Source organism: Lissotriton vulgaris, chromosome 3_1 (assembly GCF_964263255.1).
Source record: "Lissotriton vulgaris chromosome 3_1, aLisVul1.2, whole genome shotgun sequence".
NCBI lineage: Eukaryota > Metazoa > Chordata > Amphibia > Caudata > Salamandridae > Lissotriton > Lissotriton vulgaris.
In genome coordinates, this window is record NC_141689.1 from 200,365,512 (window position 1) to 200,509,690 (window position 144,179).

Below are 144,179 nucleotides of genomic sequence, written 5' to 3' on the forward strand. Positions count from 1 at the left end.
GCCCTCCTCGCCGCAATGAATGACATCCGTACCTTACTGGTCAAAGGAGAAACATCAGCCCTCATCCCCCCGACCTCTCAGCTGCGTTCGACACAGTCTCTCACAGCACTCTAATTCAGAGACTCCATGATGCAGGGATCCAAGACAAGGCCCTTGGCTAGATCCGCTCCTTCCTCTTCAGCAGAACGCAGAGGGTCAGACTCTCCCCTTTCCTCTTGGACCCTACACCTGCCACCTGCGGAGTCCCTCTGGGGTCCTCCCTCAGCCCTACACTCTTCAATGTCTAAATGGCTCCGCTCACCGCCATCATCAGAACCTACGGACCCAACATTGTGTCATACGCAGACAACACCAAACTCATCCTCTTCCTATCCAACGAACTCAACACCGCCAGACACAACTTTTGAGAAGGCATGGAAGCAGTCGCAAATTGGATGAAAAACAGCTGCCTACAACTATGCACCAACAAAACGGAAGTACTCATCATGGGCCCAAACCCCGACACCTGGAATGATACCTGGTGGCCCCCGCCGTTGGAAGCCCGCCCACCCCACGGACCATGCACGCAAACTGGGAATCATCCTGGACTCAGAGCTCAAAATGGACCGCCAGATCAACTCCATCTTGTCCTCCTGCTTCCACACCCTCTGCCTCCTACGTAAGACCTTCAAATGGATCCCCCTCAAACACAGACAGACCGTCACTCACACTCTGGTCACCATCAGGCTCGACTACAACAACGCACTCTATGCCGGAATAAACAAAAACCCTCACCCGCAAGTTACAGAACATCCATAACACCGCTGCAAGACTGGTCCTCAACCTGCCAAGACACTGCCAAATCTCCCAGTACCTGCGCAAACTCCACTGGCTCCCCTTCGAAGCTAGAGTCAACCTCAAGATGCTAACCCACACTCACAAGGCACTCCATGACACCGGACCAGCATACCTGAACAACCAACTCAAATTCCACGCACCTCAAAGGACCCTATGATCAGCCCAGCTCTCCTACGCCGTGGTCCCCTGCACCAGAAAGACCAGATCGGGAAGCTGAACCTTCTCCTCCTGCACGGCCATAGCCTTGAATAACCTTCCGCTCCACCTCAGACAGATAACATCGCTCCCCATCTTCGCAGGAAACCTCAGAACCTGCCTCTTTGACTCACCTCCTACTTGATGGACTGGAACCTGTGACCGCCCTATCCCCCCAGCGCCTTGTGACCCTTACGGGTGAGTAGTCACGCTTAACAAACACCTGATTGACTGATTGATTGACCCCAGTCACAGATCTGGATTGAATACATGATCATTCATTAGCTCCCTTTGCCACCTCAGTTCAGACCCAGCTATATGCAAATCAGTCTTGACCCTGTGTCCCGAACTACCAAGCCAGGGCTTCCCTGAACGGGAAACAAGCATCCAGGACCACTTTCTGAGTAACAACCTTCATCAGCCAGGATAGCTTGAATCCAGTGACAAAGTGAGCAAGGGACCCACTTCTAGGCAGTGGGCATACTCTGCCAACTTAGGGCAAACAAAACAAACACAAGGAATTAATAATTGCAGCACACATATTTTATAGAAGAATAACAGTGATTCAATAAACTTACTGAAAATGTCCCACTGTGTATTCTGTATATACTTCTCTGAGAATAAGTGAGCTGTGAATAAGTGAGCAAGAATGATTAAGTGAAAGGTTCTTTACTTTTACCATGATCCTTGAGAGGTCAGGGTTGCCATGTTCAGTGGTTGCCAGAAACCATTTGCTCCCTTGTAAGGAAAGGGGGCTTATGGTGGCACCGTGAGCTAGCTGGTCCATCGGCTAACTCCAAGTCCCTAGTTTCTGTTGTCCAACAAATGCAAGATCGTATGGATTAGTAGGAACTACACGACATGGCCCCCCCAATGTTGTTTGGGTCCCATTTTAAAGGTCAATCTGAGTAGTTCAGTTGTGCTTTATCTGAGACTCCCTACTCACATTTAACCGGAGACGTCTGTGGTGGGAAGGTAAATCTGCCTCAGCTGAGTAGGTGTACCCTGTGTATTGGCTGCAGGTTATTAAAGCTTGGAGGATTAAACATTCCCGCATTGTGCATTCCATAACTCCACACAATTAACTTAAATACCTTTTCTCCTCACACAATGTCTGTAAATGGAGAAGCAGGTGAGGACATTGATTGACAGGTAGTTGCTCTAAATATTACAGAAAATTTCAGACAGGCAGTTACTATGAAATTATTAAAACATGGCCTCGCGGCAACAGGTGGAGATGTTACCTTCATGGTTGAGGCACACAAAGGATTCAGAACTGAGGGGCTCATGATGATGGCAGGCAGACATCAGTCCACCCTCCTTCATAACAGTGATGGGACCGCCCGCCAGACATGTGGCGGTTTCACCAAACCAATTAGGATGCACCCGCCACACTAGAAGGTGCATCTTGTCCTTTTCACACTGCGGACGGTGCAGCTGGCTGCAGCACCGTACACAATGTAAAAATATGCCACAATGTGCATTTACATGCACAGCATGGCAGGCACCACATGGTCTCACTCCATGCCGGGCGCACAGCTGTATCCATGAAAAGATTCACAAACGTATCCACTTTCAATGTAGTTTTATTCCATTTTATACCAAAGTTTCCTTTTTTTTTTTTTTTTTTTTTTTTTTTTTATTGAGATGGATCAGAAAATGAGAAACAAAAACAACTTTACATGATACAGAAATCAGCTGAACCTGCTGAAATATCAGATTTTTAAACAGAGAAAAAAAAAGAGAAAAAAGAGAAAAAAAAAAGCAGATAAAGTATTAAAACAATTGAAACAATATTCACAGATAAACGGGGTAATTCCTACGCGGCCCCTTTACAGAACACATTGCAGAAGCCTTAAACAAATATTACCAGCATTACATAATCTTACATTAAAAATCATAATATGTAATACAGTAACACTCATCAATCATCTTATCTTCCTCCAGTTACTTATTGGAGCCCATATCTTTTTACCGAATTCTTTACTTTTCTTACCCTTAAATTTATATAAACATTCTTCAATATTATGGGTCCCTAGCAACCTTGTAAGCCACATCTGAAATGTGGGAGCGATCGGATCTTTCCAGGCCGCCGCAATTAGAATTCTAAAAACAGCAACACAGAGAAAGATAAAGGCTTCGGCTTCCTGCTCAACCTTAAGATTTTCGTCCCTGCCAATCAAAACAGATGTTGGGGATAAAGAGATTTGACAATCTAACAACCCTGATAAAAACTTCTCCATTTCTTTCAAAACAGGGTTGAGATTTTGGCATGAGTAGAACATATGGATTAGATCTGCAGGACCTTGATTACACCTTGGACAGCTATCTGTATCCCTTTTACCCCATTGAAACAACTTAGCCGGGCTGTAGTAGAGATTGAAGATCATCTTATAGTGTTGTGCCTTCAGATTAGTCGCTCTTAAAATTTTCCTATTTAATGCCAAAGCGTAATCCACATCGATGTCAGGGTCTCCTAATCTTACAGCCCAGGCATTTTCTACTTGTCCAATATCCTCTTCCAATCCCTGTAACAAATGATTGTACCCTATTTTAATCTTTTTGCCCCCACTCATTATGTAGTGCACCAGTGGATTTGGCTCCTGAACAGACACCCTTGGTCTTAATGCCTTCACTGATTGTTCTATCTGTTTGTATAGCAGCCAGTGATTCGAGGGGATACCAAATTTCTGTTGTAAGGCCTCGAACCCCAGGAGGTCATCTTTCTCCATGACGTCCCCTAGACATCTAATGCCCAACCTTTTCCAACCGCTACTATTCCTATTTTGTCCAAGATGCAAGAATGGACCTGCATTCCAGAGATCAATTGTACCATTAATTTTAGGGATCTTGAGAAATTTCTGCACCGCCTTCCATGTCCCCCAAGCAGCTAGCAGCACTTTGCTTTTACTCCTCTTAAAGTGCAATGCATTAATTTCACGTGTTAGCACCCCCCTGGCCTTTTGGCCCATTACCAGCTCATAAATTGTGGGGATTCTATCGGTATCATATAATACTTCAGGGACATCATAATCCAATAAATAGTTCATACGTAATAATAAACAGACCCAATGGTATAACCGTAGGTTAGGAGCAGATAACCCACCTCCCTCTAACGGCAAAGAAAGTCGGGCTATAGATCTTCTAACTTTGCCATATTGCCATAAAAATTGCGAAAACACTGCTTCCATCTTTTTCATCAGACCTTCATCAATTAAAAGCGGTATGGCACGGAATAAATACAATAGCTTGGGAAACATTGACATTTTTAGCACATTGACTCTCCCAATCAATGACAGATGCAGTACATTAATCCTTCTTAGTTCTTTATCAATTGTGGCCAATAGGGGCCCATAATTTTCTTGATTGATTTTTCCTACATTTGCATTTATTTTAATTCCTAAATAGACCGCGGAGTCCACATATCTTTGATCTCTTTTATGAATATTGGTAGAGCAGATTATTATAGTTTTTTCAGTGTTGAGTTTGTAACCTGAACATTTCCCAAACTCATGAGCCAAACTGCTTAATTCCTGCATTGCCACTTGCGGATTAGTAGTAACGATTGCCAAGTCATCCGCATAGGCCAATAGCTTGGTGGTGTGACCATGAGATACAACCGGGGGTATTTTTTCAGAGGCCAGAATCTTCCTAATAAGCGGATCAATGTACAACGAGAAGAGTAAGGGTGAACATGGACACCCCTGTCGGGTGCCCCTTCTAATCACTACCTCCTCTGATTGTAAACCCATTGTAGTTATTCTGGCAACTGGATCCATGTACATTGCTTTGATGGCTTTCCTACACTTTTCACCAAAGCCTCTTCTAGCCAATACCTCCCACATATAATCCCAGACCACACGATCAAAAGCCTTCTCGGCATCTAACAGTATCATAGCCATATCTCCACCCGTAACATTAACTGCATCAAATAATGAAATTGCCCTTGCTGTGTGTTCGGTGGTACCTCTCCCAGGGACAAACCCATGCTGCCAAGGTGAAACGAGTTGGGTAATGATCCGTCCTAATCTATTTGCCCAAACTTTAGAGTACAGTTTGGCATCCGTATTTATTAAAGATATTGGACGGTACGAGCCTGGGTTCTCTTCTGGTTTGCCCTTTTTATGAAATATGACGATGTTGGTCTGTTTCCATGTATCTGGGATAATGCCTGACCATATTATTCCATTAAAAAGATCCTCAAACAAAGGGAGGATTTCATCTTCCAGGGCCCTGTATACCTCTAATGGTAGCCCGTCTGGTCCCGCCGCTTTACCCACTGCCAGTTCATTCAGAGCGGCTTTTATCTCCTCTGCAGTTATACCCAATTCTAGCCTAGCCCTATCATCATCTTTCAGAATTGGGGTTGACGGAGACTGATCTTGAATATATGGTACTACCCCTGGCTCTTGATCATAGAGTTTTTGATAAAAGTCTTGGAAGACATCCAGTATAGCTTTTGGATCTGTGTATTCACTCCCATTGTATGTAATCTTTCTAATTCTGTTACTGTTTGATTCTTGCCTGATACGAAGTGCTAAAGCTCTACCCGCTTGTTCTCCAGTCTCATATCTCCTTGCTCTCTGTGTTTGATAATCAGCTATCTCCTTCTGAGTAATTATTTTTAAGATTTCACCCTTAAGCCGAGCCATATTATTAACCGTCTCTCCACTATCCTTACCCAGTGCTATTTCCTCAGTATGACATCTCTCTATTTCGGCTAGATCTAAAATAAGTTTCTCTATCTTGCTTTTATCTTCCTTTCTTAGTTTAGCAGCATAACTGATCGTCTCCCCCCTTAATGCTGCTTTAAAAGATTCCCACACCACATTTCTGGAAGCGCTATATCTGTTACAGTCAAAAAACTCTTTTGCCCAATTTTTAATGTGTACTACGAACCTTTCATCATTTAATAATTTCCTTTCAAAGGTCCATCTAGCAGTTTTCCTCTGTACCTTAGGGATTTTATATGTCAAAATTATAGGATTATGGTCGGATATTATTCTTGGTAATTTAACGATGTTAACCTTACCGATTTCCCCCGCAGAAACAAAAAAGTAATCTAGCTTAGAGTATTTCTGTGCTGGATGGGAAAAGTATGTATAACCACGGTCACCGGGAACTTTTACCCCCCATACCTCCACCAAACCATGAGACTGGATCATAGCGGTTACAGCCCTATTGACTTTTCGTTTCCGACCTGTATAGTTACTCCCCAGTTGCCAGTCAGCGAAGATATTCATATCGCCGCACACTATCATCGGGTTAGCCCAATTCGCCAGCTCTTCCTCTAGCTTATCGAATACCGTTGGGTCATCTTCATTCGGGCCATATATTGTACAGAGCGTAAAGCCCAGATTCATTTCAACTAGTACCCATCGGCCAGAGCCATCCGTTTTACTACGCTTCACCCCACACAAATTATTCTTAGCCAAAATAGCCACCCCTCTGATCATTGATGATTGTGATGAACACCCAACCAAAGTATACCCATTTATCTCCAGCAACTTTCTTTTATTCCAGGGAATGTGGGTTTCTTGGATGCATGCTATATCTATATTATTAGATCTTACCAAATAACTCAATCTCTGCCGTTTCCTCCAATCATTTAGCCCCCCTGCATTGATAGTACATATCCTAATGTCTGACATTGATACAATATTTACAATTCCAAAATTGACATTTCACCCCGTGTCTGATATCCATCATAGACCATATTTTTTCCATCTCATGTTTTTTCGAAATTTTCTTCCCTTCCCCCCCCCTCCCCCACCCCTCCCTCCCTCTGCACTCTCACCCTCCCCTTCCCCAGCTCCAACCTGGAGCTAGACTTCAGCCCCCCTTGCCCAGAGGCGCTCAGACCAATGGTCTGTGCACGTGATGGTTTACAGCTCAGATCGAGGAGGAGGTTAATTACATTTACTTTTATTTATTTATTATAAATATTTTTTTTTTTGTTTTTCCCCCTATATTTTACTCATTACCCTTTATTTTTTTTTTTTTATACCAAAGTTTCCTATTTAGTCCTTTCTTTTACTCATGTCACAAGAGAGATGCAATGTATTTGTACGTCTAATGCAGCAGATATGCCTATCCAGGCCTTTTTCTGTGGCAAGAACAATACATTATTCATCCTTAGTAGTGGGTGTTATTTGCATTCCCAATGCATTTCGGGCCTATCTTGGCCCTTTTTCAGGGGCTCACTACAAATTAAACAACATCAACATTAGGTTGTATGTTCGAATCTGAATGTCTTTTAAATGTACTGAACAGTGCATCGCCCAAACCATGCCATGTTTGTTCACTACCCTATAATTGACGTTTTCCCTCTAATTGCGCAACTATATGCTGCCAAGCAAGTACCCAAATAGGTTATAATGAGAATTGTATAACGCTCCCATGTTCGTCCTCTATATTCTATTACGAATCCCCTATAACCAATCCTCATCGTTTCAAACTGAACACCGCTGTTATCTAACTCCTCCTCTTGAGTGAAACATTATCAACACTCTCTTATAATTTGATTCTCTGATGACATGATCACCTTCCCCACATGCTCTCTGTTGTGGTAAACAGAAGCAGTATTCCACCAGTATAAGGGAGGGGATTACAACCCCCTCCCTTATCACCACTTGAAGCGTGATACCACCCTTTCTCATTAACGAGTTGCCAGAATCACCGTCTTCCTCATGCCTACATCCCCCATAATCCACTATTTCCAACTCCATTGCTCGTTCCTACTTGTTAACCTGGCCAGTCTCTATTGAGGCCACTACCAAACTATAATTTATTCCTTCCCAACCAATACACATGATTGCCCCAGCTATATGCTTCAAACAGCATAATTGCAAAAAACACAGTTGATGGACAGAATGTAGAACAATGTCATACATTCACCCCGTACAAGGATCTGGGCCTAAATCCATCGTTTTTTTGCACTCCACACCACCCTGGGTTAGACACTGGCTATATGCAAATCAGCTCTGACCCTGTGCCTCATGGGAACAGTCCAGTCCGAACTACCAAGCCATGTCTTTCCCAGACCGGAATCAAGCATCCAAGGACCGGTCTCTGGCTATCAGCCTTCATCAGCCTGGATAGCTTGACTCCAGTGGTGTGGAGAGCCTGGGACTCACGTCTGAGTATACCCAGCACACTTGGGGTGAAAATTGCAAAAAACACAGTTGATGGACAGAATGTAGTACAATGTCATACATTCACCCCGTACAAGGATCTGGGCCTAAATCCATCGTTTTTTTGCACTTCACACCACCCTGGGTTAGACACTGGCTATATGCAAATTAGCTCTGACCCTGTGCCTCATGGGAACAGTCCAGTCCGAACTACCAAGCCATGTCTTTCCCAGACCGGAATCAAGCATCCAAGGACCGGTTTCTGGCTATCAGCCTTCATCAGCCTGGATAGCTTGACTCCAGTGGTGTGGAGAGCCTGGGACTCACGTCTGAGTATACCCTGCACACTCTGGGTGAAAATTGCAAAAAACACAGTTGATGGACAGAATGTAGAACAATGTCATACATTCACCCCAGTACAAGGATCTGGGCCTAAATCCATTGTTTCATTGCACTCCACACCACCCTGGGTTAGACACTGGCTATATGCAAATCAGCTCTGACCCTGTGCCTCATGTATACTCAGACGTGAGTCCCAGGCTCTCCACACCACTGGAGTCAAGCTATCCAGGCATGACATGTGTTTCACTTCTACAAAGTAGAGGAACATCCAACGGAATATGTTCCGGTCGAGGATATTGAAATTCCACTAACATACCAAGAGCATGTGCTCTGGTTTAAAGGCGCCCTACAACATCAAAATCACATTACCAGGCTCGGTCCACTAGGTAGACCAGGAGCAACATGGCAGGTACTAGCCAGCTATACACCACATCCTGACATTGAAGAAATGACAGGTGCGGAACTATTAGTTCAACTAAAACAACTAATCAAAATACATAGACAATTGGTTCAATATGTCATGTAGACTCTAACAGTCCAACCTCCTATAAGGATTCCACAACACACCTCTTACCAGGGGAACACAAATAAAATTACACCACAGACTATACAATCAGTCATTGGTAAATTACCATCAAAAAGGGAACAAATTCCATTCTGTATAGCTCCAAAATTTCTCAAATCTAGGCAGTATTTCCTGATACTACCCCTCATGAGAAACACAGGATTTTAACAATCTGTTTACCAATAGGGATCGCACCACACCTGGAAGACTGCGACACTTGGGGTACAGTCTTTGCTGCAATCTACACAAAAACACATGGTGTTCAGTCTTTGGCGGTAACACCAGATGTCCTGAAACAGATTCAAAATGAATACGGGGCAGAGCCTGCTTTAAATCTGGGTATGAAATTACTGAAAGATTTCAAACAGGTCTCAACAATAATATTAGCTAATATTAAAGGTGAAGCAGCATCTATGGCGATCCGCCAAAAGTTAAGAGAATTTGACGTAACTGAGCAACCTCAAGTACTAACCAGAACAATCGAAAAATCCTATGAAGAACTAGGTAGAGACAGTTTGGGTGGTAAACCAGTAAAACCCCAGATGACTGAAAGTCCTGAAAAGGTCTTTATTAAAAACACTCTCACTGTTCCTAAAAAGAAGTGGGAGAACACTAAACCAACTTCGAAAGGAAAGCGTTCTTAATCTTGAGGTATGTCTCCTCAAAAGGAGCCCTCTGAAAAGAGGTATAACTTCAGGATTAGGGATAATTTGATAAAGCCTGATTGATATCAAGATACTGATACACGTTACTCTCGTACCTTTCAGACTTCATCACAGAAATCGGAAAGAAGAGGATGATCAGAACAAAAGGAAGAACACGTGAAGTCCAAAGACAATCAACACATTCCAAAAAATAAGAAAACTCAATTCACCAAAAAGAAGGTAGCACGTCTAAAAATCAGACATGCCGAGGTTCTTAAGGACACAACTCAAGAAAGGGGAGTGGGCTCAGACAATATTAGACAGCACAGCAGAAGTAACCGTAGCTCTTAAGATCTTGAAGGATCATCTGGAGACAGTGGACTTGAATGAGGACATCCAAGTTGAAACTGCTGATACCAGGGTTAGTGTCACACACAAGTTATATGAAGTAACACTCCTGATGGAGGGGGACATTACTAAAAAAATAAGAGCACTCTTTTGGGAGAAACTCTCTAAGGGTTATGACATTCTTCTAGCTGAACAAGACTGGCTACCTGAATTTGTCAGGGAGTGCCCAGATGGCAAAGACATCATTATGCAAGTCTTCTCCAACCATATTCCAATTCATAAAAAATACACATATGCCAGGAAATGGGCAGTTGCCCAGGCCCCTGCATATATAAAAATCATGTGGGATGGGATCAGGATTCGCCTCAACATAAAATCCGGTTAAAAACTCAACCAACTGCACAAAGGCAGTATCCTGTTAAGAAAGAAGCTAAAAAACAAGTCAGGGAGATTTTAGATCAACTTGAATACAACGGGGTGATTGAAACATGCACCTCGTCAATGAACAATCCTTTGTTTCCTGTATCAAAACCAGACAATACATACTGTCTAGTTTTGGATTACAGACATTTAAACTCCTGTTGCAAAACTTTTGCAGTACAGAATGCACACTGTGCAGCATTCATGAATAACATTGTGCGTAAAAAATATAAAACTGCATTAGAGATTTCTAACGGGTTCTTCTGTCAAAATATTGCACCGGAAAGCAGGTATTTGACTGCTTTCTCAAGTATGGGAACACAGCGTCATTTCTGTTGTCTCCCCCAAGGTTTCAAGAATAGTCCAGGGTTATTATCAACCAGAGTAACAGAGTTACTACAAACGTATGATGATGAAGCATTATCCTATGTCGATTAAATCTAACAGACGATGACTTGAACAGGGTGAACACCATAATACTTGGCTTCGCCTCGGAAGCGTATAAAATCAATTTCAAGAAATCAAGAATTGCCCACCTCAACGTCCTTTTCCTAGGATATGAATAACCAAGTGAAGCTAATAGCCTGGCAGCAAACTTTCTAGAGAAATGTGCGCTGCTCCAAACTCCAAAAATGCTGAAAAACGTACAGTCAATTATAGGTTTCCTAAATTTAGGAAGAAAGTATATTCAAATTACGCAGAAAGGGTTAGACCTCTCTACGAATTAATCAAACCAGATTTCAAAGAACACACAGAAATTTTGCGTTCACTGCAAACAGACATGTTAGCAACCACACATTTACAAACACGCGTAAACGTATGCAACCTAGTGATCAGAATCATTCCAGGAACATGCAGATGCACATACTTAACCTTTAATGAAGGAGAACAAGTACCTATTTCATATAAATCACACTTGTACACACAAGCAGAAATGAAATTCACTTCTACAGAAAAATTTCGGACAGAGGTTCAAACTGCAGTAGCAAAAAAGAGAGCCCTCGCACAGGGTAAACTCATAATGGTTGTTACTCCTGTGCCTGCCTTAGAGGGAGTGACAAAAGTGAGCATTCCAAATGCGAAGGCTTTACATCCAAGATGGATACAGTGAGTTAATTCTCTTGCTGCAACAGACATTGAATACGTTTTTGACCCCTATGTGAACAAGAATGTCCTCTGCCAACTGAGATTCTGCCTCTTGGACAGTATGAATGTATAATTTATACTGATGGATCAGCACAACCCGCAATTGGGGGCAAACAAGCTTATAGTGCTGCATGTGCGATCGCCAAAGGTCGCTGGCGCGATGGTAAATTCCGACCTATGGTCACAAAAACACAATCTCTCGGAGATTGTACAGCTCAGCGAGCTGAACTAAGGCATTTAAGATGGCGCTCAAAAATACTGATTGCGAATTCCCCACACTTATAGTGTGCGATTCCTATTATTGCATTCAATCTTATAAAGAATACTTGCAGAACTGCATTGAAAATGGTTTCAAAGATGCGAAAGGTGGCACAATCAAGCATAAGTTGCTTTGGGAACAAGTAGTTCAGTTACGAAAAGAACTACAAAAATCTCATGTGATACATACACTGAGTCATCAACGTGATGGCGTTCACGTTGTAGGGAATTAGTTGGCTGATGAAGCTGCCAAGGCAGCTGTGCAAACGGCTTGCGTAGCTGCAATCATTCCTTCAAAAACGAAAATAGACAGCAACATAATGCAAGCTGTCAATGCTTCAAGCAAAGACAGTAGTAAAACATTACCGAAAGGCTTCCCACTCAAATAACTGATGCAAATAATGTTCTGTTTGCTCGAATCCCTGAGTGGGGGATAGAGTAATCCCAAACATGGAACATAGAATAGGACTAATTTTAGCAGCACATAAAGGGCTTGCCTCTGCACACGCAGGTGTTTCTGCTACAGTATCATTATTAAAGCAGCGATACTGGTGGCCGTGCATGAGGAAACAGACCACAAACTATGTTTGGGAATGTGAAATCTGCCAAAAGATGAAATTCTCTAATGTGAAACGCACAGCGCAGACGCCCCTGTTAATTTCAGATAAACCATTAGCTTGCATTTACCTGGATCACTGTGGTCCCTTACAGAGGGATGGTAACTATAAATATATCATGGTCGCAGTGGATTCATGCTCGAGATTCATTTGGATGTGGCCCCAGAGCTTGGCTGGTGCCCGAACCGATATAACAAATTTGCGAGTGTTTATCGGCACATACGCAGTCAGCACGCTACATTCTGACCAGGGTCCTGCATTTAGCTCAAAAGCTTACAAGGAGGCCATGGCCAATCTGGGCATTGCATTGCAGTATTCTAGTCCATTCCATCCTGAGGGAAATTTGGTTGTGGAGAAAAAAAAACGGGACATAAAGCAATCTATAACAGCTACGGTACTAGGCTTGGGTGACGGGTGGGTCAAACATTTAATAAGTATTCAACGTAGACTTAACAATCTGCCAAGAAGTTCTCTAGGGGGAATCACTCCATGTGAAATCCTTTTTGGAACTAGGATGATTTTCCAGGACCTTGATCTTCACACTTTAGTGCTAGAACAAAAACCTTTTTATATCAAAGACCGTTTGGCTGTTTTGCAGGACTTAAATTAAACAAGAAAAGGTCAAAGCAACGAATTCCTGAAGCCAAAGACCACTGAGGGAAACCACCTGTCCCAGCAAGGACTGCCTGGATTCCAAAGATTGCGGATCTAGTCAGAGAAAAGATCGCGGACAAGAAGGAATTTGGGCCTTCATACAAACAACCAGTATCTGTTTCAGCAATTCACGGATCAAGAACAGTTTTACTGCCGCCCCTTGCTGGAAGAAAGGAGAACAGGTTCATATCCATCGACTTGGTAAAACCACATCATGTGGCCAATCATAAGTAGTAGGCCGAGTGGACTCCAAAGATGTAGCAGACACCCAAATCTTGCTGCAATCCAAGAGGTTCAGACTGAGAAACTGATAACATTTGAAGACTCTGCAGCACAGAACAAAGGATTATGTAACAAAGCCATAGAACTTGTGCCTCTTGAGACCCAAATAACAGTATGCCAAGAAACACCTGTCTACAATGATATAGCCTCCGAATTTACTAATATGACAAATGATCAAGTGATTCCAGCGATTTCATAGAATCCGGAAGCAATCCCTACAATTGACAGAACTGCCTCTGGCTACTTCATTACCTTTAATACGTTTTTTGAGGATCCAAGTGAACCTGAAACGCCGCCAGCTAAAGAAACTTTCAAAAAACAAATAACAGATCTCTTGCAACAACTGGAAAAAACATATCTGGTTTCACCATGGGTTGAAGTATGGATTATCTTAGGTGTACTTTTTCTTCTACTTTGGTTGACTCTGGTGTTTACCTTGGGAATGATGATCAATGGAAAATATAGTAAAAAGGACACAGTAAGAAAGAACATCAACTTACTCCTCAAGCCACACAAATCCTCCCATTGTGAACAAAGAGACTTGTCAGCAGTAAACATCATAGCCGTTCCTATACCAGGTGGTATAGCTTAGGACAGAACTGAATATGACATTCTTGGTCCGGCGGAGCTGTTGAAGATTGCACACCATTTCAAGGTTTCCTTGAGTGATTTTGTTTCACCCAGCACATTTTCTACTGATTGGGTCTTTGAGAATGTTAATAATATGATGTTAGAATTAGAAACGTCTGCAAAATTTGCAAATCAGGAATTATGAACAAATGTACTGTTATAATCACTATGGTCATCATAGATCTGCAATTCCTAGAAAGGTTTTACTTATAACCAATGGGAATATTGTCCAACGCCACCAAAAGGTAGCTCAAAAACATTTTATGACAAATTTCCGTACTTTTCAGGCTTTGATATTTCCAATTCAGAATAATTTTACTTTAAAAATGTTAATAGGACAGGAATGAAAAGTATGTTGACAAATACAAAGCAAATTTATTCTGCAGCCTTTTATGCTCAGCTGTCTACATTAGGTGTTGACTTTTGGAAAGACACCATTGGGACAAAAAGTGTCTGGGGTACAAAAGACTGGCAGGTGCAGGGCTTAGAAGCTTTATTTAGAGCATGCATTATCCCTGAACATATAAAGGTTTGAATGACACTGTTCAACAGACATCTTGTCTTGGATTAGCTAAGATAAAATATTTAAACAAACCATCAAGACCTACAGCTACACCTGAAAGCAGTTACACTTCAGAGGGCGTGGTCGACGTAAAAACTATTTTACTTAACAACAGAACAAATCCTGATTGGAAAAAATGGTTAATCTGGCCCACGTACACAAACAACTGCTGACATAGATTTCTGAATAAAACACAGGGGTTCACACACACTAGGCCAGATCTAAGATATGTCCGGAGACAACATCCAAGGATAGTAACATCATACAGTGTGGGAAAACTGTGCCTTGAGTGGCTACAAAAATCTACACTAAAGGAAGTAAAACAACACTTATCTTTACTTAAAGATGCCGTTGATTTAAGGGACTTCTTACAAGGAATTGCGAAACCGCGCCATAAATATTTTATATATGCCAGTATTTATGCCATGTATAATGAAGATTGGAAAACAACGCAAGCAGAGACTGCAGAACAGATACGAGAAATTGATTGTATTAATTTAGTGAAATCTCTCTCTGTAGTTGAAAATGGGTTAACAACTCTGTCATACAGAGTATATTCTTCGGACAGCATGGTATCCTCTGCCACTGACATAATGGAACAGGACTTGGTCATGTTACAGCATGGTCAGTCACAATTGCGCTCTATAATGCTTTTTGGCTGGACGTTGCAAAACCTTTGTTTTGGATATGTGCCATGGCGTCTAATCATCACCACGTCATTGTTTTCTGAGTTTAACCTTATAGATAAACAAATTACTTTGGCTCAGAGAGAGTCAGACTATACGGTGCTGAACATTGAAAAACTGGAAAGATTACCATTAACTGTTTCTGAGAAGCCAGCAACAGAATGGATAATACATGGTACAATCCTCTGCCTGTGACGATTTTCCATTTTCAGTATTGTTTAAAACATATACCAGCGGGTGTATATGAAAGGTTGGGTAAAGAATACATCAAAACATCCTGGGATTTACCTTATACGCACAAATGTTGGAGTGGGGGAAAAGAAGTGTTTCTTAGTGGTACGAATTGTGAAAACACACTAAGTGGTTCACTCTTATGTCAGGGTATTAACTTACACAGGGACTGCAATGGTTCCTCGAACAACTTATCCTGCCACCTGCAAGGTTCTCCAACGGAAGTGATAGATCCCATATTTAGGCAGCTTTCTAATGGAAGTTACATTATGTTGAATGATCACAGCTGTTGTGGCATGTTGCCAGGAACCCCCTATCTCGTTACTGAGTCAGCCAGGGTCACTTGCTGTTTACAAGAATTGTTTCCTAAAACTAATTAAGACGGGGAGTCGCCATTATGGCCTTCACTGAACATCTCTTCTATTCAAATTGATACTTTAAGCAGACTGAAAGCCATTCTTTTACAAAAAACTGTGCCACTGACCTCGGCCAAAGAGATGTATGATCTTCAGGCTGCAAGTACTACTGCAGAGATACATGCCCTTTTATTGACAAACTGCCCTATACATTTCTCAGAAATGTTAGGTCATATCTTATAAACATGTTTGATACGAGTGGCATTGTACATGTATTTAAGATGATTTTTTCGGGACTGTTAGCACCCTTTGAAGCAGTCCTAGGCATATTTCCAAACTTCGTGCACTCTGTGTTTGGCGGCCTGCCTCTCGTTTTGGGTCTCGTAGCGGGGATACTATTTTTACTCATTCTGCTCCGATATGGCAAGTCAAGTCACCATTGACCGCGAGATCACCTTGGAGAACAAATTCTAGGCAATGAAGTTTTGTGAGCGCATGATACAAATTCTGGGTTTGGCTCGTTTAAGAGATCTAAATACCACGTGATTTCTATAATTCCGACCAATCTGGCAAGATTGCATCTTACCTGTTCTATGATGCCTGCTATGTGGAGAATAATGCGTGCTAGACATCTGTCTGACACTCCTAACAGTCCTGACAACGGAGGTGGATGCTTTGCTTGAACCGGTAACGGCTCAGGCACTGTGTTGTCCCCAGCGGCCACCAATCCAGATGATGGCATTTGTTGAGATCTCACAGACGCGAACTGCAGACGGTGAGATACGTGGAGCAACAGGCACAAAGGTACCATCTACTTAGAATATTGCTAATGCGGCTGACGCTGACGGCGATGCTTCTCATCTATGTGCAATTGATCTGCTTAACGAGGTAGGTTAACTTTCACCTACAGTAGTAGACAAATTCTTTACCAGCTTAGAAGATTTGATGTTTTCTCCAAACAATGACATTGATTTTTGAAGTTAGTACACAGTGTTCTGTGTGACTCTGAATTCGAACTTCACTTTTCAAAAACAAACTTCTAACTATGGAACTCTATTTTTCTATGATTTGACTTTTTCCAAAATTAAAAAAATTATTTTTGGCACAAAGTAATTTGCTCAAAGAAGGACTATTCCGACAGAACAACAATTCTTTGAATACTTCCAAGGGACAATATTTGACCTTGTCCACAATAAAACAATTTATATATTCCATCATGGACTGGTCTCTACCTTTTTCTTCTGTACTGAAGAGCCATTCCATAAATGTATTTTCATGATTCATTTGGAATACGATTTAAAAATATCATCTATTGCCTTTGAATGAAACATTGCTTTTAAATGCGTACAGCACAAATGCTCTTTTAGTGTACAACCATTTTTTAATGAATTTTTTGTATTTAGGATGAGGGTTTTTACACATCATGTTTTAGATATGTTTGATGTGTTTAGAACTTAGTAACTACGTACATAATAAAATGGAGTGGGTGTTGTATGGCGTTTTAGGATCTGAGTGAATTTTCCCGATTCATGCCCTTATATAGGTACAATTCACATTGCCCTAATATAGGAATATAAATAATTCCCTTATTTAGACATAGCCCATGCAGACCAAATACAGGCATGGCTACTTTCACCCGTGACAAAACGTCACAACAATTTTTGGGAAAATCGGCTTAAGCAGTCCGGGACCTTCCCTTGCTTGAATATTGATTCATCCAAGAACTCATGTACTTTACAAAGAACTACTATTCCCTTGGGGTTCTTTCCTGATGTTAGTCAAGTCAAGTCATACTTTATTCGATTAATTAAAATCATAAAAGCAATTCCAATAGATTAAAAAACAATTCATGATAAAAACAATTTAAACCAATTCATTGTCATAAATATACATGAAATATGGATAAAAGAACATCACATACAGAAGATAAAAATAGGCTGAGTTAAAATCACATCTCAGAGACAGTCAACGACATTCTTTTAGTCTCGATGCGCATAGCAGCAACCAGAAGGCTTGCAACCCCAAAAGTTACCCTGGTGCTACCCAACAGTTGTAAATATAGGAGTGCAGGCCGTACTTGTGAAACGCCCGCTTCTCTCAGTATAGGGACGAGGTACTGTTTTCTAATGTCGGCAAAGTGACCACAGAACATAATAAAGTGCATTAGCGATTGATCCGAAAAGTTATCACAACTACATGGGATTGACAGATTTGATTTTCCCCATGCAGGATAATGCCCCAGGGAAAACTGGATGATGTTAAATCTGAATCTAACAAGAAGATGCTGATGGAACGGCAGGGTAACGATTTTCAAGTAGGGTTCAATTAATGGAGTGGTCAGAAGCATATAATTTGCTCTGACACTGGGTTTTAACACCTCTACTGCCTCCCGGTCCTGCACAGCTAAGCCCAGAAAATTATTCTTGATCCATTTAACATCACTGTTCTGCAGCAAATTTGGAAATGTATAGGTCAGGCCTACCCAATTTACTCAGAGTATCTTTGATATATGATAACCAAGGGATTTTATCTACTCTATCAAGTGCCATACAATCTTTCAGAATGGTATGATTCAGTATGATTTCAGTGTTGAGCCAAGTTTTGGCCCAACAAATCAGTGGAGCCAGGTGTAACTGATCTGTAATATACCCGAGTCCCAGCTCAGAATGAACTGAGAGTACTGGGGTATATTGGGGGACCGCTAACAGGGATCTTAGGAATTTATTCTCTACAGTCTGCAGTTTACCTTGAGGTAAAAAACCCCATAGGGAAGCACCATACTTTGCTATTGACAGGCATTTGGACTTGTACACTGTTAGCAGAGCCTCGATTGGACGAGAGACCAGACGTTTTGCAAAGCCCAATAGGGCTGAAGTAGATCTGGTAACAGCGATGCCTTTCGCATTGAGTTAAGGACACCAAGTGCCTCTTTCGTCAAAAATGACGCCTAGTTATGTGAATACCAGAACGCTGGATACCTCCTCATCGTTGCAGGCAAAACGTTTTATTTTAGCAGCTTTAGGCCGTTTGCCCGCAACCATCACATGCGATTTTTTATTGTTAACCTGGAGATCTAAAGATTGCATAAATCCCCCAAAAGCATCAAGGAGATTCTGCAGCCCTATCCCTTTGCGGACCAGTCGCACCGCGTCATCCGCGTAAAGGAGTACTGGTACCGCATAGTCCCCAACTCGCCGTATATCTGGTGTAGTACCCTCAAAAGATTTTTCAAGTGAGTTTATATAAAGGGTAAACAGGAGGGGCGCCAATATGCAGCCCTGCCTGATACCTCGATTGGATCTGAGTCTGGTGCATCCACCCTCCTTGTTGGTTCTAATAGAGGCTGAAAGTCATAGGTGCGAAACGGCTAGGAAGTGCACCAATGACGGGTCTATCCCTATGTCAGACAGGATGGACCACAGCTTTGCTCGATTGACCAGATCGAAGGCCGATGACAGCTCCATAAAGGCCATATATAGCGAGCCCTCCTTAACTTGAGTGTATTTGTTAATTATCATATGGAGATTAAGGCATTGATCGAGGGTACCTCTTTTGGCACTAAACCCATATTGGAGTTCAGAGAGAACCCTCCTCTCCTTCAGGTGTTCTCCGAGTCTCTGCAGAATGACTCTGCCCAAGATCTTGATGACAGAGTCAATCAGAGAGATCGGCCTGTAGCAGGCAGGGTCGCTCCTCGCACCTTTTTTAAATACGGGTATTATTGTGGAAGTAGCCCAAGACAGGGGGAACCCTAATGTAGCTGTAGAATTAAAGATGTTTGTTAGGGTCTTTACCCAGTAATTTAGTGGGGTCCTATATAGATCTGCAGGGACACCGTCTGGGCCAGGTGCCTTGTTTCTCGTCATCTCCTCTATGGCCTTATGAACCTCAGCCTCGTTAAAACATAAAGGGGGAGCTAAGTGCAAATATATAGAAGCCAGTTCTTCTGTGGTTACTTCCTCACTGTTGTATATCATGCTAAAATGGGCGACCCATTTCTCGTCAGGAATCACACAATCCATAACCGAGTTGTCTGCACCTGAGAAGTAGGAATGGTTAATCGTAGCCCAGAATTTACTGCTGTCTCTGAGGACATCAGTCGACATGAGATTTTTCCTGGCCTCCCTTTTGATGGCCTTTTTGTGGGTAGCCATGGCCAATTTGTAAATTTTTCGTCGCCCAGCAACAAGCTTACGATTTCTGGGTATTTGTTTTAGTACTTGCATTAGTTCTTTGTGAGCATTCGAACACTTCTCAGAAAACCACCTTGGATGGTTTAATCCTTCCTGCTTCTTGCTACACTTTAAGTCGTGGCTAATCTGTGTGCAAATGGCCACATAGGAGTCAATGATGTCTTTGCCGTCTGCCATACTATCTAAACAAACCGCCATTTCCACATGTACCCTGGTTAAAATCGCCACTAGGGTTGCAGCATCAGGTGGGAGGTTTAGTGTACGTAAATTTGAAGTACGAGGCCCAGGAATAAAACGCTCAAGACCAGTGGGCTTTACTGGCCTACCCTCAGGAGGTTTAGTCTGCTGCCCTCCTAGATTTAGCTCAACCCTGGTCCCTTGAAGTGTGTGACTCTTTGGCTGAATACGAGGGGTTTCAGAGGAGGGGGGTTCTACAACCGCCTCCTGGCTGCCTGTCATCATTTGGCTCACGTGTTCTACCTTTTTATACTTAGGGTCACAGTGTTGTGCCCTAAATTCCGTCATAAACTTGTCTATATGTTCACATTTCTTTATGAGGTTTGCGACACAAGAGTTCAGGGAGTCCACTATGTCCTTGGCGATACTCGCCAGTGCCAGCTCCAAACGAGATTCAAATAGGCCTTCAACCAGGTCTGCCAGATTAGCAGGGAGACTAGAGATCGATGTTGTATAAGGTCTAGCTTTGGGCTGCTTGCGAGATCTTTTTCCAAAGTTACGTTTTCCTTTAGGATTTACAAGGGCACTGTCCTCAGGTTGCCCCAAGCTGCCCCGTTCTAGGTCTTCCAAATGGACGTGTGCAGAAGGGAGTACCTGCGGGGGTTTCACAAGTACTATGTCTGGTTCAAGTGGGATAGGAAGAGTAGAGTACAATAGCAGTTGGGAATCCGGGTCAGAATGTGTGACAAGAGGCAAATCAAGTCCCAGTTCTTTCTCAGCATTAGCAATTTGGACATTAAGAGCCCCCACATCAGATGTAAGATATGATATGATTGTACCTCGATCTCCCGGGTGAATTGACTCAGATTTTCGGGGCACTTTGGCCTTCTTACCTTCTCCGTCCTTGGAGATCAATTTGCGCTTCCCCATCTCCAGGGCCAAGGGGGGTGGCTCGACCCGACCTCTGCTGGCCCCTGATGGCCACAGATGGCCCCGCCCTTGTCCGGGGCGTCTCCCGTGCACGTCCTGCGACGCAGGAGGTGCAGCTTGGCTTTATGGGCCTCCAGGCGCGGAAGTGGGTCAAGGCAGGCGGCGTCCCGGTTCCCCCAAAGGATGCTGGGTAGTGTAGTTTATCTCCCGGGCTGCAATCCCCACTCAGCGGCCGTGTTGTCAGGAGCGGCGGTGGGGGAAAGCAACAACGGGACCACTACGGCAAATTGCGCTGGTGCTGGTAAGTCTAAGCCCCCACAGTGCTGTTTAACAGAGAGCCCCGCTCCACCGGAGGGGGAACTTGGCTTTATGCGCCTCCAGGGGCGGAAGTGGGTCAAGGCAGGTGGTGTCCCGTTTCCCGCAAAGGATGCTGGGTAGTGTAGTTTATCTCCCGGGCTGCAATCCCCACTCAACGGCTGTGTTGTCAGGAGCGGTGGCGGGGGAAAGCAACAACGGGACCACTACGGGCAAATTGCGCTGGTGCTAGTAAGTCTAAGCCCCCACAAGTGCTGTTTAACAGAGAGCCCCGCTCCACCGGAGGGGCAGCTTGGCTTTATCCGCCTCCAGGCGCGGAAGTGGTAAAGGCAGGCGGCGTCCCGGTTCCCGCAAAGGATGCTGGGTAGTGTAGTTTATCTCACGGGCAGCAACCTCCACTCAGCGGCCGTGTTGTCAGGAGCGGCGGCGGGGAAAAGCAACAACGGGACCACTACGGGCAAATTGCGCTGGTGCTGGTAAGTCTAAGCCCCCACAAGTGCTGTTTAACAGAGAGCCCCGCTCGACCGGAGGGGCAGCTTGGCTTTATGCGCCTCCAGGCGCGGAAGTGGGTCAAGGCAGGCGACGTCCCGGTTCCCGAAAAGGATGCTGGGTAGTGTTGTTTATCTCCTGGGCTGCAATCCCCACTCAGCGGCTGTGTTGTCAGGAGCGGCGGCGGGGGAAAGCAACAACGGGACCACTACGGGCAAATTGCGCTGGTGCTGGTAAGTCTAAGCCCCCACAAGTGCTGTTTAACAGAGAGCCCCGCTCCACCGGAGGGGCAGCTTGGCTTTATGCGCCTCCAGGCGCGGAAGTGGGTCAAGGCAGGCGGCATCCCGGTTCCCGCAAAGGATGCTGGGTAGTGTAGTTTATCTCCCGGGCTGCAATCCCCGCTCAGCAGCCTTGTTGTGAGGAGCGGCGGTGGGGGAAAGCAACAACAGGACCACTACGGGATTATTGCGCTGGTGCTGGTAAGTCTAAGCCCCCACAAGTGCTGTTTAAGAGAGAGCCCGAGAGAGTTATTATGCCCGACTTTACGTCAAACTAGACACCTTCAAGGTATAAATAAACCTTCACTTGCTCTAGCAAGACACTGTGGTTCGGAGCAGTTCGACTATATACTTGCCTGACGCAGTTTGCTACAGCAAGTGACGTAGGAAGCCGACCCTCCAGCTGATGCACTGATCGAAAGGCTGCATTTCTCTCAGCGAGAATCCAGCTCCAGTGTTTCCAAGCTCCCCTTGCTGGGTGTTGGGAAATAGAGTCCCGAGACTAAGATACTAGACCTCCTTCATTCTAAACTAAAGGTATAGAGCTGATTAGAACCTAGAGGGACCTTGGATAGATTCTTGGCAAAGAAAAACAAAACCTATGCTACACCACACTTACTCCTTCCCACATACTAGACTTAGGATAGGTCCATTGGGGTAGGCGTATTTTAGAAGCACCAGTTGAGTACTTTTAGCCATTATTATTTATGTATGTATTTATATATGGTTTAGAAACCATACAATGCTCTTACAGTATTATTTTATAATATTGTTCTCGCTGTAGGCATTATACTTTCCAGTCTGCATTACGATTGTAGCAGTTCTCTTTACTTGCATGAGAAAGAAGACTGTTCAATAAAACCTTTTATTAAAAATGCCTGTCTTTCTATTTCTCCGCACCGCTGTAGAAACGAAGCATGCACCAGTGACTGAGTGAAATATTTATCTATTATTTCCGTGACTCTAATGATACTTTTTTTATTCTTGGGAAACAAAGTTGTCATGTTTATGCAGTTGTCAGAAACTAATCCCTTCATGTGAATTCGAGGAAGTTTCTAGTGCATTCTGAGCTAGCTGGCATTCACTATTAAGTTTCATATATTCGATAGAGACCTAGTCGACCTCAGTCCTACATCTAATCTATAGGATATATTATTCCAATGCGCAGAGCCTATTGGGAATATAGGAACTACACTACACCCTGCAGTAATGATAAGATTAGACAGAAAGGGAACTGCACTGTCACATGCGGGATCACGTCACCTTAAAGAACTGGAGCCCGTGAACTGCTCCGAAAAAACAACAACATGATGGACTGTTTTGTTTAGAGTATGTATCAATGTAGATTGCTAACAGTTGTGCATTTTCCATATGAAATAGAGATGGAAATTACGTTCTTTCATTAACATTTGAATTGATGCCCGCATGTGAGGATGAGGAATAGCTTGTGGGAGCTTTGATTGGCATATGCTAGTAATACATGAGTTCGTTAAGCAATTTGAAAGTCGGTGGCATTATGCTGTTTTAAGCATATAGCTGGGACAATCAAGTGTATTGGTTGGGAAGGAATACATTATAGTTAGTGTGGTAGGGGCATCAATAGAGACTGGCCAGGCTAACAAATAGGAACGAGTAATGGAGTTGGAAATAGTGGAATATGGGGGAAGTAGGCATGAGGAAGATTGTGATTCTGGCAACTCGTTAATGAGAAAGGGTGGGGTCACGCTCCGAGTGGTGATAAGGGAGGGGGTTACACCGAGTAGCATACTGCTTCTGTTTAACACAACAGAGAGCATGTGGGGCAGGTGATAATGTCGTCAGAGAATCAAAGTATAAGAGAGTGTTGATAATGTTTCACTCAAGGGGAGGGGTTTGATCAAAGTGGTGTTCAGTTTGAACCGATGAGGATTGGTTATAGGGGATTCGTAATAGAATATAGAGGGCGAACATGGGAGGGTTATACAATTTGCATTATAACCTGTTTGGGCACTTGGTTGGCAGCATATAGTAGCGCAATTGGAGGCAAAACGTCAATTATAGGGTAGTGAACAAACATGGCATGGTTTGGGCGATGCACTGTTGAGTAAATTTAAAAGAAATTCAGATTCAAACATACAAACTAATGTTGATGTTGTTTAATTTGTAGCGAACCCCTGAAGAAGGGCCAGGATAGGCCCGAAATGCATTGGGAATGGAAATAACACCCACTACTAAGGATGAATAATGTATTGTTCTTGCCACAGAAAAAGGCCTGGATAGGCTTATCTGCTGCATTAGACGTACAAATAAATTGCATCTCTCTTGTGACATGAGTAAAAGAAACGACTAAATATGAAACTTTGGTATAAAATGGAATAAAACGGCATTGAAAGTGGATATGTTTGTGATTCTTTTCACGGATAAAGCTTTGCGTCAGGCATGTAATGTGACTTTGGTCCAGTTCATGATGAAATTTCATAGACATGGCTGTAGGGCAGACCACAATTCCGGGCAGCGCGCACAACAGGCTAAACTTGTGAACAACGACACTGAAACAATTATTAAAAAAAGGTGTCCACTTGAACATTTTTCTTTGTTTGAAGGCACCACATTGTGCCTGCCATCTTGTGCATGGAAATGTAGTGGGGAAGGAGGGTACCATCGGTACCTCCCCAGCATCCCCCACAGAGAAAGCCAGTCTCTGCCTGTCTTTTTGCGGTGGGATATCTGCTACAAAAAGACAGGCGGAAGGGCTCATCCTAATCACTAGGGTGGTGCCTCCACGGCCCTGCCACAATGATGCCCTGGTTCCACAAGGCAGGCAGAAAAGGACCGCCTTGCGGGAACATGGCAGATGGACTTTCCGTCTGCCGCGGAACCAATGTGATTTCCACCGGCATCCTGATTTGGCTGTGGGTGAATCACATTGTGATGGCGGAGGATCGCTACTGCCTGCCCAGTGGTGGCGATCCTCCCGCCATCATAATGAGCCCCATTGGTATTCTACTCTTGGGTTAAATTCCCACCTGCAGAAGCATGCACACAGTTGTTTCACACTTACATTAAAGGTGAACCTCCTGAAGAGTATTTACCATACATGAACAATAAAGTCCCATTAACTTACCAAGTGCACATTATTTAATTTAAAGGTGCCCTACTCCACACCACAGAAAACTTGAGACTCGGTCCACTGAGCATAGAAGGAGCAACCTGACCGGTCTTAGCGTCATATACACTGCTACCAGACATCGGTACTGTACCAGAAGCAGGAATGCATACACTTTATAGAGATTTAGTAATAATTTACAGAAATCCTGCGTGATACATAATGAGAACATTGACAGTCCAACCTGTGAGGGCTGCTCAGGCTGCACAACCTCAATTGGCTGCTACAGGTATTAGGCCCCAAACGCTGAAAGCCGTTATGGGATAAATCCCTACCAGCTAGGGGCAAATCCCGTCTGGATAGCACAGAAAACAGCACAGCTTGAAGCAGTTTTCCCCATATGGACCCACAGAAAAAACACAGGATACTAACAATTTGCTTGCCCAATAGAAGATTTTGTCACTTGTGTAGAAACTTTGCTGCCATTTTTACCAGAACTTATGATACCCCTTCAATAGCAGTTATTCCAGATGTACTAAAACAAATACAGGATAAGTACGGGGCAGAACCTGCCCTGGACCTGGGGGTGAAACTATTTGTTAATGTTGCCCATGTTTCTGCAATTATGTTAAGTAACATGAAAGAGGTGGCAACAGCAGTGGCTTTACGCCAATGCCTGAGGGACTCTACTCCTGCACAACAGGATCGAGAGTTGCCTAAGAATTTTGAAGAAACAAAAGCTTCATTAGGTAGAGATAATCTGGGAGCTAAACCTGGGAAACCAATAGTTAAGAGCACTCTTGAAAAGAATAACTCTAAGCAGGCACTCAATTCTTTCAAGAAGCAATGGGACAACAAACAAAAAAATAAACAAAACAAAACACAGTCATTGGGTGGGTCTCCTCAGCAAGAACATACCAAGAGAAAAATAATTTGTGACACCTTGATAATATTAAGACCCTGACAGGTATCAGAATACTGATACACAGATGGAGCAGATTTATCACAAAAAGAAACCTGCTCGAATTAACACCCCCCATAATACATACTAACAGTGTGCAGTGTAAACTAACATACAAAAACACAATGAAACACATGGGAAACTGCTTTGTGCACACATGCACTAACATGAAATAATGCATGAAAGAACTAAACCACATTTTCATTGCGCTTTGAAAGAAACACAAAATAATGCATGACTAGGTTGCATCTTGCATTTTGCTTTAAAACAATGAATAATCTTTTACCTAAAGCTTTGCTAGGAAAACATTAACATGGGATAGTTAAGAGGTGGGTGGTAAATAGTGAAAAGTGTATTTCTGTGTAATTAATAATGCCTGCATTTTGTTTGTCATAGTGAGATGAACAGCCCTGAAAATGCTTTACGCTGACACAATAGTTGAACTGGACAGAAAACCTGAAATAATAAAGAAAAAGACAGTAAAGGCTGAGCACAGCAGAAGAGGCACAAAGGTCCAAGGTTGATATGCTGAGAAAGACATTGTTTGCCTGCCAAAAGGACGAGACTGGCCGTGGGACCCAAGACTTATTCTACGGACGTAGCTGAGAGACTTATGATAGAATAATGAAAAAAGTTACATGTATTAAATATATGAACGAGTCAAAGTTTATGTCATGGGAAGGGAAGTAGAACAATAGACTATAGTAATTTAGAATGAAATCATGATGTTGTGACAGACCCCCTCCCCGCCCAGCCAATGAAAAGTCAAGTTCTATGAATTGTTTTAACTAATGTGGGTTGGACATGTAGGTTTCAGGGTATAACTGGGGTGCCTTTAGGGGTGTGGTTTAGTCGTCATCAGGGAGATAAGCGAGCAGGTCGGTAGGAGAGAGAAGAGAGGTGTGATGCGTCGCTGTCTGTCGGTTTGCAGAGAGGCCTAGCTGGTCCTGTCCCTGTCCTGTTCATGCGTTCTGAAGTCTGTGTTCTCTGACTCTATTTCAGGGGACCCACACACAATATTTAATTGATCTTTTGGTTTGTATATCTGCCTGACTCGCACTTTACATAATTATTTGCAAATGTATTATTGTCTCTGATACTTATGTCTCTTCAACTATCCCCTCCATGTATATGTTTTCACATTATTTTGCTGAAACCTATGTCTCTTAATGTATACACTCCTTCATGTGCATATCGTATAATTGATAATGAGTATGACACTGTTTCCATTTGCTGATGTTTTTCTTATCCTCTTGTGAATTTCATTTTTTGGATTTGTAACCGTATGCAATGAGCATTTATTATTCACAAATATTTGAGATAAACTTTATTAGTCTTACAGATAGTTTGTGATTATTTAGCTGAATAAATAGTTAGTTAAATAGTAGTATTATTACCATCGACTACTCAACCAATTGGTCCATCGACCAGAGGAAAGAGAATTGATATACAGGTTTAGGTATGTATTTAGAAATGTTAACTATGAACTTGAGAAGAAAACAAATCATTAACATTATTAAAACTTGACCCCCAGCGCATTAGGGATTTGGGTGAATTTGCATGGGCCATTGGTATGTGATGTTCTCACGTATTGATCCCTGATTAGTTAGTAGCGCTGGATCACATGTTACTCTTGTTCTTTTCAGGAAAAATGCTCAGAGAGAGATGGACGGTCAGAGCACAGTTCGGAAGAGTGACTTAAGCCAAAAAAAGTGAAAATTCGCACTTCCGACTACATCATTAAACAGGAGGACCAACAAAAGACTTCTAAACTTCAATTTAAAAAGAAAAAGTTAGCAAGCATTTCAATCAGAAAGTGAGGACTGGATGGGGAATGGGGAATGGACAGTGATGAAGATAGACAGCAAGGCAGAAGTCACAATAGCTTGCCAGAACCTGATGGAATATCTGGTGGCAGTAGAGGTGAGTGGGCATATCATGATGGTAACACCTGATACAAGGGTAAGTGTTCAACATCGTTTATATGAAAGAACGCACCAAATGGAGGGGTACATACCCAGGCAGGTGAGGGGTCTCTTTTAGGAGAACCTAACATATGGTTATGACATTCTTTTGGCTGAAAGGGATTAGCCACCTGAGTTTGTAGTGGAATGCCAAATGGGGGAAGGCGTCATTTCACATGCCTTTCCCCGTAATTGTACCAGAATCAGTTAAAAATGAATACGTGTAGGAGTGGGCATTAGCGCTAGCTCCTGCACTTTACCACAATTCTGTTGGGTTGGATGATGAGTCACCTCATCATCAGAGACAATACCCTCTAAACCAGAGAGACAATACCCATGAGTGCATAAATCAAAGAAACAAGTCAGGGAGATCCTAGATCAACTTGAGTACTATGGTGTGATAGAGAATTACAACACTTCCATGAATAATGTTTCCCGGAATGAAACCCGATAATTCATATTTATTTATTTATTTACGGGCTTGTAACGCGCTGGCTTCAACTCCGGGAGGAGTATCTCCGCGCCTTTGGCTCCTACCACAAAGATTTAGGGGAAGAACAGTAAAGCAGTTATTCCAGCCTAATGTTGGAATAAGAATGTCTTCAACATCTTTCTGAAAGGGAGGTGTTCAGCGCATAGCCTAAGAGATGTAGGGAGACTGTTCCAAAGGGAGGGTCCTGCTACAGTCTTTTCTTAGACTACAGACATTTAAACGCTTCCACACACACATGTGTGTGTGAATGTACAGAATGTACATAGTGGTATGTGCTATATAAATGCAGTTACAATGCAGTACAATACAATAGTACATCACTGATGAATCACATCATGCAGAAAAATACAAAACATCACTAGATAGCTCAAGTAGATTTTTCCGACAAAATACAGTGCCTGACAGCATTCTCAGGGATCACTGATACAACATCGATTCCTATAACATCAAACTACAAAAAATATAGAGTCAATTATATTGTATACAAAAATATCGACACCCAATACACAAAACTGAATTGACATATCGATAAAAAAATATTGCTACAAAAAAATTTGCTAACAAAAATATACCAACAAAAAAAGTACACAAAAATATCTATAACATTAGAATGACATATAACACAACAAAAAATATTGATATAAAAGATATAGACAACACAATGATCGAAAAAAAAGATATAAACAATACCAAAAAATAAAAATAAGCTTTTTTCAATAATATAATAACATAGTATATAGCAAACATTAAAAACATAAAACAACATAGGCAAAACACTAAAAAAATTACAAAATTCATGAAGCTAAAAATAAATAAACAAACAATACAACATTAAAAAAATATCACAACTAACAAAATTAAACAAACACATATATATAACATATAAAACATTTATAACTTTTATTTACACAAACATTTTAATTACACTAATAAACAAAATAAAAATAAACATAATTAATATTAAACAAATTAAATTATAATTGCCAATAAAATTCATATCACGACTAGTAAATTAAAACTACACCAACAAAAAACAATTGTAAACTCAAACTAGTTAAATAAAGACAATAAAAACAATCTACTATTTAACACAACATTTTCTGTGAAACAGACTCAAGAAGCATATAACTTTGAAAGACAGAAAACTGAACAAAAAAGAACTACACAATCAACTATTCCAAAATATCTCATTAAAAGTAAGAACAACATTTTATAACTAAATAAATAAGATTAACCTTAAAAAAATACTAACAAATTAGCTAAAACTATAACATGTTTTCCTTTATATTTCACAGATTAAACTTCACTAAAACTCCACCGGGAAAATTCAAAACAACGATTTACTTCCAAACAAGTACAAAATCAACATTAACAAAACATATAAAGCAAAGTAAGTATATGACTTAACCAACAAATAGAGTAAACTATTCGATTAAAAACACACGTGTATTGGACACTCGTGTTTTCGAGTCCAACGTTGTGTATATATAAACACAAGCTTAATCGAATCCAACGTTGTGTCAAATTTTTCAAAGCAATCGGTGAAGAAATTTCGGAGATTTAAGATTTTCAACAAATGAACATTGACATTTTTATGTGTCTGTTCGGGCTTTCCATTAAAAATAAGCGCATATACGACACGCGCATATTGGAATTCAACGTTGTGTATATAAAAACACGTGCGTATTCGAATCCAACGTGGGAAAATTTAAAAGCAATCAGTGAAGAACTCTCAGAGATTTGCGATTTTGAACGAAAAAACATTTACATTTTTATTTATATAGATAACATTTGCCTTTTAACCCAAGAGAAAAAAAAACATACTAACTAGGGTTCCTGAACATGTGACAGGACAACTAGCATCCATCCCCACTCTAAAATGGCTAATAGCAAGAACTAAAAGAGCTACTGCTAAAACACCACCCACCCCTCAAACTTTTGCAGAAATCAAAATATTAAAAGAATACACTGTCACACACAAAGATGCCACCATCAACAACATTCAAAAGTTAAAATACATCAAAACATGGGTGATGGATGGTACATATAGGGGCCTAGTTCGACATTGGTCAGGAGCCGTACCCGACCAACCTTTTGTAGTCGGTTACGGCCCTGCTAGTACGATGCGACCGAACAGTGTTTGGTCGCTTTCGTATAGTTCGCAATGCAAAAATGCATTCTGAACGGATTGCATGCCTGCATTGAGAAAAGCAGGGGTGCAGTTTATCCCTGAATCCTGTGGCCGGCACCCCAAGGTGCCAGCCACCGGGTGCAGGGATCCACAGAGGGGCACCTAGTGCCCCCAGGCTGCTATTCAGCAGCCTTGCACCTGTGGGGGCCCTGCTGGGGGCCCCCAAACACAGTTTCCGACTGCCTTTTCGTGCCGTACAGACCGACACAAAAAGGCAGCGAAAACCTGCCATCGCACTCCCTCAGTCGTAAAGAGGCAACCGGGGGAGTACTAGAGGATTTCCGGATGTCAGACGGGCTCTCCGAGCCCGTCGTAGGCCATCCGGAAATCCGAGTCGGATTCCTTTCCGACCGAGCCCACTGGAATGTCTCGGTCGGAAAGAAATCCGTCTGACGCGTACAGATTCGGTCGGAAGGGCTCTGAACATAGTTCGGAGCCCTTCCAAACCGAACCAGAATCAAACGGCCCCTTAAAGTTTGCCTCAAGCCTTTTTACAAACTCTATACCATCCATGGCAAATATGACGACACTAACATCCCCTTCATATACGTCCTACTCCCCAAGAAAAATACCACCTACATAGAACGCCTTACAATAATAAAAGAACACACAACTACTTCCCACACATAATAATAATTGACTTTGAACAAGCAAAGATTCAGTCAATTTTAGAAATATACACACTGCAATACAAGGTTGCTATTATCACTTTAACTAAAGTATCTTGAGACACCTCCAAAAATCTACTCTAAGGGGCCGATTCCGATGTTGTTAGGGAGTCCTCCAGACGGGTTCCAGAATGTGTGAATCCGATTCGGAGCCTATGTTTCTGACCGAATCGTCCCCATTTCCAAACAAACAAGGGCGAACCCGATCCTGTCCATCTGATTAATTCACAGCTGAATCGTTCCACGCAATGGAGCCGGATTACGAATCAGTGTGTATGATGCACGATTCGGACAGCCATTTCGACTCGGTCTCAGCAAGACGAAACAGCTGTGGAAATTGGGCTTTCAGGGGCCACAGCAGGCACCCTTTTAGAAGGTGCCCTCTGAATCTGTTACAAGGGAGGGCCCATGGGTCCCCCCGATCCAAGAATGCACAGTGTGGCGGGTACCATGGGGTGCCCACCACAAGGTGTACGCTTTTCCCCGCCCACCCATTTTGCTACAGGAGCCTGTGTACGTGTTCAGTATACTAGCCCCCATAGAGTTCAATGGTAGCCCAACCGAACCAAGTCCACCAGCATACGGATGCATCATACTCATTCGGTCTGAGTTTCACAGCGCGATTCGCTATGAAAGCCCTCTGGATCTGAGTCATACGGAGGGATTTCCTAATGAGATCAGAATCGTCTCTTAAGTATAGATTATGCCACAAATAGCAACTTGGCTTACCAAATTAAAAAATAATAGCCCTGGCCTATGTACCAACCACAGAAGTAGACAACCATTATAATATACTTCTTCAAAACCCTATCTACCAAGCCAAGGAAACAAAACTAACACCCTTCCTTGACTACTTTGAAGACACCTGGTTGGGAAGGCTACAATGGTCAGGGCACCGAAGGCAACCGAAGTTATAAATCCTATGGTGGAGCATTTATGATAGTACAGTAGCTCAAAATGCTAAAACTAATAATGCAGTGGAAGGATGGCTTAATGTTTTCCAAGCCACAATAGGAAGAGGACAATCAACCTTACACAAATTAATAGAAGCCATACAAAAATACCAGAGCTATCAAGAGCTAAGGCTAGAGCAATCCCTAACTAAGGGCCGATTACGATGGCGGGCGGACAAATTCCGTCCGCCATCTCTGGTGGAAAAGGTACTGCTCGCCTTAGGTGGGCGGTCCCGCAAAATTAATTAGGTTGCGACACTGGCGGGCGCATCCTGTATGTTCACATTGTGGCGGGTGGAAGCACCTGCCACCATGTATAAATACATGTTTTACATTTGGATGTAGCGGTGCCTGCCACCTTGTACATGCAAATGTAGGGGGGTACCATAGGTACCCCACACGTGCAGCACCCCATCCCCCTGTGGGCCCTCAACGGGCCCCAAAAGGCATTTTCCGCCTGTTTATTTGCGGCAGGAACTCCGCTGCAAAAGACAGGCCTCATTATGCCCACGGCGGTGCCTGCATGGACCCCTTGTACCTGGTCCCACAAGGCAGGCTTAAAAGGCCCACCTTGTGGGACCATGGCAGACGGTCTTTCCGTCCGCCACTGTACATTTCCCATTCCCACCGCCATCCTAATTTGGCGGTAGGAATATTCAGGACTATGGCGGGAAATCTGCGATCGTCGGGCCGGCAGTCCTTACCACCGGGCCGGTGGTCGCGGATTTCCCGCCATCGTAATCGGCCCCTAAAATAGGCCCCAAAACTCAGTAAACAACAAAAACAATGTATGAATACCTACAACATAAAACCTAACTATTTCCAAACACCAAAGGGCTAGAATACCTAAAAAATGATAGCAAAATCTATATGCTATAAACATAAAACAATGCTAAACATCATTAAACATTTTAAAATCACAAAACACTTAAAGGATATAATACTACTCTTTTTTTAAATAATTATAATTATGTAATTTAAAAATTATAAAAGTACATACAAATATATGACATAAGATAATTATTAAAATAAAAAAGAAATGAACAAACAAAATGTAACCACAAACATTTCCCACCAATAATATTAAAAAATTACTTACAGTTATGTCGCAGTAGATGGTCCTCAAAAACAAACAAATCCACAAATAGAAACACAAATCCATTCAAAAAGAAAACTCCAAAAAAATACAATAATACAACCATAAAAAAAGGCTCCAATGGCACAATCCTCTCAATATCGAAACCCTCAAACACCAAAATTAGCTTAAAAAAAGCTCCAAAAACCCCGAAAAGTAAAAGGAATTGTGAAAAAGTAAAATGTTTCAAAGAAACAAAATACATTTTTCTTTTTTTTTAAAAGAAATGCATCTTCAGCACCATCTGTTCATGAAACAGGAAACCTGCAAAATAAAAATTATAACACCCTCCCACAATAACATATATAAACCCACACACATTAATTCCAACATTAAATACAACATAACACAATTAAAAAACACATAACTAAAACTATAACACACTCAACTACTCTTTATCACTACGTCAAAAACATCAAACACTAAGGGGGCCATTATGATGTTGGACGGATCGCCACTGCCCGACTGGCTGTGGCGATCCGCCCAATATCATTCCCCGCCAGCACTCCATTTACCCCCCGCCAAATTACAATGGCGGGCGGTACAGCGGCAGATGGAAATATCGTCTGTTGCTTTACCGCAGGCAGGCAATCTTTATGATTGCCTGCCATGCAGTCCTGGGCTTTAATATGGTGGCGGTGCCTAGCAGGCACCGCCCATCTTTTGCACTGCGGCGGGTGCTGCTTACAGCACCGCCCGCCGCACTCTAAAATATGCAGGGTGGCGGTCGTATCATAATGGGCAAGGTGGGACCGCCACAGCTCTGGCTTCCAGTCCCGTTTACCCTAACGGTGGCGGGCGGACTTTGTCCACCAGCCATCATTATGGGGTCCTGAACTACCAAAACAACACCTAACTGCACAAAAATCTAACATTTAACCGCTTAATCGCAGCGCAAATTCTACCGTGGTGTGGCTGTTTGAAAGCGTGGGCGGGGTGTGCCAACCATCGGACGTGCGCTGCACTAGCCAGGTAGTGCTCGGGACAGCCGTTGGCCGACAGAAGCAGTGAACGGGTTAACACCCCAACAAATCTAACTACACTACTACTACCTTGCCCCTATCCTAAAACTACCTTGAAAGTAAATTAAATCAAACTTACCTTAACTGATGAAACAGAGCCCCAAACCGTGAGGTTCAATCCTCTAAAATGACATACAAGCAAAACAGATAGACATAAAAGTGAGAAAATGGAAAGAAAAGCTGCATAATAAAAATGATAAAACGTCTAACTACCCATAGACAACAATGGAGAAATAATTTTAAAAATCCCAAAAATTATATGCATATTTTTATTTTTTGTTAACTTTTTTTAAATGTACAAAAAATGTACACAAAATTCTAAAATATATAATACATATTATATTATCAAACAACAAAAAAATATGCTATATAATACATGTTAAAATGTATATTTCTTTGATGTAGTCACCTTCTACATATAAAATTACAATAAGACTATTGTAAATGTGCAACAGATATAACATTGTTTAATAAAAAAAGCATAATACAAAAATATATTTTGAAAAAAAATTGTAAATATAGTATTCTTTTTTTAAATAATAATATTTAATATACTAAATAATAAAAAGAAAATGTACAAACTATAACTTTGTAAAAGACATATTATATAATTTTTCACCACAAATTAAATTAGATTAGATAAAATGTATTTAAAAAATATGTAAAAACAAATGTACCACAATACTTACTTTTTTAATAAAAAAGTATCAAGAATTAAAATCAAAAAGTTTATAATGAAAAAACTAAACATATATTTACCTCACTATTACATGACTATACTTCATATAAATGTACCATTTTTAAAACTGTTCAAAAAATATGTAGGTAAACATATATTTTTGCAAATGTACATTAAAAATATATGTTAAAAATATGTTATACTTTATAGTGTATTCCTAATAAGAAAAATATTTGTGAATCATGCTTTCCAATATGTTCAAAAATTGTATAACAAAACCAAATAAAACCAATTGAATCGTGAACAACAAAAATAAATATGTGTCTGCAAATAAAAACCATAGTAGTGTCCCTGTTCTGCCCTGCAGGCAATCGTGACGATTGCCCCCGTCGGAAAAGTGGCAGTTGGACTTTCCCTCCACTGCGATACCCACCGCCATCAAATTGTGGTGGGGTAAATCTCATGACAATGGCGTAACGATCGCCACTGCCGAGCCGGCGATGGGGATCCTTACGCCATCATAATGAGCCCCAGAGTTACTTCAAAATTTTATGAGGAGACGATATTTATCTGATAGACGGTGAATTATTGGAACGCCTGGCGAGAGTGAACCACATCATTCCTGGGTTCACTCACCTGGGTTACAAATTCAATAAAAAAAAATTTAAAAAAATCCTCCTCATTGTTCTACTTTTAGCAAACGAGTTGTCAAGTGAAGGCAAAAGCCTGGCAGAATTTCTTTTTGAAAAATGTGCACTGCTCCAACCTCCGATGACTCTGAAAAAGACTGCAATCCATTTTAAGATTTTTAAATTTTGACGGACATGCATTTTAGATTACACAGAAAGGGTAAAACTTTTCTACGACTTAATTAGACCAGATTTTTCAGTACATGATTGGGCACAGGAACATACAGATATTTTATGTTTCAATGCTTGCTAGACATAATAGCTTCCAAACATTTAAACACATGTATTAACACAACTACGTACTTTCTGGACCAATAAGGTACACATATGTAACGTTCAGTGAAGGTGATACAGTTCCTATTGCATACAAATCACATTTGTACACAAAAGCTGAAATGCATTTTGCACCAACTCAAAAAATACTCACAGTAGTAAAGACTGCTGTTGTGAGGGAGAGAGCACTAGCAAAATTATTCTTGACCCAAGTCGAATTACATCCAATGATGGCTTCAAAGGGCTAACTTTCTCACTGTAACAGATGGAGATTACAGATTTAACCCTACATTACAAACACAAGCATTCATGCAGTACAAACAAGAATATCCTCCGTCAAATTAAATTATGCCTTGAGATCAATATGAATGTATCATTTATACTGATGGATCTGCTCAGGCCGCCATAGGAACAAAACAGCAATATGCAGCTCCAAACGCAATTGATAAAGGCCACATGCATGACAGAAAGTTCAGTCCCATAAAAACACACACTCAGTCCCTAGAGGACTGTACAGTGCAGCTGGTAGAACTAAATGCACTGATACAGGCACTGCAAAATATGGATCATGAATTCCCCACACTGACAGTGTGTGATTCATTTTATAGTGTACAGTCCTATAACAAATATTTATTCATACAATGAGTAATCAATGTGTTGGCGTTCACGTTGAAGGGCATTCAATGGTGGATGAAGTCACAAAAGCAACAGTTCGTACTGCTGCCTTTGCTGCAATACCTAGCTCAAGTACAAGGATAGATGGAACAACTACCATGGCAGTTAATGCCACGCACAATGGATCAGCCATGCCAAAAGGCTATCCACTCAAATACTCCTACAAGTTAAATGCACAAAATATTGTGTGTGCTCAGATTCCCGGAGAGGGGGATAGAGTAATGCCAAACATTGATCACAGATTAGGACTCATACTAGCTGCACATGAGGGACTAGGTAAAGCGCAAGCAGGGATTACTGCTATGATTTCTTTACTAAATCACTAGATTTGTCAAAATGGACCAAGGACTTTGGGTCTTTTAGGATGGCGGACAGAAAATTACTCAGACCACCATGGTAGCAGGAAAACACCACCCGCTAGGACCGCGGGAAAATCACTGGTCCAATTAGTATGCTCCGCAGTTGAAAACTGACCGCGGAGGTCGGATTACGGTATTCAACATTGCGGCGATTGCTGCTGCCAGCAGCACCGCTGCGATGTTCAAAAACGCATGTCCTGCATGTCCCTGCAGTGTGTAGCAGGCACTGCACAGGCCCTGACACGTGTACAGGGTCATGTAGGGGAGTACCCTCCAGTGTACCCACATACCCCCAAAGCATTGGGGGCCCGCAATGGGCCCATGGAGACATTCTCGGCATGCCTTTCCATGGCGGTCCCACTGCTGCGGAAAGACTGGCTACCGTCGGCATCATAGTCATGCTGACAGAGCCTGGCCCTGCACCAGCACCATTGTGGCAGTCCAGTTCCGCCCGCTAGGCAGGCGTGCAAACTGCTACCGGCAGAAAAGTGGCGGGTAGATTATATTACCGCTGCGGTCACCATCGCCATGCCAATGGGACCAGCGGTTTTTCGGGTTGCGATCATGAGAGGATGTCCGCCATCCTAATAGACCCCTTTGTTCTAAATTGTGACAAATGCAACCAGATGAAAGGCTCTACTGTAGCACGTACAGCAAAGACACCTTTGTTGACTATTTGGCTTGTGTGTATTCGGATCACTGCGGCCCCTTATAATCAGATAGGGCTTACAAGTATATCTTGTTGGCAGTTGATCACTGCTCAAGATTCCTGTGGGTTTGGCCACAACCCACAGGATGCTTGAACTATAATACACAATTTGCGGGTCTTCATCGGGACATACGCAATAGGCACGCTACATTCTGACCAGGATCCGGCGTTTAGCTCTCGGGCTTACAAAGAAGCCATGGAAAGTTTGGATGTGTGTGCAGTACTCCTCCCCCTACCAACCGGACGGAAATTGGGTGGTTGAGACGAAAAACTGTGACTTAAAGCAGTCCTTAACAGCAAGGGTGTTAGGCTTGGTTGGCATTTGAGTCAATCACCTAGACGGGGTTGAAAGGGCACTTAGGAACATGAAAAGAAAATCCCCAGAGGATTGTACACCTTTTGAGCTCCTGTTTGGTGTGAGAATGTGGGTACCAAACCTCAACAGTGTCAGCACAGTGACAGCTGAAACACCATTTGACATCAATGAACGTTTGGCTGTTTTACAGGAACTCAATGAATCCCAGTCTTTACAAAGCAACATCAAAGTAAAATACACCACCACTGGGCAAATGAAGGTTGTACCGGCAAGACCTGCCTGGGTCGGGAAGATAGGGACTCAGTTAGAGAGAAAATAGTGGACAAAAATAATTTGGGCCATCATGCAGAGAGCCTGTACCTGTCCTGGATGTTCAAAGTCATAACTGTACTTCTTCCGCCTCTTGCTGGTCGCCTAGAAAAAAGGTTTCTCTCTTTTGATCTGATCAAACCACAATATGTGACTGGTTCTCAACAGTCGGCCATGTGGGCTCCGTAGTAGCCGTTGCACTCTTCTTGCTACTGTACAGATGGAAGCTTTAATATTGACAGAAGGTTCCACCCTTCAAGGAGAAGTTGTTATCAACAATGAAATAAGTATAACACTTCTCCCTGTTGAAACAACTACAGCTATACAAGCAACTTATACAGAAATCTCAATTCGGAAAATTGACAACGTCTATGTTAACATGCCACAGATCAAGTCATCTCCCTGTTCTACAAAACCTGCTGAGATGCCAAGAATAGACCTGATGGCATCTGGCTACTTCATGCATTATGATGATTTTCATCGGATTCGAGTGAACGTGAACTTCCAATACCAACTCTCCTTTTCAAGCTACAAATGTATGCTCTCCTTGTTTGGCTAGCAAAGACATACTTTGTTGTTCCTAGTATACATTTCTGGATTATAATTGGATTACTTTTCCTGGTTATCTGGATTAGTTTAGTAACTGTCTTTTTCCTACTTCTGAATCAACATTACCACCCAGAACATTTGGCTGTACATCTTGTGAACTTGGTTCTTAAACCACATTTATCCTCAAACCGTGAATTAAGGGACCTGTCCCGGGTGAACATTACAGCAGTTCCTGAAGGAATTGTGTCTGAAAGGGTATTGTATGATGTGTGTGGTCCTACTGAACTATTGCAAATTCCTTTTTTTTAAAATTTTTCTTAAATTATATCATCCCATCTAGTACTTTCTCTGATGATTGGGACATTAAAACTGTGCATAATTTGCTTGCAGATCTAGAGCAATCAGCTGCATTTTCTAATGATGAGTTGTATGATGGTACATTTAGTTATGGAGACGTTCTGTTTTCAACATTATGGTTACCATTTTTTACAACAGAGCTAGTGTCCTGCGCACTGTTTATATTTGCACACAATGGGAATACTGTCCAACACTGCCGAAGGGTAGTTCAAAGACAATTTGCATAAAAGTTTGCTTATTTTTCTGATTTTGATACATCAGACCCAGCTTTGTATTATTATAGGCTTGCACCTACACCTGCAAAGGAAAATATGCTAACAAACACATAAGCTGATATACTATGCTTCCTTTATCTCCTAGCTATCTATGCAGGGTTTAAACTTTTGGAAAGACGCCATAGACACAAAATCTGTCTGGGGGACTAAAGATTGGTAGGTTCAGGGAAATGAGACCTTTTTTAGAGCGTGCCTCATACCACATTAAATGATTTTCCTGAATACAATAGTGCAGCAAACATCTTGTCTTGGTATATAAAAAATGAAGGATTTGAACACACCGCGTACTCAAGCATTCTTACGCTTCAAGAATTGGCAGTACTTTACACACTTCGGTGAGGACACACTAGACACCATGAAACATAATGGTTCTCACAATTCATCAGACCCCAATTGGAAGGCATGGTTGCTTTGGCTTTTGGACAGGAACAGGTGTCAATCTAGATTCCTGGGTAACATCGAAGGGTATAGGATCAATAGGACCGATCAGCGATATGTACAGACAGAACACTTGGGTGGTGACATCATATAGTGTTGGGAAGTTGTGCCTAGATTCGCTAAAAACCTCAACACTGCAGGTGAAGCAACACTTGTCTCTTCTTTCTGATGATATGGATCTCAGGAATTTTTTATTAGGTCCCCAGAACGTGCTTTTTGCAAGGAGCTGTGGAAAATTTCTCAACAGGAAGCTGCGGAGAGATTGCGCGAGATTAACAGGGTCAATTTAGAAAAGGCTTTGGCTGTCGTGAATAATGATATGACTACATTATCATCCGGAATGTATTCACTAGGCAATATAGTGTCTTCCACAATTGATATAATACAGCAAGACATGTCTATTTAACATCATGGAGAGTCACAATTACGGTCACTCATAATACGTTCTTGCCACATGCCATAGCGTAACATTAACAGTACAAGTCAGTTTTCTGCATACGTTTTTAACAGAAAGACAGATAGCAATGTCAGAAAGGGAAGTGAAATATAACATGTGGCACATTGAAAAGTTAGACCAATTACCTTTCACCGTGGCTGAGACACTATCCACTGACTGGATAATCCATGGTTACATCACCCTACCGTTCACGTTGTTCTAAATCCAATATTGTACCCTATGCCAACAGGTAGGCACACATAAGGCACTAGGGGAAGGTTATGTGTATGAGTATTGGGAGTTGCTGTTCAGGTTTTGAATCAGGAATGGGGACACAGAAGTTTTTTTTAGTGGCTCCAACTGTAAAGATGCTTTAAGCGGATCCTTAGTTTGCAAAGACATTTCTCTCCACAGGGAATGCAATGCTTCGGTAGCAACTTTGTCTTGTTATCTGAAGGATTCACTAGCTGCTGTGATTCATCCTGTGGTCAAGCTGTTCTTGAATGGGAGCTATTTGATGCTGAATGATCAAGGTTGCTGCGGAATGGAACCAGCCATTGCTTATCGAGTGCCGGTTAATTCCATAGTGACTTGTTGTACACAAGTACTGTTTCCACCTGCCCGCACAGTTAGGGAGGTGGCATTATAGCCTCTTAGAAATGTTTCCAACATACAGTTTGATTCTCTGAGCAAACTGAAAGCACTACTTTTTCAAAAGGATGTGGCCTTCCCTTCAGCCAGAGAGACATTTGATCGCCAGGTTGCAAGGTCCTCGTCTGCGATAAAGACACTACTCCACACTAACTTCCCACTGCATTTTAGGAAGCTGGTACATTGTATCTTTAGCATGTCTGATACAAAAGAAATAGTGCACATTAAATGTATCACCTCTGGTCTGGTTAGCACCTTTCAGACGATTTTCAGAGTTATACCATCTTTTACACTCTGTGTTGGGTAGCATTTTTGGAGGGCTTCCGCTTGTCCTGCTACTTGTGGCAGGAATCCTGATTTTAATATAGCTGCTATGGACGTACCAGTTAAACTGAGAATGGACACAGAACTGCTAGTGCTGTGTTGCTATGGGCAAATGGTATGCTGCTTCAGCACACCTCAGCTTCAAGAACTGAATGAGCATTGGTTCTTATCCTTCAGGCCTCTCTGGCTTGACTGCATACAGCCTGTATTCTACTATCTGCTTTGCAGCCACAAAAGTGCCCTGGATATATGTCTTGGATCAGAATTGGTTGAGCCACCAGACATTGAAGTACTGATGGACCCCTTAAAGTCTCATGTGTATTGTTGTCCCCAGCATATTCATTGATGATCAAATGCATTCTTATTGCCACCCTGGGAAGTTTTAGCTCCTGGTGATGTGAACAGCGGCTCTGTGGAATAATTACTGGCTACAGCGCCTCCCTCAGGGGCTGCTGTGGGAATTGGATGGAATCACCTTTGCTCCATAAACCTGCTTCGAAGTGCATCTCTGGGAATGTCATCTGCAGTTGTGGGTAGCAGTAATATTGCGTCTACCACTCGGAACACTTTTGGCTTTTCCGTGTGGGAACAATTTCACCTATTTTTTTTAACAAAAATGAACCAAAGCAGATTTCGCTTTCTTTTTCTAGGCACCATGGCTTTCTAAGTGCTTAGGATCTCAAATGGTATAATAACTTCAAGGCTTTAAAATGAATATTTTCAATGAAGTGCCGCTTTTGGATTTTTTTACGATTAGTTTCTTAACATTACTAAAATGGCCTGCTGGCTTTTTAGATAGATTTCAGATATTAACTCTCAGTATGAGGTGTGGGTGTTATATTCCCGAGTTAGTCCATTGTATCGTTGCAGCTTATTTCTTATATTTACCTCACAATAACATTTCAGCGAAAAACCTTTGCATATATTTGCGTACACAAAAATGTTGGATTAGATTCTCTGAAAATAAGCTTGTTTACATATCTAGCTTCACACAATATTATCACAATTTCCTGAAAATCATGTACAAGGTCTCTTTTCACACTATGTACAAAAGTCATCTCTATCTTCATCCACAACGAGACAGGGCTGTCTACATATCCATAACATCAGTTATCTATAAGCACATCGAAAGGATGCTTTCTATTATAAAAGATGATCATCCCGATAGATTAGGAGAGGAGGCACTTCAGCTGACACCGTGGGTCTCTGCATATCGAGACATCACCATGCAGCGGTCTGACATCTTGGAGGGATGTCCAGTTTGTGACCAAGATGGGGTTCTTCATTCTCTCTCATCAGGTAAAGGGGTTATATTGTCCCTTGGAGGAATTCTTGGCTTTACACCTACACACACTCTAGGTACACTTGGCGTAAGGTTCACATTGTAGCAGAATGCTTAATTACTTCCTTGTTTTGTATGCCTGCATATATACACTGTTTTGCACCAAGGTAGAACTATATCTACTATTTATGCTTGTGCTGTTTTAATCATGTTTATCTCCTTCTGTCTATTATTCATTGCAGTACAGGTATTTTATACAAGAATAATGCTGGTTCAATAAATGTATTGAAAACGTTCACTGTGAATTCTCAGTATATTTCTCTGTGAATAAGTGAGCACGAGTGACTGAGCGAAAGGTTCCGTACTGTTTCCATGATTCCTGAGGAGTCAGGGTTGTCATGTTCTGTGGTTGCCAGAAACCATTCGCTCCTGGTAAGGGTACGGGGTGCTTACGCTGGCAGTGTGAGCTCGCTGGTCTATCGTCTGACATATCCTGTGGGGGTGTCTGGAATCAGCCTAGTAACCAAGCCCCTAGTTTTTGTTGTCCAAAAAACATGCAGATCCTACGGATTAGTAGAAACCACAAGACATCTTATCTGGGTTGCCTAGATCCAAACTGACTCCACTAAAGGCGTCCCTTAATTCAGCTGCAAGACTTATCACTGGATACAAGAAAAACAACCACCTCCCTCCCTGATCTGAAGACACTAAACTGGCTCCCTTATGAGGTAAAGATACAGTTGAAAATTGCTTGCTTGACACATAAAGCATTTCCCTTTAACACACCGAAGTACCTAGCTGATAAACTGGAACTGACTGGTGGCTGCGGATCCTGTAGGAGTGCCAGCACCCTACTGTTAAAACCACAGAAATTTCGTTAAAAAAAAGCCTACAACCAAGCCATCTCCTGAATGGCCCCTAAAATCTGGAACTCCCTTTCCCCTGATATCAGACTAAATCTGTCTATCATCTCGTTCAAAAAAGAAGTCAAACTGTTTCCGATGAAAAAATATCTACCCTAGAATTCCCGGATTCAGCATATGGAATGTAAGTGAGACAATGTCCCAACCTGGGCTCGCACTCACCGCTCGTCATCTGGGTGGTTAACTCTTTGACCTCCTCCCGATTTGCAATAGGTATTGACAGCATCTGTGTTGCTTTGGGGTCATATTTTCGTTCCTGCCTAAACAATTGTAAAGCACTCTGATACCCCACTAGGGTCAGGTCTGCACTACATAAAACTTTATAAATAAATAAATAAATAAATAAACCTTATATTGCCTTCAGACCTAAGCACTTTCCCAATACATGAATAATTATTCTGCGCATTCTATGCTAACGTCGTCTGGTGTTGCTATAACAAACTAGATGCATGGGCAAGTGTGTTATAGGAATGAAAAGGGCCTAGTGAAACAGTGGAAGGACCTTGAAGAAAACAGTTGCAGTTTCAAAACTGAGTTGAGGAAGTGGTTTGAGAGCAGCATAAACAATGACAGTCAACATTAAAAAGTGCATCCCACCCCGACTGTGTGCTGCAGAAACTGTGAAGAGAGACAGTATGGGGAAGACATGAGTGACATGAATGAATGAATGAATGACTGAATGAGAAATTTTTAAAGTGCGGACTTAGCCCAAGGGCATCAAGGCGTAACAATACAGACAAACATGCACGCAAAACCGATTTCCTGCTCAAACCCGTCTCTCAGGAAACAACCACGTCTTCAGAGTCTTTCGAAAGATTGAGTGTACTCGTTGCCCCGAAAGATAATCCGGGAGAGAGTTCCAAATGTTGGCAGCAGCAAATGAAAAGGCTCTCCAACCCCATCCCATGGGTGCCTTCCAACCTGGACTTGATGTGTTTCTACTTACATTGAGGCCTTGTTATCAAGGATCAGAAAAAACATACTTCTATACATTATAGAGAATTTGTTTCATTAGCAACAATACTGTATCAGTATGTACATGTGTTATCAAGTGTGAAAGTACATTATGTATGTTATTAATGATGTGCAAAATATATAAACATACACAAAAATTTAACAGGATTAGGAGAATGGGAAGGGGCAGAACTGACCAGAACCAGTTTGGGGTGTAAGTCAGGGAATTCCTCACACAAAGGCAGGCACCAGTTATAAAAGTGGGACCTTCAGAACCTCTATTTAAAACACTCCTGGAAAAGTGGAAGATGCAGAAGCACTGCCCTGCTGCCTGAGGAAGAAGGACTGACCTGCTGTCTGAGGAAGAAGGACTGACCTGCTGTCTGAAGAAGGTAGATTGGACCTGCTTTCCTTGAACCCAGGACGTCCAGAGCGACTCCATGGGTCAGTTAGCTAACCTCCGGTTTTAGATACAGAGACAACAATCTTCCAGAGACCTACCCTGCAACTGCCCAGCTGACCAGCACCAACTGAACCTGCCTAGACCTGCTAGAGCCCAGCTGCTGGCCTCTGCTGGACTGAGTCCTGATCTCAAAGAGGTGCTCAAACAGGTTGTGGACTCTTGGCTGGTATCAAAATGGACTCCTCCCTGTCTGACTGAAGGTTCATTCTGATCGAACGCGAAGCGACGCACGGCCCCACATAGCCGTACAGCTCTGTGCCAAAGATTCCACCAGAACCAACGGTAATCAAAGCAAAGGCTAGCAGAGCCACACTTCGCCTATCCTGTTTGAGTGCTGCACTGGGTCCAGCAAAGAGCGACTCTGAACCCAGCTGTTTCTAATTGCAAGGGTCATCAGATCGAATGCCTAGTGATGCAAAGAGCAGCAAAAACGTTCAGCGCAGCTGTAAACTTCACCACATTCTGTGCACTACAACGCGAAGCTTTGCAAGACCATCTCATGCAAACCTCATATCAAGGGCACAAGCTGCACTTCCCAGCAGGCCGAACACAGTCCTGTGCCTGGTCCATGCTCCATCGTGGTCGCCTGAACTAGTGACTTTGTCCTGGTCCAACACTAGCAGATGCGATGTGATGTGATGTGATGTGAAAAGTATTTATAAAGCGCAACATACACTATACAGTTTCTTGGCGCTTGTTGCCGTAGTTGCCGTCTCTTGGTGCTAGCTTTACCTTAAAGTTTGAAAAAGTATATCTCCAATTTTCTTGTTATATTTATGTCATTTTGGTGTCATTTTTTTATTGAAAATTATTCTATTTTTCTAAATTTTGGAGGGATTTTTCTTGTTTTGTGTTTTCACTTCATTGCTGTTCGCATGTGCCAAAGATACTTTACACGCTGTCTAGGTTCAGCCTGACTGCTTTGTGCCAAGCTACCAAAAGGTTAAGCACAGGTTAATTAATTGTGCGACTTTTGTGTTTACCCTGACAAGGATTGTGTTTACTATTCGAGTGGTGTTTCCACCCATCTACACTAATATCCCACTTTATTACAAAAATGTATCAATAAATCTGAATATTGGAGTAGACATTCAGTTCTCCTTCTTCTGGGCCTTTTTGGCTGGGTTCAGATTGACGTTTATAAAGTAAAACAGGGATTTCGACGCTTCCTTTGCATCCCTTAAGTCAAAAGCTGTTCCCGGCGATCGCCAGCGGGCTGCAGCAGGCGGCTCCTGGCCCCGGCTCAGATATCTGTCCATCAACAGGCGGGAGGAAGAATCCGAGCTCTGGTCTCGAGCCAAGAATGTGATCCCATGGCAAGCTCAAAAGCTTTCATGCTTCTCCTAAATCCTACAAACACAGGAGCCCTTGCAAGGGGACGGCAATTTCAGAAATCACACGGAGCTGTAATCATAAAAATGTTCCTGTTGGCTTATGTTCCTCGGAGCGCGCGCTGCCAAATGCCAACCTATCGCGTGGCTCCGGCTGACTCCGGTTCGGAAATGATTATTGACAGGAATTTAATCATTGCTTTTGGTATTGCATCGAGAGAGAGAGCGCGAGAGAGAGAGAGAGGGAGAGCTGGTGCCCGGCCTGTTTGCAGCAGTTAGTTAAAATGTGTAAGGTGAAGTGAAGGGTCTCGGTAAATATTAATTGATGAACCCTTCTGCGGCCAGGCGCCGAAGCGGAAAGGAGAAAAACTAAATATGAACCCCTTGGTCACATTAAAAGAAAACAAGAAACGCGGGGTTCGGTATTTCTAGGGTATGATTTTTCCACATAATTCCTGTCTGGCAGTTTGGAATTGGAATTATAGTGTAAATTACATATATTCGCCCTGATACACGTTGTACAATATGGAATGATGGGGTGTTCCTACGCACGCTTCACCAGGTTTTCCCTTGAGTAAAATGTGTGGCAGAGCGTGGGGTGCGGTAATATCGTGCACACATTTTGTAGTCCAGGTTCAAACAGAAACGTTTGTTTCTCCCTAATTGGGATTACAACTGGACTCTTGATGGGGCTAGTAAAGGTCATTGCTAAATACAAACGCATCCCAATGCTGAGATCGTATTACTGGAATCAGAGGGTGTGGTATTGCCCAATCCACTTGGGGTGATATCAAAATATTACCACCTGCTGCAGCTAGGACTGATCGGCCCACATATAAATGCATCATTTGCACTCACTTGTCACTACTACTCTTTGGCGGATGGAATCTATTCACGGTATTTCCACAAATCCAAAAATGTGTTATTAATGAGTAGTAACCAGGGGGCATATTATCAAGGGGGTTTATCTCCGCTTTTTGGCTTTAAAAGCCAAGAAAGCGGAGATAAAATTATCTCCCTATTACCTAGCTGTCGCTAACACCAGTTAGCGACAGCTAGTAGGAGATAGCGACCATCTTGGGCCCCACTTTGCATGTCAGTGATATTTATCACTAATGACATGCAAAGTGGGCGTGCCAAGATGTTAGCGACTGGAAACAGTCGCTAACATCGCTATCTCCTATTACCAACATTTGGAGATATTCGCACTAAGCGCGAATATCTCCAAAAGCTAACACCTGCCCTGAGCAGTTCTTAGCCATGTTATCCAATGGGAGGTAGATAACATGGCTAAGAGCATTAGCTCAGTAATGCATGAATATCGCTGACTTTTCAGCGATATTCATGCATTGCGGGGATTTTTATCGCATTTGCGATAAACCTTGGTGATACCAAGGTTTATTTGCGGTAAAAATCGCCGCAGCTCAGCGTACATTTTTGTCTCTAACCAAGCAATAGCGATAATTATCGCTATTGCTTGGTAATATGCCCCCAGATTCCTGCAAACGTCAACCATTTAACAGCACTGCGAATAAACTCAGCAGTTCAGTGAGGTCAGTAATACTCTGAGAGCGTCGGATCTCATTTGGAAGTCATACAGAGGGAACAATGGTTATTAACAATTATTTGCATAATGTTTCTGAATAGATTCCTTAGAGAAGTGCAGTCATATGTAGAGCAATGTCACCCTTACTGTGTTCTCCTATTATAATCTTGGCCCTTTTATTTGTCTATTTTTTCCTGATATCAGAACTGCTGGTCAATATCACAATGTCTGTGCTATGCTACTGAAAACATGATATAAAACTGTCCACAATGTATTGGCTTATTTCATTTTTCTGGGTGTTTATGGTAATTTGGCCTAGAAAATGGTGGTGTGTGTGGATGTCATTTATCACAGGTGGGCTGCAGTGTATATCAAAGCCACACACATGTATTACTGGATAACTATGCCTCAGGTACATAATTGGCTTCAGTTTTTTAAACCTTGAAAGAACATATCTCAGAGTAATATAGAAAAAATGCATTCACATTAGATGCCACCTTAAGCATGCATGTCGCCTATGACGGTGAGTTTTTAATGTATAAATGTGATATATGATAGACACTTAAACAAAAGATGTCCCTATAGTAAACAGCTACCAAATTAATTTTTCCTATGCAGGTAGAAACATTCTTCTTGGGAGAAGTCTGGTTGGGAATGAATGTGTGTTATTCCAGTTTTGACCACACACATGCTAGAAACCTGCATAAAAGCTTTCTTTTAATATTGATCAAAAATCCTGTTCCGTGACGATGGGAGATTTTTATAGAAGTAAAGGTACCTTTGTTAAAATCATACTTTGTACTGCTTTGAAGCCTGGCAAGTAATAAACTAGTGCTGGAGGCTATACCTTCCCTATAGTGGCAGTAGTTAACTTGTGGGTGAGGAGTGAAGATGCACTCTGTTAAGGAACAACAGACCAACTTCTAAAGCTAGGAAGATTGGTGAGGAGCAATAGCTGAAACTTATTTGGGTGTATCCGAGAGGTCCATAGCTGTGGTTTGGCTTTTGACATGAGAGTTTCATAAGGAGGTTAGGTGATGGAATCCTTTTGTCAGGAGAGACATCACATACATTTATCCCTGCTCCTAGCAGGGGAGAAAACAGCTCCCACATCAAGGAGTGGCTCCTAAATTCTGTAGTGTTGCATCCAGTGTTCTCCTGTTTCCTTGCTGCCTGCTCAGTTTATGTGATTAGGTACTTACATTTACAGGAGGTGTGGAATGTGTATTTTCTTTCTCTTTGCTTCCTGTTGTTTTTATTGTTTCCTGAAGGAAGGAGATGTGTTATGTCCTGTCTCCTAGTTCCTTGCTGCTCAGCCTGCGTGAGTGTGATGTCATAGAATGTTCATGAGTGCATGGTTTGGATTAGTGGTTTTTGGAATGAGTGGGGCTGAGCAGCAGGATGCTGTTCCCGGTGGGGCTGTACAATCTTACCTGTAACTGAATAAACCTACATAATCTACACTACTAGCCACTGGGCTGATTACTACAAGGACCTTTTTTCACTTACAAAATGTAGTATGGGATCTGTAATGGGATTTGGGCTCCCAAGAGGGGAGCCTGACTTCTGTCATTTAGGATAGAGGCAATAGGAGGGTTCATAGTCAAGCGAGACAGGAATATCCATAAAAGTGGGCAGTCTAATAACAGAAAAGGTTGAATTGATTTGGCCTACTGAAAGTCACCAATCATTGACTAGTAATCTCACTAGAATGGCATCTTATCACAAGCTCATAACAACAATCCTTGACTTAGGGGGGAGCAGAAGCAAAGAAGAGGAAGTCTGTTTAATGTTTGCCCCTGAAAAAAATGATATGTGACCTACTCCTCACTTGTAGCAGAGTGTTGGACGTGCTCTTGAATGGGTCATTGGCTGCCTTCATGTACTGCCACAGGGACACAAAAGGCGAAAGAATGGCTGGATCTTGTAGAGAAGAAACAACTACCCAGTTGGAAGTGTATTTCACTGGACCCTGGGGGAGCACTGAAAGATCCAGATGCCAAAGGCCTCCTCCGGATGCCTGGGTACTGTGGACAAAATTAGAAGTGCCTTTTCCAGTACATAAAAAAAATGGGACTCTTGGCGGTAGCAGAAAACAGGGGAAGGGATGTCTATTGCACCCATAAAGCTGGTATAGAAGTCTCACAAAAGAACCTTAGGACGATTGAAAGCGTTAGAGTTTACCACTATTGAAGGCAACTGACTATACTCAGAGTAAATCTTCATCCTTTTAGTTTTTAGTGCAAGAGCTGCCTATGCTGGCGGGGTTTGATGGTGCTCTTGGATTTGCATTGAGTGTTACACCACTATTAGTCCTATAGTCATTTTTCATATTTTCTTCTCAAATTTGTAGCTCATGTTTCCTTAATCCAACTGTTCCCATTTTGAGTAATTTTACTTATTAAATGTCTCTCAGTTTTCTATGTTGGTTTGTGAATTTTATTTTGCAGTATTCTCAACTTTAACAATGTTTGGTAATGCGGAAACCTATTACATAGTTCTCTGCGGGAAAAACCTTCAACTTGCACCATCCCTACCATGAACTGAATAGAGTGTTCTGATTGAAAATATCAGTCGGAGGGCTCTCAGTTCAAGCCCAACATCAATCAAATCTAATATAACTAAAACATGATTCAAAAGTCATCATTATTGAATTCCATTTATAAAAACAGTACATCACAGTTAACGTGTTCCGTCCAGATGAACTCCTTCAGGGCTGTAGGTAACTAAATACATATAAATACATACACATCTCAATAGTTAAAACATAAAATTACAAATTCTACAATGCACAAAAAAAATCTGACTAGACAGAAAACATTACTAGTCATGCTTCAAAAAATAAGCAACATCAAAATAACATTTGACTATAGAGGACACTAATCACTTTATGGATATAGTTATCCATCGAGCTACATACATTTATTAACCTCCTGAGATGATCAAGAGCATAACTAAACAAAGGAAAAAGCGAAAAAGCAACAGAGAACCTAAGCGTCCAAAATATATAGTGAAATCCTACATTTCAACAAAAATCCATAAATAAAGTGAGATTAATGGTGACACAGTTACACAAAAGTTCAATAAGGTGAAAATAATTACACATACTGAAAGTCATATAGCCTAAGTAGTGAAGTTTAAACCCAGCCAAATTTCAAGTCATAAAAAGGCGGGAAGATGCACTAGTAGGTTTTTTGTAACATGTTCTTCACACTACTTTACTGATATTTGTCCCTGATTTTTCCATCTGAGGCACTCCACATTTTTCCACACTTATACTTGTTCCTGGAATTATGATCCTGCTTGATCGAGACCTCTGCTACTCTGGTAAATGTCTGTGAGTGCCTGACCTCTTTACAATATCAGTTGTGCTGTCTTCAAAATGTGGACCTGATTTAGAATTTGGCATGAGGACTGTCATTCCTACTTCATAGAGGAACTGATCTGTCTACGAGGCTGATGGAATACCATCTTCCGTATTTAATGATCATGCTGAAGAACCTCAGTCCATCATGATGGTAGAAGCTTCAGTCAGCCAATACCCAGTACCTACATTATCGGTTTCCCAGTCCACCATCAACAAATACAACTCTATCAGCATTGGTATGGCGTACAACTATCTGCTATATTTAGAGTTGTTCTCCGTCAGAGTGGGACGAGGGAACATCACAATGGAGTATCACAATGTCTGGTGTGTTTTTAGACGGTGGACATGTCTGTCAACACACATAGCTTCTCTATTTCCGGTTAAACCACCATGGAAAGGCTGGCAGGGATCCTGCATCGCAATCAGGCTGGCGGTGCCTGCTAGGCACCGCCACCATTCTGGGGATGCAGGGCAGTCTGACAGGCAATCGGAATGATTGCTTCTTTTTTTGTTCAGAAAGATTTTATTAAGTTTTAAGACAAAATGAAAAAGAACAAGTACAATACAAAAAAGAGGAAGGAAGTTACAAGCGTAAGTGATCAAATAATCAATATGAAATGCATTAAACCAAAATACGCAATAGTGATATATAGTAATAAAAAGAAAATCGCAATTAAAGAAGAAGGAGAAGGAGGAAAAGGGGAGAGAGGGGAGGGAAATAACATGTCATAGGATCATAAATTCATAAACTACAGAGTTACAGTGAAAATGTAATGTAAAAAGAGAACATAAGAAAATATATAACAATATCATTGCAGAACATATGAATCAATAGGAGACCAAAACGACTGAAATGATTGTGAATTATGAGTGACGCCTTTAAGAGATAGCTGTGCACCTCTCCTCGTAAAGGTGATCCATGACCACCAAGCATGGACTGAAAGAGAAGAAGCATCTTTCCAACAGAAAGTAATGGATTTTAAGGCAGCTGTGATTAGAAAATTACACAATTTTGCCTCAGACTCAGTAAGGGGATAAGTTAGGGCAATCGATTTGCAAATTAACAAAGTAAAGGAAATATCATCTTGTAAAGGTAAAATTTTCAAAATTACACTCCATACTTCCAACCAAAATTTCATAATAACTGGACAATCAAATAACATATGGCGAAGTGAACCAGGGCTAGCGTTGCAGTGCCAACAAACATCAGAAGGTAACAGTTTTGCACGACATAGACGTGATGGAGTCCATAAAGTGTTAAATAAAATATAAGCACTGGTTTGGTAAAGGGACACAGGGAGACAGCCGGAGATACTGTTAAGCCATATAGAGGACCAGGAGTCTTCTGAAAGGGAGGTGGAAAGTTCATTGTTCCAGAACGACGAAATAATCTGAACATTGGAGCCCTGTGAGGTGGTAAGTTTTTTATAAAAAACAGAGACAGCTTTTGGGGACGATGTTACAGCTGTAAGGTAAATTAATTAGTCAATACCATTGGGGAAGGAATCCAAAATAGAGTTACATAAAAATTGATATTTCAAAAGGTCAGTAGCTGGGATACCAAACTTTAACTGTAGCTGCTCAAAAGGAATACAAGCATTACCATTAAATACATCTGTAACATATAAAATCCCTCTTGAAATCCAAGAGGACCAGAAGGTAATGTTTCTGTTCAATTTAAGTAGGGCGCTGTGCCATTAAGACAAGTGGACTGTGGAGAGTAGGGGTAATTCAAAATTAGAATCTAAATCATTAATTATCAATCTGGAGGACTTAATGATAGAGGAAAGATGAACAACCTTCACTGTAGATGACATCGACATGAAGGAGGGTAAAGAAAAGGGTCGCACAATGGATGCTTCAATATCCAATCAAATTGGAGGTTTTACCATATGTGAAGTATTAAACCAAAGGGCACTCTGTTTTAAGATAAAAGCCTTATGGTAAAGGTGAAAGTCTGGAAGGGAAAAACCAGCCTGGGACTTAGGAGTTTTTAACTTCTTGTAAGCAATACGGGGGACTTTGTTAGACCAAAGGAATTTAGATAAAAGAGTGTCAACAGTTTTATAAAATCTGAGAGGAAATTGGGTGGGGATCATAGCTAAAGAGTAAAAGACTTTAGGCGCTATATTCATTTTTATAGATTCCATTCTTCCCCACCAAGTGAGATAAAGGGCAGACCACTTGGACGTTTTGTTTTTAATGTAGTCAATTATGAAATCAGAGTTAAGTTTTAATGTAGCTGGCAGCGATGAAGCAAATAGAATACCCAAGTACTTAATTTTAGTTGTTTGCCAAAGAATATCTGTGTTCGGAAGCATCTCCGAGGTACAAAACATATTCAAAGGAAAAAATTCAGTCTTGCTTACATTCAATTTGTAACCTGAAACCATAGAGTATTGAGCAATAATGTCTAATAGGGAAGGAACAGAAGAAAGAGGGTTAATAATAAATAATAAAACATCATCTGCATAGGCTAAAGTTTTAACAGTTACATCATTGATTACAATACCCTGAATGTCATCACAAAGGCGAATATAATTAAGAAAAGGTTCAATACCTAAGAGAAATAACAGTGGGGAAAGGGGACAACCTTGCCTAGTACCTCTAAAGAGAGGAAATTGACTAGAAATTTGACCATTATTAAACAAACGAGCAGTAGGGGCAAAATATAAAGCAGAAATCATACGAATAAAAGGGGCACCAAAATCAAAGGACAATAAAGTTTTAAATAAAAATTGCCAGTGAATCTTGTCAAATGCTTTTTCTGCATCTAAGGCCATCACTCCCGCAGGAGAAGTAAGGTGAGAACTTTGTTCAATAATGTGTAGTAGAGTTCTAGTATTATTAGCAGAATATCTATTTTTCATGAAACCAAATTGGTTTATTAGGGAGATGGGGCGATAATTAGATACCAAGGTAGGATCTTTATCAGGCTTGGGCAGAACAATGATTAAGGCGTCTGTAAAAGAGCCCGAGATAGTACCAGAGGAACCAAAATGAGAGAAAAGGGTATTCAAATAAGGGAGGAGGTGAGATTGAAATTCTTTATAAAATTCTGCTGGGATACCATCCGGACCTGGGGATTTATTCTTGGGAAGTGACTTAATGGCAAGCAAAATTTCCTCCGAAGTAATTGGTGAACCTGTTCTATCTGATAAAGAAATATGGGGTAAATTGCACTTATTTAAAAAAGAATCAATTAAAGATTCAGGGCAGGTGCCAGGTTTAATATAAAGGGTAGAATAAAAACGTAAAAATTCTTGTACAATATCGTTATGGCAAATAGCCACTTAACCTTGAGAACCTCGTATTGAGGTAATCTGAGTCTTATCTCTTTTAATCCGTAAGTAGTTAGCAAGGAGTTTTCCAGATCTATTGGTATTAAAACGAAATTTAGCATTGGATTTTGTAAGTTGGACTCCTGCTCTCTGACTAAGGATGGCATTAAATTCATAGTGGAGTTTTTGAAGTGTAAGTTTGTACTGAGGGTCATTAGAAGAGATAAACAAACGCTCAAATTTAGCAATTTGCTTTTCCAAATGTTTATTGTTAGCGTTAAATTGTTTGTTCTCATGAGCCATAATAGAAATAGTGGTACCTCTAATGTAGGACTTAAATGCATCCCATCTGGTGACAATTGATGTGGAATCTTCAGGGTTGAACAAAAAATAGTCTTGAATAGCCTGCAATAATTTAGGTTTATGCTTGTCAGTAATAAGCATGAGCGAATTTTGCGGATCTCGCGTTCGCGAATTTTGCGGATTTGCGGATTCGCAATCCGCAAAATCCGCGAATTCCCGCGAATTTGCGGATTTTTTTTTTTTTGTGTTCGCCCGTGTTTCTGCCAGTTTGCGAGGGTTTTGTACACTTTCGCAAATTGCGAACTTACCTGTCGGGTCGCAAGTTTCGCGAACTTGTTGTTTCTACGTGTCCAGCCTGTTTGGGACACTCTTCTTCATCACTGCCACTCTCTGTCACCACTGCCACTCTCTGACTACTCATGCCACCCTCTGGCCCACCCATGCCACCCTCTGTTTCATCACCACACCCTCTGGTTGTCCAGTGTACATTATTTTCGGCAAAGCAAAGCACACCTTCCCTGCCTCAAGTGACCTGAATTAATTTGGGGCTGATTCATGTGTCACAGAATATTTTTTTAGCTGGCACCTGCTTCCTTAGTGCGCCCTGATTAGTGATCTTTTGCACTTGCTAAGTGCTTTCATTGTTGCAAAATTAGTTACAACACCTGCCCTGCCCCAACTGACAATAATGAATTAGGGGCTGATTAATGGATTTTAACTTCCAGCCTGGCTCCTGCTTGTCTCCCTTAGCTGTAATTCAGGACCTTTGTGGCATATATGTAACTATTCTGAGGTTCAGAGCAGGGTCACATAATAGTTTCAACTGGCAACTGAACTCTGGAGGGGCCCCTCAGGAAGCACTCCAGGAAATGGCTACTAATGATGAGCCTGAACTTTTGAACCTGGTAAGTAGTTACTTTCAGTTTTGCTAAGATCGTATTTCTGCAATTTTGCACTTATTCGCGGGGCGCGAACTCACGCGAACAGTGCGAGCAGTGCGAGCAAAATCCGCTGCTCGCGGATTTGCGGATTTTGCGGGAAATTCGCAAATCTCGCGGATTGCGGATTTCCCGAAAATCCGCAAAATCCGCGAGCGGAACGGATTTTCCGCCCACGCCTAGTCAGTAAGGACAATGCTCGAGTTCATACGCCACCTATTTTGTTTAGTAAAAGTAGAAGAGATATTTAAGACAAATGAAACTAAAGCATGGTCTGAAATGTCTATAGTAGGGAAGGTGAAATCAAAAAATAATCAATCCTTGAATGAGAATTATGGGGATTAGAGAAAAAAGAAAAACATTTTTCAGTGGGAAAGTGTAGTCTCCATATATCAGCCAGTTTGGTTGTACTAAGGAAAGATTTAAAAGCATGAAAAACTTTAGGGGGTCTAAACTTGGTAGTAGAAAGTCTATCAAGTAGCGGATCAATGATCACATTAAAATCCCCTCCAACAATCAAAGGAACTTGTCCCAACTTTAGAACTTCTGTAGATAAGTTAGACCAAAACGATGGGTCATCGGCCGTGGGGCCATAGATATTAAGCAAAAAGAAGGTGGAGTCATGAATGTTAACTTTAACAACAATAAATCTACCTTCTGTATCTGTAAATTTACTAAGAATCTGGCAGTGTAATCTCTTTGCAAAGAAAATCGCAACCCCATTTTTCTTACCAAGGGCAGGCGATGAGACAATATTGTCCACCCACTTTTTCTTCATATACTGTAAAATGTTGTCATCAACATGCGTTTCTTGAAGAAAACATATGTCAGCTTTAGAAGCACCCAAGTAGTCTAAAATGTTAGTTCTTTTAACTGGATGTCGCAGTCCTTTAACATTAAGAGAAACAATTTTAACATCATGAGTAGCAGCCATGAAGAGGTAAAATGAAGAGGAAGAAAGGAGTTAAAGGAAGAGAAGAGGGAGAACAGCCATGGAAGAAAAGTAACTCTACGTAGAAAGCCGGAAAAAGTAGGGAAAGACACAAAAGGAAGAAACAGAAAAGGAAGAAAAAGCTACAAACAGGGCACATAAATAAGGACACAGAGACGCACAACCGTTCCACAAGCATGGCCGGAAACCGTTGGAGCCCATGAAGAAAGAATAATCGCCAGGGGTGCTCAAATTAAATGCATTCAGGTAATAGGAGCTTGAGTATCCATTGATGACGAAGCTTGTTGATCCAGAAAAAGACTTAAGTCTTCAGGACGATGAAAAGATTTTGAGAAGGTATCTTTCCAAACTCGCATTGTAGACGGATCAAATAGACCATACTTAAAACCAAGGCTTCTCAATTGTGGACGAAGAGAGGAAAATTCCTTGCGAATAGCAACCGTTTCCTTAGCAAAGTCTTGATGGATAAATATTTTGGAACCATTTACCAGAAGCGAAGGAATGTCTCTGGCAGCTTTCCTTATGAGGACCAAGTGATGGTGACGCAAGACCTTAAAAATCATTTGCCTGGGTTTGGTGTGGCGTGGATTCCTGTGTGAGGGAATTCTATGCGCTTTATCCACCTCAAATTTTTCTGGAAATTTGATATTTAGAAGACCAGGAAGCAAAGATTCCAAGTACAAGCGACAGTCGGAGCCCTCAACTTCTTCAGGCAGATTGAAAATGCGGAGATTATATTGTTTATTACTGTTTTCCAATTCCAGTAATTGGTTATGCATTGGTACTATCTGAGCCATCAAAGGTGTAAAAGCGTCGAGTTTAGTTTTATTGTCCTGAATTTTAATAGTATTATCAGAAACTTTCATGGACATGGACGCCATATCTTTGCGAACATTTTTCACTTCATTTGCAATAGTATCAATGTTCATGCGCAGCGCTTTAATTTCTTCCAGTATCAGAGTAAGTGAGGGTTCAGAAGGTTCAACAACCTTAGATTTATTTGGGGGAGGAGACACCTGCTGCTTCCTTTTGTTATTAGCAGAATTTTTGTTTTCCATCTTGAGGAGAAAAAACAACTTTTTGCGTCAGAAAAAGGCAGATAATCAGAATCCACCTCAAAATGTAATAAATATGAGGGAAAAGGGTATAAAAAGAATTGTAAATTGTTGTGTCTTATAAAGCGCACTGCTACCCGGAGGCCTCGTAGCGCTATAGACCGCTGGGGAACCCGTCCTGGCTTTCCCTGTGAGATAGTCCCTCCTGGGGGTCTCCAAGGTGAAACCAGGCATCCCCGGCGTTTGTGTGGGGCCGTTGTGGAGATGAGGCAAGCTAATGCCCAGAGTTGCCGAGTGTGCTCCCTGGTCGGAGTAGGCACCGATGCGAGAATTATCAGTCCGCTGATCCTGGTCCAAGACCCTGCCGCGTCGGGAATCGAACCCTGGTCCCGGGCCGTTCTCTGCACTCGGGTCTGCCGCCTCTAACCAGTGAGCCACATCTCTCCAAAAGCTGCAGAAGCTCTTGAAAAAAGGCAGTGCAAGAGTTAAGGTGGGACGTGGGAGTGGCTAGGCCGAAGCCAGGCCCTTTCTTTGTAAATGCACCGCCCCCTGTGCTGAGAAAATCGGCAGAGCTGGAGCAGAGGCAGGGGAGAGGAACCAGGAAGCAGGCAGAGGGACCCACGTGTGAGGAAAACGCCTGAAAAACACAGGTAAGGTAGGGGGTCGGCGTAGGAAGCAAGCGCTGACAAAATTGAGCAAACCTTGACTGAAAATCGTCGTAAATCAGCTCATAGGGCTGAGGAAGTTACGGAGCTCCGGTGGCGGCGGCCATCTTGTCGACGCGCTTGCGCGACTCCCTGGAATGATTGCTTCTATCGGACCCATGGCGGTCGGGCTTTCCGTCTGCCAGCACACCGCCCAAAATCACAATCTGGTGGGTGGAAAATGGCTGCAATAGGGCAGTGAACTCGCCACCAACAGCCTGTCGGTGGCGGGTTCACCACTATCGTAATCAGGCCCTAAGTCATTAACCTGTTAGTTGCAGTCAAAAGTTACTATAACATATTGATGTGAACTCAAACCCTAGTTGCTATGACAGCCTATTTATAGGCTTAAAATATACCTAATGTGTAGAGGATTTAAAAGTAACAAATCGGCAATGAAGTTGAAGACACAGCACAATAAAAAACATACTCCGTATGCATCTGCTAAATTCTAAATCAGGCCACTCGTCTGTCTGAAGATATTTATGCAAAGGGAAAATGCAGCTTTTAGATGAACATTAGCTGCTCAAGACCTTCCTGTAGCGAGTCCAAGTGCTCTTCAGTTTTATGGAGATCCTAAGCTACTAAGTTAAAGACATTCTTGGATTTCCTGTTCATTTTGCCTTTTGTGCCACACAGTTTGTATGTAATCACACTAAGGTTGGGGTACATGATTGGATGTCTTTTGAGAGAAGCCTTGGCTTAGGATACTGATAAAAATAATACCTCAATTTATATATGTGGGCGGGCCAAGTGCCTGTGACAGGGAAGGGCCCAAAATGTGTAGTGGTTTCCATTTTGGACCCAATCTGGTTCCTCCTCAGTTTTTCATTTTAGACGTTTTTAGGCTGATTCTGCTGTGACTACCCACACAATTGAGGTAATATTTTTATTGGGAGCTGTGGGGAAAAACTGGGTGGTAAGAAATGTGTGCAAACCCCATGAACCCCCAACTTTCCTATACAGAATTGTGCAGAAAATGTGACTTTTTACCTACATTTGAGGCTTGTAAGGTATTTTGGTTAGGAAAACGTTGGTGGATCCACCCAAGCCACATCTATTTGGACACCCCAGGTGTCTAAGATTCAGAAATGTCTAGGTTAGGTAGGTTTCCCTAGATGGCTGCTAAACTCGGGACTAACCGCAGGTTCTACCTCACAAAACCAGTAAATGTTGTGATAGATAATTTTGATGTCTCCAAGATATGTTTTAGGTCCTTCCCTATCACAGATACTTGGTTTACCCACATAAATGAAGGGCAGTTTTTTCTTGGGCGACTTGGGGGAATGCTGGGTGATAGGAAATGTGTGCCGGCCCGGTCATCTCACTACTGTCCATTACAGAATTATGAGGAATAGTATGTTTTTGTCAATTAATCAAATTTATCATGACTTCTGGGTAAGAAAACCAAGTGTGATCCACATAAAACATACTACTTAGTAACCAGTTTCCAAAAAGATGCAAGTGCAGAAGGTGTTCACTACAGAGAGAGCATGCACTGATTGTAAAAAGCAAAAAACACCAAAACATTATTGCACACCCATCCACTAGTCAATCTCAGGCATAATGGTTGAATTTAACACGAGGGTAAGTACATGGTTCACAAAAAACTTTACTCACCAATGTCTTTACAAAATAAAATCTGTAAAAGTAATTGTTAATAATTTCATCGGATCAGAGAACCACTGATTTACTGCTCATGAGCTGGAAAGTCACATCCAGACACTGCCGGCCAAATGCCAGTCAACGCACATTGCCAGGCAAGCACCAGTCCACACCCACCACCCACCAAAGGACAGTAAACACACAGCTAGCCAAATGCCAGTACACGTAGACCATCAGCCGAACTCCAGTTCACACACACACACACAGACTTTCCCTGGTGTCTAATGGTTTTCTACCCCCCTTGGGGCAGAGGGACTAAAAATAGGGCTGATTTGCCACTAGGGGGGCAGAAAATGGCCAAGACATTGCCCCAATAAAACAAAAAGCCCTACAAGCGGAGTGACCCTTGCCCAAGGGGTTGTCCCCCCAAAAACAAACAAGCTCTCCCCCATGTCTGTTTTTTCTCCTGACGCGCTGGAAGCAAATAGCTTCCAGTATGTCCCCAGCTGTATTCGATGACATCAGCAGACCATGTGCACTCCAAGGTCATCTGACCACTGAGGGGGTTGCGGGTGGCGGCAGAAGTACTTCCTCTGACGTCCCAGGTGGGTTATGAGGGGTGATACCCTGAAACTGGTCCCAGTATGCTAGTTTCTCGTCCAGGGATGACCCGGCTTGGCAGTTTGGGTTGAACTGTTCCCATGAGGAGCAGGGTGAAGACTGATTTGCATATGGCTGGGTCTAAAATGGGGTGGCAGAGTGTGCAAAAGAACAGTGGATTTAACCCAGATCTCTTGACTAGGGGTGAATGTTTGATTTATTCATCGCTTTCCCTGTGGGTGGGTGCCATGTCGGCTCTGAGCTGTCCTGAGCACATGCCCACCATGGCTGAAGATTGCTCCGAGCCAGCCTTGACATTTAACCGCATGCGCGCTAGCGGGTTTTCCCGCTGCGCGCTGAAAATTCGAAAATCGCGCGTTACGTGACAAAGCCAGCTTGTCATGCGCGCAGCGCAGATAACGCCCATGACGAGCTGGCTTTGTCACCAGCATCGAAGGGGTTAAGATTCTCCAACCTCCAACAAAATACTATTCATTTTATGCCAGACATCACTATTGGTAATTTGTCTGGTTACAGAGCTCTGCACAATCTGGCACCATCTTAAGTTTCTCTGTTTCTGAAACAGGAAGGGACATATTGTGTTCATCCCAAATTATTATGGTTGCCACAGCCCGCATAATGCGGATCACTTTCCAATTTTATCATGGTGATGCAAATTCCTATATTCCACTACCTGCTTCGTCCCAACACCCATTTCTTCCTTGTCTCTATATAAAAAGGTGGAATACTCAGTACCGTTCATCACAAACACTCTGATAGCTTTTTGTCAGTGGGTTCTTCACCCAAAGTTACTGATTTTTGTGGAGAGGGACTGAAACTTTGTACCACCGCAATAGTCACCATGCTGGTTAAGCTTTGTTGTGGCTCTAGAACTCAAAGGCAGCCTAGATGATTCTACCAGGACTATTGTACTGGAACATTCTTTTTTTCCATCTTTCAATTTTGCCCTAAGGTCATGTCTACAGATTTGAGATACACTCGGTGGAACACTGGGATGCACGAGTTTAGAATATAAGCCTTTTTCTTAGCTGGCATTTGTCAGAAATGATATTCTTATCTGAAAATTAATCAGGCTCTTGACTCTTGGCTCACTATCGTGCGGTTCTTAATGACGAGTTGTATCTTGCCAACTGAATTTTCTGTGTTGCTTACTCTAAGATTTTACTTTTGACAAACCATCTGTAATACGTGAGCCTTTCCAAAAATGACTCAAGATTTCTAACACATTGTACTTAGTACACGAGAATCTACTTTTTCTTACGTTATTTATAATCTACTATTTGTTCAGTTCAGTTACAGCGCTTGAGGTCGAAGATTGCTGGTTACAAAAGGCAAAAAGGACACTGTGCAAGACATACAAGGTAGAAATATTCGACATTAAAGGCATATTCGAAGATTCTATTATTTCACATTGCAATCGCCAGTGAAATAAATTGCAGAATTTGGGATATACAACCGCAGTTGCCTTCGGAATGCTTCATGTACGAACCATCGCTAAACTCTTTCCTCTGCTAGGAAGGAGTTTAAATACATCACTATTAGGGAAGCTGCTAAAGTTGGTCCTTTGTTCCAGTGGCAGGCAGTGTTATCTATTCAATACTTTTATTGCAGTCCTCTGATCACTGCCGGTGGCTAGATTGTACCTTATCAGAATGGCTTGTTAAATGTCTAAGATATTAAGCAAGCCAGTGGAGAGCTTTGCTGCATACTTTTCTGGACCTTCCTGGGTCCTCTGTGATCTTCCCCCTTTAGTGGTTGTTCAGGAGGCTGTTCCCGTAGTTCGTCAGCTGCTAAGTATCTTTTTTATCGATGAATTCAGGACACGTGGAGAAATTGGAAGTACCTTGCATTAAAACAGGCATGTTTATAAATCTTTCACAACGGACCAAGGGGCATATTACCAAGGACTGCATTGGAAAACGGACTACGCACATTCCCGTATCGCCGGCTATTGCCGGATTTCATCACGTTTTAGAGCGCAATTATCAATGCGCATCAGGTAGGCGAATTGAAATCAGGTGATAGTCGGCGATATGGCACATTAGCGCATGAAAACAAACGTTGTTTTCATGCACTTATGGGGGCCTTGATAATATGGGGGGGTGGATTCAGCTTTATGATCCACACCCCCATGTTATCAATGCTTAACGCCTGGTCAGAGCAGGCGTTGGGAGACCTGCGATAAACAAGTTTATCGCAGGTCTTTTCCTCCCAACGCCTGCCTTCGTAATAGGGTGTTCCTACCTCCAACCACATTTTTTATGTGGTTGGACGTGGGAACGCCCACTTTGCATGTCATTAGAGATATTTATCGCCGACATGCAAAGTGGGCTTGGGCCCGGCTTTAAAATGCCCTTGTTAATAGGGCTCTAGCAGTAGCGCCACTTTCTCAGCACAATTCGCCAAAAAAGCGGCGATACTTGCCCTTGATAATATGCCCCCAAATATCTTGCTGGGATATGCTATGTGAACGAGAAAGGGCAGGCCTGCACAGAATTTGACATCATACGGTGTATTCCTGTTCTTTCCTAGTGCTGGAGTACTTTTGGCTGCCTGGTGCCAACACAGGAACCCTTGTGTCATGTTGCAATAGTGCCTGCGTTGTGCTACACAAAATCAATCCCGAGAGGCATTTTCCTCTTTCTATGTGTGTTGCAGAATGCAGCACAAGCAGAAAGAGGAAAAACCAAGGAGAAATTAAAATATTTCTCCTTGTTACGCCTCACCCAGGGAGGCGTAGCATTTTGATGCATTCTCAGGTCTAAAACTAATGGTAAATCTGTGAATGAACCAAAATCCATGTGTGGATGGATGCCTGGTAACATCCACGCTCCACCCACAGAACGCCATTCTGGGGCAGAGTAACTCAAGGCTGCAATTTGCGCTACTCTAGATTTAGCAATCCATCCAGGGCCATGCAAGGTTTTTGAGTCATCCTTATGCCCCCTTGCAAGGTGCAAGGGAGATTCAAAACTTTCATAAATCTGTCACACAATATGTAATAATAACTGCGCACAAGCAGCCTGGCACTGATAAGACTATGCACGGTTAGAGACTGTCTTGGGGTAGGCCTTATAATATTAGTGAACATTCTACTGCTTTGTCTGCAGGAACTCTATAGAATATACTTAGGGGAAAATTTAACTTAGAGTGCAGTTTTGAATCCCTTAGGCCTACAAAGTCGTGTGACGAATGATACTGGGGTGGAAAGTGTACTCTCAGTTCATGTATGCAGGTCCCAAGATCATACATATACACTTTATGGTCATCCAGAATTTTCATATTTTCTTCACTCAGTTCAGGATTTCAGCCCAGGGTTTTTGCCACCCTGCTGGGCTCAGTTAATTACATTGTTCCCCAGAAGAGGGAACAATGGCTTCTCCACAAAATAAGTAATTAATAGTACTTCCCAGAGCTCCTGTTGGAGAATGGGTTGGAAAGAAAATCTGCAACTGTTATTTAGCTGTCACCCTGTACCAGGGCTGCCGACAGGCCAGGTCCACTGAACAAAGATGGATGTAGAAACAACTGGAGCCAACATAGGAGGGGGATCCTTTTTGAAGTTTTGGTGGGAAAGGCCCTGGCAGTGATGACAGCAAGGGGCAGAACTGATTCTCCCAGAGGAGATGTGAACAGTGACTTCTGGATAGGGTCATCTTGGACTGTCCCAGCATGCTGTGCAGTAGGGTTTTGACATGTGTGGAGAGGTGACATGACAACAAAGGTTTGGCCTGGAAGTTGCTGGCTTCTAGAACCATCCAGCCCTATTTAGGAACTCTTGCACAAGGCCTTTTGCTGTGCTTTTTCACTGGAACTAAGACGGCAGAAGCAGCCATGGACAACCGGAAGGAGAAACCCCTGATGTCTAAAAGGACCAAGAACTTTGCCCCAGTTGACCACAGGACCGGTGGGTCTCTCAAATGTCAAGTGAGGAACCCTCTGAGGACCAGTTGGGGGAACGATCTGGACCTCTGCACCCAGAAGGAGACGAGCAGCATCAGAGACAAGGACTAGGAGGAACGCTGGCTTAGGGAGCCAGTGGGACCAGCTCCCTGCAAATTACACTGGACCAGAACTGCTCCTGGTGCCTAGAGCTCACCACCATGACCAAATTGAGCCCAGGACCATGCAAAACAGATCAACGGGGCAAGAGACATTCACGATTGAAGGTTGACGACTCCAGAACTTTTCAGAAATGGAGCACATGTGGTTCCACCTCATCTCAGTAATTATACCTGAGGTGGGCCATGGCCCAAGGTATGGTGCAAGCTCATTAACTTAGTATGAGCTCAGGAAGGGGAGTTGATGGGTCCCCTTCCCTAGAGCTCTTGAAGCCCAGGGGTTTGGGTTTTTGCTAAAGGGGCCCGGAACCTGATCTCCAGCCCCGCAAAATGATATTTAATGGGGAGTGCTGTTACATCCCCCAATGTCAGTGGCCTTGCCCCCTCTTTCTGTGCCTGTGTCTGGGGGAGCAGAGCCACCACTGCCAAAGAGTCTGCTTTGCCCACTCAGAGGTGATACGAAGAAGATCTTCAAAAACTTCAGAAGGTGGCTGACCACACCGTAATTTGACCTAAATGTATGGAAAATATTAAAACTGCTCTTCATATTTTCCACAGCTTACCAGAGATAGATATAATTGAGGTCAGTTTTATTTGAATGGTACCTAAGGCCCTTCATCTTATGTCTCTGACTATTTGGTACCTCTATTTTGTGTTTAATCAGCCCGTCAGACCTTTCAGACTTGCCTGCTTACATCAACTAAAAAGAGGCATTTTAGGGGCGAACATTCTTTTTGGTTCTGGCTGCTCACTTCTGGAATAGAATTCACTTATTGTTGACATTATAGGAGAATAATTTACCATCACAAGTTCTAAAAACTTTCATCTTTCGAAGTAATTCATATGGTATGCAATACATTGCTTATTTGACTCTCTCCCAAACAACAATAGGAAAGGTTATGCCATACTTAGGGGCATATTTATCAAGGGTTTTGCATCGCCCTTGTGACACGCAGGGGAACAGAGGGTGATGCAAATCTTTTAGTGATATTTACCCAGCCACACAGTGTGGCTTTGTAAATCTGTAATATGCAAGGCAGCGTAAGTTGCTGCCTCGCGTTACTCTGCTTCAGGGAGGTGTTCCATTGGTGGAGAGTGGGTGTTCCCATGCATCCACCCATGGTTTCTGAAGCAATCAAACATTTACCAAAACTAGTAGACTTGTGAATATGTCAGCGCCTTCTCGAGTTGAGAGGGGGTTTTACAGGGATAAATATCTTTATTTCATCTAATTTCTTCCTCTTTCTATGTGTGCTGCATTACGAAACACACATAAGAAAGAGGAAAATGCCTCAAAGGATTGTTTTTGTGCAGGAAGGCATCTCTTCCTGCACAACAAATCTTGCCTCTAACGCCTGCATTTGGTGCTGAATTGCACTCAGTATGCTGGGGCAGAGATAGAAAGAGAAAAAAGCCTTAGAGGATTGTGTTTGTGCAGGAAGGTGCTCATTCCTGCACTAAAATATGACTCCCTGTAATGTGAGGACCCTCATACCATGGTGCTAGGGTGCCTGTATTGGCGCTTGGCAGCAGTTTGGAAAGGGGCGACCACTCGGTCCCCCCGCACGTATGGCAGAGTACCACGATCCCCCCGGGAAGCCATCTTGGGCGGGAGGCGTGTCTCGGCTGGTATGCCCGAAGCGGCGTAGCCGGGGCGCGCCTTTTCCCACCCTAGAGTGGGCTGGCCTAGACACTGACGCAGCTGGCCACGCCCTCGGGGCAGGTAGGGGCGGGCTTATGCCCGCCCTGAAGACGGATAAAAGGAGAAGCAAGATCCGAAGGCATCCTCTTGTTCCTGTGCTCTGAAGCTGCACCTCCTCGCTGCACGTGAGCTCGAGACGGAACGAAGAGCCAATTTTTGACCCACCCACCAGCCCCTGAGGACAGCAAGTGGTTTTGAATAAAGTTGATGGATAACTCTGATTTTCGTTTACAGGTTGCGGTATTATCGTGATGATTTGGAGTATGTAATAAAGAATGGTCGATTTGTGTTACGTTTCGCGAATAAAGTAATTCTGCTTTAGTGTTTATTGGTAAGCATGCTTTTAATGAAAGTGTAGTTGCTACTGTCTTTTAGTTTAGTCTTTTAGTTAGCATTGTCGTATTTATTCTGGTCGGGCGGTAAGGTCATGATCGGTGAGCACTAATTGGAAGATCCCTATGAGTGGGCGTCACCCAACACGGATGGGAGCGCTCGGGAGAGGTGGCCATTGGCCCCTCAACGGGGAGGCGGTCCCTTCTAAGGATGGGTCGCCGAAAGAAAAGGAAAGGCGGTCAAGGCCCCTTCCTGTGTAGGAGGGGTTACAGCCCCCTCCTGGGAAATTTCCCGGGGCCAGTGACGTCTGCGACGGCAGATGTGGTAAGTTGTGCGGGGTTTGGGGGGGGGTCTACGCTACCTTCTAGATACCTCACACGAGTCCTCGAACGACCTTTAAGTGGCGTCGAGTTTTATTGGTGCCCCCGTCAAGTCAAAGGGAAATTGGTAGTTGCACTTGAGGTACGCCTCAGTGCTGTCGCCCCTCACAAGTGGGGGGGGTATTTGTGGTTAGGGATCTTGACACCGGTTACGACCTTGCCGTTGGCCCTTAAACGTTAGGATGTACAATTTCATAATTTCAAGTAAATGTTTGTAGGATGTTAGTTCGGCTAGGAGAACCTCTGTACTAGAGAATCTGTTAAGGTTAGCCAACATCGCAATGTGGTAATGAAATTGTACATAATATAAAAATGATGAATTTTAATGTTTTAATTTTGTTTTAATAAATACGGCCGGGAGGGTCACTCCCTCCCTCTTCCAAAAACTTCAAGAACTGTTTCCGGTTTCCCTCCTTTGGGGATTGTGTTGAGAGGGGGTGGCGGGTATCTCAGCCATATGCGCGCCAGCGCAGACAGAGAGCAGGAATGTGACACATCCTGATAGTTATGTCACATTCCGGCCCCTCTCCCTTTCATGCAGCACAGTGCAGCACAGCAGGGTGTCTTGCTGCATTGCATTGCGTGGAATAAAAATAAATATTACCCCTAATGCTTTAGAACTGCCCTTGATGCCACATAACAGCAAATAATATGGTGAGCAATCCAAGTGGAGTGGCAGAGAACTGTGGAGGAAAATACGACATAATTAATGTAACTGGATAAAAGTATTTCGGCCTTTTATAGCAATTCTCTTTTTTGTGTGATCACCCTAGATTTTTCATGTTTTGTGCCAGTATCAAGAGTCTGTGCACAGTGAAACTACCATTAAGTGTCAAAATGTGTGTGCTTTTTCCTAAGCCTGTACTTTAAAATTGTCTTTCTAACTTTCTAGTTTGGCCATATTAAGTTAGAGCCAGAAAATCACTAATAGTTTGGTGAAAGTAGAATTTTGACACGTGTTGTAGAAAAGTACGTTTAAAAAAACATAACAAGAAAATGTAATCAAAGTCCTCAAAATGTCACAATCAGGAAATATTATCCGAAAGTGCTTCTTGTTCCAACTTCATCTAACTGTGACGTTTTCAACAATAGCTCTGCCAATGCGCAAATGAATCTTCATAAATCTACACGTCATAATTTGCGTGTATTTCTCCTATCTTTTAATCCACCACTGCAGATGAAAGGCACGAACAGTGAGAGAAATATATATTTTTAAATAGGGTAAAACAGAGTTAGTGGATCAAAATAGTCCAATAAAGGGGAACAGGTCCAGAGTGAAGTATCTGCTCTAAAAAATTAACTGCACATTTTAATGCAACCAAAAACAAATGTCGCTAAGTTACTACTAAAGACATTAATACATTCATGTGGCTTCCATAACCTGCTGACACCTTGTGAGGTATGGGCAGAGACCTACATTTGTAAAGTGCTAGGACTTCCCCACTAAGACAAGCAACCCTTGTTTGGCCTGGCATCTTCCATATCAACAGCTGATGCAGCTTATGTCATCCAGAGCGCCAACAAGCAGTAAACTGGTAATTCTCAGAAGAGGAGGAACACAATGTGTGCCTGGCTCTGTAGCATCGTTCGCTGCCAACCTCCTCACTGTACAGCTCTTGTAGCTGTTAATGTGCAGTTTGTTTGAAGCATGCAGGAATATGCTCCACGGCCTGACATCAACAGTGTAAACCAGGGATCTCCAACCTTTTTTGAAAAGAGAGCTGATTATGTTCAATGAAAATCTTATCAAGCTACTAATATTTTTAGTGTGGTAATAGTGACCATGTCAGACAAGATTACATTAGTGGCTATACTGTCCAAGATTACTAGCAGTGATTGCCTCAGACCATCAAGCCCAGTTGGCATCTGTAATGTGAAAATGGGTTTATCAATCTGGAAAGCATTAGGATAATTCATGACAGCCAAAGGTGCACCACCCCTAGCATCAAGGTAATACTTTAAGTAATGTCTCCCCAATACCTCATCATTTATTATTCAAATGCCAGCTATAAAGATATTTTGGAAATCCAGCTATTTGTCTCCAAACATCAGCTAAGCAAATGTCTGTCTCAAATATATGCATTTCAATTTTGGGATACATGTATTAAGTCAATCAAGCAAAAGCTTCTACTTTAATGGGCTGGGCTGCACACAGATGGTCTACTCGCAGGTAGCTGTAGAGCCGCCAGTAGCTCATGAGCTATTCTTGGGAGATGCCTAGTATAAACATATATTTGTATCCATGTGTTTCTCCTTCACTCATAGATATGTGCATCACTGGTAACAGTGTGGGCTTCAAAGATATGGAACTAGTCTGTTCCCTTAGTAAGAAAGGTTAGGTAATAGCCACAAACACTCTAATGGTCTCTAGGCTGCATACGCTAATTTAGATACATTTGTATTACTTAATTACAACCTTCGCTGACTACAATTAGTGCAAAATCATACTGGCTAAAAAGTGGAATGCATATGAAAGTATGCATGCATTTTCCACCTTCTAAACAAGGATTCTCCAAAGTCAGTACTGGGGGCTAAATCCATGCCAGATTTTTAGCATATCCCCATTTAGATCAATGTAGTTCTCTTAAAATCTGTCTGGATCCGGCCCTCCTGGACCAACTTTGGAGAACCCACTTCTAAAGGATTTGTATGGGCTTCTAATTAACCAAATAATTGCATTTTAAGATCCTTTGAAGGATGTGTGAGAAAAAGCATTATTAGTTGGGACGTGTGGTAGTCCACCACAAGTATATTGTAACTATTTTTTTGTTAGGTGCAGTACAGGTTTAAGTACTTTAAACTGTGGTGAAACCCTGGTAGCCATGGCACAAAGCAGACAGGCTTAACTTAAGAAAATCTGTAAAGCAACAAACCAGTTGAATAGTTAAAAACACCACATAATAACATTCTCGCTCCAATTTACAAAAATTAAAAATAATGTAATAAATAAAATGACACTAAAATGATAAGAATTCAATAAGGGGAACCAGAGATATGTTTTTTAAAAGTTTGAAATAAAAACAGCAATAAAATGTGCAAAGTGGCATCTGCGGGAAATTGGCTGCACTAGACGTGGACAAGGATACAGTTTGAGGCCAACCTGGCTGTTCGAGCAGTAACGGCACCCCCCTCCCCCAAGCGCCTTGAGACCCTACGGGTAAGTAGTGCGCTCTATAAATGTCTTTGATTGATTGATTGATTGTAGGTCAGATACGAGGACTAGGTTGATCCTGTTCATAAAAAATACCTTTGCACTTAAAAAGTTTTCAAGAAGGTTCAATCCTCAGTGGAGCAAGGTTGCAGGCTGGATCATTGAAGGTTGAGGTTCCGTTGCAGTTATCCTTTCCTTTGTGGATCCAGCAGTCAGTGTTTCTCCAGGAATCACATGGAATCTACAGTCTTGATTTGGTGCCTGCACACTACCTCAACGTATTGTAAAATAATTGCCATGTTATCTTCTTTTCATATTAGAGGCCAGATGTACGAAGGTTTTTTGCGTGCGCAAATGGGTTTTAGCTACGTTTGCGCCCGCAAAAAACCTGTGGCCCATGTACTAATCCTATTTTGTGAGTCACTTTTTTTTTTTTAAATATGTTTTTATTGCAGAATTAGAAACAAAACATCTAGGTCCGTTGACCGTCATATACCTGCATTGTAAAACTCTGTACATCCTTAATGTAGGACACAGCCATTCAGCCCACATCTCAGAGGCCCGGCGGCGCTTTAATAGGGTCCATCAGATGGTCACCGTATGCTTCCAAGGTGTTTCAGGCCAACAACACAATTTATGTATCTGCTTTTCACCCCCTAAACTCCCTCATCCCCCCCTCCGCAGTGTCATTCAGCCATATCGTATGGGCGACATCCGGGCCCACAGTGCCCGCACTACCAAGTCTGTGCTGACGCCCCACAATGACAACCATCCATCAGCGCCTAGCGACCGCCATTCAACCTCAACCCACGTGCGCGTCCCGACATCCCTCTCCCATGAAGGTCAAGCAGAACTCCCCATCTCAAACGTCCGTGCTGTCACTATTGCGGTGTCCCAGAAACTCCCCTACCACCCTCCCCTCCCGACTGCTGCTGGTGTAGGTAGTATCCCTAGCCCCTCCATAATGGGTCGCTGCTTATCGGGGTTAGGCATTCAGTCTCCCTAGCCTCATGGATTCTCACTCTCCAGTTGTTCCTCCTCTTCGTCCACTGCCAGATAGTCACTCAGAGCCTGCACAATCATTTCCCATGCCCTCGCCATTTCCAGGGTCCTCTCGTTACCAGTTCTCGTAGCCTGTCGCATTCTGATCACGCTCTCACATCTGGACCACTTCAAAAGCTCATTCGTCCACCTCCGGACCGATGGGCCCTCCCTGGATTTCCAGTGCCAGGTAATCTCCCATTGCGCTAGCATGAGTCCCATGTCGATAAACTTGCTCGTAATTTTTGTTTTCGCCGTGTGAGGGAACCAGAGCAGCACACACGCCGCCATGTCAAACTCCACTTCTCTGTCCGTGACCGCGTTCAGGAGCTCGCCCACTTCAGGCCAATACGTCCCTAACTTCGGGCACCCCCACAGCATATGATCCAGCTCGACTTCGAGTGCCAGGCACCTCGGGCATGCCGCCTCCTGCACCTGAAAGTGCCGTCGCAGTTTCCCTGGTGTGAAATAGGCCCTATGCAGTACGAAAAAATGCACTTGTTGGAAGCGGGCATTCCTGCAGCCTTTCCACGTTCGTTTCAAGATGTGCCCCCAGACCGTGTCCGGAATGGGTTTACCTATGCTCTCCTCCCATTTACCCCTTAGCGCTGTGAGTGGTTCGAGGCCCTCGTTCAGCATTCGCGAGTGAATACAAGTCACAGCCTTGACTGTACCCGCAGCCATCACCACATACTGACAGGCCGCTGTCGTGTCCGGCTCGGCTAGTCCTGTCTTCCAGTGTTTTTGAATCGCCGCAATTATGGCGGCATGCAAGAGGTAGCTCCCATCCGGAAGACCAAACTGATCCTGCAGTACCCCAAAGGGGGCAAACATCCCATCCACATACAGGTCTCCCACCATCTGCAGGCCCAACTCCTCCCATTCCGACAATGGGGACCAGTCGCCTCCATGCGGTAGCGCTGTCACCATCCCGATAGGGATCTCCGGGGCATACGGTCGCGCGGCTTTGGCCCTCGTCAGGCTCCTACGCCAACACAGCCGAAGGGTGTTCTCCTCGATGGTGAGATCACTCTGTCCTAGTTTCTGCTGCATGACTATATAAGATAGGACGTGCCTCTGAATACCCCATCCGCGCCTATGGTCCGGACCCCTGAATTCTCTTGCTATGTGTTGTGTCAGGATCTGCAATTGAGCCGCTAAATAATACAGTTTAAAATCAGGAACCGCCATCCCACCCTCCAGCTTAGGTCTGATCAGCGTTTGCAGCGCTACTCTTCGCCTGCCTTGGCCCAGAGGAAAGCAATAATCATTGATCTCAGGTTGTAGTGTAGTTCCTAGTTTCCCACTAGGCCCTGCGCATTGGAATAACATAAACAGTAGTATCGACGTGGAACTGCGGATATTCCAGGCCTCCACTGACTATGCTAAACTTAATTGGATTGTGTTACCAACTAGCTCAGAGGTCACTGGAAACTTTCTTCTCTGCATAGGAAGTGATCAGCTTCCTTGGCACAGACAAGAAGGGATTCAGCTTTCCAACAACCGTGCAACATGACAACTTTGCTCCTCAGATCAAGAGTCAATCTCTAGGGTCGTGTGAAACAATAGACATGTATTTCACTCAGTCAGTCTAGTGCAGTTTACTTTCACGAGATGTAGAGAATAGAGAGACGGGCGTTTGTCAATAAAGGGTTAACATTTATTGAACAGTCTTTCTTCTCGTACAAGAGAAATGTATTGCCACAATTGCAAGAATTGTTATTATAAAAAGTACGTACAGTAAGATAAGTATTGCGAAATAGAACTGTAAAAGCATTGATATGGTTTCTTAGCCATACAATGGTTTAAAAGTAATAAAACATATATACAGTCATATATACATTAGGCTAACATACTCAACTGGTGCTTCTAACTATGCCTACCCCAGTGTGCCTGACCTAAGCCTAACACGTGGAAGGGGGGTAAGTAAGTAGCTTTAAGTTAAGTTGGTTTTGCCAAGGTTTGTTTCAAGAATACTCGTCTAAGGGTTTAGTCAACACCATACCTCTGAATAGAATGATGGAGGATTGGTATCTCCTTCAGGGGTCACTTTCGATATCCCAGTTACCCGCGAGGGTAGACCGGAAACGCCGGAGCTGGATTTCTCTGCAGGAGAAAGGCAGCAGGTCTCTTCAGCGCGTCGAGGAAGGAGGGGGGACAGCGTCCGCGGGCAGCTGGAATCTGCTGGATGTCTTTCGCAGAGGGACGGCTGTTCAGCTCCTAAGCGTACTGCACCATAGTTCGCGCTTTAGCAGCGATAATGGCATCAGTAGCTTCACCACCACAGGGACAGCAGGCTGCAGCGACAGAGTGCTAGATTTACCAACACGGGGTCTTGCAGGCAGCTGGCATCAGCAACAGTAGCTCGCATTGCTTAAGGCAACGTTGGTAATATTTATACCTGACAGGTGCCGGGTTTGACGCAAGTTTGCTGGACATAAGACGTCAATTAAAGATGTCACTCGGAAGTGATAGTTATCAGTTGCTCATTAGAGTTCCATTACTAATCAAAACACAGCAAGCGGGGATTTCCAGGTTTGCTGAGTTTTTATCTTGTTGAAGAACTCGGAGTGTTATCTAGGAATATCAGATAGTGACTACTGCTCTGTCATTGCACTAATTGGTCGCAAAGGAAGTGGCAGAGAGAACTATGCTGGAATGTGGCTCTGTTCGTGTGAGGCCAGAGATGACTTTTCAGAAAATCGCACTTGAACGGTTATGCCAATATAGGGAATAAATGGATTTATAGCCGAATAGGGGCATAAGGTCACAGTATCGATCAAGAACCTAGATAAACACGCAACACCCACTCCACGTTTTCATGTCCATCAAATTACTAAAACTAAAGCAATTAGATGCATGTGTAACATTGCCCACCCCAAAATACATAAATGCATTCGAAATAGGCGTACTTGAAATACATGAAATTTAGGTACTGTACGTTTTTTAAAGCATAGTAATCATTCAAAAAATTAATGCATATGAAATCAATGAACGATTATGCAAAAGGAATTACACATGAAGTATCTCTGACAGAAGAAAAGCGAGATAAATCATCACATAAAAATGCATTGTAATAACATGTGTGCTAGAGGCTGGTGTAATGTTGTTATGTCTCTAGATGTGTTTAGAAATAGAAGTGTGAAGCTTCTGTTCTCTAAGAATAGTTTTTACGTTAAGCAAAGAATTGTTCGTGCCAAAAAAGGGTCAATATTAAAAAAAAATTGTCCAATCCAAAGAATTATTGCTTGAACGGGGAAAAATAGATTTCCAAAGCTCTTTGCAGTTTTTGTTGATCAAAACTGAAGGCCGAATTCAGAGTTCATGGGAACGCTGTGTGTCGGAAAGGCTTCTAAAAGTTATTGTTTCTGTACGGGTGAGAACATTGTATCAGACAGGCTCTCAAAGAATTGGTCTACAAATTCAGGTGATAGTTCAACCAAATTAGATAGCGCTGTAACTTGGCAGGTGTGAGAATGATTGCTGTCATCATAGTCGGGACCAGCAATGCTCACAGAACGTTGTACCTGGATGATGTTGCTTTTGTCACTCGCTCCACTGTTACCACTTGGCTGTAGTACAGGAGTCTCCACGAATGCCGTCATCAGGATCGGTAGCCGCTGGGGACAACACAATGCGTGAGCCGTTATTGGACTGAGCAAAGTATCGACGTCCATTGGTACTGCTGATGGAAGTGAAAGACAGATGTCCAACACGCATTCATCGCCGCAAAGCATACACCGTAGCACAGGTAAAATGCAATTTTGCCATATCGGTCTGAATGAAAGGAACCAGGTCATGTTTAGATCTCTCAGCGTGGCCAATCCAAGGATGTTAGTTATCCTGTCCCGGTAGCGCATTGCTAGGATTGTCTCTTCCATTCCCATGGGAGCTATGTCTGAGCCGAGGCTTGCCATAACGTAGCAGGAGGGTCAAAAATAAAATCCCTGCGACGAGTCCCAAAAATAATGGTATGCCGCCAAAAACAGAGTGTACAAAATTAGGAACGATTCCCAAAATTGCCTGGAAGGGTGTTAGCAGTCCCGTAAAGACTGTCTTAAATATGCCTGGGATGCTTGTTGCACTAGACATGTTAAGGAGTTGGCTCAACATTTCTACAAAATGCACGGGGCAATTTGTTGATAAAAGGTCATGAACTTCAGTAGCTGTCCTTGCAACTAGAAGATCATACGTCTCTTTTGATGACGTTATAGGCACTGTTGTCTGTAAAAGTACAGATTTCATTTTGCTTAATGTATCAATTCGTATAGAATAGAGATTCAGACGAGGCCAGATGGGAGTCACTATGTCTGCAGGCCCACTCGGAAACAATGCTTGCATACAGCATTTGACCATGGATGTTACTTCTACTAGATAACTTTTCCCTGGCACGAGGCCACAACATCTGTGATCCGTTCTAAGAATGTAACTCCCGTTCGAAAGTTGCAGAAAGAAGGGCTCTATCTGAGTTGCAGGTGTGACTAGCTGGTGGCATGAAAGGTTGTTTGAATTTCCATCACATGCTCCGTGTAAATTAATACCCTGACACAAAAGTATACCGCTTAGTGAATGTTTACAATTTTCACCACTAAGAAATACATTTTTGTCGCTGTCACTATAGCAAGAATGAGTGTATGGTAATTTCCATTCAGATTTTACATATCCTTTATCCAATTGTTCATACTGGCCAGCAGGTATGTACTCAAGGCACTTTTTAAATCGGAAAGTTGTTATCGGAATTGTGATAATTCCGTGTATTATCCATTCAATGACAGGACTCTCTGACATTGTCAATGGTAATCTCTCGAGTTTTTCGATGCTCAGGATTGTATAGTCTGCTCCTTTCTGTGCCAAACTGATCTGTTTATCAGTAAGGTTAAAACTGGAAAATAATGACGTCGTGTTGATTAAACGCCAAGGCACATAGCCTGAACGAAGATTTTGCAGCGTCCAGCCTAGTTCTATAATAGAGCGTAATTGAGACTGGCCATGTTGTAACATTAGCAAATCTCTGTCTATCACATCAAAGGCAGAGGATACAATATTGTCCAACGAATATATTCTGGAAGACAGAGTCATTAACCCATTGTCTACTACAGAAAGGGATTTCTCCAAATTAATACGATCAATTTCTCGTATTTTTTCAGCAGTTTCAATTTGCTTTACTTTCCTAGCCTCGTTGTAAGCAGCATAGATACTGGTCGCTTTGAAACGCTTTTGACGCTGTTTGCGTGGTCCAAGAATGAAATCGCGCAAATCAGCACCATCTTTTAGTAAAGACAAGTGTTGCTTAATTTCAGCCAGCGTGGACGAAGTTAGCCATTCAAGGCAGAGTTTCCCTACACTGTATGTTGTTATAATCCCTGGATGTTGTCTCTGGGAATATCTCGAGTCTAATCTGGTCATTTTTAACCCCTGTGTTTTATTCAGGAATCTATCTTGACAGCTATTTGTGTCTGTAGACCAGATTAACCACTTTTTCCAATCAGGATGTGTTCTGTTGAAATGTAAAATTTGTGACACGTCTAACTCAATATCTGTGGTTGTATTCTCAGGTATTGGCTTTGGTATAGACGGTGTTTTAAGGTCTTTGATCTTAGCTAGGCCAAGACAAGATGTTTGGTGTATTGTGTCATTTAAAAATAACATTTGTTCTGGTATCATGCAGGTTCTCAATAGTGCTTCAATGCCTTGCACCTGCCAATCTTTTGTACCCCAAATTGTTTTCGTTTCAATATTATTTTTCCAATATTCAAAACCAAATGTCATCATTTTGTCATAAAATGCTTCTGAATATATCAATTTAGAATTTGTCAGCATTGTTTTCATTCCTGTTTTATCTAACAGTTTGTAATAAAACGTTTCTGCATCACTGGTGTTAAACCCTGAGAAGTATTTGAATTTCTCAAAAAATGCTTTAGAACTGCTTTTAGGTGGTGTAGAACAATGTTCCCATTGATTATACATAAAAACATTTCTAGGCTGTGCAGATTTATGCAAGTAATGATCCCCATAGTGGGTGTAACAGAATAACTGCTCATAACTAGATGAACCTTGTAAATAATCATGATCTGTGAATCTAGCTGACATTACTAAATCAGACATCATGTCATTAATACTGTTAAAGTCCCAATCATCAGAGAATGTACTAGGTGTCACAAAGTCACTTAAGGAAACCTTTAGTTGATGAGGATACTTCAGGATTTCGACCGGACCATATATCTCATATTCTGTTTTCTCCCATACTATCCCACCAGGTATTGGAATTGCTGTGACATTTACTGTTGACAGTTCTCTTTTCTTCACGTGGGATGATCTGTGTGGTTTCAGGACTAGGTTGATGTTCTGACTTGCTGTGTCCATTCAATTGTAATAAACTTTCCTAAAATTAAAACTAAAATTAGGCATAGTAGGAGTATGAATACCCCTGAGATAATCCAATGCTCAAGCAACGGTGAATCCAGATACAATTCTTTGATTTGTTGAAGGAGTCCTGTTGTATTTTCTTTAGAAATCTTTTTTGTTTCTGGCATCACTTCGGGGTCGTTTAAATCTTCAGAGAAGTTGTCGAAGTTGATGAAATAACCAGAGGCAGTTCTGTCAATTGATGGGATTGTTCTTTCAATCTGTCTTTCGGTAGCACTTTCTGATGCCACATCATTGTAGACTGGTGTTGTTTCTTGACGAACTGTTTCAATCTGTGTTTCAAGAGGCACGAGTTCCATGGCATTATTGCATAGTCCTTCATTGTGCACTGCAGGCTGATCGAATGTGATGAGTCTTTCAGTTTGAACCTCTTGGATTGTTGCAAGTTTGGGTATTCTGTTGTTTCTTGGGAGTCCACTGGGCCTACTGTTGATTATAGGCCACATGCTTGTGGTTTTACCAGATCGATAGACACGACTCTGTTCTCCTTTTTACCAGCAAGGGGCGGTAGCACAACTGATCTTGTTCCGGTGACTGCCAAGACAGGTACTGCTTTTCTGTAAGAAGGCCCAAATTCCTTCTTAACCGCAATCTTTTCTCTGACTAGATCCCCAATCTTTGGAATCCAGACAGGCCTTGCAGGGGCTGTTGCGGGTGGTGCCTCGTCAGTGGTACTTGGCTGTTGCTTTAACTTTATGTTGCTTAATGATTTTCTTGTTTCATTCAGTTCCTGTAAAACAGCCAAACGATCTTTGATGTCAAAGTCTGTTGTTTTTTCTTGTACCACTGACACCTGACTATCGAGGTCCTGAACTCGCATTCTAATTCCGAACAATAGTTCGTATGGGCTGAAACCTTTTAGAGAATTTCTTGGCATGTTGTTAAGACTAGTCTGGACACTTATTAAATGTTTGACCCACCCAGCGCCTGAACCTAATACCTTTGCTGTTATAGATTGCTTTATGTCACGGTTTTTACTTTCTACCACACTGTTCCCTTCGGGGTGCGACAGACAAGAATACCGCAACCCAATTTCCATGCCGGCCATGGCCTCCTTATAGGCTCGAGAGCTGAAAGCAGGACCCTAGTCAGAATGGAACGTGGTAATTGCGTATATGCCGATAAAGACTCGCAAATCTTTTATAACAGTTCTAGGCGTCAGCCGAGTGCTGGAGGCCTCATTTTTTAAGTGCTTTTCATCTTAATTATTAATAGGACGCAGGATGTGGTGTAGGCAGTGTTACGCTCTTTCTGACTGGTAGCCGGTAGCAAGGTTCGCTACTGCGATCCCTATTACAGTTTTCACAGTTGTTTGCATATATTTGGTGTTCTACACTCATTCCCGGCCACCAGAATACTGATTGTAATTCAGTCAGTGATTCCTTGATCTCTCTGTGCCTAAGACCCAAACCCATATGTGCGTCTGCTATTAAAAATATTCTCCTGTTCGTGTTTGGAATTACTCTGTCCCCCACTCCAGGGATTCGAGCAAAAGGAACGGAGTTTGCATCGATTATGTATGCATATTTGAGTGGATAGTTTACGGGTAGTGCTGCACAGTCGCCTTTTACGGTCGTTTTTACTGCCAGCATGGTTTCCCCGTCTATGTATTTATCTGTATGCTTTTTTGTGGCTACGGAAGCCGGTTTAGTTGCTTCCGCTGTGGCTGTATTAGCCAATGAATTCCCTGCAACGTGAACGCAATCACGTTGAAGACTCTGTGCGTGAATCACGTGAGTCTTTTGTAAGTTCTTTACTTAAAAGAGCTACCTCGTTCCAGAGCAATTTATGCTTTATTGTGGCACCTGTGTCATCTTTGTAGTCGTTTTCGATCCAACTCTGCAGTTTATTGTTGTAAGAGTTGACGCAAAAATAAGAATCGCACACTATAAGTGTCGGGAATTCACGTTCTGCATTTTCGAGCGCCATCTTTAAAGATCTGATTTCAGTTCTCTGAACCGAACAGTTTCTTACAGATTCAGTTTTTGTTACTTTCGGTCTGAATTTACCGCACAGCCAACGACCTTTAATGATCGCACACGCTGCATTGTAGGATTTGCTCTCTACGTTGAAATGCTGTACAAAGCTATCTGTATAGATTATACAGGCGTATTGTGGGAGAGGCAGAATTTCGATTGGCAGAGGATATTCTTCTTCATATTCTAAATCATTCAGTTCTTCAAATTGCGGGCGAAATAGTATTTCACATCTTCCGCTCCTAGAGAATCTATGCACTGTATCCATTTCGGATCCAGTGACACTGTAGGCAAGTTTACTGGGCTGAATAGCGCCTCGAAAGCGGATTCCGCTGTAAGGATATTAATCCGTTTGCCGTGTGCTAGTTCTCGTTCATTTGCTAATGCGATTTGCACTGCTTTCACAGTTCTTTCTGTGTGACTGAATGTTTTTTCTGCTTGTGTGTACAAGTGAGATTTGATTGAAATTGGTACCTTTTCTCCCTCATTAGAGGTTAGGTACGTGAATCCGCATCTTCCTGGGATGACTCGGATTACAAGATCGATCGTGTTGTCACGTGTATCTAATTTTGTTTTTGCTAACATGTCTGTTTGCAGTGATCTCAAAATTTCTGTGTGTTTTTGAGTCCAATTGATTTGTTTAAAATCAGGTTTAATTAGTTCGTAGAGAGGTTTAACCCTCTCTGCGTAATTTAGGATGTAAGTTCTTCCGAAATTCAGAAAACCTAGAATGGATTGTAAATTCTTCAGCGTTTTTGGAGCTTGGAGTACAGCGCACTTCTCTAAGAAGTTGTCCGCTAGGCTTTTCCCTTCACTTGATAATTCGTACCCTAAAAACAGTACTGTCAGATGGGCAATTCGAGACTTTTTAAAGTTGAATTTGTAACCCTCTGCTGCGAACCCAAGTATAATGGTGTTCACTCTTTTCAAGTGAGTATCCAAGTCGTCGTCTGTGAGATAAATATCATCTACGTAAGATAATGCTTCATCATCATAGATTTGTAGTAACTCTGTTACCCTAGCTGAGAATAGTCCTGGGCTGTTCTTGAACCCCTGTGGGAGTCGACAGAATTTTTTCTGTGACCCAAATGCAGAGAAAGCGGTCAAATATCTGCTTTCTGGTGCAATGTTTTGACAAAAGAAACCATTAGAAATGTCTAATGTTGTTTTATATTTTTTCCTAACTATGTTATTCATTAGGGCTGCACTATGCGAGTTTTGTACTGCAAAAGTTTTGCAACATGTATTAAGGTGTCTGTAATCCAAAACTAGACGATATGAATTGTCTGGCTTGGAGACAGGAAACAAAGGATTGTTCATTTGAGAGGTGCATGTTTCAATCACCCCCTGGTACTCAAGTTGATCTAAGATCTCCCTGACTTGTTTTTTAGCTTCTTGCTTTATGGGATACTGCCGTTGGGCAGTTGGTTCACTTTTTAATTGGATTTTGTGAGGAGGTGAATCCTCATCCCATCCTACATGATTTTTATACAATGCAGGTGCCTGGGCTACTGCCCATTTCCTTGCATATGTATATTTTTTGTGAATCGGAATGTGATTCGAGAAGGCAGGCATAATCACTTCTTCGCCACGAGGGCACTCCCTGACAAACTCTGGGGGCCAATCTTTTTCAGCTAACAGAATATCATAGCCTTTTGGGAGCTTATACCAAAATAGACCCTTAATTTTCCTAGTCTTATCACCCTCTATATGCAATGTTATTTCGTATATTTTATGGGGCTCGCTAAGTCTGGCGTCGGCAGTTTCAACTTGAATGAATTCATTCGTGTCCACTGTCTCCAGATGACTCATCAAGATCTTGCGCGCTATACTGATTTCTGCTGCACTGTCCAACATTGTCAATGCCCACTCCCCGTTTTTCAACTGTGTCCTCAGTATTCTCGGCATGGTTGATTACTCTAATACTGGCTACCTTCTTTTTCTGAAATTGAGATTTCTTATTTTGAGCAGGTTCCTTGTCTTTGGACTTGGTGTGCTCTCCTGGGTCTGACCGTCCTCTTCTTTCCGAATTCTGTGGAAAAGATCGAGAGGGACGTGTATCAATACTTTGATATCTATCAGGTTTTTTTCAGATTATCCCTATTTCTAAGGTTATATCTTTTCTCAGAGGGCTCCCTCTGGGGAGACTGGCGTTCTCGAGTCGGAGTTTTTTCCCTCCGTCGAGGAGACCTTCCTCTGGACTGGAAAACTTTTTCCTTGGGAGTGGATTGTTTATTTCCATCCCAGCTCTTTTTAGGAGTGTTTGAATTATTTTTAATAAATAATTTTACTAACTCTCTATAAGCTTTTGTTAATTCTCCTATGTTAACTAAGAGATCTTCCTTTGACATTTTTGCAATGTCCGGATGTGGTGTGTAGCTGGCTAGAACCGGCCACGTTGCTCCTGGTCTACCTAGTGGACCGAGCCTGGTAATGTGATCAGTATGTTTTAGGGCGCCATTAAACCAGAGCAGGTGCTCTTGAAATTTAAGTGGAATTTCAATCTCCTCGAAAGGAGCGTACTCTTCCGGAGGTTTCTCTATTTTGTAATAGTGAAACTCTTTTGTTCTAGCGTTTACCGCTGGAAAGTTTATCCATGAATAGAATACCTCTGTCTGCCGATACTCGTGAGCCTCTATCATGAAAATTACTGTACCACCTTGTGGTGTCAGTCCGTTTTCTATAAGTTTTAACGTTATAGATCTTCGTAAGTGGACCGGGATGATAATAGCATCCGGGTCTGTGTACTCGGGACCCTGCTGAGTCGCATCTACTGCGCCCCCAGTGGTTCCGTTATTTTCTGGCATTGTAAAAATGCAAGGTTTGCAGAGTAGGTCTCCAAGGAGACAAAGATTAGGTGCACAATATTTTGGAACACTGTATCCTTCAACGTTGAATAAACCAGAGCTTTACATAGGAATCTCTTCCTACTAAGGTCGGGCGGATTTTAACCTTTCACCCACTCCAGACGTCTATTGGAGTATTTACGGGAGAAAGGGGTGTGAAATATGCACGACTGAGTTACTCTAAAAGTCTTGCGTTAGTTTATCGCCTTACCAAACGTTTGGGCGCCATGTAGTGTAGTTCCTAGTTTCCCACTAGGCCCTGCGCATTGGAATAACATAAACAGTAGTATCGACGTGGAACTGCGGATATTCCAGGCCTCCACTGACTATGCTAAACTTAATTGGGTTGTGTTACCAACTAGCTCAGAGGTCACTGGAAACTTTCTTCTCTGCATAGGAAGTGATCAGCTTCCTTGGCACAGACAAGAAGGGATTCAGCTTTCCAACAACCGTGCAACATGACAACTTTGATCCTCAGATCAAGAGTCAATCTCTAGGGTCGTGTGAAACAATAGACATGTATTTCACTCAGTCAGTCTAGTGCAGTTTACTTTCACGAGATGTAGAGAATAGAGAGACGGGCGTTTGTCAATAAAGGGTTAACAATTATTGAACAGTCTTTCTTCTCGTACAAGAGAAATGTATTGCCATAATTGCAAGAATTGTTATTATAAAAAGTACGTACAGTAAGATAAGTATTGCGAAATAGAACTGTAAAAGCATTGATATGGTTTCTTACCCATACAATGGTTTAAAAGTAATAAAACATATATACAGTCATATATACATTAGGCTAACATACTCAACTGGTGCTTCTAACTATGCCTACCCCAGTGTGCCTGACCTAAGCCTAACACGTGGAAGGGGAGTAAGTAAGTAGCTTTAAGTTAAGTTGGTTTTGCCAAGGTTTGTTTCAAGAATTCTCGTCTAAGGGTTTAGTCAACACCATACCTCTGAATAGAATGATGGAGGATTGGTATCTCCTTCAGGGGTCACTCTCGATATCCCAGTTACCCGCGAGGGTAGACCGGAAACGCCGGAGCTGGATTTCTCTGCAGGAGAAAGGCAGCGGGTCTCTTCAGCGCGTCGAGGAAGGAGGGGGGACAGCGTCCGCGGGCAGCTGGAATCTGCTGGATGTCTTTCGCAGAGGGACGGCTGTTCAGCTCCTAAGCGTACTGCATCATAGTTCGCGCTTTAGCAGCGATAATGGTATCAGTAGCTTCACCACCACAGGGACAGCAGGCTGCAGCGACAGAGTGCTAGATTTACCAACACGGGGTCTTGCAGGCAGCTGGCATCAGCAACAGTAGCTCGCATTGCTTAAGGCAACGTTGGTAATATTTATACCTGACAGGTGCCGGGTTTGACGCAAGTTTGCTGGACATAAGACGTCAATTAAAGATGTCAATCGGAAGTGATAGTTATCAGTTGCTCATTAGAGTTCCATTACTAATCAAAACACAGCAAGCGGGGATTTCCAGGTTTGCTGAGTTTTTATCTTGTTGAAGAACTCGGAGTGTTATCTAGGAATATCAGATAGTGACTACTGCTCTGTCATTGCACTAATTGGTCGCAAAGGAAGTGGCAGAGAGAACTATGCTGGAATGTGGCTCTGTTCGTGTGAGGCCAGAGATGACTTTTCAGAAAATCGCACTTGAACGGTTATGCCAATATAGGGAATAAATGGATTTATAGCCGAATAGGGGCATAAGGTCACAGTATCGATCAGGAACCTAGATAAACACGCAACAAGGTCTTTGAAGATCCGCTGGGGGATCCATATCAGTAGAGTTCAAAAATAGTAGAGTAGTCTGGGCAGAGCCACCATCTTCAACAGTGCCACTCGGCCCTACACTGACAGAGGAAGGGAGGCCCAAAAGGACATGCATCCCCGTAGCGCCCGTATGCAGCGACCTACATTTCCTTCCAGCAGATTTGCGGCCTCGTGGTAAACACGGACTCCTAAGTAAGTAAAGCACTTGTCCTCTCAGGTCACCGCCACTGCAAGAGGAGGATATGACACACCCGCCTTCAGCGAGAAGACGCAAGTTTTAGTCCAATTTACCTTGAGACCTGATAACCTTCCAAAGCGAGAGAGCATCTCCATCGCCCCTCTTAGAGCCCGTTCCGTATCCTCCAGGTAGAGTAACAGGTCATCCGCATACAGCGAGATGTGATGAGTTTCCTCACCATTCCAAACTCCCTTGTACCACTCTCCTGTTCTCGCCTGTGCTGCCAGTGGCTCCATCGCTAAAGCAAACAGGAGGGGGGATAGCGAGCAGCCCTGTCTCGTCCCTCTGCACACCGGGTAGTCGGGTGATATAACAGACCCCAGTCGCACTCTCGCAGTGGCAGCAGAGTAGAGCACCCTCGTCCAATGGCCAAAGCCGTTACATAGGCCAAACTTCTCCAACACCTTATCCAGGTACTGCCACTCCAGGCTATCAAAGGCCTTCTCTATGTCCACCGACAGTACCGCCGATTTGACGTCCAAGTCCTGGGCACTGTCCAAGATGCGGATCAGGCAGCCGATGTTAGTGGATGTGTTTCTAGTGGGGATGAACCCTGCCTGGTCATCGTGGACCAACGAGGTCATGTGCGGCAGTAATCTAGTGGCCAGGATACGGCTTAAGATCTTGTAATCCATCGTCAGCATAGACAAGGGTCTATACAACGTCACATCCAAGGCCCCTCTACCTGGTTTCAATAGAGGCACCACCAAGGCCTCCCTCATTGACTGAGGAAGGCATCCCAAGGTCAGGGCTTCGGAATACACCACCAAGAGCATTGGCGCCAGAACGTCAATATATTTCACGTAGAATTCAATCGGCAGACCATCTACCCCCGGTATTTTGTTTTTAGCCATCTGCTTAATGGCCACCCGAATCTCTGACAGGGTTATCGGGCCGCCTAGGTCCTTGGCTGTATCGTCATCTATTACCAGGAGCTGAACAGTGTCCAGATAGCCGCCTATCGCTGCAGCGTCCGCTTCCAGCTGCCTCTCATATAAAGTCGTGTAGTATGACTGAAAGCTGCGAGTAAACCACCTCTCCTGAACCCATCTTAATGCTCATTATCGGGCAACCCCTAGATTCCGGGTTAGCAAGTCTTGCCAGCAGCGTGCCCACTTTATCCCTTTCCTCATGTACCTTGGTGAGATATAGCTTGTAATCATAACACCTCAACCTCTCCGTGTGTGTCGCCACCACTTCCTTCGCCTCTAGTAGTCGGCCCTGTAGATCTGGCCGTTCAGGCCTACGTTGTTCCAGGTCTCGAAGCACACCTTCTGCCCTCTCCAGGTCCGCCAGCACAGTCGTCCTCGCATTCATGAAACTACCCATACAGATACCTCTCATCACTACTTTCATCGCGTCCCATTCAATCGATCTCGTGGCCGCCGTGCCCTCGTTCACACCAAAATAGTGCTCAGTGCCCTTTTGGACTGTGTCACTGAACACCGGGTCCTCTAATGTGTCTGGCCGCAGCCTCCAGGTCGGGACCACAGATCTTGCCCGCTGCCAGTGCATCGCCATCAGTAAGGGATTGTGGTCCGAGATGGTCCTGGCAAGGTACTCCGTATGCGTCACCATAGCAGCCAGGGGTCCACTACACAGTATGGAATCTATCCTAACATATAATGCGTGCAATGCCGAGAAGAAAGAATAGTCCCTGACCTCATGATGCTGTTCCCTCATGTGTCTACCAGACCCCACCTCTCCTGCCAGTCCTTCCTGTGTGTGGCTAATCTACGCACTGGGGAGTCTAGGAGTGGTGGATGCGATCTATCTCGTAGTACGTCAGTGATCGAGTTAGAGTCCCCACCCAGAATGATGGGACCTACCAGGAAGTGGGCCAGCGACCGTGTGAGACTGTCAAAAAAAAGAGCCTGGTCCACATTGGGAGCATATACACTGCCCAGAGCCACCTCCCGGCCATATAGCCTTCCTCCTACCACCACAAATCTACCCTCAGGATCCACCAGCTGGTTCGCGGCCTGAAACGGGACCCCCGCTCTCACCCATACAAGCGCCCCCCTGGCAAACGCTGAATACGTCGTGCCAAGCACTTCTGCAGTGCTGCGCACTCCTGCTTGGTCAGATGAGTTTCCTGCAACAGTGCTATGTGGACACCCCGCCTCACCAGATAGGCATGCACCTTGCTGCGCCGGGCCATGGTTCGGAGCCCGTGGACATTCCATGTAAGGCATTTTAAATCAGGTAACGTCCCCATTGCTGCCATCATTCCCCCATGTCAGCTGTACCTGTAGTACACCCACACCATAGCAGCAAACCCCCCCATGTAGAACGCCCCAAACAACTTCCCCAACCCCACTCCCCAGAACAGGACCCAATAACGCTGCATCAGTCCCCATCCAAACTTGTAACATCACACACAATCCTCTATACTGTGGTCGTCACCACAGCGAGCCTTAAGGGTTATGAGGGGTAGATCAGGACCGATCCGGGGCAAGCCAAGCCCACGCCCCGAGCCTATGATCCCAGTATAACAATAACAACAGAGTACCTGCATCCTGCCAGCCACCAGGGGTAGTCCGCTCCAACAGGAGCTGCTAGCGTGTCCTTGTCTCTTATCATCATTCGTTAAACAATCCATCCGCCGTCTGTGGGGTGACCTTCAGACCCACCGAGCTATCCGTTTCCGACAGCTCGTCACCAGATTTCCTGCTCTCCACTTCAGAATCTGATGTGACCGACATCCTCTCCTGCTGCGATCCCGTGATGACCGCCCTCGCAGCCAGTGCACCTTTCCTGTCCGCCGCCATCTGATCGGGGCGCAGTGCTTTCTTAAGTTTGTTCCGATTTCGGATCCTTTGCGACTTTCGGGCCTGGATTGGTTTCTGTCTCTCTTTGTCTCCCCTACTCTGGCGGTCAGTGCCAGCGCGGTACAGCTCAAGCCAGGACCACACCTCGTCCGGAGTCTGGAAGAACTGGGTCGTTCCGTCCATGATCACCCACAGTTTGGCCGGAAAGAGTAGGGAGTATTGTATACCTTCGTCCCTCAGTTCCTCCTTCACTGTCAAAAAGGACGCCCTGTTCTTTTGAACTTCTTGTGTATAGTCCGGGAAAATCGTGACCGGGCTGTTGTCCACTTTGAAAGGGCCCGCCGATCTCGCCCTTTGTATCAAGAAGTCTCGTTCCTTGAAGTGCAGGAGTCTGACCACCATCGGCCTAGGGGGGCGGCCCTGCAGTGGTGGCGGGCCGGGACCCTGTGCGCCCGCTCCAGGGAGAAGAACGGGGATAGGCCTTCCGGGGCCACGACCGTCTTAAACCAGGTTTCCATGTAGGCCACGGCATCATCTCCCTCAACTTTTTCCGGCAGGCCGACCACCCGCACGTTATTCCTCCGATTACGGCTTTCGGAGTCTTCCGCGCGCTTCTCCAGCATCGCCAACCTGGAAAGGATATCAGATATTCTATGTTCTGCAGTGACCACCGACGGTTTTAGTTCCTGGAGCAAATGTTCATTGCTCTTCACTCTGTCTGAAAGTTTTGCATGATCCGCCCTCAGGAGACCCAGCCCCATGGCTACCTGCACTATGTCCTGGTGTAGTGACTCCTTGGTCACAGTGATCGCGTCCAGTATGCTGTCCAGCCTTGCAGTCAATCTGAGTTCTTGCGCCGACGCCTCCGGGGCTGCACCGGGTCCGCCTTCCGCGCCCTGCATGTCTGACTGGCCTTGTCCCTGGCCTGCGCTCAAGGCACTACTGGTGGTGGCCATCGGCACCTCCACGGGTACTGTGGCAGGGGATGTCTCCTGTAGGTGGGCCAGCCCAATCCCTTTCGGTCAAATGCAGTGCCCCTCGGATTCTCCCCACACTCAGTGGTTCTGATGCTCGACCACTATGGCCAGAAAGCGGCTCGACCGCCGCTCAAGAGATCTCGTCTATGCTCAAAATGGCCGCCCAGTGATCACTCCAGTCATCAGCGCCCCCAACGATCTCCTCGTGGTCCAGGGGCCCCTCGTGCAAAGTCGTGTTCGCTCCCCCTCAAGATACTATGCTTTCACCCAACAGGCCTCAACAGTGTCAGGTGTAGAGGGTGACTTAGTCGTAATCGCGGAAGCACTGGGCAGGTGTCCTCAGACAAGCGATCAGGGGTCGGTCCAGGCGACTGCTGATCTGATCAAGCCCGCCTCTGGGGTCTCTTAGGTCTATACTCGACTTTGCCAACCTCCGCCGTTTGCACCCAGCGATAGCCGCTCCTCGCGTGTCCCTTCGAGCCCTCAGGGTGTATTCGCAGGAGTTTCCCCCGGCCTCCGCCTATCCAGCCGTGAGTCGCTCAGAGCCCCCGCTCCTGTTGTCGGGTGAACCCCCGCCCGGGCTGCAGCTCGCCGTCAGCGGTTGTCCCTGTTTAGCGCCGCACCTCACTTCCCACCAATGTTCCTGTGTTGCCGGCGCCTCCACAGCCGCGGGGTCTCCGGGCGTTGCTGTGGGTCAGGGTCTTCCCGCAAATGGCCGCCGGGTTCGGTGATGGAGGGAGGGGCCCCCGGATTGCTAGCTCCGGGTCGGCAATCAGCGGTCCTTGCTGCCTCTGGCACCAACTTCGCCAGGGCATTTACCCCTCAGGGTCCTCAGGTAGCAGCCCCCGTCGTTCCCCAGCTTCTTTCCGTGGCTCTCCGCCGGTCATCCGTCTCAGGTCTGGGCGGCCGCCATCTTGGGATTGCAGGGCTGCTCAGCTGTCGGCCCGCAGTTGTGCCACACTAGGTATCCGGTGGCTTGGGCTGGATTTCCGAGCTTCAGAGCAGCTCGGAGGCAAGGGATTCCAGGATGTTTGCGGGATCAGGCGCGGAGCTGCAGGCTCACGCCGCCATCCCGATCGGCGTCCAGACCACGCCCCTCCTATTTTGTGAGTCACAAATCAATTTGCGACTTGCAAAACAGGAATAGCGACTCGCTATTAGGAAGTGGCGTTCCAAGGGCGTCTCCTTAAGCTAAGTAAGAATGTTTTGCAAGCGCAATTGCGGTCGCAAAACCCTTGCAGTTTACCACCCTTCTCAGGGTGGTAAAGCACTTGCAAACAGAAAGGGGTCCCCAGGGGATCCCTTCCCATTTGTGAATGCATGCACAAATATTTTGTAAGGGCAGGCAGTGGTCCAAGGGACCACTGCCTGCCTTTAAAAAATGAACCTGAAAAGTTTCATTTTGTTTTATAAATGCAGCCCGTTTTCTTTTAAGGAAAACGGGCTGCATTTTTTTTTTTTAAACAGCTTTTTTTTAAAAACAGTCCCAGACATGGAGGTCTGCTGACCCCAGTATGCCACTATCCTTGGGGGTGCCAGCCATTCCCAATGGGGTTGCAAATTGAGCCTGTGAGAAGATGCTGGATCTAGAGGGCACTGAACCCCAATCAGGAGACTGCAGAACCTTCCTGGGGGACTCTCTGTATAGCAAGCAAAACAGTAAGAGCTGGTTGTGTCATAAATACTGAGCTGCACCCAAGATGGCTTAAGCTCTCTCAAGAACTGAAGTTATCGGGGGACATGGGGTCATACCCGTTGGTTGGTTGGTTGATGGCATGCTGGCCTTGTTATGCAGGAATTGCACCCAGCACAATGAGCACCCACTAACTGTGCCCGTTATCGGACTATGGCTGTTTCTGGTTTGTGTGTTCTGTCTCGAAGACATGGACAAGCAGGCATCAGCAGTACATGGGGTGTGACATAGATTAATCATGTAAAATGAAACACTCATTTATTGGTGATAATGTACCACTCCCAGACACAAAATGTACTCTCATCCCAAAATTTTATAAATGTAGGCTTGCAACAATGCTTTTGAAAACCCCTTGTACCATTTAAATCATGGTACAAGGTCTCTCCAGCCACCAGTAATTATTTAAAATCTATTTTTTTTTAGTTTCAAAGAGCTGTACCATGCTTTTTTCATTGCAGCATTACAAGCTGTGCCCTCTCTTTTTCTTTGAGAATGTCAGCCAAGCAGGAGTTCAATATAAATATAGCACATTTGGCATCTAATTCTCTCAGGGGGTGTTTTGATCCAGGGACCATTGTTAATGGAATAGTTCCTGGTTGACCTCAAGTATGACTTTTGTTTCTTTGTCCACTTGCTAAATCACTGCCTCCTTATTCATCTCTATGCCTTGCACACGGACTATGTACAAAGAGAAAATGTATGTAAACCATTTAATACAATCTCAGTTTAGTTGAAGTAGTGAGGTTTGAACACTTGTTTATTACGCATGAACCATTGTGTTAGTTAGTTATAGGTTACAGCTTTATCTGAGGCTGCATGTAAAGGATCAGTCATAATGATGCACGAGGAACCCCCCTTTTTCCTTGGTGGTTCTGATGGAGCCCTCGTAGTTTAAAGAAAGAAATTATTTATTCTGCTCATGGTCAGTTACATTTAGAAGAGATGGACTGTACCTTTTCAAAACGATAAATGCCCTTGGGTCACTGAAAACATGGCTGCATGACATATTATCTATTTTATTGAGTGCTTGATGAGTTCTAGCCACTGTTCCACTTTCCTATGCCAATTCATGAATGCATTATGATTTACTCTGAATTTTGTGGATCACCTACAAAGTCATGATATATGTTTTCCTAGTTTGCAATGTATTCTGTTGAAGGCACTACAATTGCATGCTCCTGCAAGCCCTGAAATATCTGCAAAAAACCAATCTGAAGATGCTTCTGTCTTTGCTAGTTGTGTTTATTTTTTACCAAAAGGTTTAATACGGAAAATGATTTGGTGCTGGCTGACTGAAGTAGTGGTGCTTGCTCTAGTAATATCACTGTGTTACTGCCGCACATCTTCAGAGGTCCGTGGAGCTATAATTTCAGATCTTCTTTGTCCTACATGTTTCAGTATTGCATCTGCTTTTTCTGACACTCTCTTGACAGTCCAACTCACTTAAAGGGATCAAGATTTGAAATTTAAATAAAACTAGACAGTGCATGTTTGTAGCATACACCTAAAATTGTAGCACATACATACTCTCGGGAGGCTATTTGTCTTACTCTTCCAGCTGACTACTTTCACTAGATGAAGGAATAGGCTATCCAGGATTCCAGTATTGTCTCTAAATGTACAACTCCTCCACACTTATATCATTAGATGGGCAGTGTGAAAGATGACCTACCTGAGTTCTCCAGCCACCATTTTTAGAATTTCCTTATGAAGCTGTGGCACAGTACCACTTGGACAATGGATCAAATTTAGAAACTTTAGGTTGTCCAATGATTGTCATAAATTCCAGTTATGTTATGTAATGTTATCGTGTCTTTTATATAGCGTAATGGCTGCCCCAGCAAAGGGGCGTCCCGGCGCTAGTACAGTAAAGACTGACAAAGCAAAAGAGGCAGGCAAGAACTAAGTTGCAGGGAACATATAGGTCTTAAAGGCCTTTCTGAAAGCTAAATAATTGTCAAGGCCACAAATCTGCCCAGGGAGTGAGTTCCAAAGAGTGGCGGCTCTATAACGAAAAGAGCGGCCACCGACCCGAACTCTAAGCGTAGGGGAACTACCACCATGTGCTGACCCTGTGGCAGAGAGGCCGTGTAGGGGCGTATGGCAGCAGAGATCGGCCAGGATGGGAGGAGCGGCCAGTTTCAAAATCTTGAAAGAGATACATAAGGTTTTAAATTCAATGTGAATGGTGATGGATTAAACCCAGATCAGTTGACTGGGGGTGAGTGTTTGATTTTCTCAAACGCTCCGTCCATCATCCCTTTTTGTATCGCTTTGTTCGCCCTAAGTTGGCAGGGTATGCTCAGACGTGAGTCTCTTGTTCACTTGGCACTGGATTCAAGATAGCCTGGCTGATGAGGATTATGAATCCGAAACCGGTCCCAGGATGCTTGTTTCCGGTCCAGGGAAGACATGGCTTGGCAGTTCGGGCTGGACTGTTCCCATGAGGCACATGGTCAGACTGATTTGCATATGGCCATGTCTGAACTGGGGTGGCTGAGTGAGCTAAAGAATGGTGATGGATTAAACCCAGATCGTTGACTGGGGGTGAGGGTTTGATTTGCTCAAACGCTCCGTCCATCATCCCCCTTTTGTATCGCTTTACACACACAGGTAAACAGTGAAGATGGCGGATGGCGTTTAACACAGAGCAAAATTTGCACAGGCCTAAGAGTGTTCTTGTTGCTGCATTCTGTGCCCTTTGCAGCCTTGAGACCTCCACTTTATTGGACCCTTGATAAATGGTACAGGCATAATCAAGTCTCAACAAAACCGTCGCCTGAATGATGACCTGACGCATGAATGCGTAAAAAAAAACTAGCAAGGGTCTAAGCCCCCGTAGGAGATCAAAACACGTCCCAGTCATTTTTTTTGTTTAGACTCGATAGTTTAAGGAAGAGTCCAACCAAACCCTTAAGTTTTTTACTGCCTGTTTTGGGGAAGGGGGTTTACCTAGGCTGGCTGGCCACCGGAGATCACTCCACAGACCATGTTCCCTACCTACTAACAGTACCTCTGACTTGTTGGAATTCTGTTGGAGGCAGTTGCTGTTCATCCACTCGGCCACTGCCACAAGGTTGCCCTGAAACTTAAGGGCGTCACGCTTGGTGTTAAAAGAGAGTGCCACCACAACTGAGTATTGTCTGCATATGAGACCATGGTCAGACCCCTCCTGCTGGCAACTGCTGCTAAATTTGAACATAGATATTGAATAAAAGGGGACTAAGGGAGGAGCCCTGTGGCACCCATTGTTGAAATGGTTATTCACCAGAAGCAAACTAGGGGCAGTTACCACAGATGACCTCTTATGAGGAATGAGGCAAGCCACTCCAGAGCCAGGCCCGTAATTCCAACCTCTGCGAGACGTCTCAGCAGTATATCATGAGACACCATATCAAACGCGGCGCTCAGGTCTAGCAGAATCAGCGCCTACGTTTGACCCTCATCCATTGCTGACCAGAGATGTTCTGTAACAGCTAGGAGAGCTGACTGCGTGCTGTTGCCTGGACTGAAGATATTCTGGGAGGGGTCCAGTATGTTATTCGCGGCCAGAAAATCTGACAGAAGGGAGTTCACATAATTCACAAATTCCATTAGCGCACACCTCTTGGGCTGCCAGAGAAAATGGAAATAGCCAATAACACACATTTCCCAATATTTAAAAGACCAGTGTATGGTGTTGGTGTTTTGGAAATTGTCCTGCCATCCTGGGGTGTAGCAGGGTAACCTCCTACACCACCATATTCATCGCCATCATCATCATCATCACCTTATTTAGCTACTGTGAATTCTTAAGCTGTACCAGCATTTTTGGTTCTCAAAAAGGCCAAACTCCTATTTAGATAAGAGTTCAGCTTCCCACCAGACAATCATTGTGGTAATCGTGTAGTCTGCACTGTGTTCCTGGTTCTTCTTAATGGTGAAGAAATTTCAAATGAGGGATTACGTTTTTAAATTAAGGAAAACTATTAGAGTATAGGGTAAACTGAGACTAAAGAACGTGGAGGTGGGTGGTGGTGCTGCAGAGCTCTGTATGGAGATATTTAGCATTTTCACTCTTTTATTGGCAGAGATATTGAAGAAAAAGTTGACATTCCTGAAGAAGCATGCACACCCACGTCCAATACTCTTATCTCAGGTTTGTTTGTTGATCATTTCACAATGTTCTGTTTGCTGAAACAAGTCTAGTCTTTCTCCTTCTGACTGCCTTCTCCACAGCACTGAGAGGGACCTTGCTCCTTCAAGACCCACTGTGTTTGTTGGTTATACATTGTGTCGGCGAGTACTTTCAATGTCTTGCTACCCAGAAAATGTACCGAGTAGACTACATTGTGTATTTTTGAAAATGACAGGGATTTTCTGTTGTGACCTACAGTATAGTGCTTGTCTTTTTTTCTCAGGTGTCAGATTTCCCACTGTTGACTTTCCTTTCAGGAGATAATTTCTTTAATATCATCTTCAATTTTATTGGTTAACTGAGAGGTCTGAATCAATGAAATTCATAATGAGGGATAGGGTGGACTACGACTTTCCTTTGCCTAATTCGTCTGTCTTATCCACGTTAATGTAGCCTTGCTGACTAGTCATTGCAGTTAATGTAATGCATGACATAACTCATAATCTTAATACCATGTATAGTAGTGAGATACAAACCCTTTGTAAACTGCTAATGTTACATAAGTATTTACAATTCGCAATACCAAAAACGTACTTGATTGTTTGTAACTAATGTATCTGACTTGCTCATATGTACTCACTGTGGCCTATGTCAAATAGATACGATAACTAGAATAAAATGAAAGTAACAAATTCTGCCCTGAATAAAATATGCAAAACCCCTTCGAATTCCATCCACAACCTCATTAATTAAATATAACTACAAGACAATTCTTTTTCATTCAAAGGTTAGATACAAGTATCTCAACATGTTTCAGCATCAAAAATTCCTTAATCAGAAGAGTCAACTATCTGTATGACCAAAAGCAACCAAGTGATAACAATAACTTATAACACCTACACAATGCATTCAGTGTGAAATCTTAGAAAATTAAATGTACTTTTCCTCACAGTGGGAGCCACTGAGCCAAAAGTCCTAGTGACTTCCAGCAGATCAATAATTATGCAGCACTTCTCACAATTTGCCTGTGCTCTGACTGTGGGGAAACTCTAATTACAAGCCACTGATGAAGATTCTTTCTTGGGCAGAACTTGTTTTGTTTCCAGCCATGAAAGGTAGAAATGAACTTTTAGAAATCATCTTGGATTATTTGTACTCAAATTTAAAGTGCAACACTTAGCTTAGTTATGGATAATTAGTTAATTGTCACATGATTTGCATTCCTATTTACTCCTAGCCTCAGATACAACAATCTACTTTAAAACATAGGACAGGCCATGCACGTTGGGTTCCTGTTAATATTGAAACATATATGTTGGCATAATTTTCATGTTTTACTTCAATTATAGAACTGGCCTTTAGGCTGCAAGTTACACGTTACTGCTGACGTGCATATGCCTACACAAGTTAAAACGTTTAGTCTGACATGTTAACATCACAATCTTGTCTGTGGTGTCACAGGTCTGCTTTCCAGTCCATTTTATAATACAACTTATTAGTGGCGTAAGACCATGCTAAATCCCATAATTGAAATTTGATTAATACCACTTGTGCAGTTTATGATTATTTCATTGTAGATTTACATCAATAGACAAATATGCAAATTGACATGGGGTAAAGAATATGCAGTAAGAGGTTGGTTAGCATCCTTCTACTGCACAGGGCTCTAATATATGCCATCAACTAAGTCAGTCATATTGTATAATTTTCAAGAAGTGGATAGTCCAAGAAACTCTAATATCCAACTATTCCAGCTGTACATTTTGCAGATCCATTTTAGGCACATGAGGTACAACAGTATATTACAGACTTATTTGTGAAATAATAAATAAATAAACCAGCATATTACTGATTTGTGGAAACTAGCAGAGATCGCTGTTAGCCTGAGCTGAAGCCATTTTGGTTATGGCAGCCATTTTAGTTAGCCATGTCCTCGCTATGTGTTTCTCCCGTCTTCAGTGTTGGCTGCTTTTCTATTCTATTTGAGCCATCAGTTATAGTTAACTCTTTCAGCACTGAGCCAGAGCCTTGCGCATGCTCAGAAAGGCCTCTAGCTGCCAGTATGCATCTGTCTTAGAATATAACTGTCAGGCTATTCCTACTGATGTAAGTGGTTTTTGTTACTCCTCCCACTCTGTTAACTAATTAGTTTCCAGTTGGCCATATATGTGTATGACTATTCTTTAGTATACTTGTACCGCCTCTTTTTGAGTCTTCATGCTTACTGAGCTATAAACTGGCCATAAAAGGCCCATGGTTTCTGTATTCCTTGGACTACCTCATACAGTGGCCTGTGGGTACCGTTCTGACGTAGTCTCCTTCATGAGAGGTGAATAAATCTATTTTCTTTGATATTACAGCTTCCGTGCCAATCTCTATTTTGTTAGTCTAAGGACTTAAGGATAAAGAAGGTCGAACTCCTGCACCAGTGGACCCCTGAAAAGGCTCACTCCCACAGCTTGTCCAAGAACAGTTTAAGTCGATGAACGGCTTGGACAAAAAATTGATAATAGACAATAGAAATGTCATACTTATAAATATCCAGGGAAAACACAAGCAAGAGGGTCTTTAGGCTCTAAAACATAGGGTATTTTACTAGCTCTCATTATGTTCACCTTGGTGTTGCTAAAGCAAAACATAGCAATAATAATGTAATCATTAAAACAGTGCATGACAGACAGGTTTCTTGGCATGTTCTTCTATATTCCCACCTTTATAGCAACCTCATTGCAATGGCAAGGGTAGTACCCATAGAACACTATGCAGGGCGCAGCCAAACTGAAATACAGAATGGCCACAGAGGAATTTAGCACCAAATCAGCAGAGAGTTGACATAAATAAGAGTATCTAAAGCCTGATATGACCTGAATGAAGCAAGGAGATAAAGTATGGAGTAAAAATGGGAAATCATCAAGGGGCACGCATCATTACTCTGGTATTCTGGGACATTGTAGGCATTTGGATAACATGTGGTGAATAAGCTCTGGGCAAGTTCCTGTAAACAATTGAAATATCAATTAACATGTTTATGTATGAACTCCGTGAATGGCTTTCGGAGAGTATAGCCAGGAGGATGCAAGTACAAGTCAGTATAACTATGCCACACAAAAATGTGGTAAGGATGAAAGGAAGCACATTATTTATTATACATTAGGAATATCCACCTCTCACCAGTCTGCAAGAAGGAGTTCCAGCACATATTAATAGCATGGTTGGTATTGTAAGTCAAACAAACCTAACCAGGGATACAATAAGATGGCATCCTGATCTGATGAAGACTTACATGCCAGGCTGCAGCAAAGAAGGGCTGGCAGCCTGCAAATCTTGAAAGACACATTCTCAGCAGAAGACAACGAAGGACGAGGGCTTCCAGGCATGTGCTCAAAAAATATGGCATACACATGTAGCATAATTGGTAGACAGAACAGTAATTAGCTAAAATGCCATGGAATGAAAGGGAAGAAATTAAGGATCACTTCTTCTAAGAATTAAAAGGTGATAGAAATATAGAAAGGAGCCATTGGACAATGACTTAAACTTCAATCACCAGATTTTGTTGGAAAAATTAGAGCATGTAGAGGTAAATAGATGGAAGGCTACGTGAGTGGCTAAAACAGGATGGAGCCAAACCCAACAACCAACTCAACGAAAGTAAAGAACATTTGAAACAGTTGTACGTTACCTTAGTGGAGTCATAGATAATCACTTTTCAGAGCTTAAAAGAAAACGAGGTACAAACATGCTAGGGCACAATAATGATTCATCTGAATGGTCAATGAGGAATGCAAGCAACTGAATTCAAATCACCAACAAAAATGAATGAATCACAGCTTGCAGAAAGTAATCATAAAGTAAGACCTTTTCATTGTGGCAGCAAAATACCGATGGCCCTTATGTACAAAGGTGTTTTGTAGTCTCAAATCCCGCGGTTTGCAAAACAGGGTTTGCAGCTCAGAACACCTTTCTACAATGTATCAAAGCCCTTATGAGTGGGCGCATTCTTTATGACTTTTCAAAAGATTATTGTGACACATTACAAATTGCAAATAGGAGGGGCTCAAAGGGGCAGCCCCTTCCCTTTTGGAGGTTTCAATCGACTATATGCCTGAGACGGGACCAGAAGCCATAGTGCCCAAACCACCAGCGCTCGCTCCACACTGTGCACGCTAACTCTTCCATACCAAGGAAACTCATGAGACATATTTGTGGGAAACAGTGGTGCAGGTTTATTTCGTACAACAAGTAGCTGATAAGGTGGGTCATCTTACAGGCGATCCAATGCGGCAGCCCCTCGCTGACCCGCATGCCTAAGGAGCCATCTTGCACGGCGATGCTCTGACGGTGCAGTAAATTATCACTTTATTTCGTTCTACTCCCGCCCCCCCTGTCAGGGCAGAGCGATGAGGCACACCACCGGTCGGTTCAGGCCCCCCGACCGCCCGAAGGACTAACGGGGCGCCGACGCTGTTTCCTGGAACCCCCTCGGTTCCAGGTTCTTGGCTCAGGCACCCTTACTGTGCCAGGCAGAGGTATTTAGACTGTATCCTTCTGCCGCAGAGGTACCCCTACTGTCCATCTGCTTCCAGATCGCCCTGTACTCCGCCACAGCTCTGGAGGAGGCCCCCGTCGATGACAGAGCCCCCCACCACCTAGCTACTTTCGGTTGCTGTTTAGTGCACCTTTATCGTAGTACACTTCCGTTTTCTCACCGTATTGGTACCTGCCAATCAAGATTTCTTGCTATGGTTCTCAGGTCATGCTCTCGATTACACAGGCCACACCACTTATGGATATTTCTTAAAACGGGTCTTAGGACACGCCCTTAGTTACATGAGCCGACAGTGCATCCATAATCATGACAGTGATTGTCCTGGCAAATCACTGCAAGATCATATTTGCGATTGGTTAGAGCCAACTGGCGGATGCCCGTAACCGTCAATGTCATTCCCAGTTCTCAGTTTAAAGTGTTTGCCATTACTGCAGTGCTCTCCCTGTACCTCTGGTTGTTACTTTTTGGTGCATGCCCCACCACTTCTCTCTTAACACACTGTTTGCTATTTCTCACGTGCTGTTTACATCTGCACTTGCACAAGTGCCATCATTGCCTACGCAACGTTTGTTCTTGTGCCTGGGTGTCTGGTATGTATTGCGTACTATACCTATTAAGCCCCACTCAAGGTGGCGTGTTTGCCGACCAAGCATGGCATAATCGATTTTGCTGCACCTCCTTCGCCCGCCCAAACTAGGGGTACTATCAACTCCTGGGGTTTTAAGCATTTATGATTACCCCAGTTTGAAATTTAACACTCAGAAATTCGTTTACTGGTTCTGCTCGAAGTAGCCTGTGTTTAGCCACACCACTAAAATTCGCCTGGCATTTGGGAACATGTCTACCAGGGATGATTTTGTTGGTATAAAGGTTTATTTTGAATGATATATAATTGGGGGAGGAGTCTTTATTGTGGATCCATTCAGGATTCTCTGGTGTAACACAGTGCTTCGCCTGGTGATTGATAAAGCAGATTTGATATGTGTTGAGGTCAGGAAAATCATACTCACCCATTGTGTGCTCAAGTACAGCCTGGGTAGCTGTTGGAAACAATACACCTTTGCTAGCGCTAACTTTGTCTACAGGGCACGCCAAGGCAGGTCAATATGGCATTGGCTTCTTTAACACGAACACTCACTTGTTTAGCATTAATCCTAACTCCGATGCAGGGGTGTTTACGCCAGTTCGCATACTGCCAAGTTGCAGGTTGCTATGTGTGACATTTTCTAATTTGAGTGTAATTATGAGTGACAGTTCAATAGCTGTGCGTGGCGCTTTCTCGTATGTAAAGTCAAGCAATGAAGACGAGGGAAACAGCAGCTGCTCAGCAAGGGATCGTAGTTATCTGATCATTATGACTTGTGCCATAGCGTATACACTGTTTGTAGGCTTGCATATTCACACACCTACATAATATTTATTCTAATTGTGGAACAGTTAACGCCTGGTATTTCAAAGAATAGCATGCCTCTTTTTAACTTACTGGAGTAATTGCAGTGACCTATACATAGCTGTCCAAGTTTGAGACTAGGTATGTGGTGGCATAGCCATATATCCAGTCCTTTTTACGCGTGACATATAAATGTCTTACGTCTAGCACTTCGCCGCATGTTAGAAAACCGAGGACTGAATAGGGATCGGCAGTTGAGCCTATTTAGTAAGATGATGGCCCCTTTGTGGTAATTGAACCCAGTTACTCTCGCGCGACGTGTGGGACTAGGACGCTGTCTCGCCCATGCTCCCCTCTGTGTCGCGCGGCCAGCGACAGGAATGTTGCCCTGTTGGCAATACAACTAGGTGTGGGCGGAAAATCCGTTTCGCTCGCGGATTTTGCGGATTTTCGGGAAATTCGCAATCCACGAGATTCGCGAATCTCCCGCAAAATCCGCAAATCCGCGAGCAGCGGATTTTGCTCGCACTGCTCGCACTGTTCGCGTGAGTTCGCGGCTTCCCAGTACAACTTCGCGCCCCGCGAATAAGTGCAAAATTGCAGAAATACGATCTAATCAAAACTGAAACTACTTACCAGGTTCAAAAGTTCAGGCTCATCATTAGTAGCCATTTCCTGTAGTGCTTGCTGAGGGGCCCCTCCAGAGTTCAGTTGCCAGTTGCAACTATTATGTGACCCTGCTCTGAACCTCAGAATAGTTACACATATGCCACAAAGGTCCTGAATTACAGCTAAGGGAGACAAGCAGGAGCCAGGCTGGCAGTTCAAATCCATTAATCAGCCCCTAATTCATTATTGTCAGTTGGGGCAGGGCAGGTGTTGTAACTAATTTTGCAACAATGAAAGCACTTAGCAAGTGCAAAAGTTCACTAATCAGGAAGCACTAAGGAAGCAGGTGCCAGCTAAAAAAATATTCTGTGACACATTAATCAGCCCCAAATTAATTCAGGTCACTTGAGGCAGGGAAGGTGTGCTTGCGTTGCCACAATAATGTACACTGACTGGACAACCAGAGGGTGCTGTGATGAAACAGAGGGTGGCATGGGTGGGCCAGAGGGTGGCATGAGTAGTCAGAGAGTGGCAGTGGTGACAGAGAGTGGCAGTGATGAAGAAGAGTGTCCCAAACAGGCTGGACACGTAGAAACAACAAGTTCGCGAAACTTGCGACCCGACAGGTAAGTTCGCAATTTGCGACATTGTACAAAACCCTCGCGAACTGGCAGAAACCCGCGCAAACACAAAAAAAAAAAATCCGCAAATTCGCGAGAATTCGCGGATTTTGCGGATTGCGAGTTCGCAAATCCGCAAAATTCGCGAACGCGAGATTCGCAAAATTCGCCCATGCTTAAATACAACAAAAGGCCGGCCGGCTTTAACCATCTCTGATGAAGAACTATGTAAACGTTAGTATAATGAATCCCTCAGATGCTAATCATTGCAGCCTTCTTGCTTTCATGTAAACATTTCGACTTTAGCAAAATTCATCCTTATTTAAAATTAGACAAATTGTTTGGATTCATAAAAACTGTCTGAACCTACGTGAAGCTGGCCTGTCCAATGGTGCATATTTGTGCGCTGCTGCTCAAGAGTGACCCCTAGCCAGGCCAGCACTCTTTCTCTGAGACAGCTTCATCCACTCCTTGCTATTGCAGGACTGAGACAAAAGGCAACTTTAGAGAGCGCATCGCTTAGTAAGAAAATGCGAGAGGCGCTCAGAACTGGAGGGGACCAAAGGGACAGCTTGGTAAGACAGCATAGGAAAGCCTTTAGGAAGGATATGCAGCAAATCAAGTGGAGGGAACAAGAGAACCTTTGGACAAAGGCAATTGTTTCCCTGCGAACCAGGCAACATTAAAGGACTTTGAGAGTATTTCAAATGGCGTTCTCGGGCTAGCCACTCATATTACAGCAGGTCCGATTCCAGAAGAAACCTAGGTCAGATATATCTCAGATTTGTATAAAGCCAAAGGCGAGGGATGGATGGTTGTAGGTACCCGGTGACGACTTTGAATGGTAAAAGGGGGACAAGAGCATTCAGCTCCCTGCAGTTAGTGGCATGGAAGCAGTTTTCAAAGGCCTGAGAAAATGGCATTTCTTCTGATATTAATAAACACAATTCCCACCTGTGGGCACAGACCTACCAATGTTTGAAGAAATAATTGAGGGTCATGATTTACCAAAAACCTAGAAAGGTAGCATTGGGGTGCTTTTGTTTAGAAAGGGGGATAGGGCCCTGCCCTCTAAATATCGCATGATCACATTGTTGGATATAGTAAAAATTATACAGGGCATGTGCTGGATCAGTTGGAATATTGGGTGTGCCTAGCTAGAATTCTCCCTTTGGCCCAAATTAGTTTCAGGGAACGGTATTCATCTACAGATGGTTGTGCGATATAAAAGCTGTTGGTGGACGATTATGCCCTCAAAAGAAAGCCGTCACTTTACGTGTCGTATATCAACTTGCCAACAGCGTTTGACACCGTAAATAGATCCCTCCTGTGGGAAAAGATGGCAAAACGTATGTGCCTGCTGGGGCTTTTGAAGCTGGTGGTTCAACTGCATGAGGGTTCAAGGGCTAGAGTGGAATTGGGGGGTAATGAGGCCTTGTCCAAAACGTAAAACACCAGAATATGGATGAATGCAGGTAAGTTGACAATTAAATCAATAAAACAAATTTTGTTGCACGCGCTCCCTCGCATTTGGTGATGCAGCGCGCGCGACGGAATTCTTTTATTGATTTAATTGTTAACTTACCTGCATTCATCCATATTCCGGTGTTCACTACCCCTCACCCTGCCCCTCCCCCGCCCCACGTCACCGCCCAGTAGCACTCCCACCAGGAGCCGCTACTGTTATTAGATCTAACACCATTTGTTTTGCAGAGGCAACTCTATGCTTTCTCACATTACTGAAAGGAAAATGATTTAAAGATAAATATGGCCAAAACAAGGATCATGGACTTTACAAAAAGTAAGAGGTGACCCCTGGGGGTTAGGTGGTGACTGGATGGGGTTGAAGTGGAGTTGGTTAAGAAATATAGATATTTCGGCCTGTTATTTAGCCACAATTTGGACTTCGGCTTCATATCTTGTTGCAAGCGTCTGGTGCTAAGTCGATTGCTGATGCACTCCAGATATTGGATTCTGCTCTGGGCCAGAAGCCTGTTGAAGGGCTAAGAGATTATTATAATGCTAAAATAGTTACTCTGTTGCTCCATTGTTGTGAGGTTCTGCTAGAAAAACATGTTAAGCATTTGCAAATTATAGAAACAACCATTTAAAAAAATATGGTTAGGATTCCCTTTAGGCTCAGTGAGGCTAGGGCTAGCCCTCACTAACATTCTTTTTAAATATAGATGAAAAATGCTCAACTATTGGACCGGGCACTTAAAAGCGGAAATAGGCTCCTTGAGGCATCTCATAAAACTCCACTTACAAGGGAAGCACTCAGGTCAATGGGTAAATAACATACAGATTCTCAAGGCTTCCCTTAATTTTCCTGCAGGGTATACTCCCTTTAATATGTTGGTGCTCCAATACAAACAGGAATTAAAATGCCTAATAAAAGAGTGTTTTCTAAACAGTGACTTTGCTGATGTTCGCAAGAAAACCCATTTACAGCATCTATGGGAGGCAGATTAAGGGTGTCAAATCCAGCCCTACCCAAGAGATATTAAGTGTGGATTTGTTAGGCGCTGGGCCTTGAAGGTCAGGATGGGTAAGGTCCGCTCTTTCATCAGGTTGAGGGGGATAGGCAGGGAGGTCGGATAAGGATCCCTGTTCTTTCTGTAAGCTGGATGTATTTTCTCTTTCACACATATTGTCTTCTATGACTCTTTTGCAACAATAAGACTTATCTTTCTATTACCGTTTTTTAGAAAGTTGCTGGTACGCAGTATTAGAGATAGAGAGGATAATTCTGCAAGGTAATAATATGTCAGTATCCTGGTCTCTGGCAAACTTTTTGTCCGTTTTATTAGAAAATACTTTTATGCCATTGTCTACAAAATAATGTTATTAGCTCTTTATACAATACAGTCGATTGTGGGCATGTAAGCACTGTATTTGGTTGCCAGATGTTGAAGTCATGATTGTGAATTTTTAAGTATATTTGCACATTTTGCATCTTTTGCACAATTTGTTTCTATACATCAAATGGTTATAACTGACAAATGTATTGCTATACTATATATATATTCGGTATCTCTTGGGTTTTGAGTAGGATGGCCAATATAGCCATGTGACCGAACTGGGGAGAGGCTAGGCACAGCAACTACCTTTTGACATTTTATGTGTGCATTCTTTTTAAATTAGAGCACAGGTTCACAGCTTCATTATTGGAGGTATGGATCTTTACACAAATATTACCTGTTTTACTGATACTTAATGAATTTTTAGACAATTGTATTTTTTATTGTAATGTTATGAGATGGGTGGTTTGTATGTCCTAAATGGCATGATATCGAACTAATAAAACATACTATGCAATACTATGCTATGCTATAATATACTATACTATAAGGCTGTAGTCCATGGGTCTTAAAGTAAACCCATGGCGAGGATCACTAAATGTCATCAATAAACTACAGTACTAATGTTACACTCACAAGTGCGAAAAGACAAATATTACTCCAGGCCTACCTCTGCAGCCTGGCTAGTGCAGTTTTCAAAATAAATGCTTGTTAACAGAAGAAAAACTCCCTTTTAAATAATGTCTCCCCTATATGAGTGTGGTAGCTATAATGTAGGGTGCATGGTATTCAAATGTAGGACATGAGTCAATAGTGAAGCCATATTTTTAATAAATATTGAGGAAAATTAACTTTTTGAAAGTGACCTTTTACCTGCCTGAAGCTACCAGCTGTCACCCGACTGGTGAATAGCCCTGATGACGTGTGAAAAACAGTACCACAGCAGAGACAAAGGCCTGGGTGTGAGGAGGTGTTTCATTCTGCTTGCAGGATAACCACATGAACAGTGCCCAGGAACGCAATTTAATTCAAAGGGGCCTTCCCTGTCACAAGCAGATGTCAGATGACACCTGCATAGGCTTCTTGTTCTTCCAGTCAAATAGGCATCATTAAGTAAGGAGAAAGCTGCCTAAAAGACTCTGTACAAGGAAAGAAGGTTTTCTCTACCTTAGATTTAGTTAAAGAGGGTGTTAGATTTGGGGGTCTCTAGTTGGCATAGGCAGGTACCTGTGACAAATAGGGACCCTGCATATAGTGAGGGTAAGGGGGTACACTCCTAAAATAACTCCTGCTCACCCCCTTGGTAGCTTGGCACGAGGAGACAGGCTTATCTCAGAGGCAGTGTGTAAAGCATTTGTGAACACATACAGTAATCCAGTGACAACACTACAGATGGACACCACACAAGTTTTATATTAAAAATAAGTATTCTTTATATAGATTTAACACAAGAGTACAAATGACAAAAAATCCACAATACTATTCTTAAAATGATAGAATTAGCTTTGTTCTCTTTAGATCTTAAAATGCAACACTTTGAGTCAATGTACCTTAAGATGCGTAACGCTTCTACAACAAATGTGCTGCAGGGATGGTGATGCAGTAGCCTCTTACACGCAAAGACTGTGCTGCGTTGAAGATCCGGTACAAAGAAACAAAAGATGTTGTCTTCTTCTTGATATGACGCGCTCCTCCGATGTTGTGAGATGTCTCGACTCGATGAGACAGCTGTAGCGGCGACACCCTTGTTCAGTGATGCGACAACAGCAGCGTTGGCGGCGACAGTCTTCTCCGACGTAGTGGACGCTTCTGCTCGATGCGACAGCTACAGTGGCAACACCCTTGTTCAGAGATGCGACGGCAGCTGCTGCGATGGTGGCACGCTTCTGGGATGTTGCAAGAAGTTTCTTGTGATGCGGTGCAATACGACAGCTACAGCGGAGACACCTTTGGACAGTGATGCGACGGCAGCGGCTGAGATGGGGACACACTTCTTCTTCATGTGTCGCGTTTCTAGCTCCTTGCGACACACAGTCTCCCAGAACGCCCAAAACAGCTGTAGGCACTTCCAAAGGACTCCTAGGGAGCTGGTGGTTAAAGTCTGTTGTCCCTGAGATGTGTAGGCTTTTGCCACATTTAGTCTGCGAGAGCTGCAGGTTACCGAATGAACCTTCCCCTGCCGCTCTTTGTTGTACATTACCTAGAACTATGAGTTCTAAAAGATTTCTTTGATCATTCGATTCAATACAAAGGAATGTACTTAGTATAAATCATTCTTTCTAACACTATTGTAAAATTGTCCTGCAGACTGTGGCTTTGTTTTCTCCTTTTGTATTATATTGTATATATATTATATATATTGTATTGTATGTCCTTGTAGTTTTTCTCTTTGAGTGGTTGAATGTTATCGTATGCTTGTGATATGTATGTAACAAGGAATGAATGACTGACGCACAGTTAGTTTCTTTTTCATGTATGATGTGTCCTTTTTGAATATGTCTCTCTTTGTATGATGAACTAAAAATTAAGAGTTTTTTTCAAAAAATGCTAAAATAAAAAGCTATTAATTAGCAATTCCCGTTCTTGAATGTCCTTTTCGAGTTCTGGTTGGTTACTTGTTTATTTAAATCATTCACATCAGTACTGGCACTCCACTTTTGTTCTTTAAAGTCCCTGAGACTTCAGCAGGAGGCAAGCTCTTCTGTCAAGCCCTTGGAGATCCTTACAAGTTGATGAATGTCAACAAAGTTCCTCTCCTTTCTTTGGTAGTCAGGCAACCACTGCAGGCCAATCCACCAAGCAGCACTTCAGCTTAGGGATGGTCTCTCCTCAGTTTCTCTGGTTCCACTCATCAGCAAAGGTTTCTTCTTGTTGTCCAATCTAAATTCTTGGGATCAGGGTCCCAATACTTATGCCCCAAAATCCTTTGTCCTCTGAGGGCAGAGGGGCCTTTGCCTAGTCCAAACCAGTCCTGGTCAGTCCTGGAGCACTCTGTTTACATGACTCCTTCTTTCCTTTCACAGTGCAGGGCAGAGACATCAGACGCATCACAGGAGGTTCAACCAGCATTGTGGAGGGAAGGCACAGTCCTATTCAGGTCCCAGGTGCAACTCCTCACTCTCATCTAGATGCAGATCTCCCTATTCACCACTGGGTTGACTCACCATGTCTCCTGGAATCTTCCAGCCTCGGTCAATCCAGACAAGGAATACACAACCTAGCAGAGGCACGCTTGGATAGTTACACAAGAAAATATCTACTTTCTAAAAATGGTATTTCCAAACACAATGTTAAAACCAACTTCACTAAACATGTATTTTATCATTTTGAGTTCAGGCATACTAAACTCGAATTTCTACCTAACTCCCTGAGTCAGTTTGGATTATAAGATGTAATAATCAAACTGCCCATTCCGGCCTATGGGGAATAGTTAGCCTTGCAATAGTGAAAAACAAAAAAGGTAGTCATTCACTATTAGGACATGCCACACACATCAGGGCTTGTCCTACCTTATACTTACAATGCACCCTGCCCTTGAGTCTACCATAGGGGTGTCTGATATGAAGAAAAGGGATGGTTTAGGGACTGGGGAGTGGGTGCACGTGCCAAGTCAACATGGCAGTACCAGACTGCACAAAGGCTCTGCAATGGCATACCTGAGACACACTTTTACAGGCTGCTTCTGTGGGTGGCACAACCAGTGCTGCAAGCCCATCAGCAGCATTTGGTTTACAAGCCCTGGGCACACTCAGTGCACTGTACTAGGGTCTGACCAGTAACCCAAATCTGCCAATCATGGAATCACTAATCCACACATCAATTTACAATAGGAAGAGCATATGCACTTTAGCACTGATTAGCAGTGGTAAAGTGCCCAGAGTCATAAACCAGCCAACAACAGGTCAGAAAAAATATAGGAGGAAGGCAAAAAGTTCAGGGATGACCCTGCAAAAAGGGCCAATTCCAACAGAGGGTTACTGTGGGATTGTTTGCAGTAGGGCACAGAGGAACTGGTGCAAAAATGGGTACCCCTGGGTACTTTTACCCTACTGTTTAGGGTGGGGAAAGAGTCACCCCCACCCACAAGATTGGGAATAAGTATGACATACCATGGAATTCTCCTTAGAACCCTACTGGACCTGCTGAAGAATAGAAGAAGGACTGCACCTGCTGTTTTATAGTTTTATACCTGTGAGAAGACCTTAGGGCTGGACCTGCTCCCATTTGAATCCAAGACAGAGAGTGGACTCCAACAGTCAGTTAGCTGACCACCTGTGCTACAAAAGGCCCTTTCCTCTAGAGCCCCGCTCACCAGTACGTAACCTGGACTAAGCTGGTGGAAACTGCTGGAGTGAGTTTTAAAAATCCTTTCAATGCCTGCAGCCTGATCCTGGGTCACATGGGTAACTGGCAGTTGGTCTTTGTTTATTGCTCCCAGAGAGTAAGATAAACAGAAGATAGGTGTTGGCAGGATGGGCCCCACTGAGTTAAAAAGGGGGAGGAGCACTCACCTACCACATTTGCACATCACAAAGGCTCTTCCTGAGCACTTTAACGAAAGGTTTGACACTGGACTTTTGTTGCCCCAGACAAGTTGTGGCCAAGATAGGGAGGAAGAGTATCCTTGACACCTCAAGGGGGTGGAAACCTCTAGAAGGTTCCTCCACTTCAAAGTGGGCACCAGGTATAAATGCTGAAGCCTTAGCTCCAACTCTTCAGTACACTTCTGGGCCTATGGACTCTGCCAGGTAGAAGGACTTTTGTGCTGCTGAAAGGACTGCCCCTCTGCTGGACTCCTGCTCTGATAGACTATTGCCCTACTCTGTGTCTCTGCTGCTGTCTTGCCTGGGTGAGAATGACTGGACATGCATCTCTGAACCCAAGACTGTGAAGTGATCCCAAGGATTAGTTGGTCCCCTCATCAGAAGTCTCAGGGACATAACACCCTTTCAACAATGTTGAACCCAGCACCTGGGGCCAAATTTACGACCATGACAATTTGCGACTCGCAAATTGCTCTCGATTGCGAGTCGCAAAATGCCAAGTACAACAGTGTCTGAGACACTGTTTGCGATTCCCAATGGGGTTGCAAATTGCATGCCTCATGAATATTAATGAGGCACTCGCAATTTGCGACCCCATTGGGAATGGCTGGCCCTCCCAGGGATGGTGGCCTGCTGGGCTCAGCAGACCTCCATGTCTGGGACTGCTTTTAAATAAAGCAATTCTTTTCTTTTTTTAAATGTAGCCCTTTTGCCTCAAAGGAAAATGGGATGCTTTTAAAAAAAGAAAATGAAACGTTTTCGTTTCATTTTTAAGGGCAGGTAGTGGTCGGGACCACTGCCTGTTTCCAAAAAATATTTGCCCCTGCATTTGCAAGGGGGAAGGGGTCCTATTGGGACCCCTTCCTATTTGCTAGTGTATTACCACCCTCTTGAAGAGGGCGGTAAAATGTGAATGTTTTGCGACCGCAATTGCTGGCCCTAATTTCACCTGCCTAACACCAATGCAGGCATCATTGCACCCTAGCGCATGGGTACCTACATTGGGGGAATTATTGTTTTTGTGTACATAAATAGTCATGCATGGCATTTTGCTGTTTTTAATAAAGCATTTCTTCTCATTGCACCCTGTTAAGAACAGGTTTTCCCTGGTCTTAGTTTTGGCATTGCCCCATATTTACGCCACTATTGTAAATATCAGTCAGTGTCAAAATCAATGGGTGATGTGGCGGAATGCCCACTGCAACATCCATTGCCCACCCCTTTCATGCTAAGTATAGCGTGAAAGGGTGCCTTATTTACAAGGTAGCATAAGCCACATTTAGTAGCTTAACACTGCCTTGAAAATATAGCAAAGCCCATATTGCCACGACAACGTCAAAAAAGTGACAGTCTGGTGGTGAAAGTGGCTTGTAAATATGCCCCCCAATTTCTTATAATAAGGATCAGCGGTGAGGATTTGGACTTCTGTATGTGCAGTGTCATACATTGATTTTGTTTTACACTGAAAATTCCAGATGAAAAAACTGAGACCAACTTGAGTTTTACATTTCTCCTTGATTGGCCTTTTTGCTTCTTCCCAAATGCACCCTTACTCTACTTGACTGTTTGTGTCTGTGGCTTCACCTTCAAAAATTGAATTTGAGCTCCTCAATCTGGAGACCAATGCTGTGGCTAAGATCAAAGAATTTTGCACTGCGAGGTGTCTGCCCACCAAAAGTAGCACCAGGAAGGCATAAGTCAAAAAGGCTCTGGGTGCATGGGCAGAGGCGCACCAGTTGCCAGTCACAACAGATGGCAAGAATAGGGGTGATGATGTAGAAGGAAAAGAGCAGGGTGCGTAGAAGGGTCCTGAGATGCAGCAGTCAGCCCAGGGGGATGACTTGTCTTGTGAGTTGGAGCTCTCTTCCAGAGCCCAGAGTAGCTGGCAGACAGGAAGGTCGAAAGGGAGTTTATGCTACAGATGGCCCAGTTGAAAATGGAGGAGAAGAAACTAGCCATGAAGGCAGAGCAAAAGAAGATGGAGGTAGGGGATTAAGAAGGCAGAGAGAGACTTGGAGGAGAAAGACACATTTTGTTGACTGAGTCTTAAGGAGATGGACATCAAGGTCAGACAGGCAGAGTCCAGCAGTGATGGTGGCTGCTTACCTACAGTGCCTTCTGGGGACACAAGGATCACATTCCTAAAAGTCTGCTCCATGACTTTGTTGTAGGGGGTGACATTGACAAATGGTTTGAACCTTATGAAGTAGCTTTTCAGATGCACAGGATCCCTGCGGAGGATTGGGGGTAGCCTCTGAAAGCATATCCCTAGAAGGGGAAATTGCAATAGAGGATATGTTCAGTCATTCTTTTGCATATCTGCGCAAACATCTGATTGATAATAAGCAGGAGGTAAACATAGAAGCAAGGATTTCTCTAAAGGTCCCCAAAATTGGTCTACAGGTCAGGACTCCCATCTCCCACCAGAGCAGAAAATGAAATGGTTCCCTGATAACAAGTCCTCAGGGAAGGCACCTTCTAAGTGCTATGAGTACCAATAGGTTGGGTACTACAAGGGGGATGCCAAGTGTCCCAAGCGGGCCCAGTCAACACTGCTGGGCAGACACCAGGACTGGATAATGTAGCACTTGAGGAGGTAATTGTCTCTGAAAGCATGGGGGCAGTGCAAAGGTTACCCTAATGTCCCTGAGTAACAGAGAGCCTAGCCTAGTATTACTAAGAAGTATAAGCACAGGCCACAAATGTATGATGATACTACGCTGTCATGTTGATGGCGGTATGTTACAACGCAAGCTTTACAGCGCAAGTTGTTTCAACGACTTGCGCTAGAGGGCGGTGGACTTAGGGATAGTACAATTTACTATACCAACACCAGTCTACGTACAGTAGGGAAGGTGTTGGAATAGTAAATCGTACTGTTCCTTAGCTTACAGCGCCATCCAGAGAAAGTCGTTGAAATTACTTTTGTTGTAAAGCCCGCATTGTAAACCTACAGCGGTATACTAAAACTTCTCGCCAGGATATTTCCCTGGATACCCCTGGATTGCAGACGCTCAGTCACACAAGCCTTTCCGGTCAGTCACCTGGACTATGGCAATGCCCTATTTGAAGGGATGAACGATCAGTTATTCTCCCGCTTACAGGTTCTTTAAAACCTTGCGGACAAACTCATCTGCAACAAAGGCAAACGAGACTCGGCATCGGAGTGCTTAAAGAAACTTCATTGGCTCCCGATGTGACAGAGGGCTGCCTTCAAACTGCTTAGCCATGCCCACAGGGCTTTACATAAAACTGGCCCCACAATTCTCCAAGGGAAGATCGAATTTTATGTGCCCAACAGGAACCTTAGCTCATGTCAATCAGCTTTGGATGAAACCAAACGCATCTACAAAGTCAGAAAAGGCGGTCGCTCCTTTTCTTACCTTGCAGCAAAAAGGTGGAATGAGCTCCCTACTGACCTAAGACATACTACAAATTACCTTCAGTTCCGAAAAAAACTGAAAACCCACCTCTTCCCCAAACCTTAAACTCCCAGCATACGCCATCAGTAGTCCTTTTTGGTATATAGCGCCGTGATATCCCTAGGGATGAGTGTCACGCTCTACAAATACCGCAAATAAATAAACATAAATAAATAAATAAAACACCCGAATAGTAAAGGTCGTCTCAAATTGGTCGCCATCAATGGGCAGAGGGTGGAGCCTCTGAGAGACTCTGAAGCCAGCATGACAACTGTCATATATGATCTGGTGACCTCAGAGCAAGTAGTCCCTACTGCATACCACCAGGCTACTGTAGCTGACATTACAGTACAAATAAAAGGGAGAGAGGAGGGAGAATAGAGGCTAATCCTCCTCACACTCAAGCCATACACCAATTAGAGAGCCCTACTCTGCTATGTGAACCGTTGAAGGGCTTCTTTTTTCAGATAAGCAAAAAAAAAAATGTATATGTAGAAGCGTCATCCTCCAGTGTTACCCCTTGATGGCATGCTTCATCATTGGGATTCTTCGCCTGTCCGTTTGCTGCTATGGGCTGCTCCCTTCACCTGTGGATTCCAGTTCTCATCGGCAGCTCCTCGCGCTGAGGGAGAGAGGCGTACTGTGTCTGGAGGGGCTCTGCTGCAGCACTTCTGCTTGGACAAAGGCAAGTTCAGGGCTGCGAGCGGACCCGCAGGGACTCAAAGTTCCAGGAGTCCCTGCGTGAGGTCAACCCACAACACCTGGGTCGCTCTCCCTGACTGCCCCGCCCCCCGCCCTAGCACTAAAAGCAGCCTTCATTCTCCACGTCGTGGGATTCTTCGCCTGTCCGTTTGTTGCTGTGGGCTGCTCCCTTCACCTGTGGATTCCTGTTCTCATCGGCAGCTCCTCGCCGGACCCGCTCCGCGGGTCCCGCTTCGCGCTGAGGGAGAGAGGCGTACTGTGTCTGGAGGGGCTCTGCTGCAGCACTTCTGCTTGGACAAAGGCAAGTTCAGGGCTGCGAGCGGACCCGCAGGGACTCAAAGTTCCAGGAGTCCCTGCGTGAGGTCAACCCACAACACCTGGGTCGCTCTCCCTGACTGCCCCGCCCCCCGCCCCACCTCCCCCTTTATTACTGTACTGTGACACCGCTGCGCGGGAGCGCGCGGGAGGGCGCCGGGAGAAGCCCGGGACAAGGGCGGGACCGTCTGTGGCCGTCAGGGGCCAAAGGAGGCAGGGCTGGGCCCACACTCTTTCGCCTGTATCCTCCTTACCTTAGCTGGACTGAGCTCAGGACCCGGCCATGTCATCTCCGGCCCTAAGTGAAACTCCCTCTAGGGCTGGGGGTAGTAACACTGGGACGCTAGATAACTATTTCAAATCAGCGAAGGGGGAAGGGGGGAAGGAAAGTTCCCTTGAGAAGCGTAGGGCAGACCGCCGCCGCTCCATCGAAAATATGAAAAACAGACCTCTTGGCGATATAATTCCCTACCCTAGCTCCCATGGAGAAAGCCCCTGTTTTGGTAGTCAGGATTTATCTTCCCAAGAGGGTGTCCCCCTACTACTACGGGATACTATCCCTAACCCCGCTATACTCCCTGAACAGACCATGGAGGCCATTCAACCCCTAACTGTTAGTAGCATGACTGTCGATTTGGTCACCCAAACACCCCCAGCAGCTAAAGCTAGGAAAAACAAGCCCAAGCAACTTGTTGTGGCGGAGGTACAAGGTCCTCCACCCAATAAGCGCAGAAGAAAGACGAGGGGGGGCCAGGAAAAAACCAAAAATCCCCACTCAGAATTTGGGAAAAATTTTAAACCGGCACACACTCCAAACAGGCTTATACAAAAGGTGCCTGTGGTTGCCTCCCCCAAGGGCGCTAACACGACCTCTGCAGTTGCAAATATTGACACAGGGGCCAATCCACCCAATACAGTGCCCCCCGCAACATCCCTGGGGAACATTGAATTTCTACTAAAATCACTCTTACTGCCTATCAGTGAGAGCTTAAAAAAAGTAGAGATCAGGCTCACAATCCTAGAAGCCACCCTAACTAGTCTGAGTACCACGGTCAGTAAGCAGACAAAAGCCGCAGGGCCCAATCTTCCTGCAGGGACCCCCACCCATCTACAAAAACCTCCTCCCAACGCAGGACCCATTCAGGGTGCTGCTGTTGCGGCCTCTTTGCAACCACTTATGTCCATCCAAGTCCCAGTTCCATCAAACATACCAAATACTATGCCTCCCCAGATAGTAGCTCCAGTTTCTCATAGTTCAGTTCTAGGCACAAATCACAGGGCCCTACCAAACCTAAGTACTTCACCCCCTCCGCCGGTAAAGCTTGATCCCAGACCCCGGAGACCGGACTTGCCCCCGGAAGCAAACAACTTTATGGTGGTATTGGCGGGTGCCCCCCCTCTTGAAAGGGGTGAAAATGAAAATTTCCTGTCACTTAAGAAGAAAGTCATCAAGTGGCTTAATTGGAACAGACCCTTACCGCCCCAGTTTAATAACAAGATCATCATGGTCAGAAGGGTACCATGGCTGGGGAAGACAAAGAAAACAATTGTAGGGGATTGCATTATGGTGTCCTTCCGAGACCCGGGCACTGTTCTGCATATTTGCTCAGGGTCAAACAGATCGCTGGACTCCACTATACAGTCATTGCCAGTCTCCTTCTTCTTCCCCCCCACCCGTATGCACTACGAGCCAGCACAAGGCAATTGGACAAGGGTAGAACGGAGACACAGATATAAGGAACACGTGGCACGCCCAGTTTACCAACCGCCGGACACTCCCTTTTTTCATTACAATCGCTTTAATTGTTTGGGTGGGTTGGACGGGGTTGATTGACTGTCTCCAAACCCAGCCCTTAGCTATGTGACCCCGGATACTGACCAATGGACTGTCATTGAGGTAGTTGGATCTACAGCTGACAACGTCCCCGGTGGAGCAACCGCAGGGGCATCTGGGGTTGCTCCCCCGGACACTTCTTCTTCTGCAACCTCTACTACTGAGCACCTGAGACTTATCTGGTGGAACGTGGCCGGACCTGCCAACAAGTTGTTCACCCCAGACTGGACAGCATACATTGAGACTGGGGATGTTTGTATGTTCCAGGAGACCTGGGCAAGGGAGGAATACACACACCAGGGATATCAGTCATTCTCTATCCCGGCTAGGTGGGAGGGCAAGGGTCGCCCTTCTGGAGGACTAACTACCTGGGTGGCATCCCATCTAGGGTGTGAGGCCCAACGCTTACTGGTGCCATCTGACGATATTCCTGTGGTCCTACTGTCCTGGCCGAATCAAGCAAAACTTGTCCTGATTAACATCTACTCAAGGCCAGTGGGAGTTGCCAGGGAGTCATCTACTATTGATGAACTCTCAGCTTATTTAGCTGAAATATCAGGAGATCTACCCTACATAGTGGGGGGGGGACCTAAATTCTCATTTTGAGCCGCTGCCAGGCCTTCTAGATGGATTCCCGACGGAAGAGGAGACTAGGTGGTTAGTACCTCCCGTAGAAGCCCCTCCCCCAAAGGCATGGACCCCCGTAGCATTGCAGATCACAGCCCTCACCCTAAAATTCAGAATTAGAGCCTGTAATGGGCGTGCCAACTCAGACGTACCCAGTAGAACCACCTACAATAGAGTAGGAAGAGAATCCCGACTGGATTACGTTTTGGTACAGATAGCGAATTGGCCCACTATCAAGGATTTTAGGGTGACTGAAAGGTCAGACAGTGATCACAATGCTTTAGAACTTGATCTTATCCACCCTGGCCTTCAAACCCCTGCAACTACGAGTGAGGGAAACAAACCTGAACTTCTACTGGCTAACAACAGAAGAAGAATCAGGTGGGAAAACATAGCCTCGAGTCAGGAGAAGCTTCCGAAGCTGTATGCAGGATTAATCCCTATTCTAGAGAGAGTAGGAGACTTAGCCATCGGGGTGGGCAATAAAGATACACTGGGTAAATTACACCAGGCACATGAGGACCTCATAAAGGGTGCCGCCCCCATTCTATTTAGCAATGTACAAAACCCCGAAGAGGGGGCAGGTACATACATCCTCATGGTACAATAAAGCCTGCAAAAAGGCAAAGGAAGAACTCCTTAGAAATATTAAGGAGGGTCAAGGAGGAGAGAAGGTAAGAGAAAGTAGACGGGTATATAAAAAACTCCTGGCCCATGCTAAAACTGAATGGGAGGAGATAAATAAATCCCTTGTGAAAGGAGACCACAGGACGTTCTGGAGAGTAGTGAATGGGGGGTCGGGGAATCTCCACTCAGCTATTGAGCCTAACATCGCACCAGGGGTATGGCAGACCCACTTCCAATCCCTTTATAGCTCTGAGTTGGGAGAAACCACGAATGATGCTGGGGGTGGCCAGGCAGTATATGAGGGGGAACCAATAACAGTGGGAGAGGTTAGGGCGGCAATAGCAGGTCTGACATCAGGCAAGGCGCCAGGATTGGACGGCCTACCTGGGGACTTGTTCAAGCAGGAACCCGACGTCTGGGCCCCCTACCTTGCTGTTCTGTTTAACGGAGTTTTGAGCGGTATGGAGGTTCCAAGCACTTGGCTGGGGGCAGAGGTGGTTCCCATATATAAGAAGGGCTCGCCCCTGCTCCCAGCCAACTATAGACCAATCAGCCTAATTGATGTACCACAGAAGTTGCTTGGTAGGGTATTGCTGAATCGACTGCAGGAGTGGGAGGAAGAAACGGGTGCCCTTAGCCCCTATCAGGCAGGATTCAGAAAGGGGGTTTCAACAGTGGACCAGGTTTTTAGATTAAATATGATCTATTGGAGGGCAGCGATATTCGATGGCGGCAGCTTATACACAATATTTGTGGATTTAAGGGCCGCCTTCGACTTGGTGCCCAGAGGTAAACTTTGGAGTGTCCTGTCAGAGATGGGTGTACCCGCGGACATTTTGATAATCTTACAGAGATTACACCACAACAACTATGCCCGAGTGAGGTGTGGGAAGTCTGGGGAACTGACGGACAGATTCCCCGTTGACAGGGGGGTTAGGCAGGGCTGTGTGCTTGCACCGACCTTGTTCTGCCTCTTTGTCAACGGGGTAATCGCCTACCTGAATGGTACTGAAAACACTGATGCCCCAAAATTGAACGGCAGCAGGGTGCCTGCAATTATGTTTGCAGACGACACCCTGCTCCTGTCCAAAACCCCAATGGGGATCCAGCGGATTCTTGACTCTTTTGTTGCTTTTTGTACAGATAGGGGTCTAGAAATCAACGCCACAAAAACTAAATTTATGGTCTTGAATCCTAGTCAGAAATTGCGCCCGAACCCACTACTGGGAGCGTCAAGGCTAGAGAGAGTCTCCACCTTTGAATATCTAGGTGAAACCTTGAATGAGACTATGTCATGGGGGCCACATCAGACCAGAGCTAACCTCAAATTAGTGCAGACCACTGGGGGCATTGTGCGGATGATGAAGAGTTCGACATACCGGCCTTTGGGACCGCTCATACAGATCTATAAAGCACAGGCTAGGGGCGCCACTATGTATGGGGCGGAATTGTGGGGACACACATCAACCCGTAGTCTGTCGGCAACTGAGAACAATTTCATTAGATAGATAGTTGCACTTCCGGCCAGCACCCCGCTCCTTCCTCTGAGGCTGGATCTGGGACTGAGACCAATAGCTGATGAAATAGGTCTCAGACCCATAGTCTTCTGGCGAAGACTGTGGAGTAGTGAAGAACTATCTGCCTATAGGGCGGAACTGAGTGAGCTTCTAACTCATCCCAAAGCTTCACAAATCCCCTGGGTAAAATACATCCAAAAATCATGCTCAACATTGGGGTTCCCCGATCTCTGGTCCGACCCCGCAAACGCCTCATTAAACATCCCACGCAGAACTTTGGTCAAGGTCTTCCACGACCAGAAATTATCATCTGCCATGGATGGCCAGAGGGAGGGATCATTAACATCTGCATTCATGCTGAGCAAGGACTCATATAGGCTGGAAAGGGTCTTGGACGCCATGTCCCCCGTGTTGGCCAGGAAGCTGTTTCTCCAATGGAGATATGGAACATTGCCCTTCAGATCTTTTACCAGCTCCTGGACAACCCCGTCCCTTTCTAAGCAGTGTCCGACATGCTCCTATGCGGAGGAGAGTGATCTACACGTGGCCCTGTTTTGCCCAACCTATATGAAAGCTAGGAAGTACTGGCTTTTGCCACTTATTAGGAACTTTGGTTGTAGGGAGTACCTGCCAATGTACAGAATTCTAAAAACCGATGTTTCGAGTTTAACCGTGTTTGTACTGGCAAAATTCCTCACCAATGTATGGCATACCCGCACTCGCATTCTGAAATCACAGGCCCGAGTTAATCCCAAACCTTTTAAAATGTAACTCCGGTAGTTTTAACTTTCAGGAATGATTTTATAGTGTATAGCATGTGCTGTTTTGTTATTGTTGTGGATTTTATCATGGTTGTACATGTTTTATTGTTGTTGTATATCTTTTATGGCCATATGGCCGAAATAAAGATTGAATAAACATAAACATTGGGTTTCTTCCTGTTCCGCAGCAAGAGATTGTCTAACTTTAATAAAAATGGCCAACCATCTAATAAATGAGTTAAAGGCAGAAATAGATAGATTTGAGAGCAAATAAAAAATATGTCAATCACTATCCTCCATTAAAAAGAGACTGGAGGACATTAATACAAGGATGACTGAATTTAAGACAACCCTCAAACAGTCCAAATTAAAAAAGAAAGATGCGAGTAGGTTCGCACAGGTATATCCCTATACAAGGGCTAACTAAACAGGCAAATGGGGAAATTCCTGTTATGGACCTGATACTGAATCATCTGAGGATAGGTCAGCCAGCTCAGATACTGACAGCAACAGTATCAATGAACTCACAAGAAGGAGAGGTGGACATAGGGGTAATGCGTACAGTTACAGACATGGTAGAGAATGGGCTCTATATATTGCACAACCAGTGCATCCACCACCCTATCCGTATGGCCCACCACCTTACATGTACCCTATCCTTTTTTGATGCATATAACCCACCACAAGGACATTTCACACATCCTCAGTATATTGACCAGAGACCTTTATAAAGAGGGGGCAAGGATACAGAATGAACAAGTGGAAGAGAAATAGCCAAGTACAATGGTTGGAGCAACTGGAACACCAAGGGGTCACCAAGAGGAGCATGATGAAATACAACCAGCCAGGCATAAGCAGCACAGTCAAGTCTTAAACCTGTCAGAAAAACACTCACAAAACTACAGGTGAGAGTTCTAGAAAAGGGACAAGATTTCGTACCCATTGTGACCATAGACAGTTTCACACAATATTTTGAGCTGAATGAATTTATGAGGAGAATCTAACTGAAAGCTTTCTTTAAATGCAAACCACAAAATGAGATTAACCAAGGGGACACAGGTCTAAAAGTCAAATCAAATTTTACACCACCGCCCACAACTGTCCATGTGGAAGTACAAGCATTTGAGAAGGCAGTAATTAAAGAGGTAGTTGCAATCAATCTTGTCTTGATAACAACCTTCCACAATATAATGAAAGTAGAGAGTCTAGCAACATATAAAGTGAGGAGGGACAACACAATTATTACCAAGCCAGCAACAAGGGTAGGGCTATTGTAATAAAATTACTTCCTAATTTATGTGCAGAATAGCTCTATCTTCTGAGGGATGAGAGAAACTACGACCACCTAAAGGCGGTCCCCACCAAGGTCCTGAAGAGAAAGATTGAATGTATGACAGAACAAGCCCTGTCCAATGATTGTATAACCAAGCCAGATTTTTGTGTAATAAGACACTAGTTACTCCATAATTTTATACCATTCATAAGATCTAAAAGAACCTGACAAATACTCCGGGGCACTCTATGGTTTTGGACATTGGCTCTATTTTAGAACCATTGCCAACATTTGCAGACGCCATTCTAGGACCATTAGAACAGAGTAACAATACATACGTGAAGAACACTAAAGATGTTCTATGCCTCCTACAGAATATTGATTTCAACCCAGCATCCAATCTACTAATAGTGTTGGATACAGAAATTAGTGGTGGGTGGAACTCGTTGAGTTTTAGTCTGCCAAATTCCCTGAAGTTACATAAAAGGTCCACAAGATTAACTGAGCTCTGCCCTAATTTACTGCGGTATGCTTTGAAACTAAAAGGTAGTAACACTGTTCCTGCAGCAGTAGGGTGACTCTGATATAGATATCACTACATTGCAAAAGCGTTATGCCGCAGAGGTACATTTTTATAGAGTTGCATAACTTTATCACATCTGCAGATATCTTGCCATTCTTTGCATAGTGCCAAAATGATCTTAAATTTCACAGGCCTCAAATCCGGTTATATGACTGAAGTAAAAACAATATAGGGGTGCCTGGAAATACATTTCTGAAAATAAGGGAACAGTAGATGCATCCTCTCTACATTCGCCACCAATTTGACTAATTATTGGAAGACTCATTCTCTAACAATGTTTTTTAAGTACGTAATGCTGTCCAGTTATAGAATTGAAACTGAGTAGTGACAGTCTCCTCTCTAGAAAGAGTTGCAGAAACTGAAGAATGTCTAGGTGTCTTATGTACTATACAAAAGGGGAGATTAATGTATTCAATTTCTTCAAAACTGACAATAGTAGATACACCAAAAGGAATCAAAACATATACAGTAGTTTTGACAGCAACACTATCACTAACATGTTAGTCAGTTCCAAAATGAAGAAAGATGTTCCCATTTCTTTAACCCCTTCCACGCTGATGACGAGCTGGGCTCGTCATGGCGTAGCCTCCTCGCACGCTGATGACGAGCCCAGCTCGTCACGTAAAGTGCGTTTTCGCAAAACCCAGCGTGCGAGCGGAATTCCGCTAGCGCGCATGTGTTAACAAATAGCTATCCAAACTTCTAGATATTATTGCAGTTTTTAGACTGCATAGAGTTCATGTGGGCCCTTTTTGTTAATGGTAATGACCTGGGTTTTGTTCTTTACTTTATTTGTATCCTGAGATTGAACAAAACACAATAACTATCAACTCATTGGTAAACATGGCTTTCTGGGGGTTAGAGATGACTATTAACATGTCATTGACATAGGCTAGGACCTTAATTGTAGAACTGGGAACTATGGCTGATGGGATAGTTGGATAAGTAGAGAGAACGGGCAATAAGGGTGCTATGTACAATCCATAAGGAAAAAGATAGAGTGGACATCCATGCCGGGTACCACAGTAGTTATTAAATGTGGCTGATGAGTGGCAATTAACAGTACCTATTGACATTAACAATAGTTACAGCTCCGGGAGTCTGATGCATGACTTGTACTCACTTAATTACTTGTAAGGTAAACCCAAGGTGGTGCATAGTTGCCCAGAAAAAGGACCACTCTGCCTGGTAAAATGCCTTCTCAATGTCTAGAGATAAGAAAGAGGTTGTTACACTCTTTCCTGCCAATCTGTCAGTGCTACTACTAGGTTTGTGTAACTTATAGTGTCTCTCACCAGCATGAAACCACGCTACCAGAAGGACTCCAAAGCTGTTATGGACTAAGCAATTCACTGGGCTAAAGATTGGCAATATATGAGCACAGAAGTGAAACTGGACAAAATGGGCCCATGTGATGAGAGGCTTACCTTAAAAAAAACATAATACAATGGAGGAACAGGAGCACATAGCATACCTTGAGTGTCTCTTCACATGTGATGTACATAAATAATGTTTGTATTCAATACACATTATAATCAGTATAAAACAAACATCATGTATTTCTGGGCCTAAATCACATTTGGAATTATTACTAGCAGTACTAGGTCGAGACGCGTTCGAATGACCTCAGTAAATGCACACTTGGAAAAGATCCTAATTCACACACCCCACCAGCACCCTTATGCGATGCAAAACGTTCTCAACCCCAGGCCCACCTTAGGAATTCTTATAATTCAATACCACACAGTTATAGGGTGCACCGTGGGTCAAAACAATATCAGAAATATGTGCATATAACACTTTATGACATATATTAGCAGCAAAGCGGGCTGAGGCTGCACAGGTAAAACCAATGTCGCATGGATTGTTACCCTGGCAAGAAATCAACGTATCATGTAAACCACTGGCCAGTGGCCACTGTCACTTCCACACACACTCTGGCAACACAGTGTCATCGGGGAAGGCTGTGTGGGGAGAGGGCAGTTGGTCTGCTGCACTGAGAGAAGAGTTGCTGAATGGAGAACGAAGGGGGGGGGCTTTTGGAAGGAGGAGACACCCTTTCAGGTACACATTGTTCAGAGCTGCACCTAGGCAAATTGCAACTCTTCTCTGATTATGACTGGAAAGGTCTGGTGTTACTCATATCATTGAGCACCTGATGTTGTGCACATTGAAATGGGTCGCACCAGATCATTTAGGTCACCCACAACTTAGAGTAGCAAATTCCGTAACTCCCTGGAAATGAGACACAATGTACGGTGAACATCAATATTGGCCGCACCAGTTAGATCCGATCACACACTCAGGTGCAAGTTCAGCAATGTACAATTAGGTAGAATGCAGCAGCACAATGGGCATGCCCCCATTTGAGGGTTGCAAACTGCGAATCAGACACCGGATACAATGAGCATGCAGTCAAATTGTCGCACAAGAGATCGATGAAGAGGGCCACACTGGGTCCTGCAACAGGCAAATCCACTACTTACCACCAATGAGAAGCTTATGCATGCCAAGGTCCCCATGATGCATAGGCCACACATCTGGGCTCCGCACACGGCAATCCGGTCTCAAGCCACAATTCTTAGTTGGATTCCAAGAGACGATGTGGGCACGTAAGAGGGCACCGCTCTTGAGGGGTCACAGGTAAGTGGTATGGGTCCTTCTTAGGACATCTCTGATGCCCCTGAGACCTCCGAAAGAACAGGGGCAAACTCAACAAGCCCTAGAAGAGCACACTTCAGGGTGCCACCCAGCAGCATGCATTTGGCCCAAGCCAGACACAACAAGGGAAGAGCACATGGTCCCTTTCAATGGCAGTAATCCTCATTGTGCACAACAAAGTCCTCTGGCAATGTGTACCACATAGTTCCAGGTTCTCCAGTCCCACACCCCAAAAGCATCTCTAACCCCGTACTGAAGTATGGCACTAATAGTTATACTGGAGTGTGCCTTTGAAGTTGGTTGGTGGTTCAATGGGTCTCCCTTTAAACCATAGATGTTCCCCCTAAATTAAAGTCCTGTCTGCAATGGGACCATAAAATTCAGATCTTTATGTTTAGCGGGCCATGATCTGCCTCTAGAGGCCAAGTGTCAAAACCTCTTCCTCCAATCTCTCCAGACAGCCTGCAAATGGCAGAGGTCTGTTGTTCCAGTTGCATGCCCAGTATTGTATACATGTTTCTAGGGAACTCACAGATGTGCTCCCCAACCTCCAGTGTGTAACAAAGCCAATCACCAAGTCACACAAAGAGTTTAGAGCACAGAAATTCTTGTAATGCCATTTCTATGTGAATTACTACAAATCCACCCTTACCACTGGCAAGGGATTGTCGCTGTGAAACGAATGATAGGAAACATCATGAAACTGCTCCACTGCAATTGACTATTGCGGCCTGAAGGGATTTCAACCATTTTCCCATGTTATCCTTTGAGAAGAGCAAATCTCAAAGGTTGTGAGAAAACACATGGGTATTCCTCACTACCTGGGTAGGATACACACATATGTATCTGCCCTACCTTTCACCTACCACTCACTTCACCCCTAAGACTTACCACTGTGATACTTGGTGGAAGTAAAAGATCCTCTCAGAATATCTAGTGACTGAAACAGGCCAGTTTGAAACGCTCAATTGCGCACACCAGCCTGCAATGGCAGACTGAACATGTCTTTAAGAGCACCATCGGTGCAAAGCACACACCAACCTGCAATGGCAGACCGGACACATATTTATGATCACAATTGGTGCAAATTGCACACCAGCCTGCAATGGTATGCCGGACACGTATTTAGGAGCACCATCAGTGCGAGTGCGCACACCAGCCTGCAATGGTAGGCTGGACTCGTGATTTAAGAGTACCCCTGATGTGCGACTGGCACACTAGCCTTCAGTGGCAGGCCCGATGCATATTTAGGAACACCATCTATGCGAGTGAGCAAACCAGTCTGACACATGCATAGCACACCTTTGGTGCCAAGCGCACACCATCCTGCAATGGCAAACTGGACATGCATTCAAAGACACCAATGGTGCAAGGGTGCACCTCAGTTTGCACTGGCAGGCTGGACCCAGGTTTCAAAGCTTAATAGGAAAAACATTTTTACAGGGTCAAGTAAGAAAAAGGATATGAGCTTGGTTCACCTCAAGTGCCCAACAAATATGGTAGCTCATTATCTAAATTGAGGCCCTTATCCACAGCATGTAACCTCATAATCCAGCGGGCCTCAATCTGTTGTAACCTTAATTCTTGATTCCCACCCCTTACATCAGGTAATACATGTTCAACACCATGAAACTTAAATCCTGACAGCATATTCTGAGTTAGACATTCCTTTCCATGGGCCCCAATGGGGTATCTTTCATCTAAATCCTTAACAGCTCTAAAGTGTTCTGCAATACTATCCTTCATTGATAGTAGGGTACTCCCCACATAAATCTAACCACCTTTACCCCCTCCACTCTATAGGAACACAACAGCTGGTAAAGATGGCATAAAAATATGTTGGTTTGGGGGCTATGTAGAGGTAATTGGTGATCTGGGGACTGGAAGAATTTGACTATATTGCCTTTGTCTAGCGTAAGGATCAAATTGGTGATTTACATGTATAACCCAATATAATTAGGAATCAACAACCTAGACTTACCCTTGATTGAATAAAACGCATTGATATATATATATTGAAGAATTTTGCCTGTTATTCACCCGCAGTGCCCATTTAGTTATGATCGGTAGTTCAATGTGGCACATGCATCAGAGAAACAGTGAGGAATAGCAAGATAACGATTTGATTGCAGTGAATACAGTGTTCTCCTTGTGTAATTTAAATAACTATTGAAGTTTGCTTTGAGGGATGTGACACCATTTGAGACCTCTAGCTGCCATTCCAATATGGTACCCATGTTTAAATTTTTACACTTTGACCATAATAGTCTGGTTGTGATTTTGAAGAGACCATATCGATGTCTAAATTGGAAACTCAAAATGGAGGCCATGCTAGACTCCGAGATACCATGAGGAGCACTCTCCTCATTGTTTGCAGGAATGACCATGTAATACACAGTATTTTTTTATTACTAATTACCGGATAAAGTTGTTGAATTATATGTTTTTACCATGTGTGAGCTTAATTATTTGTAATATGTTATAGAAGTAGTTATCATTCAGGTGTTTTGAGGGTGAAAAGTTGGAAGTCATGTGGAATATTCTCATAGCAGATTTAGAAGATGCAACACTGCACTGTTTAGTGTAATTACATTACCTACTTGATATTAGTCTATGGGCAGCATAGTTTGCTCTGAGGGATATGACTCTGTTTGAGACCTCTAGCTGCCATTCCAATATGGTGCCCGTGTTTGCATGATACACTTTAACCTTAATATTTCATTTTTGATTTTGATGACACCATACCAGTGTATAAAATGTCAATTCAAATTGGCACCCATGCTAGTAACCGAGATACCATGAAAAGTACACTACCCATTGTTTGCAGGTTGACCATGTTCTGCACAGTATTTTTATTACTAATTACTTGAAAAAGTTCTAGAATTATGTGTGTTTACTGTGTGTGAGCTTACTTATTTGTAATATGTTATTTGAGTACTAAGTACTCAGGTGTTCCAAGGGTAAAAAGTTGGAAATAATGTGAAATACCCTCCTAGTGCATTTAGAAGATGCAACCCTGCATGGTTTAGTGTAATTTGATTGTCTACTTGATATTATTCTATGGACAGCATAGTTGACCTCTGCATGTGCTTATGACAGTTATTGATATTCAATCATGAAACTTGGAACGTGGTTCCAGTGATAGAAATTCGGATGCTCTCTCATGCCATGCAATAGATTGTTTGGTATGACCCTTACACCATTTAACTTTAGCCAACGTTAAATGCATATCATACTCTAGCTTGGTTTTCCTAACCAGTGGACCCTCCTCTTATCTTCCTGAAATATACAGTGTGGATTATGTTTTACAGATACATGAATTGCTGACTAATGTATTAAAGAAAATAGGGAATTAAGGAATTAAGTACTGAAAAATGGGTATGGATTACTTCATAATAATACCTATGTGTGTTTTGTACACTATGGTTGTAAATGGTTGTATTGATATTGATTATTATTATTTAGGTGCTTGCGAAAATCTATGTTTTACTAATAAGCACTAAACTTGATTATGTCTTATTAGGTAAGTCATAACTGGATGAATTGGTGGCTGTGGTTGTTTATTGGAACGTGTTCAGTTCCCACCTGCACACTCTCTTTTGGTGAATCGGACTTGGCATAACAACTTTAAGGTCTATTCGGGGCTTAAAAGCAAAAGATAAATTTGGTCCCTCTTTTTATAGATTATTCATACCTTTTAATTCTTTATAAAAGGGACCCTACACTCTCTTTATGTATGAATTACCACAAATCATGATCCTTTGTGACTTTTCTTCACTTTTTCACAACTTCACTAACTTTAGTGCGAGAAGGTGAATGAAACAGGGGTTCTTGTAGATTTATTATATATTACATATTTTTCATAGTCCTGATGAAGTCATTGGAAAATATCCACAAGACAAAACACGTGTAGGTTGCATTCTGTTCAGACTGGCTGTGATATTATCTATTTGAAATTGTGGCATTTGGAATATAACAATATAATTACCATAACTATGGACTGCTGGATTTACTTTGGAATGGATATTTTCTCAGGATAAGCTTGTTTGTATTGTTATATATATATATATATATAAATATATATATATATATATATATATATATATATATATATATATATATATATATATATATCCAAGACACAAGAATCCAGTGAAGTACGCTCTCAGGAATCAAGACTTAGACCATATATGAGGCAAATGAGGCAGCTGTGGACCCGCGATTTATCCGCGGTAGTGCAAACCCGCGACCGGGCTGGCCGCTAACAAATGGAAGAAAGAGTTGCCCCAAGGTGGGAATGCACTTACGGGTAGGAATTAATGCCACCGCAAGGGCGCGAGCCGTGAACAAAGTCCTTTTCCTGCCAGACGCGTTTCGGGCCAACGCCCTCTTCAGTGGCAGACCATGTGGCATGACGGCAGGCGGCAAACACCAGTAAATACCCACAGTAATTATACGCAGGTGTAGCACCTGAAGCAATGCTTTCTGGGACTGGTAGTTTATAAGTAGAACCCAAGTGGGTCGCCGCCGCCATTCACATGTAAAAAAGTATTAAAAGGATTGCCAATGTCCCCGCAAGCACCCCGCAAGTAAAAGGCACCTCCCGTACCACAATACGCTGCCCAAATGAGGCAGCTGTGGACCCACAATTTATCCGCGGTAGTGCAAACCCGCGACCGGGCTGGCCGCTAACAAATGGAAGAAAGAGTTGCCCCAAGGTGGGAATGCACTTACGGGTAGGAATTATTGCCACCGCAAGGGCGCGATCCGTGAACAAAGTCCTTTTCCTGCCAGACGCGTTTCGGGCCAACGCCCTCTTCAGTGGCAGACCATGTGGCATGACGGCAGGCGGCAAACACCAGTAAATACCCACAGTAATTATACGCAGGTGTAGCACCTGAAGCAATGCTTTCTGGGACTGGTCGTTTATAAGTAGAACCCAAGTGGGTCGCCGCCGCCATTCACATGTAAAAAAGTATTAAAAGGATTGCCAATGTCCCCGCAAGCACCCCGCAAGTAAAAGGCACTCCCGTACCACAATACGCTGCCCAAATGAGGCAGCTGTGGACCCGCAATTTATCCGCGGTAGTGCAAACCCGCGACCGGGCTGGCCGCTAACAAATGGAAGAAAGAGTTGCCCCAAGGTGGGAATGCACTTACGGGTAGGAATTAATGCCACCGCAAGGGCGCGAGCCGTGAACAAAGTCCTTTTCCTGCCAGACGCGTTTCGGGCCAATGCCCTCTTCAGTGGCAGACCATGTGGCATGACGGCAGGCGGCAAACACCAGTAAATACCCACAGTAATTATACGCAGGTGTAGCACCTGAAGCAATGCTTTCTGGGACTGGTAGTTTATAAGTAGAACCCAAGTGGGTCGCCGCCGCCATTCACATGTAAAAAAGTATTAAAAGGATTGCCAATGTCCCCGCAAGCACCCCGCAAGTAAAAGGCACCTCCCGTACCACAATACGCTGCCCAAATGAGGCAGCTGTGGACCCGCAATTTATCCGCGGTAGTGCAAACCCGCGACCGGGCTGGCCGCTAACAAATGGAAGAAAGAGTTGCCCCAAGGTGGGAATGCAGTTACGGGTAGGAATTAATGCCACCGCAAGGGCGCGAGCCGTGAACAAAGTCCTTTTCCTGCCAGACGCGTTTCGGGCCAACGCCCTCTTCAGTGGCAGACCATGTGGCATGACGGCAGGCGGCAAACACCAGTAAATACCCACAGTAATTATACGCAGGTGTAGCACCTGAAGCAATGCTTTCTGGGACTGGTAGTTTATAAGTAGAACCCAAGTGGGTCGCAGCCGCCATTCACATGTAAAAAAGTATTAAAAGGATTGCCAATGTCCCCGCAAGCACCCCGCAAGTAAAAGGCACCTCCCGTACCACAATACGCTGCCCAAATGAGGCAGCTGTGGACCCGCAATTTATCCGCGGTAGTGCAAACCCGCGACCGGGCTGGCCGCTAACAAATGGAAGAAAGAGTTGCCCCAAGGTGGGAATACACTTACGGGTAGGAATTAATGCCACCGCAAGGGCGCGAGCCGTGAACAAAGTCCTTTTCCTGCCAGACGCGTTTCGGGCCAATGCCCTCTTCAGTGGCAGACCATGTGGCATGACGGCAGGCGGCAAACACCAGTAAATACCCACAGTAATTATACGCAGGTGTAGCACCTGAAGCAATGCTTTCTGGGACTGGTAGTTTATAAGTAGAACCCAAGTGGGTCGCCGCCGCCATTCACATGTAAAAAAGTATTAAAAGGATTGCCAATGTCCCCGCAAGCACCCCGCAAGTAAAAGGCACCTCCCGTACCACAATACGCTGCCCAAATGAGGCAGCTGTGGACCCGCAATTTATCCGCGGTAGTGCAAACCCGCGACCGGGCTGGCCGCTAACAAATGGAAGAAAGAGTTGCCCCAAGGTGGGAATGCAGTTACGGGTAGGAATTAATGCCACCGCAAGGGCGCGAGCCGTGAACAAAGTCCTTTTCCTGCCAGACGCGTTTCGGGCCAACGCCCTCTTCAGTGGCAGACCATGTGGCATGACGGCAGGCGGCAAACACCAGTAAATACCCACAGTAATTATACGCAGGTGTAGCACCTGAAGCAATGCTTTCTGGGACTGGTAGTTTATAAGTAGAACCCAAGTGGGTCGCAGCCGCCATTCACATGTAAAAAAGTATTAAAAGGATTGCCAATGTCCCCGCAAGCACCCCGCAAGTAAAAGGCACCTCCCGTACCACAATACGCTGCCCAAATGAGGCAGCTGTGGACCCACAATTTATCCGCGGTAGTGCAAACCCGCGACCGGGCTGGCCGCTAACAAATGGAAGAAAGAGTTGCCCCAAGGTGGGAATGCACTTACGGGTAGGACATTGGCAATCCTTTTAATACTTTTTTACATGTGAATGGCGGCGGCGACCCACTTGGGTTCTACTTATAAACTACCAGTCCCAGAAAGCATTGCTTCAGGTGTTACACCTGCGTATATTTACTGTGGGTATTTACTGGTGTTTGCCGCTTGCCGTCTTATCACATGGTCTGCCACTGAAGAGGGCGTTGGCCCGAAACGCGTCTGGCAGGAAAAGGACTTTGTTCGCGGCTCGCGCCCTTGCGGTGGCATTAATTCCTACCCGTAAGTGCATTCCCACCATGGGGCAACTCTTTCTTCCATTTGTTAGCGGCCAGCCCGGTCGCGGGTTTGCACTACCGTGGACAAACTGCGGGTCCACAACTGCCTCATTTGGGCAGCGTATTGTGGAACGGGAGGTGCTTTTTACTTGCGGGGTGCTTGCGGGGACATTGGCAATCCTTTTAATACTTTTTTACATGTGAATGGCGGCGGCGACCCACTTGGGTTCTACTTATAAACTACCAGTCCCAGAAAGCATTGCTTCAGGTGTTACACCTGCGTATAATTACTGTGGGTATTTACTGGTGTTTGCCGCTTGCCGTCTTATCACATGGTCTGCCACTGAAGAGGGCGTTGGCCCGAAACGCGTCTGGCAGGAAAAGGACTTTGTTCGCGGCTCGCGCCCTTGCGGTGGCATTAATTCCTACCCGTAAGTGCATTCCCACCATGGGGCAACTCTTTCTTCCATAGATATATATATATATATGTATATATATATATATATATATATATATATATATATATATATATATATATATATATATATATATATATATATATATATATATTCACTGAAAAAACCATAGGTTATAGACCATATATAGTTAGGGATAAGCATTTACAAAACCTTATTTTACTCGCACAAAACTATTGAAATTCGCATATATAGTTAGTTGCACTAACTATATATCGCGCACCCGCAATCCACTGCTGATCATGTCACATATTACATAATTCATGACATGGTCAGTGACATATACATGTGAGCAAGGCTACAGGTTTTTTCAGTGAATTTTTAAGGTTTTGTAAATGCTAATTCCTAACTATATATGGTCTATAACCTATGTTTTTTTTCAGTGAATATATATATATATATATATATATATATATATATATATATATATATATATATATATATATATATGTATCTATATATTACCTACTGGCGGTAGTTAGGACCTAGTTCCCATAGGAAATCCCCAACATTCTATTGGGAATAACTTTGGCGCTGGTTGATGAATCTTCACAAATTTCTCAAAGAAGATGGCTCGCTCCGCTCCTCTCCTTCCCTGAAAGTTTGGGGGGGATTAGTCAAGTGGGGGCTGAGAAAAAAGGGGGGTCCCAAAACGTGTTTTCCCCATGTTAATTTCCGTAGGACCTTTAGACACGGCTACAGCTTGAACCACTGAAGGGAATTACACCAAACTTGTCAAAATGGTAGTGTCTGGTACGCTGATCACGCTTTTGGTTAAATAGTGTAAATCCCTCCAGTAGTTCCTGAGAAAATTAAAAGAGAAATAAATTATATATCTTTAAGCGCGCACCGTGCACGCACCCCGCGATTTTTCGGAAAACAAAATTGAGGGGGGGGGGCTTGGGGGGCTTCTGTCTTTTATTTTAATGTTTTTATTTTCATTTTGAGGGTGCTCACCCCTCGTTTTACCCCCGAGATCACCGCCGCAGCCCGAGCCGCCTCAAGATGGCCGCCGACTGGTTGTGGGCGGGGCTGGGAGGACGTGGTTTCCGCTTCCCCCTGCCTGGGGGAAGCCTTCAATGTGCCCGCCCGGTCTCCCATGCCGAGGGGGAGACCGGGTGATGTTGCCAGCTGTCAAATACATTTTGATTTTATTTTTATTTTAGTGCATAAACTGGGTACTCAGAGACATGAAAATCGTTTCAACATGACTTATCCGATGTCAAGTTTTGCTCGACCCTTAACCAATGTTACAGAAATACGTGAAGGCAGAGAAGTGCACTTAAAGAAGCAGGTACTAAAACGAATAAGGCAAAGGTGAGGTCTCCGCGCTATATTCATGGCTACTTATTATATAGTAATAGCAGCTGCACTTGTCTTAAGACACTCGTGGATGTATACATGCAAATGATGTAGACGTATTATTATTTTTATAGAATATTTGTAGAGCGCACAGCTACCCATATACAGGATTCCCGGCGCTAGACTTCCGCAATGCACCAGTAGAATACGTTTCTGTCTCTAAAGAATAGCGTGATATCAAATGTTCTCCTGGACCTGCACCCTGTAATTCCACAGTAAGGGCCTCTTTTAGGGTTTGATGGGACGAGAGCCCTGACGCAAATCAGGGAGGGAGGCCCCAGCCCCCCACCCTGAGAAAGCCACAAACCTCCAATTTCTTTTAGAAGCGGGGAGATGCTAGTGGCGTAACGCAAAATTATGCCCCCGCAAAATGTGAGGAGAGGCCACTGAGTCATCCATATCTCACGGATATTCATTAGCTAGCCCCCCCGCCCCCTCCCTCACATCAGGGAGGTTGCCTGCATTATACCCGTGGGGCATGCTATATTTCTTAATGGTGAACTTCAGCTGTCTCTGGCTCTGGTAACCCTAGTCAACAGCCCATGCCTAGCAGAGCTGGTAGGTCCCAGTGGCAGTGGCAGATTCCAGCGCTATTCAGAACAGGCACCCAAACTGATTTATTTTTACTTTCCAGGAACAACATGTGAGGTATGGTGCCCTGGCAGGAAAAAAGAGAATGCCATTGAGGTACGAAGGAAAGTTCCATGTGTGTCTGCGACATTATATTTTGTTCGTCAGAAAGAACTATGCAGTTTGGAGATTTCTTTCTGTTGAACAAAAAAGAATGCATTGTGAGCCGCAACCAGTAGCCCAGAGTACAGTTTCACAGTAAGTACATATGGCACATCGGCAGATGCAGCTTCGGCAAAATTATGCTTGCCAGGCACGCAGAGATCTTTATATAAGACACACATTCTTCCATTGTGAGGGGGGAAGCAAGTTTCTAACACCACTCCGGCCAACTAGTAGGCCTCGGTCAAGACCTAATTGAGTTCCTAAGTTTCTCCTTAAATGTATATACAGTAAGCACGCGCCATTAACACCTCGGTGCATGCCGTTCATTTTTCAGAACAAATGGAGTAATTCCCACAGCTACATATGGACATTACGAAGGTGCCTACAAATTGATGGGTATAATTAAGTGTCCGAGTCAAGCTTGCAGGATTTTCCCAGAATACCAGGGACACTTGAATTCCCATTGTCATAAAGAGTGTCATAAAGCGTGGGGGTCTTTCATGATGCTGATGTCACCGCAAATGTTGGGAGAATAGTCACCTTAGATTCAGTGACTGATGTCCCAATTATTTCAAGTGGAGTCAACAACACCCTGAGATGAACTTCATACAGATGTGCGAAATTAACTGAATTTACGTTTACGTAATTACACAAAATGTTAAAAAAAAATACATGATATGCATAATTATGCAAAATGGATTTGTGACAACTTGCATTCAAAATTACACTGGAGGCACATTTATTATTAAAACAAATATTGTGATACGTGATGCGGCATTGAGCAAGCACACAGACTTTTTGTTAACTCCTAATTTCCTAGGCCTATTCACCTCTATCCACTCAAATTCTTGAACACCGCTCCCCTTTTTCAACTTTATTTTCATATTTTGTTACTTTTTTACTGCCCCAGTGCTTTTATTTTCGGGTTTTGGTCTCCTATTTGCTATTTTGCATTCGCTTCTCTTTTAATTTAGTTATATCTATTCCCAGCTATGGTAGAGGAAGGCAGTGCCACTATGCTCTCCTGGACACTCTGTGATCAAATGTGGCACAAGTTGTAATGCATCATCAAATTTTTAATGAGGCAGAGGTAGCAGCAATATATATATATATAGCAATAGCAGAAATCCAGCAAAAAGGGAAATCAGGTGAGCCCATGCAGCAGGTGAAGTTTATTCCTGGCAGAAAAGACGGCCCGTTTCGACCACGTCCGTGGTCTTGAGCACATATATATATATATTACCTACTGGCGGCCGCCAGTAGGTAGTTATAGTTAGGAGCTATATATATATATATATATATATATATATATATATATATATATATATATATATATATATATATATATATATTTATTTTTTTATTTTTTGAGAAATGTGTCTTGGAATACCATGGACTATTGAAAATGTGGCTAGATGAGGGCATGCTGAGTAAAAATGAATATGAATATCTGCATTGCGAACATCCAATTATTCCCACATTTTACCACCTGCCGAAGGTGCACAAAGACATCAAGCACCCACCAGGAAGACCAATCGTCTCTTCAATAGGCAGTCTCTTGGAAGCAACCTCTAGATTCATCGATAACTACTTATCCCCATATGTTAAAGACCTTCCCTCTTTTGTCAGAGACACCCAAGACTTCCTAAGGATAATTGATGGGATACATTGGGACAATGACATGTTATTCATTACTCTAGATGTTGCAAATTTGTACACGTCTATAGGGCATCAAGATGGACTCCAAGCGATTGATTGGTTCTTGAAAAAGAAAAACATGCAATTTCACCAACATAATCGCATGTTATTGAAAATGACTGAATTCTGTCTCTTTAACAACATCTTCTTGTTCTCAGGTACATTATATCGCCAAATCAGGGGGACCGCCATGTGCACGTGCTTCGCCCCCAGCTACGCGAACCTTTTCGTGGGTTGGTGGGAGAAGCACGTGGCCTGGGGGGGGACCAACGAACATTATCTAGACCATATTATGGTCTGGACAAGATATATAGACGACTTGTTTGTCGTTTGGCGGGGTGACAGACCCTCGGCTGAGAGGTTCGTGACAACACTAAACGACAACAGTCTTAACCTGAGATTTACCAGTGAAATAAGTGAGAAGTCAGTCCACTATCTAGATCTTGAGGTGTTTGCGGCAGGAGGCAGTATACAAACTAAACTCTACCGCAAACCGACGGCAGGAAATGCCGTCTTACACGCTGCCAGTCACCACCCCAAATCAATGGTGAAAAACATCCCTTATGGTGAACTGCTACGCATCAAACGGAATTGTTCTGAAGATAGCGATTTCTTAGATGCGCAAGAAGCAGCGATATCTAGATTCCGAGAACGGGGCTATTCTAAAACATCTCTACTAGTAGCCTCTAAAAAAGTAGAACAGAAAAATAGAAAAGATCTCCTGGTAATCAAAAACAAAGCTGTAGAGACAGAATCTGTAACAAGAATGATAACAACCTACAATATGAGGTCAAAAGAATTGGTCCAAATTTTTAATAACAACTGGCATATTCTGACTACAGATAACATCCTAAAGAACAGGATATCGCCCAGACCATTGATCACATACAGACGTTGCCAATCAATAAGTGATTACCTCACTAGGAGTCACTACACTGACCCCCCAAAACCGCCCAGATCAAAACCAATACAAGGTTTTTTCCCCTGCATGCACTGCAAGGCATGCAAGTATAGCCAGAAGAAGACCAAATATGAGGGCAGACCAAATGATCCTCGACCAACAAGAAATATCACCAAATTCCTGAATTGTAACTCGGAATTTGTTGTATATATTCTAGTTTGTCCGTGCTCCAAGAGGTATGTTGGTAGTACCATCAATCCAGCGAAGAAGCGCATCTTGGAGCACATGCGTGCCATCACCAACAGGGACAAAAACTATCCGGTGGCACGCCACTTCGAGACCCACCATAACAGTAACAGAGATCTATTGTCCTTCTATCTGATAGATCAATTAGGAAGGCAAGAAAGAGGTGGGGATAAGATCAGAACCCTCAGGGCTATGGAATCAAGATACATTATAGACCTCCAAACGATGAAACCGATAGGTCTCAATAATGACGAAGAACTCTGGGTGCATCTGGATTGATTAATGAGGGGATATCTTTAAAAGAACTGACCTGCAACATCTGAAACTGTAATATGGTAACATCATCTGCCACACTCTCCCCTACACGCATTGTTCATAGCAGTATGACAACTGTACACTTACATCAGGGAGTCTTATGCCCATACAGGGCTAGACGCACAAAAACAAAAAACAAAATATGCCCATCCAGGGCGTTATTAAGTCAATAGACTCACACACATATACTAATTAGTATAAGAGAGAGACCAAATATACATGATGCACTTTAATGGAATGTTATTAATATGAAGGTCAAAGTATATTCACACTTGCCAACAGTGGAATATGTAGTTCCTCTTGTAGATCTTTTGCGGAGGACGAACATTGATATCATGTTATGGCATTCTAACATTTCAATGCATTTATTTTCACATTGGCACGATGTATATATGTATATATATATGAATTCAATTGGTCAAAAGTTTATTCTCTCTTACATGTGAGTGAGTCATCGAATATTCAAATGAATTACGAAGGGATTTCCTCCCTCTTTGTTTTTAAATGCACGAGCACTTCATTCATTGCCATTTTCTCCCATGCTTTATGGTGAACTAGTATGCATTTGCACTTTACAATATGTCTGCCGTTATCCTTACATATTGTTGGCTTAGTCCTCTTTCTATAATCATGAAGAGGTGGAGTTAAAATGGCGATTTTCTGTATTGCACATTGACACTGAGGAAGCCGTTTCACGGCGAAACGCGTTTGTCTTTGATGGGGTGACGGGGGTCTGTCAATAAATATAATAATATCCAGCTTCGAGTGCCGTCTGCTTTCTTGGATACGAGCGAGCGTGCAGCAATATATATATATATATATATATCCTTCCTCCTTGCCTCGGAAAGTAGTCGCCGCCTCCAAACCAACGGGTGTCTCGCCTGATCAAAGACCTCCGATTCCGGGTCTTTTTAATATTTGCCTCAACGCACAGAAGAACCACACGCTGACGAGACCATGTACCAGACGAATTGAATTTATTTGTCAAACCCTGGACGCGTTTCGCCTGACCGGCAGGCTTGTTCACCAAAGAAGTAATACAAACGATCGCCATTTTAAAGTGCAAAAACAAATCAAACTGGGTCACGTGTACGGAAACAAAATGTCAAGTACGGAAATGGAAAAAAGACTTATGGTTCTTTCCATTGCACGGAGTAAAAGTCAATAATCATATGCAAATAACGGGCACAAATTAATTAACGGAGTATTAGGCAACAATTGACATATGTACATTTCAATCTCCAATAACGATTGAATGCAGCAAATCGAACTGTAGCCTGTTGTTATTAACGCTACGTTGAATTACGCCCAAGTGGGCAAATGCCATTGGATACATTTCAAACCTTATACAAATTGTTACAGTGCTGAATAATTTGCATACAGTACCGCCCCAGTGGGCAAATATAAATAGCAGTTCCCAACGTGTTCCCAAAGAAAATTGTGCCACCCTTAAACCATGTGTGCAGATAAAACTTTCTTCATTGTGGGAGCGGGGATCCTGGGCCATCCTCCTTCCTCTTATTACCCAATAAAGATTGTACAGTAGCCATGGAGCACGAATATACAAGTCTAGACTGAGAATGGATCAAACTGTCTGGAATAATTCTCTATAAGTGTGTTTTTCTTCCACTTCTTCCTCCAGATTGAGACCCCCGGGGGCCTTGGCATTGAGTTCCAATATATACCTGGACTCAAGTCGCCTCAACTTCTGCAGGCGATCCCCGCCCCTCACACTGCTAGGAATGGAGTCAATAACAAAGTAGCAGAGCCCTGCTACATCCTGATTGTGAAAAATCTCGAAATGCCGGGCTACCGGATAGGTGGGATCTGCATGTTTAATGGCTCTCATATGTTGCAGGATGCGCACGTGAACTGGATGGATTGTACTGCCTACGTACCTCAGCCCGCATGGGCAATGAAGCACGTAGACAGAATAGTCCATCTTGCAGCTATAGAAGCCTCTTATAACCTTCGACCTCTTAGAGATTCCAGTTTGATAAGTGCGGGTGTTAACTCCAGCAGTGCATGCTTTGCACTTAAGGCATTTGATAAAGCCAGGTTTCCTTGCTGTATGCAAATTATTCAGCACTGTAACAATTTGTATAAGGTTTGAAATGTATCCAATGGCATTTGCCCACTTGGGCGTAATTCAACGTAGCGTTAATAACAACAGGCTACAGTTCGATTTGCTGCATTCAATCGTTATTGGAGATTGAAATGTACATATGTCATTTGTTGCCTAATACTCCGTTAATTAATTTGTGCCCGTTATTTGCATATGATTATTGACTTTTACTCCGTGCAATGGAAAGAACCATAAGCCTTTTTTCCATTTCCGTACTTGACATTTTGTTTCCGTACACGTGACCCAGTTTGATTTGTTTTTGCACTTTAAAATGGCGATCATTTGTATTACTTCTTTGGTGAACAAGCCTGCTGGTCAGGCGAAACACGTCCAGGGTTTGACAAATAAATTCAATTTGTCTGGTACATGGTCTCGTCAGCATGTGGTTCTTCTGTGCGTTGAGGCAAATATTAAAAAGACCCGGCATCGGAGGTCTTTGATCAGGCGAGACACCCGTTGGTTTGGAGGCGGCGACTACTTTCCGAGGCAAGGAGGAAGGAAGTTTGCTGTTCGCCGCCCCCCTGGTTCCACTACGGAGCGGCAGGCTTGCCGAACGAAATCGAGCGGAGAAGTGCCTGGAGCCACATCGAGCCCGTGTTCGAGTCGGAGGACTCACATGGTGAAAGGTGCAGGGCCAGGTAGGAGATGCTGAGTTGGAACCAGGAAACGAGGAAGTCGGGTGTGGATTTGCAGCAACGAGGTACAGCTGTAGCGTGCCCCGTACCCGACGGTTACCAGACTAGGAACGCACGTTCCTAGGTATTTTCCACAGCAAAATCAACAATGTCAGCCCAAGAAATGCGGGAGCGGGAGGAGGCCGCCCTCTCTGTCTTTGACGATGTACAGACTACTAGCAGCCGAGCTAGACCGCCAGTAAGCGCTACTCCCACTTTGGATACTATGACACGACTGAAAAGATTAGAAAAGTTGAAAAGAGGGGAGTTGTCGAAGTGGTGGGAGCAAAGATCGCTCCAGCGCTACCTAGAAGTGAAAAGGATACCCCGGGGTCTGAGAGTCTTGGTAGCCCCAACTTACGAGAACCCCAACCCCAACATGCTCAAGGAATGGGCGGCCAATAACCACGATGCCTCATGCAGAATGTTGACAATTCTAGTTAAATATGCTGAATCCGACAGGCAAAAAATGCTAGTGGAGATCGAGCAGATCCTAGAAATGCTGAACAAAGATGAAGACCAAGATCTGATCACTAAACATATGAATGATATGAAGGAGCGTCTGAAAAAATTGGAGATTTCGATTAAAGAACGTAAAAGCCAAAAATTCATCAGGGACAAATTGGACTACGAAAGGGGACAAATCTATACTTTTGCAAAGAAATTCGATACCATGCGCAAACAGAAAATGAACCCCCCACATGGTAGATCAGCAACCCAGTCCGATGCAGGCAGTGTGGTAAGCTCGGATGTGGAAACCGACCAAGAAGAGGGTGCAAGTGGGGGAGCGGGACTTTTAGCAACTGTCCCGTCTGTGATGGATGAGTTTGCTTTTTTAGAGGAGGAGCGGCGTTTCAATCTGAGACCGAGACGCTTTGTGTCCTACACAACAAAACCAAGAGGAAGGGGAAGAGGCAGAGGAACCGGCGGCGGAAGGGGAACAGAAAACGCCAACAAAAATGTGAAATGATTGCCGCTGAAACAATGCAACAAGAAGTCAAAGATTCAACCATTATAAATTTGACTGAAATAATTTTGACGCCCAGAGAAGAACAAGTTTTAAAATTGGGCCTGTCGTTCTGCCCTCCAGCCGAATTCAGCTACGTGGACACGCGTATAGATACCTACAAACTGGTAAGAAACTTGAAATTGAAAAAGTTCTTTGCTCTCAACAAATTCAGAAGGCCGCCACAGAGCATGGAGACTAAGACATCTGATAATGTTGTTGGCAATTTGCAAGTCTCCGACATGGACCTGATGTTGGAACTCCAAAGCATCGAGAATATTGATGACGAGACTATTTCTTCCAGAGTTCTGGAAGAAAATGATGAAGCTGGAGGTGACGCAGGGGATATTTGTAGCCGAGTACTTGAATTGGCTAAAGAACAAAATGTGGAGATCTCAAAAACTATGAGCACTGATTTCAGAACCAAGTCGAAATTCACCCCTCTGAATGCGAGAGACTCTGTGGACATTTTTCACGAGTTGGTGGTCAATGACCTTAAAAATCTTGAGAAGTGCACCAGTGTGCAAAATAAAATATTTAGCAAGCAGGAAAAAGAATATGTCTCCTTAGTCAATAAGTTGAAATCCAATAGTAGTTGCATTATCCGGGATGCAGACAAAGGGGGCAATATTGTCCTATGGGACAGGGAGCAATACCTGTGTGAAAGTTACAAGCAACTCAATAATAAGAACAACTATGTAAAATCAAATGAAACTGTTATGCATAACAACTTTGATAAATATAATACACAGTTACAAGAATGGCATAGACAAAATCTAATTTCTAAAGAAGAGTTGCAATTTCTGAGAGTAAAGAATCCAGTAACACCTGTGTTTTATTTAATACCTAAAGTGCACAAATGTTTAGTCAACCCCCCAGGAAGACCCATAATTTCTGCTATTGGGGGGGCACTAGAAAACACTTCGAAATTCATTGATTCCTTTCTCTGTCCCTTGGTCAAACAACTCCCTTCCTATGTCCAAGACTCAGGAGATTTCCTGCGCAAGATCTATGACTTACCATGGGAAGATGATTATCTCCTCCTGACAATAGACGTCACTACACTCTATACCAGCATTAAACATGAGGATGGCCTAAGGGCCCTAAGACATGCATTACGGGCCAGATCAATCAACTTGTGGCTACACTCACAAATGCTGGTAGAGATGGCGTCTGTGTGTCTGAATAACAACTTCTTCCTGTTTGAGTCTACCCTCTACAGACAAACATGTGGGACCGCGATGGGCACCTGCTTCGCCCCCAGCTATGCTAATTTGCATATGGGCTGGTGGGAGGAGCAGGTGGTCCGAGCGGAGTACCACGCGGAATGGGGAGAAAACATACTACAATGGAGTCGCTACATAGACAACCTATTTGTGGTATGGAAGGGGACTGAGACCAGTGCTAGAAACTTTGTGAGTAAGATTCAGGCCAATAATTTGAACCTTAAATTTACTAGTGAAATCAGTTCTACTTCACTGAATTTCCTAGATTTAACAATCTTTGTTAAGGGTGGTCGACTACACTCCCAGCTCTTCAGAAAACCCTCAGCTGGGAATACACTGCTCCACGCAGACAGTTTTCATCCAAACAGCCTCATCAGGAGTATTCCTTACGGGGAAAGTTTGCGTGTGATACGTAATTGCAGTGACCCTGAAGGCCAGGCAAAAGAACTTAATACCCTTGAGAGAAGATTCAGAGCTAGGGGGTACTCACAATCCACCATTTCAAGTGCGATACGTAAGGCCAAATTGAGAAGTAGAGAGGAAATTCTTTTTAACAAACCCTCGAAAGATAAGGTAGACAAATGCTCCATGAATACCATCAGAATGATTACTACCTACAATAAACAGCATAAAGCAGTGAGGGGGATCGTTAGCAAACACTGGCATCTCATAGCTAACGACCCGGTTCTTGAAGAATTTGTAAGAAAGAGACCTGAGATCATGTTCAGAAAAGCCAAGTCATTCAAACAAATGTTGGTGTCTAATGTGCTACCAGTAATTACTCAGAAACAAAGGAAGGGGTTGGACTGGCTGAAAAGGAAACCTGGCTTTATCAAATGCCTTAAGTGCAAAGCATGCACTGCTGGAGTTAACACCCGCACTTATCAAACTGGAATCTCTAAGAGGTCGAAGGCTATAAGAGGCTTCTATAGCTGCAAGACGGACTATGCTGTCTACGTGCTTCATTGCCCATGCGGGCTGAGGTACGTAGGCAGTACAATCCATCCAGTTCACGTGCGCATCCTGCAACATATGAGAGCCATTAAACATGCAGATCCCACCTATCCGGTAGCCCGGCATTTCGAGATTTTTCACAATCAGGATGTAGCAGGGCTCTGCTACTTTGTTATTGACTCCATTCCTAGCAATGTGAGGGGCGGGGATCGCCTGCAGAAGTTGAGGCGACTTGAGTCCAGGTATGTATTGGAACTCAATGCCAAGGCCCCCGGGGGTCTCAATCTGGAGGAAGACTTAAAAACACACTTTTATAGAGAATTATTCCAGACAGTTTGATCCATTCTCAGTCTAGACTTGTATATTCTTGCTCCATGGCTACTGTACAATCTTTATTGGGTAATAAGAGGAAGGAGGATGGCCCAGGATCCCCGCTCCCACAATGAAGAAAGTTTTATCTGCACACATGGTTTAAGGGTGGCACAATTTTCTTTGGGAACACGTTGGGAACTGCTATTTATATTTGCCCACTGGGGCGGTACTGTATGCAAATTATTCAGCACTGTAACAATTTGTATAAGGTTTGAAATGTATCCAATGGCATTTGCCCACTTGGGCGTAATTCAACGTAGCGTTAATAACAACAGGCTACAGTTCGATTTGCTGCATTCAATCGTTATTGGAGATTGAAATGTACATATGTCATTTGTTGCCTAATACTCCGTTAATTAATTTGTGCCCGTTATTTGCATATGATTATTGACTTTTACTCCGTGCAATGGAAAGAACCATAAGCCTTTTTTCCATTTCCGTACTTGACATTTTGTTTCCGTACACGTGACCCAGTTTGATTTGTTTTTGCACTTTAAAATGGCGATCGTTTGTATTACTTCTTTGGTGAACAAGCCTGCTGGTCAGGCGAAACGCGTCCAGGGTTTGACAAATAAATTCAATTTGTCTGGTACATGGTCTCGTCAGCTTGTGGTTCTTCTGTGCGTTGAGGCAAATATTAAAAAGACCCGGCATCGGAGGCCTTTGATCAGGCGAGACACCCGTTGGTTTGGAGGCGGCGACTACTTTCCGAGGCAAGGAGGAAGGAAGTTTGCTGTTCGCCCCCCCCTGGTTCCACTACGCAGCGGCAGGCTTGCCGAACGAAATCGAGCGGAGAGGTGCCTGGAGCCACATCGAGCCCGTGTTCGAGTCGGAGGACTCACATGGTGAAAGGTGCAGGGCCAGGTAGGAGACGCCGAGTTGGAACCAGGAAACGGGGAAGTCGGGTGTGGATTTGCAGCAATGAGGTACAGCTGTAGCGTGCCCCGTACCCGACGGTTACCAGACTAGGAACGCACATTCCTAGGTATTTTCCACAGCAAAATCAACAATGTCAGCCCAAGAAATGCGGGAGCGGGAGGAGGCCGCCCTCTCTGTCTTTGACGATGTACAGACTACTAGCAGCCGAGCTAGACCGCCAGTAAGCGCTACTCCCACTTCGGATACTATGACACGACTGAAAAGATTAGAAAAGTTGAAAAGAGGGGAGTTGTCGAAGTGGTGGGAGCAAAGATCGCTCCAGCGCTACCTAGAAGTGAAAAGGATACCCCGGGGTCTGAGAGTCTTGGTAGCCCCAACTTACGAGAACCCCGACCCAAACATGCTCAAGGAATGGGCGGCCAATAACCACGATGCCTCATGCAGAATGTTGACAATTCTAGTTAAATATGCTGAATCCGACAGGCAAAAAATGCTAGTGGAGATCGAGCAGATCCTAGAAATGCTGAACAAAGATGAAGACCAAGATCTGATCACTAAACATATGAATGATATGAAGGAGCGTCTGAAAAAATTGGAGATTTCGATCAAAGAACATAAAAGCCAAAAATTC